A 140,960-nucleotide genomic window follows, 5' to 3' on the forward strand; every position below is an offset into this window, starting at 1 on the left:
TTCTGTTAAAAAAAGAATTTTAAGAGAAAAAAAAGTGTTTAATATTTATGTTTCGACAAGCGAGACCAAACACTGTCTGCATTTATTAAACGTCGCGCCAACTCCGCTTCTTAAAGATCCGGACAGACTTAGAGCTGAAATAAGGTGTTTATCCGCGATTGGCTGCGTGCGACGGACCGGCTCGTTTTATACGGTTTATTTTTGTTGCTACATTTTGTTCTATTAATATTTATTGGTATTGATGCAGACATTTAACTGACCTTAACTACGGGTATACGGTATGACATTAAAGAGTAAATGTATACTATGGAAAGAGCGCCACCTCCTGGTTACTTGGGGTTATGACAATTACCAAGACTATATTATTATTATCTTTTATTTATATAGCACCGACAATGTACGCAGCGCTTAAAACAATTCATGTATTCAAGGGGTCTACACTAATATTTGGTGATTTATATAGCACCATCATACTCTGCAGCGCTGTACAACGGCCAACCAGGACATAACAAGTAGTGCATCGAATAGCAATTTACAGAAACACAAGGAGTTTACAATCTAGAAAACATTTTTAATTAGTATTCAGCTATTTGACGATTGTAATTGAAAATATTAAAATCTTGATGTGCTTCACAATTCAGATTTCATCTCCAAACTCAAAGGGTTAAATCAGTACCTTTACGCTTGGCAGAATATCGGTTGTTTAAATATTTGTGAAAATTGGTACACGTTCCCTAAACATTTAAAGGGCAATGATTTAAAACCCGGGCCCCTCCTGATAATCTGGAGGCCGAGCCTCTGCTTCCCTTATCGACAATTATAATTTCGTAATGCGATTGTCCGTCGTCATGGATACGGGTCTGTATGGGGTTTGTTTACGGAGTGAGCTCATGCGCTGCTCGCTGGGGCCGGGATATCAACGGGGAGAAGTTGACAAAACAATGACATCGGACCCAATAAAGTCCCGCTAATCTCACAGTCCGGGGTCAGGGTGGGCTGCACAGCTGGGCCAATAAGCCGCTCAACTGAAACAGAGTTCATTTGTCCCCACCGTGCCGGGCGAGGGGCTTCCGCTACCGTCTCTACGACTTACGACAAAGTCTCCATCAATAAAAGCTTTGTTATTCACCCACCTCCATCTTCTCCACTGTATCAACGCTCTGTCAGGAAAGGGCCTTGTCTTGTTTTTCCACCCCACCATTTTTCACATAATAGAGTTTAACACACAGAGGAAATAAAAGCATTTGTGGGTCTGGGTACGGTCATCCCACACGAGGCCAAGACTAAATAGATTTTGAAAAGGCTGAAAGTCTTTGGGAAGGAAGGGGTTAAATGGGGCAGTTTTAGCAGGAGATATTATTGGACAGATGACGTGAAGTTAGCAGGAGCAGCGGATACATTTTGCTCAGTAAGATATATAAAAGTTTACAAAACGCGTGGGAAATGTGAGCCGGATGTAAACTATTCGCCCCGGGAGCAAGATCAGATCATGTGTCTGCGCCGCGCAGCTGCTCTGTGCAGAATCAGTAACGGCTCATCCGTTAGACCCCAAAAGCAGCCCACCTGCCACACAGCTCCGAAAATAAGTAAGGAGTCTACACGCGGAAATGGGCAAGGGGGGCAGTTTGACCTTAAATAAATGAAGCTTAAAACACGATTAGACCACAAACATATGGAAAAGTGGTTTTAACTTTTTACATTTTTTTTAAATTATTTCACATAATCCGCCATCTTTTTTACGAATTATTCTTATAAAATGTGTTTCAAGTTATTAAAGAAAGACGGAATCGATTTCCAGCTAAACCTGTGATGAGCCAGACTGCGTGTAAGTGTATAGTCATCCCGCACACAAACTTGCTTCATTTACACGTTACATACATGACACTTGCTTCATTTACACATTACATTACTGTTAACGTATCTGTAGTATCTGGCCTGAGGTGCTGCGCCACCTCCTGGCGAAACCCGGCACTGCAGCTGCTGAGTGCAGCCGCTCTACTTGACAGTGAGCCATATCAGGGCCCTATGCTGTAGCAATGTTTGGTCAATCCCTATCTACCCCAAACTGCAACTCCTACCACCCTGTGCAAGTAAATAGAGCTGCGAGAGCCGATATTTCCGTGTTCCAGAGATAGTGTTAGCATGACTCACCTAGGCTGTGCTGCGAAGTCATCCCAAGAAAACAATGCGTCATTCATCGCTAGATTTAATAGATCCTTTCAGGGAAAAGGTTTTGGCAGAAAAGAGAAAAACCCAGAGACAAGCTCTGCAAACCATTCATGCATGAAAGAGTTAATTCACGTGCCGCACCGTAATATGCTTTGGGGTTCAAACCGCCACGATGGAAAATGCATGAGAATCATTTTGCTACCATTGTTTCAGGCTCAGCTCCTATTACTCTCAGCCAGATATAGTATACAGAGCTGTAGCTAAAGGAAGCTGGAATGCTAATACTTTGTATGCCTATTCCAAGGAAACACAAATTATTATATTATTTACTATTAATACACAGAATAATGATATATTATTTAATATAAATACACAGAATAATATATTTAATATTATTAATTCACAGAATATATTTAATATTAATTCACAAGATATGTGTATTGATATTAATATAAACAAATTTATTAATTCACAGAATATATAATTTAATAATAATAATACACAGAATATTAAGTACTGTTCCGAGACGCGCTCGCCTCTCTCTGCTTGTTCAAACAAGCATTTAATCCGACCGCGCTCGGATCTGCTGATTTGTGGGATTAGTTTGTTTTACAGGGAGAAAGAACATGGAAGCAACATAAGATTTTCCTTCAGGCTAAAGATCTGTTGACTTCCTAGAAAAACAAAATACTGAAGGTTCTGCGGCAGAGAATGAAACTTCTCGCTTATTGCGCCGGGTACAGGAAAGATTTACCCGCAGAGATCCAGATACCCCTTTTTGGGATATTAGTTTTAAATCTTCTTCTTAAGGACGGCAATACCCAGAGCAGTCTGCGTTACTGAAAAGAAGGGGTTAATGCCCAAAACGGGAGTCATTCTGCGAAGTGGATCAAACCAAATACAAAGATGCCAATAAATACATTGTTACTGTGTGCAGCATCCACTGAGATGCCAGCACATTAGATGGTAAGCTCTTGAGAGAAGAATCCCCAAACCGCCCCTTGCTACTATGTATGACTCTGGTCGTGAGGTGTTGCAGAATGTATCTGTTATATAATAATAACAACAACAATATGGAATATAATTATATGTAATAATAATAATAATAATAATAATAGCTACATTGTAGACATTGTGTAACATGTAAATTCTGCTCCTTTTATGTTCCAAGGAACCAGGCCGTATGATTGGTGGAGGAGGGAATCCCGCGAGCAGCCGGTTACAATAACCAAAAAGGGAAGTCATGGTTTTGCCGACGCGCTGCGAATGATACAGACCCCGCCGTGCCGCGTGGATGGGGACCGGGACCTCAAACCTCGAGGAGCAGAAGCAGCTTTAAGGAAAACTCTGTGAAAACCTTTTCTAATAACGATGTAATTACATCCCGGCACCTGTCCCGATCACAGCTATACGCTCCCTAAAACCCGATCCCATGAATATATACATTATCGGTTACATGTGAACTCGATCCGCACACCTGCCTGCAGACAGCACACGGCCCCGTCTTGAACTTATTTAAGAAATAAGGAAACGCCATTAAAAAAAATATATCTTAAAAACCCTAAAGGCAGGTTAGATCGGAACGGACGATCTTATTTTCTTTGCTAATTCAGAGTGAGAAATGTGACGCGGGTTACATCATCCCGGTGACACAGCGGTCGGAGTTAACACGAATAGAACACGAATAGAACGCGTGTAACTAAACGCAGCATTAGAAACATCTTTCCTGATATCCTTGTGAACCTGGACCAGAAACATCTCTCTCATGAAGATTCTGAGCTTTTTCCTTCCTTTTTTTGTGTATCGTTGGAGGTCTCTCCTTTTTTTGGACATTTGTACGAATTAACAAAATTGTAATTTTTAATGCTGTAAATTTACCAAATCCTTGAATGAAATAACACTTATTCATGTAAAATGTTGTCACGATCATATTTGTTTGCCAGGAACACTTAACGGTCATGTGATGCAAAAGAAAAGCAGACACGGATTGGCTGCTGCCATAGAAACTAAAAAGGTTTTCTAAACAAAAAAAAAAAACAAAAAAAAGTGTTTTTATGAAATTAAAGTTTCAGAAGAAAGTTTGTTCCTAACCTGCTGGAGAGAAGTTCCAGAGTGGAACTGAACCTTTAAACGGACTATGAATCCACTGGGCCAGCCGAATGGCTCACCAGTTACTCAGCTGAGTGTTCAGTGGGAATCGAGGGGCAAAGTTGGGGGTACGCAAAGTTTGGCCTGAAATGTCTTTTTCCGACACAGAAGAGGTTAATAAGCTATTAGAATTCGTTTGTCGTTACCGCCCCCCCTCTACCTGTTTGGGGAATAAACACTTGTTTCCACGGTTACCAGGCTCCATGGGAGATTATAAATTAACTTGCCCCACTAGCTGGCATGACTGGGGTGACTGGAGCCTGTAATGAGATCAGCGTCCGCAGCGGCCCCGGCCAGGGTATGCAGGAAAGATTCTTGGAAGGGCAGATTTAACACACGAGGCGCTTCCCCCGACTCTGCAAACCCGCGCCGTAAATAAACGGCTCCCGGCGATCTGTGATGCCCACCAGAACCGCAGCATTAGAATAAACGCTCGCTCCCTGTCCGGCGGGCCACGGGTTGCTTACGTGTGTTTTGTGTTTCCAGTTGTCACAACTCGAGTTCGGAAATCTTATCTCCCCAGCGAAACGCATCCATAATAAACCCGTCTTATTTTACCGGGTTAAAAAGCCAAGGATCCCATAACCATTCATGAATCAATATTACTGAGAGCATCTAATGCAAGACGCATCACACCCTCTAAATGCCACACGCTGGCTGGACATCATGAGAGTCGTAGTCTGCAGCAGCTCTTTCTGCCAGAACTGCTCCACATTTAGCACTTTATGTATAACCGTTTAAATTCCCCGTATATCATGCGCAGCAAATGTAGGAACTCACAAAATGTTTGAAATCCTCAAAAATACTAAAGGAATCTGTCATTGACTTGTCATTATTTAAAGACAAAAACACTTGAGTCACCTGCATTCAAGCAGGAATATCAACCATAACATACTGGTAGCAAAGAAGTCATCTAGGAGTCTTATATATGATCCCAGCGGGGTCCAGAAACCCGAGAAGAAAATTTAACTCTCTAAATGTTCTTCAGCAGCTAAACACTTAAAATTAAAAGATGGCGGCCGTAGAACGTTCTGGGGCCGGGCTCGTAGTATCAGTAACCAAACCCCACGAGAACCTGGGGCGCGATCCCCGCAGCTCGGGGGAGATTTCAATGACAAGCTAAATCCCTTTAAATCCGTTACGGTCATCAGCCGGGCGCCATTCATGTGTCTCCATGACGTTCGTTAGTCACCCGCTGACAGGACGCCTAACGTTAAAGTCATTTTCAGGTTAAAGTTATTGAGGAAATTAGGAATCTGGGAGGATTCTTTAACCCTTTATCACAGCAATAAATATACCAAGAAACGTCAGGACTCGCTTTCAGCTTTTGGGGGAAGAAACATTCGGATTGCGATTATTGATTAAATGCGGCCGGACAGGTCCCTCCGGCTCACATTCCTCGGATTCGCTGCCTCCTCGCCGGCCAAACACTCACTCAGCCTCATTCAGCACAAACACCTCTATGATTTGGTGTCAGTCACGCGTCATGTGCCCATACACATGTTATAATTACACGCGTGTGCCAATGAGACCCTGTGTCTTTACATCTCCTAAACTTTCTCTGTGAATGTCGGGTCCTTATCGCTGGCGTCATCTCACCGGCTCGGCAACAAGACGGCGGAGAGGCTGAAACCGGTCTTTAGGGAGAATGTTTGCAGAGACGATGTCTACGGCCATTTCTGCCACGACAGACAGGGGGCGCCCAAACACCTTTACACCGATTATATATATTATCCATCAACAGCCATGGAATAACCGCCACGGAACTGCCTGAATCGGTGACCGCCGGCACGGCAGTTTACATAACGGACATTGTCACCAAATTCAAAGTGCGGTTACTCGGCAGGGAGCGGATGCTGGAAGCCGAAGGGTTAATGACTTTGCAGTGAAAATTCCTGCATTAATATGTCTGCCGCCCGCGTTACGAATCATCGCAGAATCTCCGCTGTTTAATTGCACGTTTACTCGCCAGAACAGCTCTGCAATTAGCGAGAACTCGCGGGTCCGGTCAGACCTGCCCTGTGCATTAATAATAACTCCATGATTCACCATGTTGGGGCTGCCGCCACGGGCCTGATGGAGTCCCTTCCTCCAGAACCAAGTCCAAGTCCTCCAGAACCGAACCAAGTCCTCCAGAACCAAGTCCTCCAGAACCAAACCAAGTCCTCCGGAACCAAACCAAGTCCTCCAGAACCAAACCAAGTCCTCCAGAACCAAACCAAGTCCTCCAGAACCAAACCAAGTCCTCCGGAACCAAACCAAGTCCTCCGGAACCAAACCAAGTCCTCCGGAACCAAACCAAGTCCTCCGGAACCAAACCAAGTCCTCCAGAATACTCTCCATTCTCCTTCACTTTTGTTAACTCCAACGCCGTCACCGTCTGCTCAGCGTTATCCGGATCTCCTCTCGCCGCTCAGTCTCTCGCCGGACGAATCGTTCCTCGTGGTTTTATTTCACTCGGCCCCGCGATAAATAACCAAATAAATAGAACCTTCAAGTGACAGACGTGGGGAGTCGTTACGATGTATCACGGGGGTTATTCATGGCTGCCTCGTCCACCTCGGACGTTAATCATATAAACATCAGCCGACCCCCCCCCCCGAGATATCGAGTCAATCGCTGAAGGTCAGAAATCGATAATCTTATCAACACACCTGTTTTCAAGGAAGGATATCCTCTACGGCCCCGTGGTGGGGTTATCGTTGGCACCGTTTGCACATTAAGTAGATGAAACCCGTTTTTGCTGCACACAGAGCAGAAGCGGCGTCTCCGGGTCTCTTTCTGGGTTTATTGCAGCCGATCGGCCTTTTATTCCATGGAATCCATCTCGTTACTTCGGGGGGAATAGCTGCCAGCAGATCGGCCCCATTCGGCCCCCCGTCTAGTCGCCCGTTTATCCTGCTGTAAAGACAGCAGGATAAGATGAGACCAACGACCTTAATCAGTCGTTGGTCTCATCTTAGATTCAGGCGCCGTATGTCTATCCCATGCATGTTTAATACCCCTCACTGTACTACCCTCTACCACCTCTGCTGGGAGGCTAATGTACCAGTTTATATGCAGGGATCTCATATGCGGATTGAAGCGATAAATACTGCGTGGGATTCCCCGATATTCTGGTCGCCGCAGGGTTAATGGAGGAAATTTCCCACCGAAGATTTGCGGCAGAAGACGAGGATGGGTGGGAAAAAAGCGGCGAAACTCGCTGGGGAGATTTAATGGGGGGCCTGCCGAGTCATGTCTCTGAACCGGTAAGAAACATTAGACAGTTTAGTCAAGTTTAGACTGCGATGTTCTGCTGAACCTCGGGGTAAGAAGAAATACCACCTCTGCCCCGAGGCCCGTCCGGCAGGGGTAATTAAATCGTACAGGATGCTGATGGTATCAGGTCAACAGGACAGAGAGCCCACAAGATCCCAGAGGCTCAGACGTGATATAAGAAGCATTTCTTCGCTGAGGTGGGAGATAAGTGGAACAACCTCCCAGCAGAAGTGGTAGGGGCTAATGCTGTGAGGGGATTTTATCCTCTCAGGAGTGCCGGGGTAGAGCGATAATCTCTAATTATCATGATTGGCCCCCCAATGGTAGGAGAGGGGCCCTTGGCTTTATATCACGCTGATGGGGAGGCTGCTGCCCCAAATAACACCTCACAGGACACATAATTACCCCTTTATTAACAGCTCGTCCTTCTCCGTATAAACCCGCCGTCTCCTTCCCGACCGCTTCCCATAACCATGATTATTACACCATAAAAACTAACTTCATATAATCACAAAAACATCTATTTAGTAATAATAATAATAATAATAATAATAATTATAATATTCCCGATCCGGCACCGTCTATCCACGGAAACGGCCCCTGCGGACCGAGACCCCCCCGCTTATTTTACAGGCAACATTTTGGGTGAGAAAGTTAATAATGGGTTGTAATAATATATACACACACACACCATAATTTACGCTAAAAAAGGGGGTGAGGAGGATTGCAAGCTCCTTGGGCCAGGTTTCTCTACCTTACGCTACAGGGAGTCAGGGTATCTACTACTACTTGTTAAACTGCAGCTCCTATGACCCTCAGGGGTCTCTTAGTGTGCAGGTGGGGGGTAAAATTATTTATAATAACCCCCCAAACATACAGCAAAGACCCCCCTCATTACCACACAGACCCCCACCTGGAGGCAGCACCTTTCCGCAGGAACACCTTTCACTCCCGTGAGGAGAATCCCCTCAGACTCACCGTCCGTTCGCGGGCTCCTCGTTCCCTGTCTGCATGTGACTCCGCGGGGGGGACCCTTCTCTGGGGGGTCACTGTATGTCCTGCCGGGAGATGATGTACGGGGGGGGGGGGTATAGAGAGGGTAGTTGCGGCAGAGCAGGTAGTTGCGGCAGAGCTGTCAGGGGCAATTCCCGGTGTGAAGCTGCAGCTGGCACCGAATGCTCTGTCCCGGTTTGAACAGCAAACCCCGCCCGAGCCTCCTCCTCCTGCCCCAAACTCCTCCCTCCAGCCTCTGTCCGCACCTTACACGCCTGCCTCCTCTCCCCCTTATACCCCAAACCCCCTCCTTACACCCCAACTTCCCTCCCCCTTATACCCCAAACCCCCTCCTTACACCCCAATCTCCCTCCCCCTTATACCCCAAACCCCCTCCTTACACCCCAACTTCCCTCACAGGGAATTTACTCCTCACACAGGCCTCAGTAATACCCCAAATAATACCCTAAATGCCCCCACCAGGATCTATAACTCTTATAAAGCCCTGGATACAGGAGGCATCAGGGGGAGCTGAGCATCAAGCGGGGCTCAGAGCTGCACCCTAATACCTCTCCCCAGGGCAGGGGACAGCCGGGGGCCAGTCCGTGACCCCCGTGTGACATCGATATCAGTGAATTCTGTGACAGCTGTTACCCCCCATTTGCAGTCATTACTGGAGGCAGCAGCTGGCGTCGCACCCTTAACCCCTTCAGGTCTAGGCGGCTGTGCCATTGGCAGCCCTGAAAGGGTTAATGGAAACCAAAAAGCAGAATAAACCGGTCAAAAGTTCGGTATTTTGCGTTTTTCCCGCGTTCCGGATCCCGTCAGCGCCTTCCTCCTTTCACGGGATCCTTTCTGTGGTACTTTTTTGTGACTTTTACCAGGAAGGGTGCTAGATACCTAGAATAGACCTCCAGTGGAGGTGGCCCGGGCAGACACAATAAAGTAACTCCAGAAAACTTTGGATGAGCAGTAAGTAAGGAGGGACTGGAAAGGGCAGACTGGTCGGGGTAACTGCTGGCGCTGCTCCTCGCCCCCCCCCGCGGTCTCCTGATATTCAGATTCTGGGGTCGATCTGGTAGAATGTTTTTCCGCCCCATTTAACGGCTGAACCTGTTGCAGGAACGGCTCATATTTCGGCTCGTACACGACATGAATCTGCCCCCCGCCCCCCCATACGGGCAAAATTTAATTCCAACACGATGCGCAGAATAGCCGGCCAAATCCCCGCGGCAGCTGCCCCGAGAGCATTGTACCCGGCGCTGCGCGGCTATTTCTGTCCCGACAATGAATCCCCAGGAAAGCGGATCCACTCTGTACCCGAACCGCTAGGACTATTAAACCCTTTAATTACCGCAGCGCCACCGACGCATTTCACCCCCCCCCCCCGGTGCTCTGAATCCGGCATCAAGTTCTACAAAAGTGTCTCAGGATTATTCCTCCCCATAAAGTCCCCCCCCCCGTTGTTAAGTTTGTGATTGCTGCTGATTGGCTCAGGGCAGAGGATCGATGAGATAATGCTGGCTCTGCCACGGGCTGCCACCGGCCTCGGCTTCGGCTTCCACGAGAACTTCAGTTGTGTGCGCGGGGGGGTGGTTGTGTGCGCCAGGGGGGGGGGTCTTTTCTATGTAGGGACCCCCCCCAAAAAAAGCTGAAAAATATTTAAAAATAGGAAATATAAAAATATTAAAAATACTCAAATAATATAAAATAATATAAAATAATATTTACAAACGTCTACCTGTGGCCGGTATCGAGTTTCTCAGCAGTTTTTAAGTGAGTGCTACGGCATCGACCAATCAGCATTCGCTCTCAGCTATCGGTGGGCCGAGTGCTTCATTTGAACTCGGGATGTTTGTCTCGGGGGGGGTTAGATGGACACAATTCTCATAAAGTAATTATTTCATTTAAAAGGCTGATAGGTCAAGATTTGCATAAAATTCGACTTTTTACTTTTTTTTTTTTAGAATGTTTTTACTAAATTTCCATTAAAAAATCATCTCTACGAACAAATTAAGAAAAGTTGTTTTTTTTATTCGTTGGACAATAAAAAGGTACCATAAAACAGTACGCTGATACAAAGTATTTAAAAAATAAACGTCTCCCTACAGCCAAACTACAATATTTACAAACATGTCTTAAAAAATATACAAAAAATCTACTTTTTTATGGCTGTTCTAAAGTTTTGCACCATTTTTTTCTGCAAGAAATTTGTTTTTGTTTTGTTTTTTTAAAAAAGCCCAAATATTACATTTTAATTTATTTCACTCAAAAATGTAAACGATATCGTTTGGCATAAAGTGGATTTTGGTCATTTCAATAGAATCGAGGATTAGTGGAGGAATTTAAAGTTGTCCGTTTACAGAACCGCCGGCGGGTTCTGGAGCGTCTCAGACTCCGCGTCTCGGAACCGAAGATTCTGGCTGCACTTCCTGGGGTGGGCAGCAGAGGGCAGCAGTGACTTCCTTACAATGATTGTTGTTACATTGTGGCAGTTTCTGGGATTATTCTATCTTCTCGCGATGAATTCTCAGCCTCTGTAGGGGGCTCCTAAAGCCAGGTTTTTAGTCACCATTGGCTGGAATCTCATTACGAAAACAGGAATCTTACAATCAGAATCACATCTTCCGAGATGGCATCTAAAGGGTCAGACATGCTGTAACTGGAGGGGGGGGGGGTTGAAGCATGGCTTGTAAAGACGCCTGGACAGCCCACCCGGTTAATGCTTATTGGGCTACTGGCTGACAGCGCCCCGTATTCACCCAATTTGAGTGGCTGGTCAGGTCCTTTGGCGCGCAGCCACAATGTGGATCCGCGCCACACTGCATCGGCATAAAACCTGAATGTAATATAGTATCTGCTTCCAGGTTTCACTGTCTGGGTGCCATGGGGTGGCGCTATTCCACCCCGCCACTCGAAGGATCCATCAGCGGAATCCATTCAATGAACAATCGGTCCTATAGTTTTCTCTTGTGTAGAAATGGATAGTTTGGGGGCATTAAAAATACCCCGAGTGGGGGCACTATGGTTCTGCAGGAGTTAAAATTAATGCGACAGATTATGTAGAGATATAAGAATCCCTGCAGACGTCATCATCGTGTCGAACGTCAGCGATGAGCGTCTTCCCCGGCGTCAGATAGTCTTCTGGTCTGGAGCAGGAGGAGAGGATTTGCTGCGAGTCGCCCCGTTGCCCGCCTGACGCCACGTGCCGTGCGGATCATGAGATTTGGTTAGTATTGTGGCATTTTGCTGTGCGTGGTCAGGACGCGTAGATTTAAGTTGTGCTGTAATTACTAATTCGGTGATAAAGGCACAAACGTCGGTAAACGAACGGCTGCGATGGCAGAAAACGTGTCGTTAAATGTCCGGGGGGGTTCTATATATTATAAGTACATATACCAAGCCGTCAATAGGCTCTCACTTCTACTGCGTCTAAATCCTGGACGTTCTCTACGGAAATCATTCAGGACGCTCACAGACTGGCCTCAGCTGCTGCGGAACCTCTTTCAGAGCCACGGTGACGGTCTACGGCCGCGCTGCATTAAGCTCTCCTTTCCCCGTCAGTTCCTATTAACAGAAGTGATGGAAAAATACAAAAGCATCTGGCTGAAAATGGCAGTTTTTGTCTCGTTATTCAAGTAGCTCCAGGTTCCGCGGCGACTTGCTGATTAATCACAAAACCTGTTAAAGTGGCAATGCATTCGAACGTCTTCTCTGCCCCTCCGGAGGAGAAAAGGTTAACCAGTGGAGTAAAAAAAGAAAAGCTACAAGGGTGCGACGGCCGGCAGCTCGTCGGGGTGGCAATGAAGTTCTGCTTTGCACACTCCGTAGATGACAGATTTGGGGATCGAGGGCTCTTCTTCGCCTGGAGAGAAACAAAGAATATATCAAGGTCAGGTTGATTGACGATTTAACCCCCTGAATACCAGAGAACAACCAGGTGAATCACGTGCATTATACATAATGAGTGGAAGACACATGGAAGAGCCGCCCAGCCCAAGTGACAGATGAGGACACTCCGGAACGCACACGGCTGTCTATTTTCTCTATATTGGCCATATATCTTTAAAGGGCCGGCCATGCCACATATAGCAGGACCTGCATCGTATATTACGTTACCTAGTCCCGATGACGAAGAAACGCTTTCTGCGATCGAACAGGTCTCCACGTGGTCAGCAGAAAGCCCCTCCATTAAAGGCAACGACAGTTCTGACGAAGGAACGGAAAAGTCATATATCCCGGAATCCCGTGGCATTTCAGCCTGACCGACGGCCTTCACCGAATGCAAGACGGGTCGGAGCGAGCAGCTCCCGGCGAACGAGTCTTGGGCTTCGGAGTCCTCTGCCACGTCGGCCGCTGCCGAGTCCTGGGCAGGGCGACAGTCCACGGAGGCCACCACTTCCGCTCTGATGGCGAGGTCGGCCTCGGTCAGCGCCTTCCCAGCCACGTCGTTTAGAACCAATCCGGAGTCAAACTTTTCCATCAGCGGCTCCTGGTTATTGAGGGTCGGGGACACGGACGGGGCGTGCTGCTTCTCGAACCAATCGGGCTCCTGGTCGATGTACTGGTGCATGTTGCAGATGGCGACGTAGAGCGCGCGGCCGGCTTTGCTCCGGAAGTAGTTCCTCTTGCTGATGTTTGTCGGGTATTGATCGGGGTCGTGAACACCCAGTTCCTTGGAGTATAAGTGGTAGTAGAGCTGGGGCAGGTGGTCCATCAGCTTGTATTTCCTGGTGGGCTCCAGGACGGTGGGAATGTCGTTCTCGCTGGAGTAATCAAAGTACACGGTGATGAATTTGGAGAGGTTGTCTGAACTCCCCTCGTCGTCGGTCAGTTTTTCGGCGATCAGAGACATGGCGGTTACGAAAAGCTCTCCCGCGCCGGCCTCGGAGCTCCGTCCTTTATGCTTCTTCTTCTTCTTTTCCACAAAGTATTTCATCCCTTTGGAGCACACGATTATCACGTACTGGACCTCCTTCAGCTTCTGCTTCAGCCATTCCTTCTGCCCTTCTTTACAGATCTTCAAGTTTTCCCACAAATCCAGAGAAACCTGGAAAAAAATTAAAAAAAAAAAAAAGAATTCGACTTACGACTCATTTCAAAAAGACTTTGTGTAATTCATAAACAGGAGACCTCTGAGGTCCTTGGTCCAGGTTAATTACCACTGAATGGGTAAATAGGAAGTACCCCAAGAAAACACTAGAGGGCGCTCTTGTCTTACGAGTCCATTTCCAAAACTTAAGCGTCCGCAGAAACAACAAAACTCTCTATATTTCTATTTTTACCCTTAATATACAAAATGGGTCTAAAAACGACGGAGTCTTGGAATAAGTTTTGTCACAATTTCATCAAAGAAATCCTGGCTGAATTTCACATCCTTTTGTACAGCGCTGCGGAATATGACGGCGCTATATAAAACAATAAAAATATAATAAAATGAATCATTTTAAAACACCCAGAAGAAACGGCCACTCACTTCACAGCCGCAGAAGTCCTGCAGAAAGTACGCGAAGCACTGGATGACGTTAACGTGTTTCTGGCAGTCTTTGTTGGAATAACAGAGGAGGACCTTTGGATGCGGCCGGGGTTTCTCCACGTGGAGACTTCCCGCGTACGTAGACGACTCGGAGCTCTCCTCATCCAGGTGCGAGTAGATATTTTCTGGGAAGGAAGGAAACGATACAAGTTAAAAAAAAACCAGCACTCCTGGGGTGTGGATGTCACCATTTCTCTGGAAATTAACCCCAACGCGTTAAGGCGGAGTATAAAGCAATACATCTAAAAGCGATGGAGAAGAGGTCATTAGAAATGTTCCAGTCATGACTCATCTGAGTGTAAAACGCGTTATTAAACATTTTTAGAGTCAGTTTCGGGTTCAGATACCTTGTTGTTTCTTCCGGCACATGACGGTAAACAGCGTGGCGAACGCCGATATGATGACCAACGGAACGGTTATGGCGATGGCTCTTATAGGACCGGCCCACGGAGAATGGACTGAAAGGAGGAGAAGCGGTGTTACACAACCGGTATGAGACTGGGACACAATGTTACACAACCAGCATGAGACTGGGACACAATGTTACACAACCAGCATGAGACTGGGACACAATGTTACACAACCGGTATGAGACTGGGACACAATGTTACACAACCAGCATGAGACTGGGACACAATGTTACACAATCGGTATGAGACTCGGACACAACGCACATCAACTGGTTGGATACTGGGACACAATGTTACACAACCAGTATGAGACTGGGACACAATGTTACACAACCAGTCTGATATCCAGAAAGACACGCAATGTTACACAACTAGGCTCAGATGGAATTTCTTTATCATGCTTCCCCAAAAACCATGGAATTATGGGGTCATGAAGAAGGTCATTCAGGAAATAAATCATCCAAATTCCATTAACGACCCAAATCACGAAGTCCCTCAAAGCAAAATAATTCACTAGAAATCACCCAGAAGTTTCTGCTTCAGAGAAATTGGAACAACGTTTTTGGATTCTTCTATGAGTGTTTGCTCCAGATCCGTCTGTTTCTCGTCTGCGCGGCGAGTTAATTCCCAGACAGACAACACACAACAGCCGCACCACAACAAGCGAGAGTGCGGCGAGAGCGACAGATTGAAACATCGTGTCCCAGCGACCGCTGCCCATGCGCCGCGCGTCGGAGGAGGAGAGCCACTTGCCTGGTTTTAATGAGTAGAGCATGGATTTTCTCGTTGTGTTCGTGTCGTCCATGACCTGCGAGGGAAGGAGAACCAAAGAGACCGTTATGTGTGTTTCGGGTGCAAAGAGCGTTAAAAGCGTCTGACTGTCTGACCCCCTCCTCAGCTGCCGGCGTCTGGTCTCCTTTGTCTAAGTAACCGGGTCCTTGGCCCGGGAATGGCGTCTACATCGGCCAATGGAGTAGAATGTAGATCCCGTTTAGACTGCTCTAGATCTCGTCTTCTCTTCCAGAACAAGAGAATCGAGGAAGGTAACGCGTGCAGAATCTCTTTACAGGGAGTTTGCCGATCAGAAGCATCCGGAACCTTCTGGTCATCTACACTCCAAGCTTAACCCGTCCTTAGAAAACCCGGAAATTCCAAAGCAAACTTAAAATAAGAGATTCTTACCTCGATCACGTAATCCCCGGGCGCCACGTTCTGCAGCAAACAGTTTGAGTAATCCGTATTCAGCACCTGCGGAACACCAAAACCCGGAGGCCACGTAAACCACCAATAAGAAGAGAAACGTCTTCACTAAACGCAGAGCGGGAAGCCCGTATCGAACGGTCGGGGTCGGGGTCGCGGGTATTTAACTCCCCGAAGCCCATTAAGACAAAACGAGTCTCGGCTTCGATAAAAGCTCGTTTTCTATCGCTGGGCCGACTGCCTCCGATGCCCAAACGTCTTACAGACGGATCGGAGAAAGCAAAGGTCCCCCTGAAACCAATAACATAGTTCTCATCAACTTTATCCGGCCAAGCTTTATGAACACGAGACGCCGGCCCGTCAGCAGATAACGGAGCGTTCGATGCAAGCGGGGCAAGCGGCTCTTCGTACCTGTCTGCAGATCTTCTGCCTGAACGAGGCTTCGTGTTTCAGCTTATAATTCACGTAGTAGGACCTGAAACCGAACGCGTGCGGCGCCTGGTCAAAGGTCACCTGCATGCTGACCCCCTGCTGGCTCACAGTCAGGTTCTTCGGCCTCCAGTCTGTGCGGAGAGAGAGAAAAGCAGGTTAGCGGCTGCCGGTTAAGAGAGAGAAAAAGGCTGGTTAGCGGCTGCCGGTTAAGAGAGAGAGAAAGGCTGGTTAGCGGCTGCCGGTTAAGAGAGAGAGAGAAAGGCTGGTTATCGGCTGCCGGTTAAGAGAGAGAGAAAGGCTGGTTATCGGCTGCCGGTTAAGAGAGAGAGAAAGGCAGGTTATCGGCTGCCGGTTAGAGAGAGAAAGGATGGTTAGCGGCTGCCGGTTACGAGAGAGAGAAAGGCAGGTTATCGGCTGCCGGTTAAGAGGGAGAGAAAGGATGGTTAGCGGCTGCCGGTTACGAGAGAGAGAAAGGCAGGTTATCGGCTGCCGGTTAAGAGAGAGCGAAAGGCAGGTTAGCGGCTGCCGGTTACGAGAGAGAGAAAGGCAGGTTAGCGGCTGCCGGTTAAGAGAGAGCGAAAGGCTGGTTAGCGGCTGCCGGTTGAGAAAGAGAAAGGCAGGTTAGCGGCTGCCGGTTCTGGCGCTCGGAGACGGGTTTTGCGGACGCTCTCGTTACTTACAAGGTCTGCAGGTCAGGCTGTCCGTCTGCAGCAGGGACTCGCAGGCTGTAAAGACGAAACAAACAATCAAAAATCAACCAAAACCATATATTTCACCCCAAATCCGAGTGAGAATCCGGGGATTACGGCCGGCTTTATGTCTCTAAACCCAAAGTTTCTTAGAGACGCGACTGCTTCGAATTTGTTTCCCTCTTTATTTCCCGTTTGCTTTGAGTTCATTCTCTGTTGTAAAACATGTAACGATGTAACGATGTAACCATCACCAGCGCTTGTTCCAAATAAAGAAAAGGATTAATTTCTGCAAAGATTTCCTTCGTTTGGAAATAAGAAGGAATTTTAGGTAATTGGGGGGGGGCAGCAGAATTTGGGGGAAAAGGAAATACGAAACTGATGGAGATGTCAGCCAGCACTTTCAGGCGCGACTAAGAATAAAATTATAGAAATAAAAAGAATCATAAAAAACTACCATAAAAAAATTCGATTTTTCACATTAGCCAAAATTAACCCTCTGTTGCCCTCCGAAACGCCGGACCTGAATATCTCTATCGTTTCAATTTAGCGTTTCATTTGCATTCTTGTTGTGGATTTTTTAAACAATCCTGACGATGAGGATCAGAGGAGGAATAAACCTGCCGGCGTTTTTCTCCTTTTCTTGTGGAAAGGATGAGTTTAAAAATCTGGACGCCGGCCACGGATATGAAGTCTGGCAAGCGAGTGTAAGCTCCTCGCGCCCCGGGCATCGTGCGATTAAATCGCTGGGGCCCTCGCTGTTTATTTAGCAGGCACTTGGCTTGTTTAGAAAAACGTGGTCAATTCAACCTCACGGTGGCCCTCGGCGGCCCCAAACGCTACTTATATCAACAGAAAAGAACGCTACACTTACCAAACCAGCATTTAAATGTTAAAGACGCGTTTTAGATATTTGGTGTTTCAGTATTAAATAGAGGCTTTTTTTTTTTTTTTTTTTTTTTTTTTTTTTTTTAAAAAGGACGCCCCACCTGAAGAAGAGACCTCCGAGGTATCTATGATGGTCCAAGAAAAGGTATCACTATAGACTCTCCTTGACCGCTGTGGCTGTATCTATTTTCTCTATTTAAACGGACAATTTTTTTGCCAAACTTTAGGATTTTTCTCGAGAATCTGATAGGAAATTGAGTCGGAAAACCAATACTTACTGCGAGTCCTGAAGAAAAACGGATGGTAGTTACTCTCGTTTTTAATGGAGGGGAACGGGGTAATTTTCACAAAATAATCAGTTTCGAATTTCAGGTTAATGAACGGCTGTGTCTCCATCACCTGAAAACAAAGACAAATTATCAGGGTTTGGGGTTTTTAAATAAAATAAAATGAGTGCGACTTCAAGGGATCCATCAGCAGCGAAGAAAAAGTCGTTTGCGTTAGGATGACATCATAGTCGAGGCTCGACGCAAAGTAAAACTACAGAGCGATTTATTGACCCGGATTGGGATGGAAATAATGAAACGCTTTGGAGGAATTAAAAGGACAAACTGCCAGATTCAGCGATAAAACGAGGTTTTTATTCTGAAAATGAATAGTAAATTTTAAGAACGCAGAAATGTCCGTTACTCACAGTTTTCTTGAAGTTGCTGTTCAGCTGTTTGGGGTCTTTCAGGACCATCTGCTGGCAAATCCTCCCCTCGGACTTCAGCTCCTCCAAGACCACGCGGAAACCTTTCAGATACTCAATGCCTGATGGTGCAAACAGAACACGCGGGGTTAAGTGGAGGGGAGGAGCGGTATCAGTGAAGGGGTTAAATATATTCAGTGATCGTTTTACGGACGGAGTTCGGCACAAATTAAGAGACTAAAATTTAAAGCCACGGAGAGGCCACCGTCGTGTTCTGCAGACTAGAAGTCCCATCAGTCCTGGGAGTTGTAGTCTGCAGCCGGTGTGTGTCTCCAGCCTGATTCCGCACCATTCCAGCACCTGGAGGGTTAAATGGCAGAAGTTTCCTGCCAACGCTATCTATCCCGGGTTCCTTGGCAGCTGATTTGCCCCTTGCATTTCGTAAAGTACCCCCTCGACTTGAGCGGCGGTGCTCTGGGGGCCGCGGTGGCTCCTGAGCTGTAGGCCGTGCTTTGGACGCATCTCAACAATGTACGTTTTTGGCTCCTCGTAGCTCAGAGAACAAAAGGGCTTCTTGTTTTAACCGGCGAGTCCTGAAAATACGGATCCCAAATCCTTCTGTTACCCGAGAACAGGCGGCCGCAAACATACCACGGAAAGGGGCAACCTCTGAGGGGTCCAAGGGAGACCCCGAGCCCAAGAGGTCCAGGGGGACCGGAGATAGACCAAGAGAACGCGGCGGGGAAGGGATGGACGTGGCGGGGAAAGGGATGGACGCGGCGGGGGAAGGGATGGACGTTGACCTTAAGGCGCAGAGCCGGCTGGGATTGTCGTTATGCTGGCTGTACGAGTCCATCCGGTGTCCCCCACAAACTAGACAGATGCAAAACCTTATTCCGAGTGCCCGGGCGACACACTGTGCACCCCACGCGCTCCGCGGCTCACCTATAGCGTTGGGCGTCCACAGTACAGTCACGGCGACCTGGTCGCTGCAAGCAAACTGGCTGATGGAGATGTTCTGCACATCCGCGATCAGGTGCTTCCCTGTGGAGTAGAGCGACGAAGTGCAGTCTGCGGGGAAAGAAGCCGGAGGTCAGACAGACGGACAGAAATCAGAAATACAGAGGGACGAGACAGCCAGGGAGAGACAGGCAGATGGGGCCCTGTGTTATATGGGGGGGCTGTGTTATATGGGGGGGGCTGTGTTATATGGGGGCAGATATGATTTCCTCTTTAAGCTTTATCGCTATAATATATATATTTTTAAACAAATGGTTATAAACATCTGTTACTTTCTTCTTTTATACGTTTAGCTTTCATGCCCTGCATTACGGATGGGCCCCTCGGGATCTCTTTGCTTAGGACCCCCAGAGCTGCCCCCCGATGGGAGACGAAGAGGCAGAGAGAGGGGGGTTCAGGCTTTAAACTCACTGTCATATCGGAAGGTGATATTGTTCCCTCCGCTGCTCCTGACCAACGACATTCCCTGGAGAGAGAAGAGAGAGACGTATGAGCAGCCTGAACCACGACGTCGCGAAAACACGCATATACACATACATACAAACACGCACACAAACATACATACATACAAACACGCGCACGTACACACATACATACAAACAACTGTTCAAATGTTTGGGGTCACTTAGAAACTTCTTTGAAAGAGGAGTAGATTTTGTCTATTAAAACAACATGAAACGGATCAGAAATCCAGAGCAGACGGGGTTAATGCTGTACATGACTATTGTAGCTAGAAACGGCTGATTTTTAATGGAATCTCTTCACAGGCATACAGAGGCCCTTTATCACTCCCATCACTCCTATCACTCCCATCACTCCTGTGTTCCAATGGCCCTTTATCACTCCCATCACTCCTGTGTTCCAATGGCCCTTTATCACTCCCATCACTCCTGGGTTCCAATGGCCCTTTATCACTCCCATCACTCCTGCGTTCCAATGGCCCTTTATCACTCCCATCACTCCTGCGTTCCAATGGCCCTTTATCACTCCCATCACTCCTGCGTTCCAATGGCCCTTTATCACTCCCATCACTCCTGTGTTCCAATGGCCCTTTATCACTCCCATCACTCCCGTGTTCCAACGGCCCTTTATCACTCCCATCACTCCTGTGCTCCAATGGCCCTTTATCACTCCCATCACTCCTGTGTCCCAACGGCCCTTTATCACTCCCATCACTCCTGCGTTCCAATGGCCCTTTATCACTCCCATCACTCCTGTGTTCCAATGGCCCTTTATCACTCCCATCACTCCTGTGTTCCAATGGCCCTTTATCACTCCCATCACTCCTGTGTTCCAATGGCCCTTTATCACTCCCATCACTCCTGTGTTCCAACGGCCCTTTATCACTCCCATCACTCCTGTGTTCCAACGGCCCTTTATCACTCCCATCACTCCTGTGTTCCAACGGCCCTTTATCACTCCCATCACTCCTGTGTTCCAATGGCCCTTTATCACTCCCATCACTCCTGTGTTCCAATGGCCCTTTATCACTCCCATCACTCCTGTGTTCCAACGGCCCTTTATCACTCCCATCACTCCTGTGTTCCAACGGCCCTTTATCACTCCCATCACTCCTGTGTCCCAGATATTCATATTATTATTTTTGTGTCCAAACACTAAAGGTTGAGAAATCTTTATTTTTTGCCACTCTTTTTATTAAATATCTGATATCGAGGTCAAATATGAAGTTACTTTTTTACCATTTTTTCCAAACAAATCGATCTCAATGAACACAAATTTAGAGACTCCCTCCCCCCCCCAAAAAAAAGAAATCAGAACAATCCCAAGACATTTGGACAAAGTTTTAATTGGAAGGAAAAAAAGACGTCAGCGCGGGTTTTATAACTTCGTTACTCCGCACGCCGGTAAGCTTGACCACTACAGACCCGCACTAACGATCTAATTAAAAGAAAGGCTGCAAAGCTTTTTAATGGGCGCCCTTTAGTGACTTTACTCTAACAGGTTAACATAAATCAGCTTTATAGTTAATTAAGAAAATGGACGTTTCGGTAAAAAACAGCCAATTGGAAAACGGAGCTCATTTAATTACCGCGTCTATTAAAAGAGAGAACGCCGAGCCCTTTTCTTTTTTACGGCTTCACTTTTTTTCTTCTTGCAGCCCTCCTTGGCAGTTAAAGGGTTAATGAGCCTTTTTGGATCAGAGTTACTTTTCTTAGAGGGAAACTCAGGATCCTCTGCGGCAGATCTGAGGGTCAGAGCTGAACCCCCCCCCCGGCCCGTTAAAGAGGGGTCAGCGTCGCCGCCCCCCCCATACAATTCCTTCCAAATACGGGGTTTTTACTGCGTTTACATCGCGGTTTTATTTTGTAAACGGAGCGATTTCTAACCGCACATTATTTACACATCGACAATAGTTACAAGCAGGCCCGGAGCTGCTGGCGGCTTTATTTAGTGGGGCTGTGAAAGGTGAGGTCCCTGGGGGTCCGGTTTCTACGCAGCCATCTGTTGTCGTCAATAACAGAAACTTCCTCTCTGCTGTTCTAATTAGCAGAAAACGAGCCACCTAGCTGGATCCTGATGTTTATGGTGATCCCAGCAGCTGCCGGGACTTCCACCATCTCTGGGTCTGCAGCCGGCCCTCTGCGGAACTTTAACGTTCCATAGAATCTGCCGGCAGATCAGCCCCATTCGGCCCCCGTCTAGTCGCCTGTTTCTCCTGCTGTAAAGACTCAAACCTTAATCAGTCGTTGGTCTCGTCTTAGATTCAGGAGCCGTATGTCTATCCCATGCGTGTTTAATACCCTCACTGTATTACCCTCTACCACCTCTGCTAGGAGGCTGTTCCACTTATCTACCACCCTCTCAGTAAAGTAAAAATCCAAAGTCACAATTCAAAGTCATCCAAACCAAAGTAAAGAAACATTCTGAATCCGCATACAACTTTGTAGCCAGGCTAGAAGCAGCCACCTGGTCTACGCGGACTGCGGGAGCGCCGGCGGGCATCAACGTCCTCTGTTTGCTCACGCGGGGCATTTCTTATGCCGATAAGACAAGTGGAGCCAGACATTCCTATGCAAACGGGCTTTATCTGAACCTTTCACTCCTCCATCACTGATTACAAAGAAAAGCTTTTTATCAGATCCTCCGTAACAAATCCGCAGTCCTACTTCCGACCGGCTGACTTTTCTTCATTAGAAAGGAGAGAGAAAAGAATTAAACGCCTCGGAAGATTCCCCGTCCCCAAAGAGAATGTTGGGTTCAAGTTTCCACACTCCCTAAAGTTTGCACTCCTTGTGCTTTGTACATAGAGATGGTAAAAGGATAGCGATGGTAGAAGGATAGCAATGGTAGAAGGATAGCGATGGTTGTATGTTAGCGGACATTGGATTTGCGGTAGGACTGGATCCGCCAATCACCTCTTGCCTTCCATCACGATGTCAGTTAATGTGTTTAACGGTAACAGGAGGCGCCTTTGTGTGCCCAGAGGATTATGGGTAAGCGCTCATATACACCCCGCCAAACGAATATTCCGAGAATAACTTGGCGGTCTCGAGGAAACGCATTCGTCAGGAGCGGGCGAGGATATTGTAGATGACGTGGAAATTCCGTCTGCCGATTGGATTGCGAGTTCTTTGGGGCAGGGTGGCTTCCATCATTTGGAGTATTTCTCTTGGATATTTTTCGCCCCGTGTGAAGATGGCGGCGTGCGTACAATGGCAGCACAGAGAGCGCTATACCAGCCGTATAATGAGCCCTTTTACCAATGAGATTGAAACGTAATTTTGGCACCAAAGCGAGAAAAACAATCCTCGGCTTGGCCTTAGCGCTGCCAAATCTGGCGCCTTCGAGATTCAGAAACATCCCCGTTCTCCAAATTCACAGCGTGTTTTTTGGTACGCGGGGGCACAATGTGTACGAAGAGCAACATAAAAACCTCTTTGATTATTATTATTATTGGGTATTTTTGCTGAATAGGAAACGTACATTTTTTAAACATTAAAACGAAGTCGTCTCAAAAAGCTCCCCATTCATTGATAGCAACAAACAAAGCCACCTCCGCGGCTATGCTGCATCCCAACAGGCAGCCAATCACAAACAAGGAAGCTTTAATATTAGTTTTTTTTTAGTTCATTGAGTTTTTTGGGGTGCTGGACGCGCTGCGGCTCGATATCGCCGGACACATTGAAACCTCGAAGCAAATGGGGGGAAAAAAGCCAGATTTTGTGCCGTACATCGTTTGAAAAAGTCTGCGCGGAAGAGTAATCCCGTCTGAATGGATACATTGTTACAATGCTTTAGAATGTTTGTTAACAATGAGATATTTGTCAACACAACCCCCCCCTCCTGCGCTCTGGAGCTGATTGGGTTAACGGCATGCCGTGATAGCACAGCCTGTAACACGCATCGCATGTAAAGCCGCGTGTTTCAGGTAAGTCCTTGAGTCGTCTCCCACTTAGAAGTCACGACAGCAAGGTGTTTGACAGAAGGCTTTAACCTCGTCTGGTCTAGACCGATCCGCGGTGTCTAAGAATCTACAATGAAGCGCATAGCGTTCCGGAACACAAAGGGTTAGGAATTCCAGGGCGCGCAGGAATGTAATCACATGTGCGTGCAAAGGACGCCGGCATCGCGGCACGAGATAGCAGATGTTATGATTGCTGTATAGTTCAATGCCACGCAGGTGTACGGAGCAAAGGCGTCATCAAAAGGTAACAGAAGCCGACGCTCCTGCATGCGCGTTAGCGGAGCGGAAAACACGCTAAACCCCGCAGAAAGACGCTTATTTGGTTTTAACCTTTAATGCGGAAAAGAAAACGCGTCGGAGGAGATGAAAAAGGAGAACAAAAAAGGAGCCAGTCGGCCAGAACCTCTGTGGCCGTAAATCGACAAATCCAAGCAATCGCCAGAAAATCGGGCAAAAAAAATATACATATTTATATAAAATAGATGAAAGTAAACAGAATAAACATTTTTCGTTAAATAGCATCCGAACCCAAAGCTTGGAATGTTTCTAACGCACTTTAAGGATTTACATTCAAATAGAAGGGCGGCAGTTCCAGTTCCTCTGCCTCAAACCCCGCTGTCTGATCGCCCTATTGGACGATCAGGCTCCTCGGCGCTCCTCCGCGCATCGCTTATCCGAGGGCTGCCTGGGAGATCAGGGATCTCTTCAAACAAACAGGAAGCCAAAAAAAGATCAAACTCCACAATATATAATAATAACATATATCGTCACTGCGCCTAACCGGCAGACAGATAGATAGATAGACAGACGGATAGATAGATAGAGATGAGTAGATAGACGGACGGATAGACAGATAGATGAATAAACGGTTCTTGCAGCCTTCGCTGGTTATTGGGATTTGTGCGGAGATCGGAGCTCAGGCTGCTGATAATATTCCGCTTTCTCGTTGTCTGGCCGGAGGGTGAAATCACCGGCTTTAAATCTCTCCCCGTTCTGTTTTCCTCATTCTGCCCGCTCTTTCATGTCGGGGAGGATGTTTCTGCCATCTTTCCAAACAAAAGACCCTACACCCCCCCCCCGGCTTTATAACCCAATAAACCCCGTTTGGTCTCCGCACACCTGCACCCAACACCTCCAGCCGGCTCGCCAGCTTACACCGACTTCAAAGGGGCCGTATGCGTGATGGGGGGGTGCAGATCCCCTCCGCGTCACCGCAGCTTTAAGGACGGACTGAGTGCAAATTATTATTATTAATATTGTTATTCTTACTTTATTAGGGGCTAACATATGCCGCAGCGCTGTACAATTTAAATACAGGCTAATTAACGTATATATATATATATATATATCGAGGGGTTTACATATACGGTTACTTGTATTAAAAGATCATGTATAAAGAACAAAAAAAAATCCTGGTGCACACCATTAAAAGTTGTGGAGTTACCATAGCAACCAATGAAACTATTCCTGCGGCCTGTTAGAAATGGATACCGCGGGCAGGAAGACTTTTTTTTTTTCCGAGCATGGAAATGAGATTTTTTTGTGAAAGCCGAGTCAGGTTAATGTATTTTTTTTTTTTTTAGCCGGGATCAAAACCAATGAAAAGATCCTGCGCCAGTTTAACGAATGTTGCTGGTAATTAGGAAAGACGGAATCCCCGAAGCCTCAGAATTCATCGTTTTTGGTTAAATGGACCCCGAGAATCCGCGAGGAGCCGGCGTTCATTCGTTGGGAAGGAAACCGGAGGCTTTGATGTCTGCGCATGTTTCGAACACCTCCAGCGGCTGGTTTACCCTATGCTGAGGGTGTTGGGAGTTGCAACGCAGTAAAAGCTAGCATTTGTTTGTAGAAAATGCTGGGATTTCCTGCTATTTCTTTTTTCTTTATTGCTGATGTTAATTGTTGGATTACATGTTAATTACCCCAAACTTTAACCAAGTGTCAGCTTTATTGCCCCCGAGGAGTGAGTGCGGCGCCCCCTGTGCTGGGCTTATAAAGCCTCTTAATTTCTATTTCAAAGGGACAATAAAAGCCAAGGTGTCGTTTCCCTCAAACTGCTTCCCGAGGTCACATTTCGCAGTTTAGTAAATCTGTATTTTTCAAACGACACAAAAAAAGAGTTTTTCCGCCCAGTGACCTATTGGTGTAACTAAGTCGGGCGTTTAGAAGAATAATGGATTTTATTAAGCACCACGACAATTGTTGGCGCTATATAAATAAAAGATAATAATAATAATAAATAATAATAATAAATAATAATACCACCGTTTAATTTCTAAAGCCATATTTTAGGGCTGTTGACCCCCGAGTGATACCCTCATCCCCACCAAAGATTCTGAGCTCCTAGAAAAGAGGGGCATCGGGGGGGGGGCACAGGGATTTGGGAGAGGGACTGGAAAACTAATTAGGGGCACTTGGGAGGTATGCCGGCTACCAGTGCTCATGACAGCTCATGAGGTATAGCCCCGGTATGTTAAAGCAATCATGCAGGTATAACATCAGGCAATGTTTACAAGAAGTCAACCCCGCGTGACCCGTCGTTACATCACTTCCTTCCACACATCCACCAGATTGCAGGCAGCCATGACCACAGGTGATGGGCCTGGGCTTAGACGACTCGCTGAAGCGTGCAATGCCTTAAGAACCTTAAAAGTCAGTGGTTACCAGTAAGGGTAGATTGCAAGCTCCGGAGGTCGGTCCCCGGCAATGAGTCTGTTTTATTCCTCTCGGGTTTTCTATGATCTAGAAGGTTTTGAATCCGAACTTTGGGGGCCACACGTTTCGGGATCACATTCACTTTGGGGGCCACACGTTTCTTACGGGGGCCGAGCTGCCCCTCTGAGACACCACGAGGAGAGCCGGGGGACGCGGGGAGTGTTTGCAGTTATGAGTTAAAGGGCTGGTGAGCCGAGATCCGCTGATTCCGCACGCAGCACCAGCGCTTAATCGCTTGATTTTCTACGGATCGGCCCCGTGGTTACTCTGGAAATATACATTTTACAGAATGACATCAACAAAGCCTCCGATCCCCGCCGTGCGCGCATTAAACGTTCCGTTCTGGGACCAATTAAACCCGAAACCCAATCCAGCTGGACGCGCGGGACACAGATGTCTTATCTCTGCCTCGTAAAGCGGTCCGACCGTTACCTGCGACTTTAAACACAATTCTCCTCTGCGAGCAATTAGGATCTTGTCAAAACGGATCAATTCCTGACCGATCCCCCCCCTCCACGCCTTGAAAACATACAAACACGCTCAGTCACACGTATGGCCGACCCCGGGGCGCTGATATGTCCGAACAACACGGCGTCTCGCAATGCAGGGGTCAGAAAATGTATTCAGAGTGACCGCGGGGGGAAAAAGAATTTCCAGATAATAATCTAGATTTCAGATTAGGAATTGTAGTTCTGAAGCAAATTAGCACCAAAAAGCGATCTGGTTCCTGTTTACGGCTGTAAAACGCGTCGGCTGCGGAGCCGTTTAAAGGCCTGGAAGCCCTGAATGTTCCATTTACAGCAACGTATCCACATTTTTACTGTTATTGTGTGTAAAAGTTGCCCCGATAAGAGTTAGAGGGAGATTTTTTTTATCTGGATTATAAATATTACGCTTTTTTTATATTTAATATATATTTTTATATATATATATAACGCCTCTACACACCCTGTTTGTAAGCTCTTCTCGCAGCCCATTTCTTGAGGCTTCATAAAGTTCCTCTTGAGGAAGATTAATAAGATTCAGCCGAGTCGAGCGTTTGCTTGGTTTTCGGATTAAGGGAAATAAGAGATTTTGGGAAAGATCTGTTCTGGGAGATCCCGCTATCAGAGCGTCTGTGAAACAGCCGGTTATCCCGGCCGCTGTCATAATACGCGGCTACGGATGATGCCCCGGTGAATTGCCCCCCCGGGGGGAGGTTTCCTGGATGCTTTTTGCAGAGGTTCAACTTTTTCTGGGAACAAAAGGGTCGCTGTGTGCGTGAAACGCGTCTGTTATTCAACTAGAAAGAGAAAAGACGCAGATCTGGACGGGCATTCATGTACCGGAAGGGTACCTGTACCCCAAACACAAGTTCCCAAACACATTAATTAATGCAAAGAGTTCCCAAAGACATCAGCCGTTTGTCAATTGAACGCCCAACTTTTTGAGTCATTTCATTAAAAAAAAAAAAAAAAAAAAAATGGCCTCCCCTACATTTGTAATTTTTTACATTTCTGAGCACGGGAGGCCCGGCGTCCAGCGAAACAAAAATATACTAATTTTTTTGTAGAAATTTCACATTCCGTATTTCGAGTTTAGTTTTCTTTTTCCCCAATGAAAGCCCTGCTGGCATTGAAGATGATGGTGAAGATGATGGTGAAGATGATGATGATGGTGATGATGATGATGGTACATACAAAGTTTTTTAAAAAATTGTTCTTCTTTCGATCGACACGTTTTTGGAGCCACGAAAAAACTTCCAGGAGTCGATCTCATGTTTCAGGAGCCAGAAAAAGAGGAAAATTGAAAGAATTCTATATGAAATACTCAAAGAAGTTTGATGCCAGCCGATAATATCAGCTGCACGTGCGATCGGCCGAGACTCGGCTTAAACCACAAATAGAGAGAGAGAGCAAAAAACTTTTTCTAGAGGCCAAAAGATTGGTGGAAAAAGGTTAAAAAAAAAAGTTTGTTTGGGGCATTTTATCGAAGATTTAGATTTGTTTTCTTGTGGTCCAAATAAAACCCCGTATTCTACGAGACTCGGCCTGGAAAACTCGTAGGCTGGGAGGTTAGAGTGCGTGTTTAACTTATCAGGGATCACAGGGTTAAAAATGGACTATGTCTCTTTTTGGTAAATAGCATGGACCCCCCCCCCTGTAACCGGATCCGAACGAGGAGAAGTAATTACAGGGTTTTTGATCCGCCGTCTTCGCTAATCAAGCAGGTCTGGAAACTTCGGCTCTCCGCTGATTGCAGAAGCGCATGAGCGGCGCGGAGGATATTAAAAAAACTCCCGGCTCGGCGCAATTAACGCAAAGATGTTTCCCATGCGCTTTAATCTTTTTTACAGCTAAATCTCCACTGTACATAAATATATATCTTTAACGCGCATCTGCGGCCCACGAGCAGAAAAAAAAACCAAGATTTAGGGAAATGCATGTCTAAAAGCAATTGGGGGGGGGGGGTAATTTCCAGGCTACAATTAGAGGGCAATTCATTCTTTCAAGTCACAGAACATTCCGTCACCAGATGTGCCGAACGCCCTACGGGGGTAATCTATAGAGAGGCGTTCTAAAGGAACGGTGTATTATATACGTTACAATGTGATTGGCCAAAAGGTTTATTTTTTAAATTTCATTTTAAGATTTAATAAATTAACCATTGGGCTGCTGGTGGGGTGTTGAGGAAGAGGGCTTTCATACCCAAAACATCCGTAGATTTTTTATTGGGGAATTTTCCAAAATATTGGGGTCATCAGGTTTGCCCACATAGACAATATTTTTATAGAAAATTCCAAATAGATAATATTTCATTCCGTTAACAGGAATATTCCCTATCCCACTTCCTGTTAACACAGTGGATTCGTGGATTTGGAATATTCCACTATGCAAACAGGAAGTGAGGTAGGGATTTGGAATATCAGATTATATTAACAGGAAATGGAATACAGATTTGGAATATTCCATTGGATTAACAGGAAGTGGAATATAGATTTGGAATATTCCATTATAGTAACAGGAAGTGGAATATAGATCTGGAATATTCTATTGTATTAACAGTAAGTGGAATATGGATTTGGAATATTCCATTGTTTTAACCGAGAGTGGGGTAGGGATTTGGGCTCTTCGTCCTGTTGTGTGTAGCACACTTTATGGCTGTTGTTTAACGCGTCGCACTGTTAAAACATCAATTGCATTTATTCTATAAAATGCCTAATTTATGAAATTTAAGCCACTAAAATAAGGTGAATCAAACATTTTTTTCCAGAGCCCCCTTTTCTCTTTTGATTAAAACACACTTGGCGCGTCTTCTCTTCTACCAGTCAATGTTACACCCCATGGATCTCACACCTTATAAAACGCCAGAAAAAAAACCCCAAGCAGTTTGAAATCACCATTTTCCTGAGGATTTGGTGGAAGAATGTTTGAAAGGACGCCAAAACAAAGGCTTGCGTGCTACATCCATCCTCAGACGCAAGCTCATAATTACAGTTTTTGTGAAACGAGATTTCCTGAAAAGAAATCTAATCATCCCACTTAAACTCATCATCAAACGCAGGGTTTCGCCCGGACACGCTAGCTAACCAACTTCTACTTTGGTTGCATCTGACAATTATCTGAAACTTATAATCTTGTGCACTCTCTGACGGCCACAAAAGGCTACTTTTGGACCCAAAATGATATCCGTGCGTGTCTGGTGAACATATTGTGGATCAGTATATCGATGTTTAAGGAACCACTATATATATATATCTATGAGAAGACTCAGGGATCCACCTCTTAACCCTTTAAGGCCGCAGTTCTATCAACTTTGCGGAATAAAACACTCTTATAACATTGTATCGTATTAATAAGATCACTAGTATTACTGTGTCAGTAGATCAGAAGGATTAATGGGAATGCCCCGCCATCTAATATACCTATCAAATTAGGGGGTGTGGCTGGGGCATTTTTTTTACCCCATTTAATTTATAAAGCCGTTTCCTGCTGTTTCTATACACATTATCGGGGCTTTTAGGGCTGTAGAACCCTGCGATCCCCTCATACCCAGCAAACATTCTGACCTCCTAGAAAAGAGGGGCATCAGGGGAAGAAAGAGGGACACGAGGTGAGGAAAGAGGGGCATCAGGGGCCACGGTTAACCCTATCATTTGACAACCTTGAAAAGCACAGCAGGAGCCAGTCTTGACCGGGGCACATAACATGCGCGGCATTAATCTTACCGTTGCCTGGCATCTTATGTAGGCAAACACCAGAAGAATCCTAAACCCTATAGCCCGGGGGCAACTGTGCGCGTCAGGATCTAACATACAAGAGGAATTATCCCTAAAAACAAACATTACTTATTAGCTCTAGAGGAGCATTTTGTTGCTGGGAATAAAACAATCCGCCCTTTATTAGCATCCAGAACGCCTGGCACGGAGCGCAGCACTTCACGCACACTCTAAATCTCAAACTATCTGACTCAAAAGGTAAACAGACGGATTAACAGAATTATTATTTCACATAAGAATAAACCAAGTCTAGAAGCAGAATTTATTCTAAACATCCTGGGGCAAATTCAAAATAGATCTGTCCCAAAAATCTTTGGTTTCATTTATACTCGATATATAAATTGTTTTTTTTTTTTGTTTGTTTGTTTTTTTTTTAATGCAAGTTTAAGACCCCAATTCTTCTTACATCATGTAACTTGAGTTAAGAATATATTACCTCCCATCATGCACCTGGCCTTTAGTGCATAAAATCTCGTTTTATATCCTGTAACTGGTGCAGGACTCTAGGATGAGAAGGTAGATCTGTTTTATGACTGTGTGATGGAATGCGCTATTTCAAACTATATTATTACTGATTTCTCCAAAACTAATGACCCAATATATTGCTGGAATCCTAAATACATTTTTGCCATCTATTTATTTTTTTTTGGGGGGGGGTACTTTTAAATACTCTGATAATTCTAAATAACCTTTTTTAATGGAATATATTAAAATTTTTATGAATTTTAGCCTTCGTACAAATCAGAAAGAAACGCTATATTCCCCCCCCCCTAAATCTTATTGTACGTCCCGGCCGAGCTATAGAGGCTGTTAAAGGCATTTGGTAAATTTGGAAAATGGGGGGGGGGTTTGGGAGACGGAATATTTTCATTTTATTCAAATCTGTTCCGTGATCACCATTAAGAAGTCCTGATCATTGCCAAGCTAGATTATCCGAAACTTAAACTGTACGTTTTTTGCAGACGGTGTCTGGAAATATTGGGCTGTCTATGGATTAACTCTTGACGTCCCAGTTCATTAGCCCCAAAATATACGGTATTTTCCTTATAAAATTACCACTTAATGGAGCAAAAATAATGTTTTCTCAGCGAAACGGATGCACATTGTTGCAGGATTTTTTTTTTATTTTAAACCCAGGAATAATCATCACAGAAAAAACGCACAAAAAAATATGGTTTAATTATCTTTTTTATCTATTGGGATTTAAGTGAAATCAGACACTTTTGCCTCTGCTCTCATGATCTCAATGGAAATATTTCCTGTCTGCTGCCTGCCAGGTTCTGCTCCCCGAGTGATAGAGCAGATGTCATTCGGCACAATAAATTCTTTTATTAGCAATAAATTTGAGACAGCTTCTGGGATTTCGAGTGTTTGGTTTCATGCTGAAAAAATGTAATGGTATCTACAGATTGTACGTGAGCGAAAAAAAACCCTAAACAATAAGGGACGGGCTCCGGGACTTTGATCACTGAATGGAGACAAAGAAAATTCTATGTTCTATCAGCCTGACATGGCATGCACACAGACGTGTATTAAAGAACATGCGCGGCACCGCGATCTCTGGCCTTTCGGAAGAAGGAGCGCGTCGCGTTGACAACATTTTGGCCGCCATGTATAAAGAGTGATTCTGGTGCAAACTGGAGCAATCACCAATAACATTCCATTGGTTGCCATGGCGATTCCATTGTTTTTACCATTTCACAGCAGAAAATGCCCCCAATGCATAATTCCAATGAGTAATGTAATTCTATGAGCCCCCTGAAAGACCGGAGACGTTATTGGTTCAGCTGCCTCTTTTAGAATTGTTATTTTTGAATATATTTATAATAAAATTATTGTTTTAGTCACTGGACACTATTATTTGATTTCAATTCGATACATTTGATGGATCTGCCGTATTTCATCTTAACGAAAGATGGATAAAACAATCAGTTTGGTTTCTACAGACGGGGTACGGGATGGTCACACAGGGTCGGTCCCATCAACAGTTTCTCTCCAGTTTAACCAAATCACAAAAAAAAAATTAAAAATACCGTTAAATAAAGCCCCCGAAAAAACACCAATATAAAAAAAAACCAACAACAATATTTAAATAACTTATGGCGTCAAAGTGTAACCAACAACAATTGGAACGATCTGTTCTCCATTGGTTTCTATGGCGACTGCTCCAAATCGAGCTTCAGAATACCCAGTTTTCACCGTCTTTGTTTCTCGACCCACACAACGTCTAAACCTCGTAGGCTTTGCTTCCAACTTCTACCAAGAAAAGTCTTTCCAGACTTTCTAGAATCTAGAATGTATATCGGTGTCTAGAAGTCATGGCTTCCCAGAAACGTTCCCGATAACGTATGACGATTTGGCTTTGGTGGAATCCAAAGAATTTGTTACTCTCGAGTCGGAGGAATATATTGGGAGGAATAACGACGTTACATTGTAACACGACGATGCCTGCGCGAGATAACTAACCGGTTTATTATTTATCATCAAACAATAGGAAGGAGATTCCACATGAAAGCGGCGGCCCCCGGGGCGACGCGATGAAGTCAATCTATATTTATTTATGCCGAGGGTAGATAAAGAGAAGTGACTGGGAGCCGCTGGGATCTGACAGCGGGATGTAGAAGGCAGCGATTGGAACGGGAATCGGATCTTTTCTCAGCCGGCCTGAATGAGCCCCCATTATGAAGCAGCATGGGATTTCACACTCGCCGGGCTCCGTTTAAAAGAAAGCCGAATGTGAGCGGGAGATTCCTGAATTACCTCCCCAAACGGGGGTATTTGCTGAAACTTAAGCTCCGGCGATTCCACTTTGTCCCGGGCTTATGAATAAAACATGGAGCCTTTGTGCGCTCGGCCGTCTCGATACGCCGCAGAACAACTTTTCACCTGTTAAGCTGGATGAGTCTGACTTGCTGTTTCACGCCGACCTTTTTATAACGACCCCCCCCAAAAAAATGCAAAAAGGGGAAAGAACAAGAATCCATTTACCCCGCAGGGCTGCGGGATCCGCATCGGAAACTCTACTTTCCAAAGCCAGCCAACCATTTTTGGAGTTTTAATTATTCAACCAAAATTGCTTTGAATGGAAAGCACTTTGTTATGTAACACTTTATTCTCGATGTTTGCACTCACTTCCCGCATCCCGACAACTCTACGCTAATCACCAGATTCATTTATTATCAGAATGGCTGTTTTTTTCCCAAACAATTTTCAAAATCCACTTCCTGTCTGTTTCAGAATTTACTATTTTGAAAAAAAAAAAAAAAAGGGCCGATATAGTAATATTCTGGGCCAGAAAGAGTTTTCTGCAAAGAGAAACTTTGTTGCTCGTGGGAATGCAAACTGCGTAGAAAGTATTCATACAAAAAAAAAGGAAAACAAAAAAACAATATATTTTTTTGTGTTTTTTTTTTTACATCAGGGATTTCTAGTTTAATATTTTTTAATGGCTTTTATCTGCAACGTTTTCTAAGGTAAAATTCTTAACTACAGAATAAACACTTTTTGTATATTTTAAGAAATTAAAATAAATAGCAGAGCATCTAAAGCGGCGCGTCGTTCGCAAGCAAATGGTCGCAGTTTTGTATTTTGTTTGGAAATTTTATTTAAATGTTTGGACTTCTTTTTTTTTTTCTGAATGTCTCACAATTCCTTTTTTTTGTAAACTCGGGATAAATGCCCTGCATTGAGTTTCCTTAATGATTAAATCCTGTCTCCAGATGGAAGAATTAACGATAATTACTACAAATGCTGCAAAGCGAACGTGAGATTCCCAGATAACGTTAAAAATGAAAAGGCCGGGCCGGAGCTTTGTAATTTGATACAATTCCCAAGCTGGAACTGAAACCGGGCCTTGTCGGCTAAACTGATCGCATCTACCCGATAAGAGTCTCGCAAATCAAACATTTTCTTAATTATAGTTAGAAAGTGGTTCCTATGAGAAACGTTTTCGCCATTTTTACAAATATGGATGGAAACCGCAGAGATTTTTTTAATCCAGAAAGCTATGGGGGAGTAATTGTCCTCTGCACTTGCTTTTTGAGCACTTCTGGGCAGGAAGCCAACAGAATAGAACAGGAAGTGACAAGTGCAACAAAAAACTGCTTCCCTCAGCTTACACAAGCACTCAAAATTATGCCATTCAGTGTAAAAAAAATGTTTTAAACAATCTTCCTTTTTTAAAAAAAAACTCTCAGAATGTAGCTTTATTTTCCCTTTTCACCAATTTTGGCAGAAAATACAAGTTCGGAGGGCAGCGAACAAATGAAACCAATTGTCGGGCGGCCGAGTGTCTGCCAAGTCTCCGTGTGACGCCATTATCAGGATGCAGGTACTGGGAACTGCCCGCGAACATTCCCATAATGAATAAACAGAACAGTGTGACGTCTAGAGAGTCGCGCATGGTGACCCGGGATACACGGCGGCCGCATTGTCCCGGGCGCAGCACAGCAGATGTTTCATTAATTTTCTCTTTCCATTTTTTTTCTTAATTCCTCAAATTTAGTTGTTTTTTTTTTTTTGTTTTTTTTTTTTAAGTCCCCAGGAGTTACCATTCTACAGATTTCCATTAATTCGGGGCCAGCCGACCGGGAATGTTCTCACAGCTTCCGAACAAGGGACGTCGGGGGTCAGGGGGCCGCATTGTTGCGTTTCAATGCAGTCAGGAGGATCGCAGGCTTTTGCCGGGTTACCAATTGTGTTCGACGGCAGCTACTTCCATCCCAAACGCTATTCAGCTTCAAATTTTGGTGTTTTTAATTTATTTATTTTTTTACTGCTGCGTGCCAAAATTACTCAATATAAAAAATTTACAGTTCTTAACATTTTTTCCCCCAAAATAAAGCACTTTGATCTTATTGTACTGCGCCACATCAACGAGTTGCTGTAATCCAACCTGAAACTGAATATCTAATAATTGCCATTTTTCACCCATTAAGCCGTTTCATAGACACAGCAAAAAATGCTGCAAAATAAAATTTCCACTCAAAGAGCCTCTATATCTCAGCGAATAGCGGTCCCGGTCTCCCCAATTGCCCTGTTTGCTGAGGAATAAGCCTTCCAAAATTCTCTTACTGAATATTGTGCAAAAATCGGGGAGGAAAAAAATATTTGACGTCCGCCGCTGTCCTGCATTACGCGGATTTCAATCCCCCATGTAGTCTCACGCCAAAAAACACTTATTGCAAAGGAGTCTGGGTAAGAAAAATTAATACTTCCCAAAAGCATCAGTTTTTTTTCATATATAAAACATTACTTTGGATGAATGTTTAACACTTTGAGTGCCTGTGTAATATGAACAGCTAGAAATGGGTAAAAATACAGGAAATTTGGGAGCCGGACTATTTTTTTGCCTATAAAGATCCATATGGTTCCCCAACTCCAGGACCTCTGTCGTTCTGGTCATACAAATCCCGACGCGTTTTATATGAAAGGACAATGCTCCGAAGAATATTTTAACCACAAAGATGGATAATCCGATAATCCATCTCTGGCGCCAAATATTAGCGCAACACTAAATATTTCCAATATCAACAGGAAAAGAAAATACGAATTTCAGAGAAAAGCCAGAAAAAACCCCATGGCTATAAAAATCCCGTTCTTTTCCTTGAATGGATCAAAAGTACATTGAATCTACGCCACCGCCGGGCAAACACGCGGGCGCCATGAAAAAAAAGTGAATCAGTGTATTTTCTCACTATTCAGAGGGACAGCGAGTTGTCTATAAATATATTTACTTGAGTTATTGTTAATGGTCACAGTAAAAGTAAATAATTAATATTTATATTAAGATATAAAAGGGGAACTGAAGCTAGAAATAAAAAGCCCTCAAAACTCCAAGAAAATAACCTAGAACTAAACTTATATCATACTTAAAAAACAGTTCTTTTAAAATGTAAGCACATCTGGAAAAATTGTGGCACGGGGAGGGGGGAACAATTTCCTTGTTGCATTCTCCACTTCCTGTATCATACGTCAACTTCCTGCTCAAGAACCACTTTTCAGATCTACTTGGAAACTATGAAGAGATTGCGGACAATCCCCGCCGCCCGTGTTACATTTTCACGTGAAATGATAAAGTTATCGTAAAAAATAAAAAAAAGAAAAGAAAAAAAGAAAAACCTCGGAGGATTTTTACAATGTGCGAGGAGTAAACAGCCCACGGAGGGCGCAGAGCGAAAGCTCCATCTGGCCAAAGCTCGAGCTACAATAAAGTGTTAGGGCGTTCTTCACAAACAGCTGCCGAGCCGACGTCCAAACCCTGAAACATTACAGACACAAAGACCCAGATCATGACGACATGAACGAAACGCCTCACCCCTGTAGCCTGTATTACGGAAAGGACGGGGGGGGGCAGCGCTTCCTGGGGTAGAATTTAATACCACAAGGATAGGTAGATCAAACCGCGAAAAAACAAAAAAAAACTTTCATCGTGACCCTTAAAGGAGCACAAAGAGGTAAATGTACGGGCGTAGAATGCCCCGTGGCGAGTTCTAAGAGTTCTCTTGGTATCTAAATAGCCTCTGTATTCACCCTATTCAAACTATACAGGAAACAAAGGGTTAAACGGTCATTTTTATTTTTTTAAATCTAAAAGTTACTTTATTCAATCCACAGTAACCCCTACGGTCACCAAGGACGGTTACGGTTAACAAAGTGCCCGGCGGGCGAAATAGCCTAAAACAAAAAGTGTAGAGCTAGAAAAGCGCGAAGAAGAGCTCTAGACGGACCTAAAGGCTTGCGATCTATTATACGCCAGCTGGCCGATAAAAGGCATAATCTTCACCAAATCCGCTCTTTTTCTCGCCAGTCCGTGCCAGAAAGGCGCGATTAACACGGGTTCCTTAATGGTGCGGACGGCCGGGGGGGGGGGGGGTCCAGCGACACATTAAAGCCGCTGTATTTTCTTTATTTAAGTCTGGAAGTCGGATCGTTTTATCCCGGAGATTCTGTAATCGTGGATCACGTGGATCCCGCGCATGGCCAGCCGACGGGGTGAGAAGGTTAATTGCGTCCTTTTAAATTAGCAGCTCCGCAGACAAACACATGCTTTAGGGGGGGAGGAAAAGCCCCGACTTCCGGATTTCTGTTGCTCGGAGGGACAGCTGCTTCACATTAAACGGCGCAGGTTTAATTATTGGGTCGTGTTCGCATCACGCTAACAAACAAACAGGAGGGGAACCGGACGTCCAAAAAGGGTTAAACGTATAAAAGACGTGAACTCTGTGCCCTTTCAGTACCAGGGGGGCATTAAAGTTATAAGAGCCCCCCACTGCCAGCTCTTGGCTGTGTTGTGAGCGGCGCCCGGGTGCAAACTTACACCCTTATGGTTTATTGCCACCTGGAGGGTAAAACTTGGATTCTGCTTCCTCTGCGAGTGCTTTATTACCCCTTTACGATGGGGGGGGTTAAGCACCGACCAACCCTCTGGCCCTCGCGGGGTAAATTCCAAAGAGATGCATTAAAAGCTCAACAGACTATGGCAGAGACCAGGCATAAAAAACCAAAGGGTTAAACCCAGGCAGAACAACAGCCCCGTGCATAGGGTCAGCGGATGTCACCCCTAGGTGTGCCGGGCACCTATAGAAGGGCGATACGCGTTCCTATCTGTAAGGAGCAGAGCCGACTCCGTGTACGTTTATCCCATACGGAACTGGCGCAGGGTTCTCTATTACGTCATGTTGGTTTCTATGGTAACTGCTCCAAAGATAGCCCCCTTTTTTTTTGCTTTGTGGCTAAAATTATGAGAAAAAAACAAACGATGTGCTGAAAATGTTTGGTTCTCCGTTACACGGGGGGTTAGCGTGATGAGACGGGACAGCGATGGCTGCCGGCAGGCGCACCGGGACAGTTTCGACCTGGAATCTCAACGCAACCATTTAGTAGAGCGCATGGAATGTGGCCCAAATCCGACCCCCCCCCCCCATTATCCCCAAAACTAATTCACAGATACGGTGATTACCAAGTGTAACAAAACAGCAGGTGCGGCGCCAAGTGCCTCGAGATCTGCCACACATATGGAAGCCAACTGGCAAGTTAACACCCCTACGGCACACAAAGGGTTAAAGGGTGATCTACAGCACAAGTTATGTATGTGTTTCAGGGGTTGTCAGTTAAGACGTTCTGCACGGAAAGGGCGCTATTCCACAGAGCTTACACTCTATGGGAAGTGTTTAGCCTCAGATTACAAGACTTTTATTATACACAACATTGTTGGTCCAAAATTTACCTAAACAGAGCTCGGTGATTGGCCGATGTGGCTTTAAAGTTATTCCGGCGTGTAGTTCGGGGTTATGGAAAAGCCGGTGTCTTATCTCCTGACCTTATATTCTGGAAAGTCTTTGATGTTTTGAATGTTGAGCCACACCACAAGGTCATGCCTCTGCTCCTGCGGAGACGTCATTCACGCCCTGATACCGCCGAGCCCACCGGCAGCTGACGCCGTGTACCTGGGAACCCCCCCCCCATACCCACCGGTTACCCACCGCAGCCGGGACAGAAGCCGTTCGCATCACAATGAGCCGCAGGTTCCAGACCCTTCTATACAAAGACAAAAACGATTCACCCCCCCGACCAAAACACGGAACCGAGCCCCGCAATCTGCATGACAGAGGTGGGGAGCTCTCGCATTTACATCCCAATGACCCTCGGTGGGCACCGGACCAGTAAACCACAAGCCACGCCGGGGGACGGGGGCTTCAAACCACCAACTCCCCAAAACTATAACGGCCACAATCCTCATTTACTGCCACACAGAAACCTAGAACCCGGCGGCAGATTCCGTCTCTTGCTGTAATTTTTCTCCTCCTTTGGAATAAATTGCTTTCCTCCACTTTGTTAAATCCCTTTATGTATTTAAAATGTCTCTCTCTCCCGTCCCCTCTCTCTCTCCCTGTCTCTCCCGTCCCCTCTCTCTCTTCTCTCCCCGTCTCTCTCTCTCTCTTCTCTCCCCGTCTTTCTCTCTCTCTTCTCTCCCCATCTCTCTCGCTCTCTCTTCTCTCCCCATCTCTCTCGCTCTCTCTTCTCTCCCCATCTCTCTCGCTCTCTCTTCTCTCCCCGTCTCTCTCGCTCTCTCTTCTCTCCCCGTCTCTCTCTCTCTCCCCGTCTCTCTCTCTTCTCTCCCCATCTCTCTCTCTTCTCTCCCCGTCTCTCTCTCTCTTCTCTCCCCATCTCTCTCTCTCTTCTCTCCCCTTCTCTCTCTCTCTCTCTCCTCTCCCAGTCTCTCTCTCTCTTCTCTCCCCGTCTCTCTCTCTCTCTTCTCTCCCAGTCTCTCTCTCTTCTCTCCCCATCTCTCTCTCTTCTCTCCCCGTCTCTCTCTCTACTCTCCCCGTCTCTCTCTCTCTCCCCGTCTCTCTCTTCTCTCCCTGTCTCTCTCTCTCTTCTCTCCCTGTCTCTCTCTCTCTTCTCTCCCTGTCTCTCTCTCTCTTCTCTCCCTGTCTCTCTTCTCTCCCCGCCCCCCCCTCTCTCTCTCTCTTCTCTCCCCGTCTCTCTCTCCCGTCCCCTCTCTCTCTCTTCTCTCCCCGTCTATCTCTCTCCTTTCCCCTTCTCTCTCTCCCATCCCTCTCCTCTCCCCCGTCTCTCTCTCCTCTCCTCCATGCCGGACATATTGAAAAAGAGGAGGACTAAGAGAGAATTTCCAAATAACAAGAAAAATCTGCTTAACCTCCTTCCTTCTCAGATTTCAGGAACAAAAAGAGGATTTTCTTTCCTGCCGCAGCGATTTGACTTTTTCTTTCCTTTTTTTTGCTGGTAGTTGAAGAAAATTAAAGTTTTAAACCAGATGTCAACTTTCCCGACCCAAAAAAAAAAATAGTAAGAGTGGACGTTGACACAAACCATGCGCGGCGGAGCCGGCTCCGGATCCCTAACCGAGTGCAGCTGCTCCTCTTTCCAGATCCTTTCCTAAATCCTCCAAACGCATCAGGAGGATCACAAGATTCCTCCCACCGGCCTCCTGCAAGCGTGTAGATTGCAAGCTCTTGAGACAAAACACGCCATCGCAACATATAAACGTAGCAGGTATAACGTGCCGCGGAATGTATCCCGTGTGTTTACAGTTAATGTTTTGCACTTTTTTCTTTTGTTATATAATAAAAACAAAGACTGTGGGGCTGCTGCATGCAAACAGGTGGTTATGGAAACAATCCTAAGAGTAAAGGCTCCTGCATTCTAATCAGCGCGGTGTCCTGCGGTTAGATGGGGGGGAGGGATGCGGCTTGTGGTTTGGGGAAGGAAATGCCGAGGGATTTTAATACGGCAAACAGTGGCTTGTTTCCTTAAGGTCGGACTTCAAAGACAGGCCAACCCTGGGGGTAAACAATATATTACAGGGGGCTATTAGTCACCGGAAGCCATAGCCGGCCCATTCAGACCCTGTATACAAAAAACAGGCCAAGCAAGTCACCCCCTCCCCCAACACCTTCCTCAAATACCCCAAGATGCAGAGAGATTGCCCCAGTGGGAAAGTCGGGGCAGAAGGGGGTTATTTCTGGAACGACGGGGGGGGGCAAACGTGAGAAGCTTATTGCCCCCTGTACAGGAGGCGGGAGGGGTGGAAGGAACGTAAGATGCCTTCTTAACTTCAAAGGGAGCTGCTGTGTGTTTAATGTTTCGGATTTGAGGATATCCTCCTCGCCAGCGAGCGGCAAAATTACAGGTCTGGGCAGAAAAAAACCCACTAAAAACAGGAAAAGCAGAAAAAAAGGAAGAGGGTCCTAAATGTGATGAAAAAAAGGCCCCATCCTCATGATCCGGTATTTATTTACTGATGCACTCAGGGATGGGGTAACACTTGAGTGCCTACCCCCATCACTCCCAGCACACAGCTGGAAGACCTAACTCCTGGATTAACCCCTTGATGGCAGCAGCTACTGGGTTAATAGGCAGCAGAATAAATGAGGGAGCGCTTGCTCTAATAAGACTGCTGGGGAGGAAATACTCTTTATAGCCCCCCCCCATACACACACACACACGAGTGATCTGCCCCGTCCTCTCATTACAAGACCCTATTATCTGGCTGACAGCCTCCACTACCAGCAGAGGGGGGGGTGATGAAAGGGCCTGCGAGTGACTTCTTCACCCCCCCAGGATACAGACTCCCCCTCCCCCAAACACAGGGGCTAACAGCCCCTTCAAGAAAGGAAATGCTAATCACCTTCTCAGCCAGGTAACAGCCACAGGCCAGGAAGCAAAGGGTTAAAGAAACCTGCCCGCCCCAAAAAAACTGTACCCCACATATCAAAAAAAGGCCAGTGTGCGGGAAACACTGTAATCAGGTCAGATATGCTGTATGTACATGTCTCCGCCGCGTGTGGAAGTCTATACATACGCTGTACGCCCAGCAGCTGTGGCAGACACATTGTGCAATGTTATGACACTAACCACGCGTGACACATCCATGTACTGAACACACAGAGCTCCAGGTCATTAATTACACAATGCAGACATTTATATATACAGAGCAGAATATAACCAAATATCATAAAATAACGTGACATCATAATATAATGCAGCAATAAAATATAATGTGACATCACATGCCTTAACACAATGTAATGAAATGCAATGTATCACAATACACTACAACACAAAACATACCACACTATACATTGCCATACACTATACTGCCATACGATACACACTATAACACACTATACAGCCATACGATACACACTATAATACACTACACAGCCATACACTAAACACTATAACACACTATACACTGCCATACACTACACACTATACAACCATACACAATATAACACATTATACACTATAACACAATGCTGTACAATAACACACCGTGATACTCTGTAGCATCCCGCACAGCACCGTAACAAATACAGAGATACAAAGTAACACAAAGATACACTCCGGGCAGCTCGGCAGCCCCAGGCGGGGGTAACACTCACCTTGGATCCACACGAGTCCGCAGAACCCCTCCGGAGCCCCCCAGCAGCCCCCGGGCAGGAGCAGAGCAGCACCCAGAGGGCAAGGACAGGGCTGGCGAGCAGTAGCCAGGGGGCCATGGTGTGCACTGGTCGGAGCGGCAGGCTGCGCATGCGCTGTGATCCCGGAGCCCCCCACACCGCAGCTTCAACTGTCTGAGGGGCTGAGGCTGGGACCGGGGACAACACCGGCCGGGGACCGCCCACGGCCCGCCCACCCCGCGTGCAGCCAGGCTGAGGGTGACAGGGCTGCTGCCCCACCCCACAGGGGCAATGCTACTGCCCCAGCCAGGTATCAGGGAGCCCAGGGGCAATATTACTACCCCAGCCAGATATTACCCCTCTCCACATGGACCGAGGAGGACAATACTTCTACCAGAGCCAGGTATCAACCCTTCCCACAGGGGGCAATACTACTACCCCAGCCAGGTGTTGCCCCTCCCCACAGGGATCCAAGGGGGCAATTCTACTACTCCTGCCACAGATTTCCCCGACCTTGCATGTGACAGGGGTTGTTGCTAGGGGGCATCTCTTCCAATACACGGGGGCAGAATCCCTTCCACGCAACCCAGCAGGATTTGGGATGTGGGACATTAACCCATTGAGAGCCACAAGAGAGCCCTGGTCTATTCGTAATAACCCCCATGTCTGTACTGGTGTGGCAGAAACACCAGGGGGCGCCCCAGCTGCTGCAGAACCTCTTTGGTCACAGAGTTTTCCTATAAATTAGCGCCCCCGGGGCCCCTGTTCCATTCCTACCCCAGCCTGGCAGAGAGGGCGGGAGGCAAATGGCTGGACAGGCAATAACAATGAAACCAGATACCCTTTCACCTCGCAGGTAATAAAGTGCAAGCTCCTTGGCCAAGTACAAATAACAATTTTTTTAAAAACCCATCTCTTTTTGTAGCTGTGGGGTGATAACGAAGAATTATTCAAACATGTGGACTGGGGGGTGACTTTTTGTAGTTGGCTGGAAAAAAGGGAATTTGGCCAAACTGCATAAAAATGAGGTGTTTGGAAAAGCATCCTGTGCGGGGGGGGCAGGAGGGACCAGGGGGGGGGGGGTTTATCAAAGGACTTCCTGAGAGGGATGAGCTGCTCTCACCTTCACTCTGATTGACACAACAAACAATAGGCATTTCCTATGTCAAGTACTTGCCCCTGAGTGCCCCTCCTACCTGCCCCTGAGTGACCCTCCTACCTGCCCCTGAGTGACCCTCCTACTTGCCCCTGAGTGCCCCTCCTACCTGCCCCTGAGTGCACCTCCTACCTGCCCTTGCCCCTGAGTGCCCCTCCTACCTGCCCCTGAGTGCCCCTCCTACCTGCCCCTGAGTGCACCTCCTACCTGCCCTTGCCCCTGAGTGCCCCTCCTACCTGCCCCTGAGTGCCCCTCCTACCTGCCCCTGAGTGCCCCTCCTACCTGCCCTTGCCCCTGAGTGCCCCTGCCCCTCCTCCCTGCCCTGCATTCATGCATAGAATTTCCTAGCAGGACAGAATACCCCCTCCTCCCAAACCCTTAAGTGCCCTCACGTGACAAATGTAACATTTATTGTTACTGATCTATGTATTCCTGCTTAAACAGGTTTATGTCTGTTTTATCATAATCAGTTTTGTATAATAAACTTAAAATGTAACATTTATTGAGTGTCCTGGAAGTTTGTGCAAACAGAAGCTGAGATCCGCCTCCAGGCAGAAGCAGCCTAGAGATCAGATTCATTTATTTTTAACACATTTTTTTTAATTTACATGAGTTTTTGCATTTTATCTTAAATTTTAATTCCTAATCAGGGGCTGCTGTTACGCACACAACAACTTGGGGTTCTGTTTAGGTAACTTGACCCCCCCACACACTCCACCAGATGAGAGACAGCCAATGAGAGTCCACTAAACCCTCTCCCAAATGATGGAGTCATTTTGATATACCGTACTTTACTGAGAGGGTGGTAGATAAGTGGAACAGCCTTCCAGCAGAAGTGGTAGAGGCTAATACAGTGAGGGTATTAAACATGCACTAGTACTGTGTGTGTACCCCTTTGTACATCGCTGTGGAATATGATGGTGCTATAAAAACAATAATAATATTAATAATAATAATAATAATAATAATAATATACATGTATATATAATGATTCTATATATACATTTAAAAAATAATACATGATATAATAATAATAATAATATAATAATAATATATAATAATAATAATAATATATATAATAATAATAATAATATATAATAATAATAATAATATATATAATAATAATAATATATGTAATAATAATAATAATAATATATGTAATAATAATAATAATATATATAATAATAAATATAATAAATATAATAATAATAATAATATATATAGTAATAATAATATATATAATAATAATAATATATGTAATAATAATAATATATATAATAATATATATAATAATAATAATAATATATGTAATAATAATAATAATAATATATATAGTAATAATAATATATATAATAATAATAATATATATAATAATAATAATAATATATGTAATAATAATAATAATATATATAATAATAATAATATATATAAGGTCCCCCATGGCAGGCACTTCCGCTCCTCCTGCCTTTACTCATCTCTGACTTTTTACATAATTAGTTTGTAAGTCACATTTTTTAATAATTGGCCGGTAACTGCAGTAATACATGCGTGGCTAGGGTTACGAGAATGGGGTATTTAACTATTTACCTAAAAATCCAACATTTCTTTTACCTGAGGGGCACGGAACTGAAAATCCCTGCGGCTCAATTCACTCATTCATCCACACGCTGCGTCACGGAGCAGTCTTATCACTGCCTGTCTCGTCACCCACTTCTCCTTCTGTAAAACGTAATCAGTCGTTGGTCTCGTCTTAGATTCAGGAGCCGTATGTCTATCCCATGCATGTTTAATACCCCTCACTGTATTACCCTCTACCACTTCTGCTGGGAGGCTGTTCCACTTATCTACCACCATCTCGGTAAACCTTTCTCCTCCTTTGAAATAAACTTCCCTCCAGTCCTTTGTTAAATCCCTTTATGTATTTAAATGTCTCTCTCATCCTCTTTCTCTCTCTCTCTCTCTCTCTCTCTCTCTCTCCCTGTCTCTCTTCTCGCTGGGTATTTGTGTAACTGTTAGGGGCATTTAGAAGAATAATGGGGTTTATTTACCCCGTTTAATTTATAAAGCCATTTCCTGCAGTTTCTATACACATTATCGGGGCTTTTAGGACGTTAGAACCCTGCGATCCCCTCATACCCAGCTAACATTCTGAGGAAAGAGGGGCATCAGGGGAGGGGAGAGGGCATCAGAGAGGGAGGAAAGAGGGGCATCGGGGGGAAGTGAAAGGGGCAGAGGGATTCGGAGCACAAAGAGGGACTGGCCAAACTAAACAGGGGCTGTTGGAGGGTATTATAATCTAATGCATTTAGCTGGGAGAGGATAAACTCCGGAGACCACACAGGGTGCTGAGGATTGAGAGATTGGGGCATAGAGCAGGAAGCTCGGGTTTCAAGCCAAACAGATCCTGATGGCAGCCGTTTGGATAAAGAGCCCACTGGGCCTCCCCGCACCTGCCTGCCGCCGATCCAAATCCCAGTGAAAACCACTTAGTAACTGGGAGAGTACTGGGAGAGTACTGGGGGAGTACTGGGAGAGTATTGGGAGAGTTCTGGGAGAGTTCTGGGAGAGTACTGGGAGAGTACTGGGAGAGTACTGGGAGAGTTCTGGGAGAGTACTGGGAGAGTTCTGGGAGAGTTCTGAGAGAGTACTGGGAGAGTACTGGGAGAGTACTGGGAGAGTACTGTGAGAGTTCTGGGAGAGTACTGGGAGAGTACTGGAGGAGTTCTGGGAGAGTTCTGGGAGAGTACTGGGAGAGTACTGGAGGAGTTCTGAGAGAGTACTGGGAGAGTACTGGGGGAGTACTGGGGGAGTACTGGGAGAGTACTGGGAGAGTACTGGGAGAGTACTGGGAGAGTTCTGGGAGAGTACTGGGAGAGTACTGGGAGAGTTCTGGGAGAGTACTGGGAGAGTACTGGGAGAGTACTGGGAGAGTACTGGGGCAGCCCCAGACACACAGTAATGAACCCTTCCCTCTGTAATAATAAGTTTATGACACTGGATCTGGGGTCTGAGCGCCACCTACAGGTCACTCTGTGCATTGCGCAACTGCTTTTCTCAGTTTCTGCCCTTTTTGGAATATTTTTTTGATTCTGATTTTATTTTAATGACTTTGTGACCTCGGGGATCACAGAAAATATGACCATAAGAAGGATTTTCCATTATGCAGTTTAACCAAGCCGGACAGATGTTTTCACCAAAAATAAACACAATTTATGGAATAGAATATCATTTAAGATGAAGCCCACAAGAATTCCCCCTCCCCAAAAATCTTCATTTTCATTCAAGCTGACAAGCAAAGTAACTCCTGCATATGCCCTCCATCATCTAACCCTGCAAATGTATGGATGGGACCCTGTATTTAAAGGAAAAAAACCCTTATTCCTCCCCTTTAATTCACCAGCAGAGGGGGCTATTTCCCTGCCCGGCCAGAAGATCCTCACCCAACACCATGTGATGGTGCCTTGTTTTCCCATCTCTTGTGAGATGTTATGATAATAATAATAATAATAATAACAATAACAAAAACAATAATAATAACAATAATGATATTTTTGAAAATGAAATGTAATTTTAAAATGCCGTGAAATCCCCGTTTAGCGTTTCTCTCCCCCCGTGGGAAAAATGTTCATTTTCTGTCTATATGAAGAGCGTGGACCCGGCAACCGTCTGTTGGGGTTGGTTGTCCTGGGTATCGGATGCAGAAGGCCAGATTTGGGTGACTAAGTGGCCCTGGCACTTTAAGGCCAGCAGCCACCAAACCATCTTACACCGCGCATGTCCAGCTGGCAGCCGCTCACTGAAGTGGCATTATGGGTAAGTATGCGGTCCTCCTGGCCCACCGGGCACTAGCTTAATGTGCCAGTAATAATACCCACGTGCACAGAGGTCATGTTAACCCTTAAAAGAGTGCGACCTGAGTATTCTACGTGAGATGATACATTATTGCTCATAGAGGGGACCCCCTGGAACCATCGTGGGATCCATCAGGTCATAGAAGCCCCCCTGATCTGACCTGTAAAAATGTATCAATTTGGCTGCATAAAATCCATAACTCTAGGGGGTTAATAAAGAGTATCCCTGGGGCAAACATCTACTTGTGGAGCAGTTCCCATGGAAACAGAAGGCGTCTTTCCATAATGAGCACCTAACTCCTAAACGGCTCCTTATCCAGAACGACCCCCGCTTTGGTAGTCAGGATTTCCGGGTTCATCTTCGCCGGCGTGCGATATTCCTGGTGTTTCGGGGATGCGGATTGGATTAAAGCGGCCACTTTGTCTACCTGGATTACGGGGGGATTACGGGGGCCGCACCTCGCAGGTTAATCTCCCGGTCTGAGCCTCTAAGCTTGAAAAAGACATTAGCTGTGTGCGCCAAGACAAAGAGCCATTGTCATTACTTGCTAATGTTGGGTTGTAATTGTAAATATATAAACAAAAGGTTTGTGATTAAATCCTGCACCTACTGAATGGGCTCAAGAGCTAGCTCTCTACTAGGTAAAGTCCTAATACACAACGCACGGCTCACAACAGCCCCGGGGCAATTCATGTGAGTCTTAAATAAGAAACAAGCGTTACGTAAACTTCGCGATGGCCTCCTCTCCGTGCAAAGAGAAAAATGTAGCTGAAGAGGGGACCTCTGAGGTCCTGAAAGCTCAGATGACTTTATAGCTCACATTTTTTCTGTTTATTGTATAACCGGCGCAGGACTCTGGGCATAAGAGCCAGGGAGGTTTGTATCTTTATGTCTCTTTAACATTACAAACTACGTGGCATGAAGGTTTAAAATACATTAAAAATGTTTCAATGAGAATTCGTCACACAGATAGTTTTTCTGCGTCTGATTGGTTAACGTAAAGATCCTTTTTTGCGCGTTGCGTCCGCTCGCTGGTTCCGCCGCAGAGAAACTGACACTTAAAGGCTCTGTTGTTGCCCCGGGCGTGTTGTTATAGCCCCAAATAATGCCGTTTTTGTCCTGTGTTTAGAGTTAATTAGTCACGACAGGGGAGTTCTTTTACCAAACGCTGCAAATTATCCAACATGCTTTGTAAGGCCTGAGGCCGAAGGATGCGAGACTCCTCTCCGGCAAATTAGCCCCAGCCGGGGGGCACAGAGCGAGCGCAGCCCCCGTATATGATATATATAATATAATATATACGGCCGATCTGCCCCGGGTAATTCTATACTCGCTATAATGTTTCAAAAATACAGAATTCCATACCTCCCAAGTATCTCTGTTTAGTTTGTTCAGTCCTTGTCCCAAAACCCTCTCTTCTCCACTAATGCCCTTCTTTCCATCCCCTGCGTTCCCCTCTTCTCCCCTCATTCCCCTCTCTCCTCCCCTGATGCCTTTCTTTCCTCCTCTGATAACCCCTCAGCTCCCTCCAATGCCCCTCTCCCCTCCTCAGATGCCCCTCTCTTCTCCCCTAATGCCCTTCTTTTCATCCCTTGTGCCCCCTCTCCTCCCCCGATGCCCTCTCTCCCCCCCTGATGCCCCTCTTTCCTCCCCTGTTGCCCCTCATTTCTAGGAGGTCGGAATGTTTGCGGGGTATGAGGGGATCGCAGGGTTCTACAGCCCTAAAAGCCCCGATAATGTGTATAGAAACAGCAGGAACCGGCTTTATAAATTAAACGGGGTAAATAAACCCCAATATTCTTCTTCCTCTAAATGCCCCCCTCCGTTACACCGATACCCATTTCAGCTGTGGGAGGGGTGGAGGTTCTGCATGAACTTCAGGACGTCAGATTTCTCTGTTTAAATCTATACGGTTTGGGGGCGAAGAATATGATCCGTTACTACGGGAAACGCGTGGCCTCGGTAGGCCTTTCTTCAGTAATTATGGTCATTATTGTATAAATATAGAAATTGCATTCATTGAGCGGGATTTGGGAAGCTGGCGGTCATTTTTATTGTTATATCATTTCTGTAAACGTCGTATTCTGTAACTAATTGTACATACTTTGCAGCCACGCTGTTAGAAAAATATATAAGCGTCCCCAAAAAAGATACTTTGTAAGAATTCAGGTTTAGATGCTGCTTCTTCACCTTTTTGGGCATAATTATTCCATGTGATTCTCGGATGCTAAAAAAATGGTGTTTTTTGGAACAGAAAAACAAAAACATTACAAAAACCCTGCCTCTCCCGACGCGACTCCGAAGATGAAGTATTTCTTGAAATTCTTTCTGTAATAATTGTTGTTGTTTTTGTCGCATTTTTGTAACGTTGTCTCAGACAGAAATCTTGAATATCCAGGGAGATCGCTATCACCTCCCGCCGTAGAAATGAGGGCAATTAGACCGTTGGAACTGACCGGTTTCGGTGAATTTATAATAATGAAGTAATTCCGCACCCCCTGGACGCAGTATCTCCAACGCTACTCTAGAACCGATCTGGATCCAAATCAGGAACCCATTTCAGAAATAAAGACATTCTGGATTGTAGGTAATTCCAAAGCGAATAATCCGTCCAGATCAAGTGGGATTTATCCTTGGTTATAAGACTCCAGATAATTCCAGAGGACTTCTAAACCCGAGACAGAAAGTTTCATTAAGGGTTCTGCCAAATTACTGTAAAAAAAACCCTCCCTTGGGCATTTATTGAGCTCACGAAATTATTTTGGGTGCTTGGGATCTCTCGCCTATCTGTGTATCTAATCAATCCATTCATTTATGGTACAAAACCTTTGTTACTATACTTATTATTTTTATGTTTGTTTATTATAGTTTTTATTTATTATCATATATATAATAGTTATTTTTACTGATTATTATTGTTATTATTATTTTTATTATTTATTTATTTATTTATTTTTAGGCCACATCATTTTCTGGGTAAAAAGAAAACAAATTCTGAGTGTAATTGTATTTTTTTTCTTTAAAACATTCTAAATAAGTCATTTTGTTACAAAGTTTGTCACTTTTTTGCTTTACTATAATTAATAGTTTCTAGCGCTGGGAATTATTATTATTATTATTTATTGTTTTTTATAGCGCTGCACAACGGGAAATTCAGTTTCATGCATTTTGAAGATGGTTTTCGTTACCGATACACAATAATGTTTCATTTTTTATGTTTTTTTTATATTTAATGACACCGTTTCAGGTGCCGACGTACTTAACCTGCTGCCATCTCGCTGATACCGTAATTTGCTTCTAAATGGGGTAAAATATATTTTGTTAGTTAAACCGCGGAGAGACACTAAGCTTTTTGTTGAGACGCATGGGACCTGACCGAGAAAAACAATAAGATTAAAATTGGAGCCATTTAGATGTTGATGAAAGTCCCTCCCTAATTGACATTTGGCCACCGGAGATGATGGCGTTACGGTCCATTCTCCGGGGTAAGAGTCTTTGTCATTCTGCCTCCGCTGGGGCCGAATTAGCCCTTATTTTTACAGTTGCCAGTTAATAGTGAAATCCTAAAGCAGATTTTCCCTGACTGGATTAGGAGGATCGGCTTCTATTGTGAGAGTTTTGTTTCTCGGTATTAAGGTGAACAATAGATTGGAATTACCTGCAAATGGGTTAAACGAACGCAATCCTCACACAACGGACGCAGATTTTAATTCTAACTCCATCTTCCTGAGGTTTCCCCAATCCCTAATCCTGCTACAATGTATATACTTTTCCACCCCAGTCCATGTGATTATCCCGTCCCCCCTTCATTTAACTTAAAGGAACATTTAAAAAAAAATCTATCTATCCGTCTATCTATCTATCTATCTATCTATCTATCTATCCATCTATCTATCTATCATCTATCCATCTATCTATCTATCTATCTATCCATCTATCCATCTATCTATCTATCCATCTATCTATCTATCCATCCATTATCTATCTATCTATCTATCTATCTATCTATCTATCTATCTATCCATCTATCTATCTATCATCTATCCATCTATCTATCTATCAATCTATCTATCTATCCATCTATCTATCTATCTATCCATCTATCTATCCATCTATCCATCTATCTAATCATCTATCTATCTATCTATCTATCTATCTATCCAACTATCTATCTATCTATCTATCTATCTATCTATCCATCTATCTATCCATCTATCTATCTATCTATCCAACTATCTATCTATCTATCTATCTATCCAACTATCTATCTATCTATCTATCTATCTATCTATCTATCTATCATCTATCTATCTATCTATCTATCTATCTATCTATCATCTATCTATCTATCTATCTATCTATCTATCTATCTATCTATCAATCTATCTATCTATCTATCTATCTATCTATCTATCTATCTATCTATCTATCTATCCTTATCCGATGTATCGCTCGCAGTTATCCTAGCAAATGGACCGTATTAAGGCTAAAAGGTTATAAAAAGATATCTTTTATATTCCATACTTTCACGATGCTCAGGAGGCCAAAATGACTTCATATTTAAGAAAAAAAGTGTTTTAAATAGCATATTCATTATTCTCCCAAACCTTTAACGTCTTTTTAACCCTAAAACCTAATAATTTATTTTTTTTAATTAAAAGAGAGTTTTCCTGTTTTTTAATAATATTATTAACAATAATAATAAAAATAATAATAGTAATAATTAAAAGAAGAAGAAGATGTTTTGCCAAGCCTTCAGAAAGACCTGTGTGTCGAAACGTTGCCTGTGTGAAATAAACTCACTTTACCACTTGAGTGCTGAGCCTCTGCTTCTTTATTTTGCGATAAAAATGTGACAATTCAGGGTAAAACAGCAATAACCGTAAATTCTCCGGACTTCAACCAGCAGCAGAACTCATTAGTATCCCACTTCTGCCACCAATCGTCACAACGCAGATTGAGTCATAGAGGATTAGCACCACCTTTATTACCCGCAGGGATAGGTAGTAACCCTAACTTCTGCCAATTGTGCCAACCCCCATAGCATGGCAGGGGGCTGGCATTTGGGATACGATGTAACCGGTCTGGGAATCCTCCTCGTCTTGGAGATCTTCTGCTCAGTATTTGAAGAGGACGACCTGCGCGATCGCAAAAGTTTATCCGACATTTGGCTAAGTTTGATAGTATTATGATACTCGACCAGGTGATATCCTACATGGATACGGGGGCATTAACAGCGGATTATCAGGGTATGAAATGTGCCTATAAGGATTTACAGAGAGGAGGGAATTTTAATAGACTTGGTGACATTTTGGGGGATTTTTTTATGCATGCAATAAATTGGCAGAAATTTTAGATTCCGTTTAAGGCTTCACTACAGATGGGCTTTTTTTTATGTGATCCGCTCCATATATTATATAGAAATCTATAGAATCTATAATCTGTATAAAATCAATAAAAATGACTAATTGAGCTTTTATGCTGTAACCGGAAATCTTCGCCCCGCGCGCTCCTGGTTCAGAACCCTATTTGACCCTCAGATAAAGTTCCAAATATTAACGCGGGTTTGGCACGGACAACACATTTCCTTTGTTTCTCGGAATTAACACGTCTCTCGTTGTGTACGCTGCTTAATATAAGTCAGATTTCCATTTGGACGGCTTTTTTTTTTTTTTGGGCGAATGAATTAGGAAACGCAAACATTGAATGTGTCAGCAGGGTACGGAGCGGGGGGTATCTGTCTGCGCTTCGCCCTATCGGTTTGTATTTGGTGACAGATTAATTAGCAGCATTTTTACCCCGGATAAAGTTGCCGGGTTGGATAATGGAGCGAGTTTTTTTTTCTTCTTCTTCAAAAACCGCGGCTCGTTCTCCAAGACCTGCTGATCAGGGAAAGTGAGTAAGACTTCAGGAATGTATCCCGCTGGACGCCGACCAAAACTTAAATGTACCTCGTCACCAGAACAACACCGCGGTTCATTTACCCCGAGATATTTAGCTGCAAAGACATTTAACTGCCTCCGAGTTATGGAGACCTGGACATAATGCCAGACGTTCTGCTTTCTAGCCCAAGCCGTTTCCTCGGTTCTCGCTGTGCTGGCCTCCCCTAGCTGTAAAGTAGCTCCCCCTTTGCCTATACTATATAGAATTTACATTTGATCTATACCTTGCGCTCCTTCGGCACCAAACGCCTAGTAAATGTATAGATTAATAAGGATTTTTTTTTAATGTCTGTTCATTGTGTGCCTCTAAATCCTACCTACATGCAGATGTAACCGGTGATAGACAATCGTCGATCTATGCATAATGTATAGATCGATACATAGTTTCAAAGAGCCCCCGCTTAATATTTGCATGTCTGCTAAACCGACCGTAAATGTTAAAGGGTGGCGCTAAAAAAAAAAATTGCAAACCTAAAAACTTATTAAGTTCCATGCAGGACTTGGGAAAATTTGGGAATACGCAAAGTCACAGGGACGTCACGCGAGTCTTTATCTCGTCTCGGCAGCTCCGAGCTAAAGTGGTTATTTCATGTAATGAGCTCCCTGGCATTTTGCCCTAATGCCGGCGACCGTTTAAAGAACTAATTGGGAAGGACCCCGCATTGTGTCACCGACATCGCCGAGTCCAAATAACCCTGTCAGAGGCAAACAGGAGAAGATCGTTACCGAAGGGGCTTCAGGGGCGGCCCGGCGACGGCCCTCCCAGCCCAACGTATTTCACTATTATTGTCTAAAATCACATTAACCCTTCTTGTTAATTGCATTTTGGAACAACGCACAATGTGGGGCTTTGTGGTGCGTCCTTTGTGCCAAAACCTGCTGAATCCATATTTACCCAGCGAACGGATTGCTCTTCATATTAAAGCAGAACGGCCTTCAGTATAGAAGGAGACGTTATAACAAATATATATCTAACGATAACGCCGAATAAACCCAAGGAGCTGGACAGATTTTGGCCATTAAAATAACATGAAATGGATCAGAAATCCAGCGCAGAGGGGGTTAATGGAATATCTTCATAGGCGTACAGAGGCCCTCCCATCACTCCTGTGTTCCAACGGCCCTTTATCACTCCCATCACTCCTGTGTTCCAACGGCCCTTTATCACTCCCATCACTCCCGTGTTCCAACGGCCCTTTATCACTCCCATCACTCCTGTGTTCCAATGGCCCTTTATCACTCCCATCACCCCTGTGTTCCAATGGCCCTTTATCACTCCCATCACCCCTGTGTTCCAATGGCCCTTTATCACTCCCATCACTCCTGTCTTCCAATGGCCCTTTATCACTCCCATCACTCCTGTGTTCCAATGGCCCTTTATCACTCCCATCACTCCTGTGTTCCAATGGCCCTTTATCACTCCCATCACTCCTGGGTTCCAATGGCCCTTTATCACTCCCATCACTCCTGTCTTCCAATGGCCCTTTATCACTCCCATCACTCCTGTGTTCCGATGGCACGTTGTGTTTGCTGATCCAAGTTTAAGTTTAAAAGGCTAATTGATCTGCTGAAGGGGGGACATTCTATTATATACAATACGAAGTTTGCTGTAGGGGGTGCTTTCTATTATATACGATAAGGAAGATACTGTGGGGGGGGTCATTCTATTATATACGATAAGGAAGATACTGTGGGGGGGTCATTCTATTATATATGATAAGGAAGATACTGTGGGGGGGTCATTCTATTATATATGATAAGGAAGATACTGTGGGGGGGGGTCATTCTATTATACACGATAAGGAAGATACTGTGGGGGGGGGTCATTCTATTATATACGATAAGGAAGCTGCTGTAGGGGTAGATATGGACCTGTCACATTCTGACAGTTTGTAAAAGGGGTCCAGAGGGCCCAAGATGTTTGAGAAGTCCTGCCTGTCCTCTCTCCCAAGCTCATAATGAAGGCGACTCAAGCAAAGCAGGTAATTGCCCAGAGATTAGCGATCCCTGCTCTTATCTCTGTTTCTTCGTTTATCTCCATCGCTGCATACATTATACTTATAGCACTTCTTCAACACTCATTACACTCATTACAAGCTCGTACAAACAGAGAGTCACACATCGCCTCCGTATTCCTCCACCGGCCGGGGGCTTACAGCGATGGCGGGGGCAGGGATGGCCCAAAGGGCCTCCAGAAAGATTTTGCCCACTATCTGAAGTTAAGTCCTCTTTTCTTCCCTTTTTGGAGATTTCAGAGATGTCAGAGAAAGAAGGGTTTTAGGCAGCACTTACACTAATACTGGATCCTTTAGGTGTTTGTCATAATGTATAATGCACACCGAGCATGTTGTCTGCCCCTTTCTTGCCTTTCTGTTACTCCATTTGGAGAAGATGAGAGAAGTTTTATTATTTACGTAATCTCAACACCCTAAATAAATTTTCCACAAAATCCATATTTTGACAGATTTTTACTTATAATGGGAGGTGTTTTTTCTGCACATAGTGTTTTAACTTTCTTGTTGTTGGAATACAATTCCCATCATCCCTTACTTGTTTTGGCCCACAGTTTGTCCAGACGCAAATCCCAAATAAGCTTTAGCTAAGATGTCCTAGCCAAACTGCCCAATCCACCTGTGTTCAAGCAGGCTCAGAATATTCGCAATGAAGCTTAGCAAAAACCCTCTAATTTAGTGGTATCCCATTTTTGGAACATAATGATCATGGAGAGACAGAATTTCCATATCAAGAAAACAATTTGTTCATGAAAAATATTAATATTTATTTAAGAAATAATATTTACAAAAAGTGCATAAACAATTATATTACAGAAAAAAAAAATATTTACAGTTTTTCGAGCATTTCAGACAAATAAAATATTTCACAATAAATTCCCGAAAGGTCCGGCGAACACTTATTTTATGAAACAGATTTGGCAAAACAAAAAACATTAAATTTGCTTTTTTTTACATATATATTTAATAAAAATAAAAAAAAAAACGCTTTGCTTTACAGTCAAAAGTGAAACTTTAAAGACTTCTTCTCATTCCTGAACGTTTGGAGTTAAAGAGTCTTTGACCATTAGAAACTGCGACTCGCGGCGGGACCTTTTCAGTTTCGCGCGGCGATTTTGAAACCAAATCTGAAATAAAAAGAAAAAAAAACCATTAAAGCTCGATGTTTTAAGAGTTGTAGTTTTTTAATGCAGAATTGTATCAAGGAATTAGACAAAACCGGCTTAATTTCAGTAATTATTATAGTAATTATATAGTAAATATTATTAGTATTAGTAAATGATTTTGTATATTTATATATATATAATCTTCTACGTATTCATTTATTAACCATTCAATACCTGGATTCTGTCTTCATCTAACGCAAGTTTGTTTGCGAGTTCCTCTCTTATATCAATCCCCGGGTAGGAATTCACTCTGAAAACATTTTCCAGAATTTCGATCTGTAAGAAAAATAAAAACACATTTATTTCTTTTTAATTTTCTGTATTTTATATCAAACCAAGAATATTACAGGGAAAAAAACAACGGGAATATTAGGAATATTTGAAAATAAAGTTTTGGGGGAAAAAAGGGGTAGAAATGGCTATGGATGAAAGATCCCAGAGAGATAGGGACTTAGTAAAAATGGTGATTTTTATTTGCTTTACTAGAGATCCAGAAAGAGTGAAATTATCTGGGTCTGGGTAAATATTTATTTTAAAAAAGTAATAACCAAATATTTGTGTAATTATTGGATTTTTTTGTAAGGGACTCTTTTAGCCGCCACTTACTTGGCTTCTGGTGAAAGCCGTCCTCGGTCTCCGGCCCCGGTACCAGCTCAGCTCCCGTTTATACGTCAGGCGTTCTTCACCGGCGCAGCATTTTTCGTATCGGGCTTTGCTTTCTTGTTCCAGTGAAGCGCGCGCCGCGCCGACTTGCATCGGTAGCTCATAGGTGACCATAGGTAGCTTCCAAAGGCGGCCATCGAATGCGGCTACGGCGGGAAGAAACGGAATGATTATTTCAGAAACGCCGTGAAAAAGCCCACGAGAAAAACCAATAATGAAGATAATATTATAGGGGAGAAAAAAACAAAACTAACAAAACAAACAACAAATCACCGCAGAGAACAAATAAAAGAACCCCAAATAAAAGTAACAAAAATCTATGCGAGCCACAGACCCAACGTGGTCTCCTAAAATGAAGGAATAATTAGGTTTTTAGTCCCCTCCCAACCTTTTTAGCGATAAAAGGTGAAAATTATAATCTAGATGTCATCATCTATAGTCCTTAGAACGTTATCTTATCTGTCCTGCTGTATAACAGCCCAGCGGCGAGCGCTGAACGTTCCGCCATCCAAACACCATTCCAGTTTTTGGGTGAAATACCTTGATTATTGTATTGATCCATCCACGGCCTGTAATGTTTGTTGGCCGTTGGAGAAATATCCTTGGCTTTGTCCAGTCCCAAAATGCGTTCGATGGAAAACGAGCACTTTGCGGGTTTGACGTCGACTAAACGAGCCCCTTTCTGGAGATTGGCTGGCACCGCCGGGCCGACCTGACACAAAGTTGCGCTCGTCATCGTCCTCGCCTGGCTCGTCCCTTCGCTGGTGATGGCTGGGGCTTTCCCTCGCCTGCGACCCTCCTTATAGCCGCGTTGACAAGGGGGCCGGCTCTACGACGTCATTAATTAAATCTTTCATTACAAAGTTTTAGCATCTCAATGAAGATTCTCCCACCAAGAGGCACGGCCGAGTTAATTGTTTATTTGTTTGGCAAGTAATTAGCGGCTAATGGGGAGGCTGGGGGAAGTCACAAAGTGGGACAAAGTCTTATCTCCCCAAACCAGAACATCAACTTTACTTTCTCCAAGGAGGTTCAGCTCGGGCTCGTAACTCGACTTTTATGTGGAACCAGCAGCGTATAACATTTTATATTTTTCCCTTTATTTTATCATTTAATGGATGCCTTTCTGTGAACCTAGAACAAAATCGCCGAGGTTTTTTTTCAAGCGTTCTCGATTATTTTATTTGTATCCCAACCTCCCCGAGGAAATAAATAAATAAACTAATCTCTTAATGCTATTAGGGTAATCCTGATAAAAATGCCTGCGCGTATTTCATATGCATATGTAGCAGTTAATGTGGTCAATAGAGAAGCAATAGCTCCTGGCGGAAGGCACACTGCGCGGGGCTGGCTGCCATGGTAAAAGTCAATGTAATTGCGTTCCAAGGGCCGGGATTAGACGACGTGGACGGCTGCGCCCACTATTTAAAATCAGAATGGGCTCGTTTATTTACCAATTACTGCTTAGACTTAAGCGATTTGCATAAAGGGAAATTTACAACAAATTGATCAGTTACTAGGTGTGATAATTTGTTTTCCACACACAGGTCATCTACACTTCTCCATGCGCGTATTGTTTATATATGTGCGTATTTATATATATATAAATAAATAAATATATATTTACATTTAATTCATATATTATTCATGTATTTATTTATTTAATAAAATGATAATAAATGTATAAATGACATAAAAAATAATAATAAAAAAAAATAATAAAAATCAACTGGACGTAAAAAATATTTTGGGATTCACAAAATGTGTAATTTATGCTACTGAACTTTTGTTTTGAATTATATTTATTTAAGGGCGATAAAGAAGAAATTTACATTTATTAGCAGTAACTGTGACGGTTATGAGAAACACGGGAACATTAAGAAATTTTAAATAAAAGACACCAAGTTAAAAGAGTAAAATAGTATTAAAAAATTAAAAAAAAAAAGATACTAGAAACAGATAGGTTTACCCTTAAAAAGGGGTTTTATCTTACATTTGGTGAATACTTTTCGCTTTTTGGACTTTTATATATATATATGGAGAGAATATAAATTTATAACATAATTCCCACATCCGCTGTAGTTCTAATATATACCGTTTATATATATATATCTTTGGCTTTTGGTGAAATTCCTCTTATTTCATGTAAATTTATGTCATCTGTGTCATCCAAACCCACACACAATGCTCCAGAAAATGAAATCTGGAAAGAAGTTTTTCCTAGGAAATAAATGAAAATGTAAAAGATAAAAAAAAGCGCCAGATACTCTGAGTTTTCTAAGGAACTTGGGGTCAAGTAAACGGCCGAAAAAACTGCCTTTGGAAACATTTATAAAGTATCCGTTTTACAACAAGAGAGAGAGAAGAGTTTGGCAGCGGAAAGGCGGATCGTAAATGTGATTTACGCGATCCTGATCCTGCCAAGAGCAAGATGCGCCGATCATAAAGGGACGGAAATATTTTTAGAATAAGAAGTGCTAGCAAACGGGGCTTAAATTCCACTCTGCGCTGTGGGAGGAGCTAAAAAATACAACGCCCCCTTACAAAAAAATATTGCGTCCTAATATATACGGATACAATAGGGGAAGCCATGGAAACCACTGGAGTATTCCATAGACTTGCTACATATATATATATATATATAAAAGATAGACAACTCACTGTTTAGTGAATAAACCCCATAGATGTTTTTTTTTCTGCTTGCAGGATTAACGTTTCCTTTGTTTTGGGCAACCATATGACTTAATGGCCTTATATGTAACGGGGGGGCTGATATCCGCTCCGATGGGCCCCAGGTTTATTTAGATCTCAAACTCAGACTCGGCCTGAGCGGAAATAAAATCGCAGTCACCGCTTTGGTGAAACTCATCAACCTGGCAAATGAGTTAAAGAATTAGTGAATACCCCAACACGCTACTGATAAAGACCAAATTACCCTATAAATGTAATAAAAACATGTAATAAAAACATGATGTGTTTCACGCTTCACGCGTGTTATACAACAAACTACAAACACATATCAATCTACCAATGAACAGAAAGATCAGGTGAAAGAAATGAAATCAATCAAATGATCAATTTAATTAGTAAGAAAAAACTCTTACGACAAAAGTAATCGGCACTCCTATAATATGAAAAATAGTGTATGTTATTAAAGAAAAATACATGAAATAAAAAACTCTAAATATTAAACAGAAAATAAGTATACTGATTTCACAATAAAAATATAATTATCATTATTCTTGTTATTATTTTTATTATTGTTGTTGTTGGTATTTTTTTTATTATTATTTATATTATTATTGTAGGTTTTTTTTTTTTTGTTATCTTTATTATTTTATTTTATTTCTATATAAACGGATTATAAGCCTCCGTCGTATTGTTTTTTAATGCGACTCTGAAAATCGTGTAACAATTGGTCGTTAGCTTCGCATTACCGAGCGGTTAAGTTCCTCTTACACGTTAGTCCCATTCGCTCTGTAAAACGGGAGCTGGTAATTAGGGGATTTTCACAAAGTAACACTTTTGCTTAATTGTAATAACGCATTAGCAGAGACAGTTTAACCCCCACTCAGCCCTGGGAAAATGACATTATCCAAATCTTTTCTAATACCCTAATGAGTCCCCTTACACTAAGCTGGGAATATTAATGGTACAAAGTGGAACGTAGTTACCCCTCGTACAGATATCGGGAGCCAAGCAGCAGACGTGTTTACAGAAGACGGTTTAAAACGAATTGCAAGGCAGAGGGTTTTACAGCAAATTGAGCGCAGTAATTGAGTTTTCAGGTAAATACTAACGCCCCGTTCCAGGAGCAATTCTGATCCCATCTCAATTCCATAAGTATTATATATATCATATATATATATATATATATATATATATATATATATATATATATATATATATATGTATTAAATGATTTTTGGAGGCATTAAAACATATATATATAAAAGAAATAAAAATGTATAAATATATAAATATATTCATCTGAAACACCTTAAAGGGATAGCTTCCAGTCTCACAAAAGAAGAATGCATATTCAATTGCTTTGTGAGCGGCAATGGCAGAAAAGCTCACTGCAAAATACCCCCCCCCATGCATTTGGAACAAGAAGCCCAGAAAAGGCTGGGCTCCCCCCTTAAAATCCCCCCTTCAGTCCTAAATTTTGGTCCTAAAAATTGATTAAAGGGACAATCAAAGAATTGATACAGAAAACGCTGCCATCTAGTGGCTGCCGCCGGGCAGAGCGCTCCGTATCGCTAAAACGACATAAATCACTCAGATTGACCTTAAAAAAAGTGTACAAACTCTGACGCATACATTTATTTATCACAGATGTACTCTGCGCTTTACGGCTTACAGGATAACTAAGAAGAGGTACAGTGCGCTCGTAACGACTCGGAGACGAGGCCTGGAGATTAATAAATCCCGGCTTAAATCCCCCAGGCAGAAAATCTTCACAGTCAGGGCCAGTACACTAAGGGATTCCCTTTACATGCTCACTGTGTTTAGCATGACCCGTGGCCCCGGAATCCCAGGTGCCCAATGTATGCGGCCCTATGGTAGCAGGCGGCAGCAGTGTGTAAGTGTATGGTGTGAGAGCATATGTGTAAATGTGTGAGTGTGTGTATGTTGTTACAATGTGCACGTTAGTTATGTTGTTATTGCGTGTCACTATATATCATGCATGTCGCTGTACCCCATGTAGCATGTCACTGTATATCATGCATGTCGCTTTACCCCATGTAGCATGTCACTGTATATCATCCATGTCACTGTACCCCATGTAGCGTGTCACTGTATATCATACATGTCGCTTTACCCCATGTAGCATGTCACTGTATATAATGCATGTCGCTGTACCCCATGTAGCGTGTCACTGTATATCATGCATGTCGCTGTACCCCATGTAGCGTGTCACTGTATATTATGCATGTCGCTGTACCCCATGTAGCGTGTCACTGTATATTATGCATGTCGCTGTACCCCATGTAGCGTGTCACTGTATATCATGCATGTCGCTGTACCCCATGTAGCGTGTCACTGTATATCATGCATGTCGCTGTACCCCATGTAGCGTGTCACTGTATATCATGCATGTCGCTGTACCCCATGTAATATGTCACCGTATCACGTTTAGCATGTGCAGGATGTTTGGCATCTCGCGTCATCATGACAACTTCCTACCTACCCCACCCCTTAGTAACCCGGCGTGAATGGCGTTTCTACGGGCCAATTAGAGAGCTCTGTTTTTGAAAGACTTTCCCCTTGAGCCAATGAGACGCTGGCGGGGCGGGACATCCGCTGTCAGTCTCTCCGGCCCGCACATCAGCTGCTCGGGATCTCCAGCTCCGAGACACCCCGAGCCTGGCCGAGGGACCCCGCGAACCCCAACTCTGCCCCTGTTACCCCGAGGAGCCCCAACATGCTCGGCATCGACAAATTGCCCATCGAGGAGACCCTGGAGGACAGTCCCCAGGTCAGAGGTTACTGGGGAGGGGCACAGGGGCAGATCCTGTGACACAGTGACACCCTCATACCCCCAGACAGTGACAGTGACACCCCGATACCCCAAGACAGTGATACCCCGAGATAATGACAGTGACATCCCGATACCCCCAGACAGTGACAGTGATACCCCGAGACAGTTACACCCTCATACCCCGAGACAGTGACACCCCGATACCCCGAGATAGTGACACCCTCATACCCCCAGACAGTGACAGTGACACCCCGAGACAGTGATACCCCCAGACAGTGACAGTGACACCCCGAGATAGTGACACCCCGATACCCCAAGACAGTGATACCCCGAGATAGTGACAGTGACACCCTCATACCCCGAGACAGTGACACCGCGATACCCCGAGACAGTGACAGTGACACCCCGAGATAGTGACACCCTCATACCCCGAGACAGTAACAGTGACACCCTGGTAGCCCAGATGGTGACTTTTAAAAGAGGTCTTATCACCATAGCAACCATGGATGGGTGACACTGCGGTCCCGGATGGGTGACACCGCGGGGGCTCTGGCACTCTCGGTGTTGATTGGTGGGGGTGTGATGGGTGTTTGTGTTTCGCTGACTTTGTCACGTTGTCGGCAGACTCGCTCGCTCCTGGGAGTGTTTGAAGAGGATGCGGCGGCCATCACCAGTTACACCGGTCAGCTGTATCGCGCCATGCAGCGGATCTACGACGCCCAGGTGCAAACGGCAGACCGCAGCGAGAAGGGGGGGGGTCTTTACACACAAACACACACACATACATACATACATACATACACATTTACACACACACGTTTACACATAAACATTTACACATATACACACACGTTTACACATACATACACATTTACACACACACACACACACATTTACACACACATACACATTTACACATACACACACGGTTGGGGAAGCAGAGGGACCGGAGCGCTTTGCCCGCTGTTATCGAGCTCTAATCCTTTCTGTTTGCTCGTAGAACGAGTTGAGCGCGGCCACCCACCTGACTTCCAAACTCCTGAAAGAATACGAGAAACAGGTACGGTAAAAATCAATGGGGTGGTCTACGCTGCGGCATTCCCGGGACCCAACGTGAGCTGCCGGACTGCGACCTCCTGCGTGGAACATTTTCTGTGTTTTTAAATTGCAGTTTTAACTCTGGAAATGCCAAAGGGTTGGGCGTCTGAGAACGAAGGGTCAATATCAAAGGGGTGGTCTGGGTCACACAAACAGAGGTTACAGTACTGGGGGGGCATCATGGGAGTTGTAGTTCCGCAGCCGCTGTTGGCTTCTTCCGCTGGGAGGCGGACTGAGTGTTTTGTTTGTTTCGCAGAGATTCCCTCTCGGGGGCGATGATGAGGTCATGACTTCAACGCTCCAGCAGTTTTCCAAAGTCATCGATGAAGTAAGTCCCGCGGAGCGCATGCACTTAAAGGGCCGGCGACATCTGAACCGGGCTCCCTCTGCTGGCCCCGTTTGCATGAATATGTTTGTACCGGTTTATTCACCCAGCCCCCCTCTTCTTACCGGCTCACGTTTATCCCGACAGCTAAGCTCCTGCCACGCCGTACTCTCCACCCAGCTGGCGGACGCCATGATGTTTCCGATCAGCCAGTTTAAAGAACGGGATTTAAAAGGTAACCCCGATTCTCCGGCCCCTCCGAGAAAAGTACCGAATTACCCCGATTCTAGGCGGCTCGCTTTAAACTCTTATATTCTGGCCTCTTGGAGCACTTCAGCCAAAGGGCGGAGCCACAGAGGGACAACCTCTCTTCTGTTCCTCCAATTGGGGGAGAGGGTGTGCACAGAGGCTCCGCCCTATTGCAGAAGTGCTCCGGGAGGCCTGGTTAACGGAGAAGAGGACGAAGAAAGAAGAACAAGAAGAGGCAAGAGAAGGGGAGCTGCGGGAAAAGAAGACGGAATTCTGTCTTTTGTCCTTGAGACCGCCGGACCCGTTACTCATGCGCCTGCTTTCCGTTCCTCCGCCGACGAGATTCCTGATGTTTCTATTTCTCGTTCCAGAAATCCTGACTTTTAAAGAAATTTTCCAAATGGCCAGTAACGGTACGTATCCGAATTATATTCTACTAGAGAGAATTTATAGAAATATTCAGTTTGAGTTATTGAATGTATGACTGCACTGTGTAGAACAAATGCAGTGAAAACTCTTCCTGTCTAAATGTTATGAATGAGACTTAAATGACCGTTTTGTAAGATTAGTTATTGATATATTTTTTATATTTTTTTACACTCATCACCCCAAATAATAGTCTTTAAAATAATTTGCTTTCCCTTTTCTCATTTAGACCACGATCAAGCGATTAACCGGTACAGCCGGCTGTCCAAAAAGAGAGAGAATGAAAAGGTTGTATTATGACATTATTACATAGGGTGGGAATGATTAACCCGTTCCTGGCACCGCGGGTTAATGCCACGGATAAGCGCCCCCCCCCCCTTGTGCCAGTGCATTAACACGACGCGCTTACGTTTTATTTCGTAGACCAAATTCGAAGCCACGGAGGACGTGTACACGGCCAGGAAGAAGCAGCACCAGACCATGATGCATTACTTCTGTGCTTTAAACGTCATCCAGTACAAGAAACGCACCGCCATCTTGGAGCCGCTGTTGGGGTACATGCAGGCGCAGGTAACCGTTTAGATGATCGCACCCTCGTAATGCATGCAGGTGCTTTCCTGGCATCACCGGTGCCGGACTCTATAACCATCACTGTTTATACTGGGGGAGGAGGGGGGGCGCGTAGCTCTGGCCACTGAAACCAGTTCCAATCCGTGTGTCCTGTTATGTTCCGTGTGTTCCTTGTTGGTTGAATCATTTTAATGTTTTTCTCTGTAATTTGTTTTTTTGTGATCTACATTTGTTCTTTTTTAATAAAGATAAACTTTTTCAAAATGGGCTCAGAAAACCTCAACGATCAGCTGGAGGAATTTCTGACGAACATCGGTACGAGCGTGCAGAAGTGAGTGGCGTTTTATTGTAAATCTTTCATTTGCTGTTTGTTAACCCTTTTATTGTATTAAAAAAAAAAAGTGCATTCACCAACTTCTACCGACCCCGCGGCAGACGGTTTATTGTCTTTTTGAACCTCCCAACTTTATTTCTTTTCGGACACCGATAGACATAGAACTCCCCCCCCCCCGTGACATATGATTTTTATTTCCCCGTCGCAGCGTCCGCAGAGAAATGGACAACGACTTGGAAAACATGCAGCAGACGATACAGGACATGGAGGTGGCCAGCGAACCGTTATATTTACCGGATCCCGACCCAAAAAAGCTTCCCATCAATCGCAACTTAACCCGTAAAGCCGGCTACCTCAACATTCGCAAGTACGAGCGCTTCATCACGTGTCTTCTGTCAATGAGGGAGGACAGATACATCGCCCGTTCTTTAGTGGACAGCTAGTTGCGTGTCCTTGGCGTGTAATTTGCGTGTGCTGGAGTGTGACGTCTTTGCCGCTTCCTCTTCCAGTAAAACCGGGTTGGTGTCTTCGAGCTGGGAGAGAAATTACTTCTTCACTCAGGGAGGGAATCTGATGAGCCAGGCCAGGGGGGACGTGGCCGGAGGTCTCGTCATGGACATCGATAACTGCTCGGTGATGGCCGTGGACTCCGAGGACAGGAGATACTGCTTCCAGATTACGGCTTTCGATGGTAAAAAGTGAGTACCTAACGGGCACTGGGGACGTCTGCTTTACTGTATCCCCCGCCGGGTTAAAGGGGTTAATTATCTGACCGCCGGAGGCTTTGAGTGGGTCGGATATAACAAAATCAGCCATTCAAACCCCAAATAAATACCCTGCGCTCTGTTAGTTCTAAGTGTTTGATTGTAGATTAAACCGAACCTTAACAGCGTTAGTGCGTATTCTCGGATTCTCTGAGATTTCTCTATTTAATGTCTTTTTTTATTTTAAGGTCTGTAATCTTACAAGCGGAAAGCAGGAAGGACAGCGAGGAGGTACGGACACAAAATAATTCTCTCTGTATTTCTGTTACTCTCTGATTTTACTTACAAATTGCTGTGGTTTGGTTATAATAAGTTATTTGGTTATTCTATATCTTCTGTTTTTTATTTGTATTTATTATCATTATTTTGATTATTTCGTACGTTTTTTTTTTTTTTTGCCAAATTTGATTAGTGATACATTTTTTTGTGTGTTATTTTTATCAGATATATTTTATTCTGTATGCTGTATGTAGGAATTAATTCTGTCCACTCACTCACGACCTTAGTCTGGAATTTTATGCAAGAAATCATGTGTTTGGTAGCGTCTGGGCTTGTTTATTGCTCCGGCACACACAGTGTTAATGTGGGTATAATAATGAGCTGCTACAATTATATAAAATGTATAATAATACTTGTTTGTCGTTGCAGTGGATTACTACAATAAATAACATCTCTAAACGCATATATTTAACCGACAATCCTGAGGTACGTCCAATTATTTTTTTGGAATTTTGGGGATTTTAGAATTGTCCAAAAATAGTTTATTTTGACGTTTTTCTGAGCAAAGAATTTGAATGAGGTTCTTTGATAAAGCCTTCTGAGTGTAGACTGTCTGTTTCTAACCTAGGAGACTGCGGCGCGAGTGAACCAGTCGGCCCTGGAGGCCGTCACTCCTTCTCCTTCCTTCCAGCAGCGGCATGAGAGCCTAAAGCCCTCGGGGTAAGTTTCAGGAAGAGCCCCTCTCATACAGCGAAGGATCCCGTAACCCAGCGGGTTCTAACCCAGTTACCCCGCAGAATTCGCTCGCTTCTGTAGTTGTCAAGATCACAGGGAGGTATTTATTACTCTTGTTCTCTATGAAGCTCTAACATATTCCATAGCGCTGTACAACTTAAATATGGGATGTGACGAATATATAACACGGGTACATTTACAGATATAACAGGAGTTGAGGACCCTGCTGTGAGCTGCCGTCTAAGCTTTATGACACTTTTATAATAGAAGAGAAAGTTGGGCGTCTGGGGGCGCCGCTCATGAGCTTACAAGTGATGCATCTGTGGAATATTATATTTTAGATAATATATAATATTATATTATTATGTGTAATATATATATATATTAAAAATATTTTATATAATATATATTATAATATGTAATATATATATTATAATATATCGTACCCGCAGCAGAAAGCTGCGTCTAAAATAAGGATCGCTGGCCCCTGACGTCTTGGCCCTCAGACCTTAGGCCTTTGGGAAAGTCTCCAGTTGAGAACCAGCAGGGCCGATAAAATAATCCTGAGTGGTAACGAGACACCCGCGGGGGATTGTAAAACTGCCCCTTAATCTCCTGTCTTTAGGTTCTGCAAAACCCCTCTCGGGGGTCGAGTTATTCTGGTTTCTGCCGAATGTTATGGTCGTCGGGTTTATTACTGATATGTCTCGAGTGACTTATTTAGGAAACCATTCTCCGAAATCCGATGCCCTGTGATTGGCAGACAATGCGGCGCTCGTATGAATCCGGATAGCGGCAGGTATGTTAAACGCGATACATCAGCTGATTCTACCTCTCATTTCCTCCAGATCGTCTCGCCCTCGCACCGCGCGTACAAACAGCACCAGCTCGGTGGGATCGGACTCCTCGGCACTCACTGCGCTCTCCCTGGACGCCATCGTAGCGCCGGATACCCCAATTCAGTTTGATATCATTTCTCCCGTCAGCGAAGACCAATCCGGGCAACCAAAATCCCAGTCTGGCAGGTAGGGCGGCATTAACTGCTCTGTATTATTCTATAAAGTTTACCAGGACATCGATTCGTCTGTTCTGAGGGTCGACGCTCCTCTTTTATTACACCTTAAGTGTTAAATTGGTGCATTTACTTCATCTTTCTCTGTCTTTTTAGACGAACAAATCCTTTTGGTGAATCTGGAGAGAAATCGGAATCGTCTGAAGGTGACTGAACAGCCGTTTCTTTTTGAACACGTAATCATCATACGTGTCATTAGTACTCAATTTGTTTTCCCTGACTGCCTCTTTTCTGTGTTCCTGGTGTTATCACGACCTGATCCGTGTCTGCCTTCCTCTCCCGCCGCGTGTTTCAGACTCCATTCTCCACCAGCTGTTCATCGTCCGGTTTCTGGGGTCTATGGAGGTTAAAGCCGATGACAGCACGGAGGTTGTATATGAAACCATGCGGCAGATCCTGGCGGCCCGCGCCATACATAACATCTTCCGGATGACCGAATCCCACCTCCTCGTGACCTGCGATTGTTTAAAGTGAGTTACTGCCATGATTAACCCTATCGGGGCATCTCCAGTATGCCAAAGATGATCATTATTTATTGGGTACGTTTACCCGATTTGTTCAGAAAATGAACAAATATCACTTTATGGATAATTAATTAATTTAATTAATGACGGATCCTCCATAGAGCCTGTGTCTGAGCTCCGTGTATGTATACGCACAGTATAGATCTTTACCGTAGCTGTCGGAGACTCCGTTGGCTCGGGTTTGAGATATAAACACTTTATCTTTGACAGGTTGATCGATCCACAAACACAAGTCACGCGGCTGAGGGTGAGTGAATTATACTGAGATTTCCTTAAACATCATTCGTCTTATATTTAAGGGCATTTCAGCTCTTATGGTCACATAATATTTGCCTTTAAACTGTATATAATAATACATTTGGTTGTAATATTTTATTTATTCTCCCCCCCCCCAGTTTCCGTTACCCAGCGTCGTGTTGTACGCCACCCACCAGGAAAATAAGCGTCTGTTTGGGTTTGTGCTCCGCTCGCCCGGCGGGGGATCCGAGGGTCGCCAGTATTCTGTTTGTTATATTTTCGAGTCAAACAACGAGGGTGAAAAGGTATTTGTGTGAATTTATCCAGAATAGATGTCTCTAGTGATGCTGTTACTGGCTCCGCAGATCCGAGATCGCATTCCGAATAACGCTAATAATTCTTTTATTTCCCTTTTGTTACTAGATTTGTGATTCCGTCGGATTGGCGAAGCAGATAGCGCTGCACGCGGAGCTGGTGAGTGGTGTTTGCCTTTGTATTAGTGTATAAGTAATAGTTATATAGTGTTATAAGTGTTGAAGGCGATCGGTGACACCCCAGGGCAGGCGCATAACCCCCCCGTTTCCCTTTTTCCCAGGATCGCAGAGCGTCTGAAAAACAAAAGGAAATGGAGAAAGTTAAAGAAAAACAGCAAAAAGAAATCAACAAACAGAAGCAGATAGAAAAGGTAAAACAAGCCTTAGTTTCCTGCTGGAATTCTTGGGATCTCCTAAATTACAGAATTAAGAATCGGACGTGAGGTATGAGGGCGAGCGAAATGTATCGGGGTTCTTCTAACGAACGCAAAGAGGTCGGCACATTTTTGGCAGAGGGATATTTATCCTTAAATGAATAGGAAACAGATATTCAATATTTAATGTATATCGGTAATTAATGTATATTGGTATTTAATGTACCGTATATTGGTATTTGGTGTATATTGGTATTTAGTGTATATCGATAATTAATGTATATTGGTATTTAATGTATATATTGGTATTTAATGTATATTGGTATTAATTGTATATCGATAATTTATGTATATTGGTATTTGGTGTATATTGATATTAATTGTATATTGGTATTTAATGTATATCGGTAATTAATGTATATTGGTATTAATTGTATATTGGTATTTAATGTACCGTATATTGGTATTTAATATATATCGATATGGGAATCACTTGACAGCAGCTATTCTGTTCTTAATTTCTCCCAGGATCTGGAAGAGCAGAGCCGTCTGATTGCGGCGTCGAGCAGACCAAACCAGGCGGGTGCGGACGGGCAGTTTGTGGTTCTCAGCAGCAGCCAATCGGAGGACAGCGATGTTGGCGAAGACGTGAAGAAAAAACGAGAATCTGAAGCGTGAGACGGCGAGAGTCCTGGGCTGAAGTCAGTAGCACAAGACGCGTGCCAGGCAAACGGAATCAAACGCTCCTTTTCTGTTATTAATATTACGAAAGCCTTTTTTTTAACAAAACGATGCCCCGTGCGTTGTTTTGCCTTTAAAAAAAACATAATTGCCATGGTTTCTGTAAAGGGATATTGCGAGTCGTGCGTGACATTGCATTTTATCGCGTGGAAATGAGAGAAGCGCTGCAGTTATATTGCGCGGGAAGATTGTCGGGACTCGTGAGAGAAGCTGCCCCGGTCCCATCCAGATTACCCCGACTCCTCCTGTGTCTTTTGTTCAGTGATTTCTTTAGATTTGATAATTAATTAATTGGTAGATTAATGGACGATATAATGAAAGCGTTGATTGCAACGAGGTGTTAAAAAGGTTTGTTATCCCAGAATGAGCGCGGGATGCACTTCGGGTGGAGGGTTGTTAACGATCATGAAATTTCCTGACGCCCAGCAGAGAATGCGGCAACATCGTAACTAAAATATGATATTTACTGCCGATCTTCCCCTGGCGCATGCTCGGTGGGATGTCGGGGACGGGGCAGTTATGGAGGGTAACTACGGCAGATACTTTGAATGAGAAGGGTTTTTGGTTTGATCGTCACTCAGCTTCTCTCAGAGAACTAGGGCTCTAAACACTAAACGCAGAGAGAATTATACACAATTATATTAAACGAAATATCCAACTTCATTTCTAAGTAACTATTTTTAATGAATCTCTTGCTAATTCCGCCATGGCCTTCGCGTGCATCAAGCAACTCAAGCAGTCCGGTTATTGAGGCCGAGGAGCTCTCCGTCCGTGGCTCCCGATCAAAACTACCATCAAGGAAAAAAAGTTGACGTCTGTGAATGTACCGCTTTGCACTAATTACTGTAAATAGGGGAATTCACTAATCCGAGGAGAAGACAAAGTTTTGTGAAGCCGAAAGTTACTTTGTTTGGAAATTGTGCATTTGTGGTGGATTAGGGGAGTGCGTTTGGTTGAGGCTGATGTTGGGGTGGCCTTTGCTCGGTTGTTAGCGGGTTGTAGACGTGGATGATAGGGATTGCGCTCCTTCTGTCTTTTATATGTATTTTCCAATCACACCACCCCGTGGTGCTTGTGGCCATTAAGGAATTTGTACTTGGAAATTGTTTGCGGGGTCAAAAATAAACCTTGACCTGCATCTTAACGGCGTCCTCATTGTCAGTTTTTATTTGAGTTTGTGGATTTTTTTACTTGTATTTGTAAAGTTTTGTTCCCTTCCTCTGTGATCTCCCAGAGTTTGACCCGGAGTCTCGGAGTGAAGCTTTGCTTCCCAGGGTCTCCGGGTCAATTTCTTTTATTTACCTCTAGGGAGTGCAGCAATGTTTGACCACCCCCACCTTCTCCCACCTCTGTCCCTCCCACTCCCCGCCCCCAAGCACTCAGTAAGGAAGGCAGAGCTCCGGGGACCCTCGCCTAGGAAGCTCCCAGGTTTGCTCATCTGTACGAACAACTTGTGTTTAGTATATTTTTTTCGGACGCGCCGCTTACTATCAAGGCCCAAGAAAACGAAAGCAGATTTTTTTGTCTTATTTTGGACCAGAATTCTCTTATCTTCAGTCAACCTTTAAAAAAATGCACACTTTATTAACAGAAATTTACAGAAACCAGAGTCTGTCTGTTTATAACCAAAACCTTGAATTCAATGCGGGTGCAAGCGCGTTAACCCCCGGCACAGATTAGGGTACAGAATGTGCCACAGCGTCCCTTCAAGAGGAACAAAAGTAAAAGCGTAAGAAGCCTCAGCAGGCACTTTCTCGTATTCCAGTTCGGTTGGCGCGTCTCTGTCCGTCCGACATCCTCTCGCCCGCTGTCTCTATCCTCCTGAGCTCTACACGTTCTGCGAATGTCCGTGAAGCACTGACCTAACTTTGCCCGATAAGCTCGCAATCTATCGTTACTAAAGAAGTTATACAAGCGCCCGGGAAGCTGTGACCACAAAGAGTTAATGATTTTAGTATTTTTTTCCGTGGTTGATGTAAATGCCGTTTTTCTGATGAGTGATTTGGATGATCGTCTCCCTGACTGTTTCCAAGGTTTGTATTCTGCGCTCCGGGAAACCGTTGCCATGGAAACCGCGTGGGGCACAATCACCAGTTCCGCTCCATGTTGCGTTGGCCGTACAGGTCGTGCTCCTTGTACTGGATGTAATCTTTTAAGCGATGGGGGAGCGGAAGGAATGACATGAAGACCGGACATCGCAGGCGCAGGCGCCCCATGCAGCTCCTGATCTTCAGCCGGCAAAGGTGCTTCAAGGAGCGCGGATTGGCTGCAAGGAACAGAGCGGAACCGGATCAGAACGGGATCGGAACCCGACCAGCAACCGGACCAGAACCCGACCGGCAACCGGACCAGAACCCGACCGGCAACCGGATCAGAACCCGACCGGCAACCGGATCAGAGCCCCGAGAACATTCACTTTAGGGATCTAGATGTATTTTACTCAGTTTGTAACTAAAGTCTGGAGGCCGCGTCTCTTATAGCCGCGATGTCCTGTACAGTTATATGGCTTCTGACGTTTAATTTTTAATGGAATATAATTCAGATTGGATCTCATATGATGGAGAGACCTCTGAGGTCCCGAAAGCTTAGTAACTTTGTATCAAATTCAGCTAAAGTCTAACAATGTATCTCTTTGGTTAATAACACTGTATCCATTTCTTTATTGCTTTAGAACACAGAGCAGCCAATAGAAGACGGACAGGGCAGAGATCTCGTCTCCCATTGGCTGTTTATCAGCTTCTTACCCACCTGTCACATGCGCGTTTTGCCCTTTGCATTTATATGATGTAATACGCGGCCGTCACTCACTTGATATGCTGTAGATTTCCGGCCATGGTTTCTGCTGTTGAAGAACCTCTTTCAGTTTGCAGCATAGAGGAACGTGATCGACGTAATCCAGCATGACCCGGACCACGTTCCCCCCGAGGTGCCGGAGCCAGGTCACCGAAATCACTTCACAGAACTGAAAAACACACACGTGGCGTCAGCGCCCCCCCCTCTTCTGGGGCAGATTGAGAAAGTTCTGCCCTAATCCTACTTCTGACCTCACAGAGTTTAATAGCCCAGGGTTACCCTCCTAATGGGAGACCACCGAGATCATTTTATCAACCGTCTGTTAATATTCACCCCAAATATACTGGTGGGAATGATATATTTTTGCTTTGGTGCTAAATTTGGGGTGTTTTACCCTAGTGGGTGGTCTTAGATGGTCTTAACCCCCACCTGCCCGTTATCTAGAGTTGCCCCTGGATTAGGGTTAGTAATGGACTGCATACCACCGTGTCCTTGATGACCGTCGAGGTCCACCCTTCGTATCCGTACGGGGTATGGACGTTATCTCCGTACGGACAGTCGAAGCACTTGCGCACGTCGTATCCGTAATTCAGCAGCATCCGCAGCAGGACTTCGTCTTTGAGAGCGTACTGCAGCGCCGAGGGGAAGTGTAAAGGGTTAACCCTGCACACGTAGTTCACGTTGGCCCCGTGGCGGAGGAGAAGATCCACCAGCTCGTAATTCCCCATCCGCAGCGCCACCTGCAGGCAGTTCACGGGGTCCCGGTTGGGCAGAGCCCCGGCCTCGAGGAGCAAGTTGGCGGACGGAACGTCGCCGTTGGAAACCGCAAAGTACAGGGCGGACTTCCGCTCGTCGTCGTAGCCTTTTCGGACCCGCTGGGCCAGCATGAAGTTAACGTCAAAGCCGGTCCTGATGAGAAGGTCGAGGCATTGGGGGTGAGCGCCTGCGGCCGCCGAGTGGATGGGGCTGATGCCGCTTCGTCTGATGGCGGCGTGATTGGTGACCGGGACCAGGAGCCTCAGCGCTCTGCGAACGGAAAGAGAATATCTAAGACGTTCCCGCGCCCCCCAAACCGCTGCCCCTCGAGGCCGGATCCGGTAACGGCCCCCGTGGAACCCTTTATTGGGAAATGAGAATCCGCAGCTCAGTATCCGGAGCCTCGTTACGCTAACGATCTACCTCTGATTCCGTTACTCACAGGAGGTGCCCCCTGTAGGCCGCCCTGTGGATGGGTAAATGCCCCGAGTGTTTGGGGATGTTGGCATCTGCCCCGTATTCCAACAAGAGAGAGACGGCGTCCGGGTTTCCGGCGGCTGACGCTTCGAACAGAATGGAGGCCGAGTCGGACGCCTGTGCCATCACGCTGGCACCTGAAACATACAGACATATCAAGGACACGCGTGAAGCTAACCGGGAGCCACGAAAACTGGGACCACCTGCTCTGTAGAATTTCACATAATCGAAAGCAGCATTAAAAACCTCAAAGAATTCTTTAATCGTGTAAAATGTTTAACTTATTGATCATTTTTGATCACTTAATTGTCATGTGATACAAACACAGGCACTGATAGGTTATCCATGCGGGGGGGGGTGGCGTCCTTGGTCCTCCGTGGCGGTTCGGCGTCCGCCATTTTCCTTACGGCCGTACCTTTCTGAATGAGCATCTCCATGACGTCCGTGTGGCAGTGCTGCGCGGCCAGCGCCAACGGGGTGAATCCGAAGTTGCTGGTGAAGTTTGGGTCGGCGCCGGCTCGCAGCAGGAGCCCCGTCATATCCTTCTTACCCAGCTTCGCCGCCTCGTGCAGGGCAGTCCTGTTGTCGGCGCAGGGCAGATCCACGTTTGTGTGACAACGTAAGAGGAGAGAGGCGATGTCGTACGAGCCGCGGCGTATCGCTGGGGGAAAACGCAAAATAAAATTCCGGAAATACTCGTGTTTTATTTTGCTTCATCCAGATGGGATAAACAGAAGCTTAGATGTTACATGAGAACGTATTTTTGCACCGAGAGGGGGTGGTAGATAAGTGGAACCGCCTCCCAGCAGAAGCGGTAGAGGGTAATACAGTGAGGGGATTAAACATGCATGGGATAGACATACGGCTCCTGAATCTAAAACGAGACCAACGACTGATTAAGGTTTGAGTCGTTACAGCGGGAGAAACGGGTGACTAGACGGGGGCCGGGTGGGTCGTCACCGTTACCTGTCACCAGCGGAGATTCGTCCGCGTCGTTCTTTGCATCCGGGTCACAGCCGTTAGAGAGAAGGAAGGTAACGTTTTCTAGTCTAGCGCTGTCAACGGCCAGGAATAGCGGGGTCTCCCCTCTCGCCGTCCGCGGCTCCCCCGCGCTGTGGCTGGAGGCTGGAAGGCGTCACACGGAGGGCGTCACACGGAGGGCGTCACGCCGCGGCCGGACGTTACGGATTTCACATCAAATTAAAGATGCGGGAAACTCACATTTAAACGCCATCTCCAAAATATTCTTATTTATTTGCACGGCCGCCTCGTGCAGCGGAGTCCAGCCTCTGGCGTCAGACTCTAGAAATGCCGACTGATGGCAACATAACTTCCCCAGCACCTCCTCCGCACCTGGAAGAAATAACTATTTTATCCAAAACGTAACTTATTATTATTCGATACGCGCAGAACTCGCACATTCGAGATTATTAGACGGCATCAGGCTGGCCGATGTGGCCAATAGCAGGCGACGTATAAAATATATTCCACGTCCCTGTCCCGTCCCCAATTTAACCGCTCAATGCCGCGAGCTCTATGACCGTCCCGTAATATCTAAATCCCCAACGCGCTTTTAATTCTGTAAATAACTTGTTTGAGTATTTTTACGTACCGTTCCGTATCGCTGCCACAATCTTCTCATGTTCAGGACTCAGGGAAAATGTGCTAATAATAATAATATAATAATAAATATAATAATTATTATTATAATAATATAATAAAATAATAATAAATATAATAATAAGATAAATATAATAATTATAATAACCAGTATAATAAATATATTAATAAAAAAACAGGGAATATAGTATTTTCCTCATAGCAAAACAGTCCGGCATAAAACCCAGAATTACTGATGTGGATGTTTTTTTTGTTAATATTTTAATTCAGGTTTTCTTTCAAGGAATTGACATTATTTAAAAAAAAGTTAAATATATTGACTTTTGTTGTATAAAAATATACAAAAAGTGAGAAAAGAGAAATGAAATGTATCAATTAATGTGAAACCAGACAAGTTGTATCGCGTTTTACGGACAATAGGAGGTATTTTCTTAAATAAGAGATCGCAGGGTAAGGTTTTTATTTAAAAATAATCAGCATTTTTTAGCAAAGTGATTTCTTTGCGGATATTTCTATATATATACACAGAATATATAGACATACATTTTATATAAATATATATATACACAGAATATATAGACATACATTTTATATGAATATATTACCTGTTGCGTTCCATGGTCTCGATGACGGACTCCTTTCTGTGGACGTCCCGCAGGCTTTGGTGAATAACGTACTGCGCAGCAACGTCGTCATCCAGATCCTCGCCCAACGCACAGAAATCCATCTTACCATAACCTGCGCTCAGAACGGGGCAGAAAGAGCGATCTTATTGTGTCATTTATCCCCGCTCCGGTGCTGATAGGCAGCTCCTCCGGTCGCAATGTTATCATTATTCATGGTTTGCTTACAGACTTAAACGTCAAGTAACAAAATCCCAATATTTTCAGCGCCGGGAGGTTTTTGGTTTTGAAATGTGACATTAAGGGTTAAATTTGTGAATAATTAACACAAATGAGAGTCCCCGATTTTTATAAAAAGAGTATTACTTTGTATCTCCTTCGTTATCATCACTCCCTTTCCATCGGCCTTTCGGGGCCAAACAGAACAATCTGAAAAGTCTGATATACTTTCTCCCTGAATTATAAGCCAAACAACTCGACCTCTCAAGACCTACGATAAACTATATGAGAGACCGCTGGTATTTTAAGGGTTAACCTTCCTGGCCCAACCGGCTGCCTTTAAAAGCTGCAGATATATAAAAGAAACAAACTCTTACCTCTCGCTCTCACTGACGGGAAAACAATCTCAGAAACCGATTTCTGGTTCCAGATGATTCTCTTGCAGAAGCCGAACGTACGTCACGGTAGCAAAGCCACCGGCCTATAAATACCTGATCATAAGACCGTCTGGGATCCGCTCCCTGGACTGCCCACGTGGGACAGCTATGTTTGGTAACACAATCAGGTGGATTAGAGCGCACAAGAGAGGATTTGGAGGCTTGTCAGCCTTTAACTAACACGACTAATGCTGCGATCCGATACGTGGCTCATGCTTCTGGAGATAAAAGTGTTAAAGGAGAGCTCCAGGCTCATTTTATTGTTAAATGCATATTGGAGGTTATTCTGCATGGACTCCGATGCATTTTACTGCATGCAAATCGGTGCAGGCGTTCTTTAGTTACAGGAGTTAGAAGAAGAGACTTCTGTATCACTTAGCTCCTCCCCCCGCTGCCCCGACAGACAGCAGGCTGCGTACTAAAGTATGCTTCCTGCACATGCTCACTAGATCTTCTAGTTAATGCTACCGGAACACTGATGTTTTGCTAACAGGTTATTGGCTGCTGCTGCTGCTTTAGTGACTTCCGTGGTATTGCTACTGAGCATGTGCAAGAAGTGTACCAACGAACACTTCCTGCTCGCTGCAGAGGAAGCTGGGGGAGGAGTTAAGTGACACAGCGCTCTTATCTTCTAATTACAATAACTAACCAGTGCATGCTCCAATTTCCATGCAGTAAAATGCGTTGGAGTCCATGCGAGATGGGCTCCAACATGCATAAAAATTTGAGGAGCTAGCCTGTGCCTTTAAATAATAAGATAAATTACGGATGACACTCGTTCTTACATCCAAGTAAAATATTTATTTATATATAGTTTATACTTTACAGGATTTATATATAGAAAGTAAAACAGATTTGGCTGAACAGATTGTGTGGAGACGTAGAGTGCGAGGACATTCAATACATCAAACCACGATAATGACAAGCGAAACGAGTCAAACACTGAACGCTTCAAACATCTGAAAAATGTGCCGTCCAGACGCGAAACGCGAACACATAACGTCCCCGGAACTGGGGGGTCCTCAAAAAATAAACCGAATAAAGTTATTATTTTATATTATTACTGGGGATTCAGGTTACAGACGGAAGGAAAACATTTCAGTCTGTGGTTAAATAAAGTAATAGTTTAGGGGTAGGAGGCAGACACACAGGGAAGCTTTAGCCCCAGCCCCGGGCGCGCGGCGGTTTAGTCGTCCAGCTGGCACAGGAGGGCGACCCCTCTCTTGATCCAGTGCTTGACGGGTTTATCGGTGGGCAGCAGCATGGCTATGACGAAATTGGTGGAGTGGCCCGTGGTGGACAGGGTTCCCTTCCGCTCGCTCGTCTTGTAGAGAGGACAGACGTACGACTCGGACTTCTTAATGTCTGACTTTTTATCTTGACGAGAAGAGAAATATTTCAGATGATTTTTTTTATAGGATTTATATGTTTTCATCTCAAGTGCAGCTTCTTCCCTCAAGAAAATGATTTGCCGCGGTCGCTTATCGCTTACACCGAGGATTCTTTGATCCTTCCTCCTCTGTCCCTCCTTCCTATTCACTCTCTAGTTTCCCCTGCTCTCCTCCCCATCCACTAACACCGAGGCCCTTAATGCACGATGTGTTGGATGCCCCCTTGTGGCCGCATGCGGTATTACAGACATCAAGGACTCAGTGTCAAGGTCACCGAGTGGCCAGCGGTTAGAAGCCGTGTGCTGGGATCCCGGCCGCAGGATTATTATAGATCATACGCCTGAAATAGATCTAACGGCAGATTCATCCCGTCGCTGGACCCGGGGCTGTGTTAACGAGGGGCCACCTCCAATGTGTGTCCTTCATTAAAATGACCACAAAACCAAAAAATTACAGCGTTTTAGCTCCCCTCCCCCCTCTCCTTCTCTAAATTTTATCATTCCCCCCCCCAACTATCACCCCACTCACTTGGTTTAATCCAGATTATGGGCACCGGGTCGAAGAGGATTTTGGGGTGTTGTTCCGAAAGCACGCCGCTGTGAAGGGTTAATTAAAGAAACAAACACAGGATTTAGTTAAAGTACAAAAATAGTTTTTTTAGTAGGTTGGAATGTTAAAGATGTGACCGTTCTAAATATCATGTGATATAAATAAGGAATGAGCCGGATGTCTGATTCACTCACCTCTGCCGGTCCCACCGGGCTCCATCCAAAAACAATCCGTTTATATAAACCCCATCGGATGGCGACGAGTCCGACGTGTCCACCGGCAGAACCTGCGGAGCCGGTAACGGGTAACGGGTGAGAACGTGCTCGGTAAAATGTGACATTTAGGAGTTAATCTGACCCGGTCTCTCCGTCTCACCTGAAATTCATACCCAAGGAGATCGATGGGGATCCGGTATTTGCGGGCGTAATTCTGCATGGCGCCCGTCAGAAACGCTTGTGTGAAAAAGAAGCCCGACAGCCAGAAGACGTTGGGCTTCCCGAAATCAAACCAATTCTAAAAAATAAAATAAAAATGAATAAAAGTATAAATTAAGACTAATTATATGAAGTAATTAACCTCTGATCAAAAACAAAAACAATGGATGAACGTGGCTAGTTCTCTAAAATTGTTGTAAGGAAGTTTTACTAATCTGAGAGGGTGGAAGGTAAGTGGAACCGCCTCTCAGCAGAAGTGGTAGAGGGTAATACAGTGAGGGGATTAAACATGCATGGGATAGACATACGGCTCCTGAATCTAAGACGAGACCAACGACTGATTAAGGTTTGAGTCGTTACACCAGGAGAAACAGGAGGGGGGCCGGATGGGGCCGATCTGCTGACAGGTTCTAGGTTCCTATGTTGGTCACTAGAAGGTATCTGGCGAGCGTCTCAGGAATATCCATCTTTCTCTTTCCGTTTCTATAAGAGCAGTTTTTCCTACCTGTAGGAACTTTAGCCGCGTCAGGAAGTCGGTGACGTAACTTCCGAGGGGCTTCAGGCTGGGGTAGGAACGTCTTGCCCATGATTCGGGAACTTTGCCGACGATTAAGCTGCCGGCCAGCGCTTCCAGCTCGGAGTCCATAACCACCAGACCTCTGATGGCTTTCTGCAGGTTCTGTAACGTCGTCCGGATGCTTCGGATTAAACTGGAAGAGAAAACGGGAAGAATGATCATCGGTTTGTTGCTCCGCGGAGCATCTCGGTGTTTATGGGAGACGAGCGGGGGCAGGGAGGGAACTTCCAGCCGCAGAACTTGGTCCCCATCGCGATGTCAGATATAGATATCCAGCTCTATGGCTTCCCAGGGAGCGTCACCGGCACAGCCTGCGCAGAGACCCTTTTTGCCCCTGCTGCCCTCCTAGGGGTAACATTGTGCAGCCCTCCCCTCAGTGGCAGAGGTTTAACGCTCCGGATACATTGTGTTCTGACCGGGTATCAGCTCTTACTTGTTGAACCTCTCCATCTCTTGCACCAGCACGGTGTTCATGCTCTCTTCGTACTGCACCGGGAACTTCTGCAGGGCCGCCTCGATGTCAAAGTCTTTGGGCAGCTGGAGGATTGAAGTTTTGATTTAAAAGCCTCTCGGAGCGGACGAAGCACGTTTCCTACCCCAATAACATCCCGGCAGTAGTGGACAGATTCACTATGTCAGAGAGGAGAGGGAGAGGGATAAAGGAGAGAAAGGCAGGGCAACCAAACAAGATGGAGGAGAGACAAAGAGAAGGGAGAGGAGAAACGAACATGATAGGAGAGAAAAAGTGAGAAGGGCAGGGAGAAATGATGTGATAGAACGAGACAAGGGTGGGGCGGTGTGTTGGAGGAGAGAAGGGCACATATAAAGAGAGCAGCGGAGAATAGAGGAACAGGTTGGGGGCATTTGGGTACGGAGACCCCCCCATCCTTACCTTGGTCAGTATATCATTTGCAATCTCATACAGGGTGTGATCGCTGGCCCCCGAGGACCCTCCGGGCCGACTGCCCCCCTGGGTGAGCAGCAGAGACTCGAAGATGATTTTGGTTTGTTGTAGATCCTTTGATATGTCGACGTTTTCATGCAACCCGAAGACCTCTGGATGCTGACTGAACGGAAGCCTCTGCCCGAAATTAAGGAAATAAAGTCACATATAAGAGCGCGTGCGATTAACCCTTACCACCCTGCTTCAAAATAACCCACACCTGGTTCCTCGGTGACATCTCTGAGGCTTACAATGCAAACGCGGCCAATTTTATCTGACACCAGAATCACCGTTTTGGGGAATTTGCTCTGTTTTGTTTTATACGGCGATGAAGAAGCTTCTCGTGAAACCGTAATAATATCCCACCTTAATGAATTCTACGTAGTCCTCGTGGGAGCCCCGAGGTGGTGCCATGTAGTTGCCGCTTGGCGAAAAGGAATAACGAGGGTTTTCTATGATTTCGTTGTTGTAGAAATCGTCCAGAATGGTCATCAGGAGGCGGCGATCCCAGTCGTCGGTAACGCGCCCCCCATAGTTACATTCCCCCGTCAGATACGAGATGGCTTCGAAGGGCACGCGCTCGTAATCATTCACAAACAGCTGGGATAGATTATTAGTAAATGGTTATCGATAATAAACTTTGGAAAATGCAGAATAAACGGACAATGATTGTTTAATGAATATTGCGATTTGAGAAAGGCGATGTATCAGCGGGTTATTCTCACCGCAGGCGCCGTTAATAAACGTTACCTGCAGCTGCCGGACGCTGATTCGCAAATCCGACTCGTTGAACCCATAAGGAATATTCCAGCCGAGGGGGCCGAACTTCTTCCTCTCCTGAACCAAAGCATGGAAGAAACAGACTCCGAAGAGAAGCTTTTCCCAGATCTACAAAGAGCAGGAGAGTCATTATTATCATTATTATTTATTGTGTTATATAGCGCCATCGAATTCTGTAGCGCTGTATATTATCAGACGGCTTAATAACCAAACGCCCCGAGAGCCCCCGGCGACGGTTACCAGCTCTTTGCCAGGGGATCCGCCGAAGAACTCGGGGTCAGAGATGGGGTCGGAAAGGTACGACTGAAGCAGGTTCAGCCGCAGGCCGGTCGGGGGCTCGTTAGTCATCTTCACCCCGTTTTGAAGGATGGTGGCTGGAAACTGCAAGAAGAAAGTTCAATTCATTCAAGTCACGTCCAGAGGTTCAAAGCTTGACACGCGAAGAAAGCATTCCGGGTGAAACGCGTCTGACCCGAGAACGAGAACCACACAGGATAAACAGTGAAGCAAATATCCCCGCCATGCCGGTGGCCCCTCTGGTTCACCTTTGGTGACGGATAACTGGTGAGCCACAGCCTGAAGTCCGGGTGGCAAACGTCGCTGCTGAATTCCTCGCAAATCTTCTCCAACGTGGGCATCCAGGACACGGCCAGGTGGCAGTTTTGTAGACAGACCCACGTTCCCGCTGTTAAAGCCTCTTTAATCATTCTGGTGGCCACGGGCCCTTGGCCCTGTCCCAGGGAGATGGCCTGGAATTTATCTCCCCCCATGGCTTTGTCGTTGGCGAATTTCAGCAAACCTTAAACAAGCAGATTGGTCACTGTAACGTCCCTCGGCCAGCGGCTGGCGATTGTTTCTGCCCAATGCAAGTACTCAGCGTAATAATTAATGTGAAATACAACGTATCAGATGCCTTCCCGTCTCACCAATGCAGGCAAAGAAACCTCCCTCCCGAGCGGCCCCCTCACAGTCATATGAAATAAGGACGCAGAAAGATACCCGAGATGTTAGAATTCCTCAAAATACGCTAAAATAGGAAAACTAGATATTTTTCTAAATCCGATACAATAACACAAGCGTTTTCCACGCGCGGAGACCGTTCTGGGTCACTCACTTGCCATCGGATCAGCCCCCGGCGACAGCACAAAGATCAGGGGGATTGTGGCATTGGAGTCCAGGTAACTCTTTGACAAGTCGAACGGCGGCGGCTCCACAAACTTCTTTCCCAGTTTATCGGTCACGTAGCTGGTGACGGCGGGGGTTATCTGCGGGAACATGGGGAGGGTAGAATATTTAGGTATAAATACCCCACGTCGGTAGCCTCAGGAGCGGCTCGGTGTGAGGGGAGAGTTCCTTCAACGTTCAAACGGCAACATCGTGTCGGCTGCTGGGAGGCGATTGCGATGAGCGACGTGGTGCCCAGGACTTCCACCATAAGACCCACGTGGACCTCCAGCGCCATCGCCACCCGCGCCTCGCTCCTCACCTTGTCCGGCCGCAGGCAGCGCACGAGAATCATTTTCTGGAGCTCATTGAGCTTCTCGTCGAAGGGGCCGGGTAAGGGGGCCGCGTGGGGCTCTTTGCTGTCGAATACTTTATGCCATTCGTTGGGATTTTCGGTAAAGTGTTCCCTGAAGCAGAGGAAAGTTACTCTTTTCAGGCAGTTTTACTAGAATCACAAATTCATGTTATAAGCTCTAGAGCAGAAAACATTTAACCCCCCCCCCCAGAAAACGTGATGTCTCTAATTTAGACAGTGACTGGTGGTCTAGAAACAAATTATCCACCAATTGGGTACATTTAGTAATATTTTCATAGCCTTGGCTATTAAGACCTCTCTCTGGATCTGTCAATCATCCGTGGTGTTCGTAAATGACTATTATCCTGATATGGGTCTAATTGCCAAAATCCCCTTTAGAAAGGACAGCGAGTCTTTACCTTAAGCCCTTGAAAGAGGGAAGCTCGCTTGCGCGGCAAACCTCATCCCAGCTCTTATCTGGAAGCCACGACGGAGCTGGGTTCGCCGCGTTATTCTGGAGGCCGACTCCTCCCGTCAGCAAGAACAGAAATTCCTGGATTTCAATCTCCTTTTTTGCTCTAAAGTTAAAATAAATGACAAGGTGCATGGACGGTGCGTATCGTTCATCGGAATGTTCGTGTTTCTCGAGGAACGCGTCACGCGGGGTCTAAAATTCTATGTTTTTCACAGAATTTTTTCCAATTCGTTTAGAATCAATAGGATTTCGGCAGTTAAAAGAAATGTCGCCTGTTTTATCGACCCTGGGTTTTGGGGAAAATCCATAGGGAATTGGGTCGGGCGAAATTCCAACTTACATGAGCAGATTGCAGCAAAGCAAGAAAGAGAAGAGCAGCTTGTCCTTCTCGAAGAGGGAGCGGCACACGTTGCAGTACAGATTGTAGGTAAAGTGATCGTTCAGGTAGCGAAGGCGCTTTTCCAAGATTTTGGATTTGTTGCTGAAAAGGAAAATGATGAATAATATTCACTAAACATTACGTATATTATATATATATTTATATGAGCAAAGAAGAGAGCCCCGTCCTCACCTGTCCTGAATGGAGTTGATGTAAAGGTTGACAAACCAGTTGAGCGAGTACTGGTACATGGGGTCAATGTTGGCCAGGTCCGCGATACTGAAGAACAGCACGGACGAGTGCCTGGCGATCGGTCTGTAGCCCTCTCTGGATTCAGCTATTTTGATTTCAGTCTTCTCTGCGATCTGGTTTGGGGAGTAAAATGATATAAAGCTTCATCCGTAACGGAACGGTTCCCTCCGCCTAAAGCCAGCGCCTGGCCGTGCCTAGCGTCTGCTGAATGCGCCCAGGGCTGAGCGTTGGCATCTTGCTATTGGTGAGGATTACTGCCGACCACCCCTATCCCAGTCACATCCAGTCCCTCCATGAATCCCCCTTTCCCAGGCACCACATAATACACAAGAGGGCCGCGCTCCCGGCTCATTTCCCCAGCACGGCCGCCCTCCTACCTGCTGCTTCTTTGTAATCTCATTAGACATTATTTTGGCGGAGTCTAGGATCTGAATCGCGCTTTCGTCTTCCAGAATATTCCCTTCCGAGGACTGTAAGGTTTCCAGGATCTTGTCCTCGATCTCCTTCAGCTGCTTTTTGTTTGCGGCGGACTGCAGGATCAGCACGTTCCTCTCCTCCTCCAGCTCCGGCCTACAACGGATGAGACTCACTTTATAAAGGACCAAAAACTTTACCAATTCCATTCAGATGTGTCATAAAATGGGTTAAAAGTCATCGCTGGCGGGTGCCACCAATAGCCAATCATGTAAGAAGGGAGGATATAATTAGAGCGACAGTTATTTGCAGGGACTTGAGTCACAAACCTCTCCTTGGCCACCACAATCCCCAAGAGCTGGTCCTCCAGGCCTTCAGGGGTGATCATGAAGTTGAGAAGGGACACCTTGGTGGCGAGTTCCGGCAGGTAATGCGGGTTCCTCAGCTTGGTGGTTATGTAGAAGCGGAAATCTCTGGAATACTCAATGATGGTCTCCCCAAGCCGGATGCACTCCACACCCCCTGTAACGGCAACGCACGTCCATAAAGCTGGATAAGGGGCCAAAATGGCCATCTACACGTGTATGTAGCAAGGTGTGGCAAGCCAGGGGTAACTTTCCCTCCGGTTATAGTCATTTAAACCCCCTCTACTCCTAGGACTTGGGGCTCAGTACAGCGATGGCGCCATTAAAGATCCTCCATTATATATTCCAGAGGCAACAGCCAGAGGGTAAAATGAAACTATACGGTTATATCAATTATTTCCAAACAGATTCATCACATATTCTCGCTCATGAAGGAACAGTGCATGGAATCTCTCGTCGTTACGCTGCTTCATTATAAATAGATTGAATCGATTAAACGCGAAATACCTTCAATTATTTATATATAGACATTAAACTCGATTTATTAAAAACAAGAATAATCGTCCGTAATACCTTCCTCTGCTCCCGACAGACAGCATTAAAAAGAATTCAGAAAAGGACTTTAGCAAAGAAAATTAATTTACTTTTTTTAATAATCTGCTTTTCTAGGGCAGGGATCGAATAATCGGAAATAATTAGTAAGCAAGTCTTTCTAGAAAGGAAGCTGGTAGATATCTAGCGGCAAGCGAAAAACTAAAGCAGGGACCTAGAACACAGACCAAGCTAGCGCTTAGAACAGACACCAAGGGCATACCTAGAACAGGTGCAAAAAAAGTAAGCGGAACTGGATCAAACGCATATATCTAGACTACTAAGAAATCACACAGGCACAAGATACAAATCTAGAACGGGTGATGGGCAGACATCTAGAACAGGGACTAGCTAGCTATCTGAGCATGTATGTAGAGCAGGTTGTGGAACCAACCTGCAGGTCCAGAACCTTGTACTAACTCATATCTAAATTAGCGTCTGCATCTAAAGTCAGCCCCAAGCTCACATCTAGAGCTCTTATCTAGAAAATACCCGGCTCAGACCTAAAGCAGCGACCGGACGCACCTTGTTTAAAGGTCTGTTTTAGCAGTAAGGGCTCCAGAGAAGGGTCCAGCTCCTCTCCCACATTCTCCAGAAGAAGAGGAGTCCCAAACTGGACACAGTTCTCCAGAGTGCGCATGTAGTCTGGGTCGGTTAACTTGATCACGCTCAGCTGGTTCTCTCGCTCCGAGTTCTTTATCCATTTGTTGGCTTGACCCTGAGGGTCAATCATCAGCGGCCTAAATTTTGGGTGAAATTCATGGCATATTCAGTAACTCACTGAAGATTTGGAAACTCGCGGGGTTCCGACCCATGGATATCGTTAACTCAAAACGAATAAAATGTTGGTTATTTCTCCCCAACGCTACTCACCAGCGCCTCGAGTTACTAACGATGACTCCGTTATCAACGGAAAAACTATCCGTCGGTAACCCGGCGATATTCCAAGCTCGGATTTTAATTGGATCGCCAAGCGTTTTACTCAAAGAGAAATCTTCAGAACAAGGAATCATTTTACTCTGACAAAAAAAAAGATAAAAAAGATTAATTTTCTCAAATTCAAAGTAAATCTGGAGGGAAAAAAATGCGTTTCAATAAATGATTTCTAGATAAATAAAAAAAACAACGGAATTGAGAAACGTTAACGTATAAAGAGCGCAGAGGGAGGGCGGCGCAGACCTTGCACAGCTTGCTCCAGTTCTTGGTGCACTCGTGCCGGAAGCCGGCTGTAAAAGCCCCCAGATAGGCGATGACTCCGGCCGATACCAGGACGTCGCCGGTCAAATTGTCGTATGTGTTCTGCAGGGAATCTGCAGCGCTGGACCATCTGTTATGGATCAAATATCCAAATGTTAGGGAACCGGTGGATTACTGGTATTAGTTTTATTATTATTATTATTTGGTTCCATGAATGAACATAAATAACCTTTAAGTCCATTACTTACTGGTGACCAGAACTGCGTACTCCCGGCTAGTCGTAGGTTAACTTTATGAAGAGCGACCATAACGCACAAGAGTTTATGCTCTTAAATATGGCGGACAACGCGGCCCTCGTGGATTTACGAACTCGTTCTCGTTTTACCTGGATTTCTCTCCTCCGAGGCCCCCGATGAGTTTCTCAGCTCGCTCCAGTTTCTTTGCGCAGAGGTCCACTTGGAATTCCAGTCGGACTTTCTCCTCCGTCTTCTCGCGAAACGTTTCTTGTAGAGCGGCCAACCGGTCTTCGACGGCTTTGAGCTCGGCTCTCTTTTGGTTCAGAAGAGCCATCGTTTCGGTCAATGACTGCTCGGCCTCTGCCAGGCGAGCTTTCTTAGGAGCAACCACCTAAATCATTGTAAATAATACCAATAAATGACCAAATTATACAGATTCAGAAAAAATATACACAACGGCGTCTGCACGGCCGAGGTTCCAATTGTTATTTTTATGGGAAATATTTCCAATTTGTAATCGAAAAATTAATTCCTTTAAATCAGACAACAAGTAACCTCGAGAAGGATGGACGTTCCACCAAATTCTTGATACATTGTAACAAATCCCAATGACAAATTGCAACAGCTTTTTACCCAATAGCACAAACTTTGCGGGGGTTATAAGGAGTCCGTCCTGCTCGTAGCGTGAATTTCTTGAGTTCTGCACTTTTGTGGGAACTCATAATAAATACCTTGGCGACTCTGTCGTAAACCTCCATTGCCAAAATCCAGCGACATAAACCCTCGGCGGCGGAAGACGCCTTGGCCACGATGGCTGGATTAAAATCCTGGTTTGGGATGAATTCACTGCGGATTTTCTGCATTACGGGGACCTGAAAAAGACACAAATGAGTATGAAATAAATGAAAGAACAAAACGTGTGGTGATCGTTTCCAGAAGATCACCGCAGCTCGCACGACCTGGTCACGTCCGTCCGCGAGGAACTTACTGGAATGTTGTCCTTGTCATATTCTTTCAGGTCTTTTAAGAAATTCATGTCCCCCAAAAGCTTTTTACTCGGACCCCAATAATCCAATATCTGTCGGGGAATAAGAAGGAAAATAAACATTCTAGAGTGTTCTAGAGCACAGTGCGTATTATTTGGCAGGAGACCCCCGTTACCTTCTGGCCGGTGCCCGCGGGGTCATTTATTTTCTCGGGTTTTATTTCTTTCATGACGCACACGGCTGACATAACGAGTTTTACCCCCGATGGCGGGTTCTTCATGGCTTTCACGATCGAGACGTCAGATGGCTACAAAAAACAGGTCATCGGTCACTAGCGTAGAGGTTGGCCTTCTTTATTGCATGATAAAATTAATACTATTATCAGAAATGTGGAAACGTCTGGCGGTGCTGCCATTGGTAGCTCACCCCTCCTGCACTCAAAGGGTTAAGCTAACCTTTAGGGTGTTGAGGGCCGAGAGAGCGGCCTCCAGGGCCGGAATGGCCTCCGCCAGGTCACTCTCACACTCGTTTTTCAAGGCTTGGGCTTCGGCGGCTTTCTGGGTGGCCACTTCTTCATCCACTCGGACGATTTTACTCTTTGCTTCAACTTCGGCTGATTCTTTTTCAATAATCTGGACAAAAGTAAGAAATCTGTCAAGGCTGGAAGAGAATGCACTGAAAGCTGAATATATATATATTAATGACATCACATGGCCATTAAACGCTTTACCTCCATCATGTTGGCGTTTTCCACCTTGGCTTCCTCCAGCTTGGGCTGCAGTTCCACCAGCTCTTTCTTCATCTCTCCCACCTAAATAAACAATTCCTCCGAATGATGAAACGGAATAAAAGCGTGACATTCGCCAAAAAGAGAAGAACCTTAAGAGGAGATCCATTTCTGACTTTCTCGTGTCCTGCATATTGGGCCAGCTTGATTAAGAGACCCGAAGAATCCCCCCGACTGACCTGAGACTCCGCGAACGCCAGCTTGTCCAAGCCGTTGGTGTATCTCTTCTTCGCTTTCATCACTGTATCGCGTTTCTGCGTCAGGAGCTGGCGGAAAGCGGCGATGAGTTCCAGGTAAGAGGTGGGAGTAACGTAGTTATGTCTCCCCAGTTCTCTCAAGAACCTGCGCAAGGTTGGAGGACACAACGGGAGGATTATGATTGGAATTACGATGTGTCGGATTCAGCATGACCTCCGCGGGGATGTCTGATGCAGATACTGACTTGTCGGACAGGGATATCGCAGACGTGTGGAAGTGTTTACAGATGGACACAACTTCTTGATGCTCGGTTTCCGTCATTTCCAGCGTTTCCAAAAACTTCACGGCCACCCGTTCGAGGGCATCTTCAGGCCACGGCTGCAACACACAAAAAATACCCCAAATATATTGTGTTATCGTATCCTTTACAATATAATGACACACAGAACGACCACGCGGCCGCTCAGGAGGGTCGAACCCACCTGGAACCAGTCGATGGTGCAGCAGTTGATGAGCGACGGGAATTGCCGAAGGCGGTTGCGAAAGGCGTCTCCGATGGGGCTAAAGGCAACCACGATATGCAGGTTTTCTTTGCAGCGATTCACAAAGAAGGCGAATAAAGCCAAAGGGCTGAGCTCGGCGTTTTTATTTCCAGCTTGGGCGACTGGACGGACTCCCTGAGACAGATAAATGGGATTAGAGGGCTATATAATAACACAGCGCACAATAATAATAATAATAATAAAATGAATAAAACGAGCCACTTTTTGACTCCTCTACGTGTCTCTGTCATTGGTTGCGTTAGACACGTCCGCGTTACCTCCATTATTTCCTGCTTTTCATCTGCCGCAAACAGGTTCGGGACCTCCCCGGTGTTGAGCAGACTGTCCACGTCCTCCAGGAACGCTTCTTGTTTGATCTGAGTGTCTGTTATCAGAAACACGGTTTTCTGTCCCTTCACCCCCGCGTTCCGCAGAAGATTCTGGGGAGAGATTTACAGGCCTGGTTACTAAAATATTGAATTGGTAGCCGAGAGATATATTTCGAAAGATAATCTGGGTTGCACCTTTCGGGGTCAGGTAATTTCTAGCCTGTATTCATAGACACAAGGAGATGGCACTGATAACTTTGAAGGCTTTGTTGCCATTGCAGCAGAAAAAAATATATAAGCTTCTTATACTGTTCTCATAGTGGAACAGCCTCTTTCCTGAATCCGGTACCAAGAACACGTCTACATACATGACATAGTCCTGCACTCACCTTGAGGTCTTCTCTCCATTCATTCATCCCATAGCTCTTGGAGATCTCCGGCTGGAAGATATTCATTTTTGCCATGGCGGTGGCGAGACGGGTTAGGGACTGCCGTCCGCTGCCTCCAACGCCGACCAGCAAAGCGTTGCCTCCTGGCTGTTTCAGGATGCGGCAGATCCGGGACAAATGTTCCACAACGTATCTTTACAAGGAAAATGAGAGAGAACAATTTCTAATATGTCACCCAATGTCTGGAGATAAAGCCAAAACATGGCTTTGTTGGGTTTGCACATTCGCACCTCTCTAGGGTCTATTGATCTTTAATTCCCATAAAGCCAAGAGCTACAGACTGGCTTTACCTGGTCTAGAACCCTCTAGAACCTGACCTAGACTAATATAAAAGGTATTACTCAGTATTGTTACGAAGGCAGGTAACCTACCTAAATATAACGAGGTTCATCCTGGTTTTGTGGGTTTGGTTATATTCCTCCAAACATCTCTCCACCACATCGTTGAACTGCTGAACGCTCGGTATCTCCGCGTACAGACGCTCGTCTCCCTCCAGGTCCGGGTTCATGTAATCGCCGAACAGCAGATTCCGGAGCGATTCCTCAGAAAGCTGCGAAAACCAGTCACAAGCTACAGCTTTATCAGGATACGAATAACCGTGCATGGGAACCGGCTCACTAGATCGTTGCTAATGTTTAGTAATTGTCCCAAAAACCTGCGGTTCAAAGGTTTGGGGTCACCGAGTGTTTTTTCATGAAGACAAGGAAATTTCTGGCTCAGTGAACACAATGTGCCATTGGAACCCAGGAGTGATGGGGGTGATAAAGGGCCATTGGAACCCAGGAGTGATGGGAGTGATAAAGGGCCATTGAAACCCAGGAGTGATGGGAGTGATAAAGGGCCATTGGAACACAGGAGTGATGGGAGTGATAAAGGGCCATTGAAACCCAGGAGTGATGGGAGTGATAAAGGGCCATTGGAACACAGGAGTGATGGGAGTGATAAAAGGGCCATTGGATCACAGGAGTGATGGGAGTGATAAAGGGCCATTGGGACACAGGAGTGATGGGAGTGATAAAGGGCCATTGGAACACAGGAGTGATGGGAGTGATAAAGGGCCATTGGAACACAGGAGTGATGGGAGTGATAAAGGGCCATTGGAACACAGGAGTGATGGGAGTGATAAAGGGCCATTGGAACCCAGGAGTGATGGGAGTGATAAAGGGCCATTGGAACACAGGAGTGATGGGAGTGATAAAAGGGCCATTGGAACACAGGAGTGATGGGAGTGATAAAGGGCCATTGGGACACAGGAGTGATGGGAGTGATAAAGGGCCATTGGAACACAGGAGTGATGGGAGTGATAAAGGGCCATTGAAACCCAGGAGTGATGGGAGTGATAAAGGGCCATTGGAACACAGGAGTGATGGGAGTGATAAAGGGCCATTGAAACCCAGGAGTGATGGGAGTGATAAAGGGCCATTGGAACACAGGAGTGATGGGAGTGATAAAAGGGCCATTGGAACACAGGAGTGATGGGAGTGATAAAGGGCCATTGGGACACAGGAGTGATGGGAGTGATAAAGGGCCATTGGAACACAGGAGTGATGGGAGTGATAAAGGGCCATTGGAACACAGGAGTGATGGGAGTGATAAAGGGCCATTGGAACACAGGAGTGATGGGAGTGATAAAGGGCCATTGGAACCCAGGAGTGATGGGAGTGATAAAGGGCCATTGGAACACAGGAGTGATGGGAGTGATAAAAGGGCCATTGGAACACAGGAGTGATGGGAGTGATAAAGGGCCATTGGGACACAGGAGTGATGGGAGTGATAAAGGGCCATTGGAACACAGGAGTGATGGGAGTGATAAAGGGCCATTGGAACACAGGAGTGATGGGAGTGATAAAGGGCCATTGGAACACAGGAGTGATGGGAGTGATAAAGGGCCATTGGAACCCAGGAGTGATGGGAGTGATAAAAGGGCCATTGGGACACAGGAGTGATGGGAGTGATAAAAGGGCCATTGGAACCCAGGAGTGATGGGAGTGATAAAGGGCCATTGGAACGCAGGAGTGATGGGAGTGATAAAAGGGCCATTGGAACACAGGAGTGATGGGAGTGATAAAGGGCCATTGGAACACAGGAGTGATGGGAGTGATAAAGGGCCTCTGTATGCCTATGAAGAGATTCCATTAAAAAATCAGCCGTTTCCAGCTACAATAGTCATTTACAGCATTAACCCCGTCTGCGCTGGATTTCTGATCCATTTCATGTTACTTTAATGGACAAAATGTGATTTTCTTTCAAAAACAAGGAAGTTTCTAAGTGACCCCAAACTTTTGAACTGTAGTGTATATCTGCAAGCAAGTCCTCCGTCTACCTTATTGTGACAAAGACAATTATGGCGGATATTCCGATACTCACGGGTTCGTTGCCTTGTTTAAGATGCTCGAACACCGAGTCGAAATTTTCCTTGAAATGATCTTTCACCACGTCCTTGATTAATCTGAAGAGCCAGGATCTGTCGTCGTCATCGACTAACCGATCATAAAACACCCGCAGGACTTCGTGCACGAAGAGGCGCACCATGACGCGCTTACTTTCCACCGCTTCTTTCTTGATCAGCAGACAGCCCTGGATGACGCGGGAGAAGTCCCGCAGATTGAACGTGTAATGGGACTTGGCTGGGGTGGGCAGCAGGTTCTCCATAGCTTTTTTATACACCTTTGATTAAAGGAAAGATTATACAATTAAAGCGCCAAGAGACGGCGCGGAAACCGAGCACAGAATCAACCGCATCATCCTTAAAATATGGTGTCCAACCTGTGGGGACCTTAAGGAGGCCGAGCTAATCTAATGGGAAAAGACCCTTTAACTCCATTGACTAATCCATTGGCTTCTAGAAATTTATATCCATACCCAGATATTTCTGACACCGACGGATAGAACCCAAAGACCGAGCAACTGGTCAGACCTTAAGAAAGTCTGTCCTTCTCAACCACAGAGCCTACAATCCCTCGGTAAGTCCTGGGACTGAATTCTTTAGGTCTGGGTGGGTTGTCAGCTTGACGAGACGTGACCTCTGTGGGTTTGCGATATGGAGCTCGATGTTCACTCATATGTTACATTTTATTATCCTATATATAAATAAATATATATAAACTGTAGAATATAAATACCCGTGATCTCACTATCTCACCTCCATCGTGCCGCTAACAATCTGGTTGCCAACGGTGAAGAAGTCAGGTGAGAACTCGTTATTTCTAAGGTAAAAAGAGACCACGGCGGAGAAGATGCGGATCATTGTCTCGTCGCTGAAAGCATTAATGGTGAACAAGTTGAAGTGGCGTAAAAATCTCGGGGTCACAGCATTCCTCCCGCCGCCGGGGGGGCCCATCGCGCCGAACAGCTGCACGTCAACGAGGGAGATCTTGGAGGTGTCCTTCACATCATACCTAAAAACATGAAATTATACAACTTTAACCTAGATTTACAAACACTGAAAAACCTCACGACAGGTTCCATCGCACCCGGCACCCTCTCAATGTCATTAAACATTTACCAATTTCCGTGGTCAAAAAACTGTCTCAGCAGTTCGATGGGCGGCTGGGCTCCATATTTCTCTAAGGCAGGCATGTTCATATCATCAACGAAAACGACGCATTTCTTCCCCACGGGAGGCCCGTACACGCCTTTACGCCTTTTATCCAGCCTGTCCATGACGATGTTCTGAAAGGAGAATAGATTAGAGACGGGAAAACGGTCGGAAAGTTTCTGTTGACGTGGTTGATGTTCTTCTAACCCAAATGTGTCTCTAAAGCAAGACATGCAGTCTTCCAGCATCCGTACCCCATGGACACCACTGTCCAGGATTCTGGAGCTTTCCAGACACTGAAGATGTCTTCTCCAACCCACAGTATCCCAGCTCCTCATCATAGAATTTTGAGGACTTTGTTGGGTGGAAAGGAGGCCGTCAGTTTCTCTATCATCCTCGTGAGTCTTATTAATAATTATTAAGAGATTCCTAAAACATTGACATCTCTGCGTATTTTCAGAATAATAACAGACACAGCAGTATATCCCGAGCAGATCTCTTGATGGGTAAAGGATGGCGTCGGAGTTTAATCTACCTTTTAAATTGTGTAAGGACTGGTAATGAGGAGAGGACACTGACCTGGATCTGGTTGGCGCTGGTCCGAGCCGAGAAATTGATAAAGAAAGGAAAGAACTTTTCTTTATCCAAGTTGTTCATTAACTTGTCCTTCACATAAACTGATTTCCCTGTGCCGGTCGGGCCCACAAATAACAAAGGTCTGTGAGAAGGAAGTGTGCGTTAATTAATGAAGCTATTAGCCGTTTAAATCCCTCCGTCACCCTGACGCCATTCGAATGCGGAGATAGAATGTTGGGTAAGGTTAATGTTACTTGTAGATGAACTGTCCGCTGTGAACATTCTGTTCCCCAAACGTGGCATTCTGCGTCCGTCAGGACCCCGTTACTCACTTGGCGTGTCTGATGCAGAGCTCCATCAGGAACGTGTATCTCACGGTGTCCATCGTCGGGACAATAATGTCCTGAATCTTTGTGTTTTTGTCTCCAATGTTTGCGTTTCTGATAAACTCGTTCCAGTGAACCCAGCGGCCGCGGCCTTTCAGCTGGGGAGAGGAGAAAAGCCTTTGAGCAACAATTTGACAACATGAAATCCAGTGCAGAGGGGGTTAATGTTGTAAATGACTATTGTAGATGAAATCGGTTGATTTTTAATGGAATCCCTTCATAGGCGTACAGAGGCCCTTTATCACTCCCATCACACCTGTGTTCCAATGGCCCTTTATCACTCCCATCACTCCTGTGTTCCAATGGCCCTTTATCACTCCCATCACACCTGTGTTCCAATGGCCCTTTATCACTCCCATCACACCTGCGTTCCAATGGCCCTTTATCACTCCCATCACTCCTGTGTTCCAATGGCCCTTTATCACTCCCATCACACCTGCGTTCCAATGGCCCTTTATCACTCCCATCACTCCTGTGTTCCAATGGCACGTTGTGTTCGCTGATCCAAGTTTAAGTTTAAAAGGCTGACTGATGGTTATAAAACCCTTTTGTAATTATGTCACAGCCTGAAATTTCCTTGTTTTCATACGTTTTTTTGTATATATTTGGAGGCCAATATATGGGGTTTTGCCAACGTGGAAAAGGTTTATCTGAAACCCACGGCTGGTTTATAAGCCGTCTGTAATCGTATGAAAGCTGGCCGAGCTCTGCTAATGGTGACGGTTACCCTGTATCACGACTTTATAGGTAATTGTTTACAGGTAACACTGTCGTTTATTCACCTCGTACATGAAGTCATAAACCAAGCCTTTATCATCCAGCGGACATTCCCACTTGCCCACGGCGGCCGGCACCGGGTTCCCCTCGGATTTCCCCGATACGATCTCTTTCAAAAATGCATCAAATTTAACCCGACTGTCGGAGTCGCAGCAGCCGCCGATGGACCACGTCATGGAAAAAGCAAAGCACGCCTGTGAAAAGAACGGAGACGCATCACGCTGGGCCCGTCAGCCGTTCTTACAGGCCATACGCGGAATATAAGGAGCGCATTGCATGGACAGTTGTTACAACCCCACTAATCGGTTGCCCTATGTGGAATAGTTTAAATCAGAAACAAGGCTGAGATGTAGCCCAAATCTTCTTCAGGAAGTATTTCCACCTTAACTGGATCCTTTCTGGATTAATCCCCTTTGAGGGTTTCTAATATCATGGGGGATAAAGCCCTCGGAAGGAAATCCATTGCTGGTTATGTTGACTGCTACGTGAAATGCCCTTCCGCCCCGGCACCCTTTCGGATTAAGCCCGCTTTGGGACAGGACTAAAGGATGGTGTTAAAGGGGCAGGCAGCCGGGCCACGCACCATTATCCAGATCCGGATGTTTTTATTCGTCGGCTCCTCGCCGACCGCGTCAAAAAGCAGCATTTCGAAGAGTCTGGTGAGTGAGACCACAACATTGCTGTCGCTCGACGAGACCAGTTCCTGCGCAGAAACGAGACGCGTGACAGGTTAATTCTGTGCAACGCGCGGGGAGCGAGCGCCATTACTCATTATTAAAATAAATGAAACTATTATTACAATTTTTCCTAAAATTAAATGTGCGTAAAGAGGAGGCGCCACCAGGAGACTCATAATAACAAAAACATGTTTTTTCACCCAAATGTACTGTATAATGCTCTTTTTTCGCTTGGAGTTCCGCGCTCTGTACGTACCTTGCACTGTTTGCGCAGAAACCGCAGCGCCGGAGGAACCAGCCAACGGAAAAGCTCCTCGAGGAGCGGAAGATGCTCTTTACTCCGCAGCGCCTCAGGGACGGTGTTCAGCCACGACTTCACCAACGGCATCCAGCCCAACTGCAAGGGCTCCAGGTAGATCATACCACAGCGGCTCACCGTGGCAGGCTGTGGGGTGACACTCAGTTAATACCCCGACTCCAAGATTCCCTGACACCCGAGTATTAATTATTCATCAGATTTCAACTTACCGAGGCCTGGGACAGGTCCATCGCTTCAAAGATCAGACTCATTTGCGGAGACATTTGAATAATCTCCCCACTCATCAAGCAAAGCTGGCAAGATATTCATAAAATGTATTATTATTATTGTTATTATCACTATTATTATTATTATTATTATAACCACTATTATTATTATTATTATTATTAAGACTGCCTACACAACATAATTAAGAACGGGCTTAATTGGGGCAATAACATATTATTCCCTTTTCATCGAACCACAGATCAATAACAAATCTCTCCCACTGGTGATAAATAATACAATCGTTAGAACCGAAGCATTTGGAGTAGTTGAGGTTTAAGAAAAGTCTTTCAGCCAATCAGTAGTCATTGCTTGCATCACATGACTACAAGCTAGAATTAAGGAGTCCCAGATAAAAGGAGGCAAATTCAGATTGATTACACAAATAGTTCTGGGCAGGGTTCAGAAATAAAATGCTACAAACGCTGTGTTTCTTCGAATTATTAGACACAATGTTACCTTTTTGTTGTCGTCCAGCACGGTGTTCATACTCTCTATCCACAGAGTATCGATCGGCCCGTCGAACACGACCCATTTGCGTTCGGGGGTGTCGGATAACGCGAACTCACGGAAAGTATTGGCGACTATACCGTCGGTCCACTGCAATGGGAAGGAGGACGCGCTCCTGTCATAAGTTATTACATCATAGCACAGAAATTCTCTACGTTCTCCTCTTTGATCAGTTTTATCGGCGGACGCTCGGCTAGCGCTCGGTTTACGATACCTCGTGTGACACCGGGTCAAACTGCCCGAAAAGCTGCCCCATGGTGATGGATTTGGGGTTCACCGTCCTGTATACGACCTTTTCTTCCTCGCAGCCTTTTTCGTTCATGAGGGAGAGGGTATCGGCCAAAACCTGAAGGACCTTCGTTTTACCCGAAAACGGCTCTCCGACCAACATAAAACTGTGCGACCAAACGGAAAATGACGCCGGTGAGGGTTTGGAACCACAAAAAATATTTTCAAGACCTAAATTTCTAGAAAATGTAAGATATTTCCCAAGCGGTACTATTTTCTAATCTCACCCGTGTCTTACGATCATCATCTCGTAGGTCTGTATCATTTTCTCTAAGAAGACCGACTCCGGCTGGACGTTGTGTCTGACGCAGCATTCGTGGGCACACGCCAGTAAATCCTGTACAAAAAGCAGAGGCATCAAGACATACGTGTCATACGTGTCATACGTGTCGCTGGCAATGTTACTAAAGCCCGTGTTTTAATAGTAATATCAATCATAAATACAAATAATGAACCGGCTGATCATGCGCAGGAAAGCAGTGTCACTGCCGGAGACCGTCACTTACTTTGTAATCGGCTTCAGGAAGTTGGATACCAGGAAAGAGGTCGCTGGTGATTCCGTTAAACAGCGGGATATCATGGGACAGAAATTTGGGCTCGTTTACGTCCTTGATGGATCTCAGAAGCTAAATAAGGTAAAGAAATAGAATATTTAGATTATTTAGATTTTTACATTTTCTTCTATTTATGCCCACAAAGATCTTGATAAAACCATAAAATCTTTAGCTTTGACCCATAAATGTATCCGGGGTGGAAACGTACAAGTATATCTTCGTTCTCCTCGGGATACTTCAGCTTGAGGTTGCCGGCAGCCACTAGAACGGCCTTGACGGCCCGCATCCCGTAGTCGTAGTGGAACTGAGAGGAGAGCTGCTCCGAGCACAGCCTGTAGGTCATCACAATCTTCACCGAGAGGGGCTTAGCATGGAGGAAACCATAAGAATAGAGGGAGATCTCGGCGATAAGGGCGTAGTTGGGGACCATCATGGCCACAGTTCTAAAGAGAACCTGAAACGGGTTGAGAAACAGAAGAAGGAGGCGCTTCGTCAGATGACAATGTAAAATAAAATGATAACAGAGGTTTGAAACATCTATTATACCTGATAGCAATCCTTACACCGCATTTAAAGGTCAACCCTTGAAGGACACGTCTTCTGGAGACCAATGGTATATTTTACCTTAAGGTTGTCCGGCAACTCGGAGCGGCCGGCATAGCCTGGGTTCATGGTGATGGCGACGAAGCAGTTAGGGTTCAGCTTTAGTTCGGTGCCTTCAAAGTTAAATATTTCCATCTTGGTTTGGATGGCTCTCTGGATGCAGAGGATCTGCTGAGCCACAACCGACAGCACTTCCAGCTCGATGCGGTTAAACTCATCGAAACATGCCCAGGCCCCCGACGAGGCCAGACCCTTAAAAAACTATGGGAAACGGTAGGACAACTTAGATAAAGTGATGGGAAATGTATAGGAAGTAGTGGAGAATTATACAGGAAGTAATGAGGATATACAGGAAGTAATGAGAACATACAGGAAGTAATGAGAACATACAGGAAGTAATGAGAACATACAGGAAGTAATGAGAACATATGGGAAGTAATTAGAACATACGGGAAGTGGTGAGAAAACAAACAGAAAAAGTAAGATAAAGTAATGAGAAAGTAATGAGAAAGATGAAGAGTGAATATGCAGGAAGTGATGTAAAAAAACAACAGGAAATTATGATGCACACACAGGAAAAGATAAGACATTAAGATGGAAGCAGACACAATTTAAGTGAACCCCAAGAAAATGGCATGGTTAGGAAAACATTAATAAATATATATTTTTTTTAATTATTAGAAATTATTTAGAAGCATCCTGAATGGTTTCCTTGTTGTTACCGGAGGTGAACGCACCTTGGACATGGCTATGTAATCCAGACCATCGGAGCAGTTGAAGACCACGCACTGCACGGCCAGAGCTTTGGCCAAATCTTTGGTGGTCTCGGTTTTTCCTGTGCCTGCCGGACCCTCCGGAGCTCCCCCAAGATTTAGATAAAAGGCACCGATCTACCAAATAAAACGCTGCACATTACTGGACAGATTGACTCAAGTACAGAAGCCACGTATAAACTATTAAGTACTAACAGAAAGCATCTACCCATCACAACAAGGACCAAAACATATGGGTGACCAAATAGCCGTCTCCAGTCTCATGAATGGAGAATGGAGATGAGGTTGGAATGCCCAGGGACAGCTTGTGTTTGGCCCACATGGCCAGGTGTTTGTCCACTATACCAAAATATCCCGAGGCCCATGGTGTCTATTAGAATCACCATCAAAGGACATGATTAATTGGAGGCATCTACCTCCTGCCCCCTCCTGCTAGACTGTAAAGGGCTGGTAGGCAAACCCTACTATCGGTAACGTAGGTCCGCCATAAAGCGAGCTGGTCTGTGGACAGCCTCCTATTGTAACCGGTGAAGGTCTTTCTGAGCTGGATGTCCCAGATGTTTATGACTCTCATGCTGCTCGTGGAAAAAATAAAACACCCCTCTTAATCGTACCAAGGTTCTGTAGCACCTGTCCGTCAGCGGGGTAATGACGAGCCGCGGAGAGTTGCCCAGATACTCGTAAGCATACTTCACGTTACAGTTAATGATCCGCACTCGCGCATTCTCGTTCTCCCAGTAATAGCGCAGCTGGGACAGCCACTGGAAGTCTGTCTCATGGGTGACACCTGCGGGACAGGGTAGATTATGTAAAAACTCTGAGAGTTAACCCACAACAACATGTAAATTCATGACGAAAAAGATACAATGCACATGTATACACAGGAACATGTTCTACAACGAGTCAAATCTTACCCGTCTCAATCATATCCATGACTACATCTCGGGCATGGACATCGATGGTGACCAGAGCCCCCAGCGTGATCCGCGTCTGTTTAGATAACTTGCCTCTCACCAGTTCGACGATGTCATTAAGCTGTAACTGGAGCGACTTGTAGTAACTCTTCAGGCCCTAGACCGAGGAATTGTGATATGAAACATCTTTCTGATGGCAATCGGACATACGCAACGCGTCAATTCACCAAAGGCCAGGATGTTGGTCTACATAGAAGAAGCCGGTCTTACCCCCGGGCCACTGCGGATGGCCTCGTGGACCTCGCTCGTCCAGTACATTTGGGAGACGCAGAGGACGACCTGTCCCGGCCATTCTCTCACCCAATCTTTCCTAGGGGTTTCAGGATAAGCCTTTTTATGGAAATAAAAGTACATTTTAACAGCTTTATATCATTAATGACAAGTCTATTAAGTCTATTTAATCGAGTAAATAAAGACACATGCCTCTCTTGATCGTGCAATGACATCGCGTACGCTACGCAACATAATGTCCTCCACTTGGATTAGCCATTTCTCCACGGCCCCTCGAGCTTCCGACGTGGAAATGATTTGGATCAGCTCCACTCGCTCCCCTTCTGTGCTGTACATGGCTTTAATATCAAGATTGGGGAGGAATTCCAACTTAGCGATACCTTCGAAACACTTTTTTAAATGCGGCTGGACGCGCAGGGGGTCCTTGGTTTCCGACAGGATTTCTAGCATTTCGTCGTTAGACAGAAAGAAAAAACTGCAACGAAAGATTGTGTTTCGTGAGTCGAAGAAGCAGAAAAACGTCAGCTAAGATAAACCATCGGAACGCTCTCTAAGACTTTGCTTCGGAAGAAACGTTTCTCGGGTTTGGATGTCGTCACGTAGCTACGGCGTAAAACGCGACGCTTTGGACTTTTCGAGCGGAACCTGCAGAATATCTCGTTTCGCAGCAGACATCGTACCGTGGAAAGAAAAGTCTCTTTTTCTCCAGATAAGCGTTTAAACCCTTCATGATTTTGTCCAAAAGCAAATTGCTGTCTTGTAGTTTTTCTAAAAGCCCCGTCATAGAGGTTGCGTTGAGAACCTGGAATTTAAAAAAATTCTATTATTGGTCTTTTCTGGAAAAATTCTAGAATCTTTATCTATTTTAGAATTAAATCTAGCCCCAATGCGGGCTCGAGTAACGTGTTTAAATCTTTAATCTTGTTTAAATCTTTTTTTTTGTACGCTCTGATGATTAACGCATAGTTTTTTTCAGTGATCACCTTTGGATCCTTCACGCAATGCTTCATGATCTCCCTCCAGTTCCTGTCCACCGTCTGGAAGAGCCGTCCTTCTTCAGGCATCTGCTGCATGATGTCTTCGGAGGAGAAGATGGGCTCCAGGTAGAGCCACTGCGCCTGGACCTTCAGCCATTCATCTATGGTCTCTTGAACATGTATCAGACGCTCTTCCCATCGCTGAGGACAAGAGTTAAAACATTAGGTTTTTAAGTAAAAAAAATCCCTTTCATAAATTATTTAAATTATTTGAAGACTTGTTGTGTTAACTTCCATGCCAGGGCCATCTCATGGTGAGTGACAAATTAACGGACTCCTCGTTCTTATTGCCTCAATGTTTATCCAGGATAGAGGAGTCTGATAATCTATGGAGTTTAGGACATGTAGGATACAATGTATTAATAACGATAGATATTATTTGACGTGCCTTTATTTCCTTCTCGAACGGCTTGATGAATGGGGATCCCCTCATTGTCTGCGTCTTTATGATTTGATCATCTAGGGTGCTCTGAATTTCGTCTACCGCAGACAGGATGGACACCCCAGACTCCCGATAGGCGCTGGTGTTAAATGAAATGTTTTCCCACGCGTCCTCCATGGTGTGCATAGCCTTCTCCAGAGAGAACTCCTGTGGGCAAAGACGATGACGATGATGATTACAAATATTATTCTCTATCGTCGAAGCCTATATCACTAGGTAACATGGAAACTGGGCACAAAAGTCTTAAAAGTAAGATAAATATATAAAAAAAATTGTAAAAAAAAATAAATTTTAAGAGGAGGCTGCAGGATGTCCCAATGTTCTCCTATTTAATTGATGGTAAATCCATTCTGTAACAGTAATTTAGGGCCGTGTGGTTTACTGGGAGAACAATGATCAGATCGGGGGCATAATTTAAAGAATTACCAGAAATGTATCAGTGCAGCTTCTGAAATGGTTTTAATCAAAATGTTATTTTTTTTTAAATTTTTTATTTGGTTTCAATAACTTTTTTTTTTGGCAGAAACTAGAATCTTAGTTAAACCGCTAGCTTCCGTTATTCTTGTTAATAATATGTAATAATATTGTATTTTTACCTTGCTGGCCGCAGCGCTGATTTGCTCAAACTTATCCAAGTATGGAGCCAAATTCTGCTTCAAAACCTTTCTCAGGGTGGTTCCAGAGTTGGGAGTCATGTCGTAGCTCACAATCTGCGAAATCTGACTCCAGTGACGGGGACGGATCCCTGGATTACAAAGGATGCTGACCAGAGGGATATATTCCTGCGGAGGAGACATTCGTGGACCATACCATGTTACACACAAATTATCTTCTCATTCTATGGAGTTACATTTCTTATATTTAAAAGAAAATTACAATTTTATTAAAAATATTTATTTGTAAACAACCCCACGTAGGGAAAGCTAAATATTCTGAAATGTCCCTTAGACACGAGACTTGATTCTCGTCTCATCAAGTTGCAGCACCCAATGGAGGAGAATTCATGCAGTTTGCCCCAAAATGTTCTGTGTGAATCAGGGCACCACAGATTCTGAACATGCTTCATAGTCAATCACATCTTTGCCGATAAGTTTATGACTCATAGAATCAAACTGAACCAGGGATAACTCCAGGTATCAACTGAGAGCAGTGTCACCATGACCTGGAGGCGTGGCCATTACAGACAAAATGGCTTCCACCATGCAGCGTGTTCTGATCACTAAACGCTTGCAAAGAGTAATCTTGATTCTTCTATTTCTTGTATAATATGTAACATACTATGTAACATTTCTATACATTTAAACTTACAAAACACATAGAAATGAAATCACAGGATAAAATTCCTCTAAGCTCGAACTCCAAGAACTCCAAAGACATTGTCTTGTACCTTAAACGTCTTGATTTGCTCCATCACCACGGAGCACATTTGCACCGTAGAGTTCTCTTTCTTCTCCTCCTCAACTGCCTCCTCGGTGAGTGTCCGGTGACGAGTTGACTTTTTCTCCTCCTCCTCAGCCTTCTTCTGCTTCTGCTGAAATAACTTCATCATCTTATAGACCTCCCTGAAAAACTCGTCCACCTCGGCTTCCATGCTTTCTCCATTCAGGTCAAGGAACGCCCCGTCCATCCATCTGGTGGGCAGTTAAATAAAAAAACATTTTTTAAAGAAAATCAACATCAAATGACTTTCCTATAAAACGGATTTACTTTCTACTCATATGCCGGTCATTCTAGAGTTTGTATTGCTGCGAATAATTTAATAAATAAATCCATTCAGAAAGCTGCACCTTTTCTCAGTTCTCTGCCACTTATAGATCAGCCCGAAGATTTTCTGATACGGCTCAATGTTGACTTTTAAGAAATCCAGCTCGGGGTAGGATGTCAGATCCCATTTATACAGAGCCTCTTCTTTGTTAATAAACGTTATGGCCTCCTCTGCGTCCGCGATACGCTTCTGCGCGGTCCTCACATCTGTTACATACTGAAACAGCAAAACGGTATTCATACGTTTTTTTTTCTTTCTCAGAACAAGATATTTCAGTCGATTCTATAAATTTTCATGAGTTCCAGAAGACAAGAAGTCTTGGCTCATCTCTGTAATAAGTAAAGCACTCTAAAGCTCTGCCTGTCTCTTCGTGACGTCCACACAAATCAGAGGCTTCTCATTTCTCTTCCAGTTTAAAGGGACTTAAATCACATAAAATGTTTTATTTTCTATCAGCATCGGAAGGGACAGCCATCCAATCATTCATTAATAGTAATTCTATCATTACACTATTAATCTTTTAATCTAGAATACATTTTCAGTCTCATTGGGTGGAAATAGAGCATTACGTATATATATATATATATTTTCCTGGACACCCCGCGGCGTACCTGATGCACCAAATCCAATTCCGAACATTCGGTGAATTCTTCCATCCGCTGGGAAAGTTTCTCCAGCTCCAGCATCAGTTTCTCCCGCTTGGCCAATAATTCGCCCTCGCCTTTACGCTTGGCTTTTTCAATCAGCTGTCGTGATACATCATGACGGGATTATTACCCAAACCATACTTCATTTTTATACATACATATTTTTAATAAAAATGAGATAAAAAACTAAAGTGCTTCTCCTATTAAATCGTAATCACAGCAGCTCCTATATTCTCCTTTACTAATATGACAGATTTATGGAGAATTTAGATTTACGCTACCTCATCATTTTCATCAAAGACGGGGTTAATGTTCTGAGGCCAGAGCAGCACTACCGAATTCAGGGCCAGATCTTCAGGCGTGAAAATAAAAACATCCAAAAGATAATTCATCCTCCGCTGGCTCTCCTGTAAATATAATTAATTGAATTATAATTAGTTATCATCAAGAGAAAGAGGAAGCGATTCCCAGTTATCAGATCATTCTTAGAGTGTCTGGACCTGGTTGGGGGCAGAAGTGTCATTAATATGGGATTTTATTATTTGCGGTGCCTTAAAGCCCATGTGAGGGTTATTGACCCCTTAACCAACTCAACAATGGATGTGGGGATATTGGTGGAATCCGCGAAACATTGTAGCTCATAATCCCCGATGAGAAGTGATGGCCGGTACATATAATCTACACGATAAACATTGTATCTTCTGCTTATGACATCAAACGAAACCTGCTTACCGCGATACGCGCTTTTAGCTCCACAAGGCCTATCGTCTTGACTTTCTCGACAAACGTGATCTCCTCTATCACGTCTTCCGTGGTTATAGGAACCTTCAGCGCTTGTTCTTTAATCATCTCAAACTCTCTGCAGATTCTGGAATATAATAAGACGCGTTAATGCGGTGAAATACATCGGAAATATTTCATTACAATGTCATTTACACGGTGACAACACAGATAGTTTCCGTATGATGGAAATCATGGCCTGCTAAAAGTGACTCACTTCTCGTTCTCCTCTCTGTGGTTTGTCACCAGTCTCTCCAGTAACTTAGTTGCGAAGCCTTTGGCCTTATCTGACAAGCCGCTCTTCAGATCGTCGCAGTCCAGCTGCACCATGGAGAAATGTTCCCGCGCCGGCAGACTCATGATGTTCCTCGCCAGTTTGTGGAACTGCTCTATACGCTAAGAGACAACAGTAAAGAGATTCCAGACAGTGAGCTGCGCATGCTTATAATACCGGGGCCCAAGGTAACGTCCCAGGGACTCTACGGACACCCAAAGCTACCCCAGATCTGTGTGTCTAAACCTCAATTACAGCATGGCGGGTAGTGCTCGGCTGCGAGTCGGTCTTGATACTCACTGCTGTGTATTCCTGAAAGCTGTGATCTTCTGCAAGAAATGTGTCCACCTGCTGAGAAGCCGTACCGTCCACCAACCAGCTGAAGCTTTCAACTATAAAATAAGATGTCCTTTAATAGACCAGACGGGGGCCACTCGGAGTACCCCCAGCGGTGTAACTCTATCTTACCGTAGGTTTCGTAATGTTTCTTGGGCCCTTCCAGGTTTTCCCGGACTGCCTCCTTCAGCTTTGTGAAGGCCCATTGGATGATATGGTGGGGGAGCTTTGCCTCGATAATTTGGACCGTTGTACCTCCAGCCAACCACGACTGGACGCTTTGAACGTTCTGAAACGGAGGTGATATAAATAAATATACCTTTAAATATATCAATATGTAATGACAAATCCTTTATAACAAGGCAAAATCTGTGATCACATAGGTCAAAAACATTCAAGGGCACGATGAAATTGTGTAAAAGTTTTCGATCCATACATTTGCTAGCCGTCTGCTATACCTGTAGTGTATTTGATATCTGGGTCGCAATAAATAAAACAGCTTCCTCGAGGTCTTGGAAACTTGGATAAAAATCCATTTTCTCGTCATCGAAAGTCAGTTCCATCTTGAACAGCGGCAGCCATCTTGTATCCAGGGGATCAAATAACCTCACAAACGCCTCCACGCTCCTTTTCAACAGGTCTTTCAGCTGCTCCCGACGATGAAACAGAGAAGACACAATTCAGACAAAAGACCTGTTATAACGCGGAGCCTCTATGGTCGGTAGGAGTAAGCGCCGTCTTATGCCGGTAACGGAGCGGATTTTGGGGCAGTTTACGTTTTGTGATGTTTTTAATAAATTAGAGTTCTATGTACGGGCTTTATTTATAGGACTTGCCTGATTTGACATGAGAGTGGAGACGCAGGTGTAGAAGGAATCGATTTTGTCGGCTCTGACGTCGCGCATGGCTTCTTTGCTAGTGAAAAGGTTGATAACTTTTGGGTACCAGGTATTAAGCAGCTTCTCCTCCATCTTCGCGCACGCTAAAGAGACGCTGTTTTTTAATGATTCACATTCGACGCACCCCTTGGCCCTGGAGCAAAATCAAAAGAGGTGTTATGGGACATGGGCAAACTCCCCTGCAGGTGGGCATAAGTTGGGGGCTTCATATAACGGAAGTGAGCTGTATCACCTGTACTCGGACAGATCAACGATCAGCATCTTGGAGAGCGTAGTGTAGCCCAGGTCCAGTATGGTCCTCAGGGTGGGATGGAGAATGTGCAGGTTGGTTTTAATTTCACGCCGCGCTGCCACAAAGCTCTGGTGCCAGGGCCGTGAGAAATCCAGACCCCTTGAATTAAGAGAGCAGGAAGAGAAACTTCACGATATTGAGAACAAGTAACATTATCGGAGGTCCCAAGTTCGGAAAATGGGGGTCTGAGAAAGAGAGGTGCAGAAACACTTCTCTTACTCTGAGGATCCGTCAGCCATATTCTGGGCTCTTGGAGTACTTTCACAAAAGGGCAGAGCCACGGGGACCTCCAATTGGGGAGAGGGTGTGTATGGAGGCCCTGCCCTTTTGCAGAAGTGCTCCGGGAGCCTTGCTTAACAGAGGTGATACTGGGGAGAAGCGGACAAAGAAAGAAGACAGAATAACAAGAAGAGGCAAGAGAATAAGCAGAGCCGCATGAAAGCGGTCAGCGGAGAAAGTAGAGAGACAGTGAGAGAGCGCGTGAGGAAGAGGTGGTGAAAAACAAAAAGATTTCTGGGAGACTCCTGGAATTTCTGGGAGACTTGGGACCTCTACATCATCCACTGGCCTAATGGAGGATCATGGGGGTTGTATTCAGCTAGTGAGCTGAAGGTGCTGCCATCATGGAACATTATCTGCGAGATACTCACAGTGCGGACTCGGGTAACGGGCCGGATTCTTCTGCTTCGAGTCCTTTCACTTCCGGCTTCACTAGAAAACTTCTCACTGTCACCGGGAAACAGAAACAATGAAACGTCAAGAGACAAGAAACATTTTATACCAAGGGCGCTCAGCTTCACAGAGTCAGGGATGCCACCTTCTCGTGAATATCTGATAAGGTTCTAGAATCTCGCTGGAGATAAGTTGTGTACAAAATACCTGAAGTTTCTAAGATACCCATCCTTTGTGTTCTTGTGGACCGTAAGTTCTGTCCATGGAAAAAGAGGACCACAGTTGGGCCAATATCTTTCCCAGTGAGATCCATTAACACAAATTAACCCTACCACAGCGTAATAGAACTCTTCCCACCGTCATGACGCTACAAACAGAACAGCGTGTGAATTATGGCTCTTTATACATGAGAACCCATCCTGGAGCTGGACATTGAGTCCGTATCCCGTCCATTGACCACATCTCCCACCATACGGACCACAACTGGCGGCGTTTGATGGCAGAAGCCGCTGAAGGACATGAGGTTGTCTCACCAAGATGTTTCTTCATGCTGCTCTCGAACTCTTGCGACACCTCCTCCAGTAGTTCTGTAACCAGGCTTTCTCGCGTCTTGCCCTGACGTAAAGATGCCGGCACCAGGGACAGCATGGAGTCTAACCAGTGCCGCTGGATGGGCACCACGGGGTTGCTCTCCACACACCTCTTCATGAACAAGTAATTCAACTGGAGGAGAAGACAAGCGTCTGAGAATCAACCGAAATAACGGGATGCAAACTACGGAGCCGGAAAATACAAGGTGGGCGGGGGCTTCAAACAACGACTTTTAGAGTTGGGATGGGATTTAAAGTTTTTGGATGATCGTTCTTGGATTTTTTTAGGATTTCTTCCCTTTGTCTGTTCATAAGTTTGATATTGAGGGATACTCACCCTGCGCCTCCTCTGCTCGCTGTTCATCTGGTGGGGGAAACAAGAATTGGAAAAGAAGTTATTAACCGGAATTCCGCCAGGTTCACAAACAATTCTGTATCCAGAGCTTCTGAAGCATCAGAAGCCAAGAGCGGACACGTAACATGCGCGACACTTACGGTGGCCGGCAGTTGTGGTTCGGGGGGCGAGGGGACCCTCTTTTTCTGCTCCTTCATTGTTTCCTCGTAGGCTTTCAAAGCCTTTTTGATTCTGCGGCAGAGGTTGGAATTAAGATTCGCAGCTCAATGTTTTCATGAAACAGGCAAATTCGGTCCCTTTCAGTCAAAACGATTTATTAAGAAGTATTTAATTGTTTTTGTACAGCGCTGTGGAATATGGTGGCTCTATATAATATAATAATAATAAAAGTGGAAGTAGCAGGTACTCTCTGCAGTGTAAATGTCAATGTTAACCCCCCCCGGGCCCCATCGTTAGTGCCCCGCGCCTGTGGCCCCAGCGTTAGTGCCCCGCGTCTGTGACCCCAGCATTAGTGCCCCGCGTCTGTGGCCCCAGCATTAGTGCCCCGCGTCTGTGGCCCCAGCGTTAGTGCCCCGCGTCTGTGGCCCCAGCGTTAGTGCCCCGCGTCTGTGGCCCCAGCGTTAGTGCCCCGCGTCTGTGACCCCAGCATTAGTGCCCCGCGTCTGTGGCCCCAGCATTAGTGCCCCGCGTCTGTGGCCCCAGCGTTAGTGCCCCGCGTCTGTGGCCCCGGGCCCCGATCGTACGGTTCACTCACATTATATCATTCAGGATCTTCTGCTGTTCTTTAGATCTTCGGTAGGTCATCAGTTTGTTAGCGGGGGGGCTCCGGGCTGTCGAAGTCACAGGTAGGGTAAGAGGGGGCAGTCGGATATTGAGACCCTCCCCGGGGGGCAGCTGAGACGTTTTACTAGAATCCATCTATAAATAAGAAAAAGAGTTACAGGTTATAACAGACACAGGAGCCCGGAGTGCCGGGGCCGGTACGTCCTGACACATCAGATACATTTCCAGATACAGATACATGAAGGTGCGCAGGAGGGCAGATGGGAAGCATTAGCAAAATAACAAAAACAACAACACTAAAAATAATAATAATAACAATAATGATAATAATAATAATAACAATAATAATAATAACAATAACAATGATAACAATAATAATAATAACAATAATGATAATAATAATAATAACAATAATAATAATAACAATAACAATGATAACAATAATAATAATAACAATAACAATGATTACAGTGATAATGATATTTGCAGCATAAATGACCTGAAGTTGGGGTAAAGTGGGGTCCAGCCCGGGGCACTCTGGTTGCGGCCCCCAGTATTGTGGCCCTGATTTGTTTTTTGTGGCCTCACAGAACAGTACGTTGGCACCGGGGCAGAATCTAGGGTATTGTTGATTATCTATAAAGCCCTGTGAGGGGTATTTGGGTAAACTTCCAGTGTCTGGACTATAGTTTCATTTATATATAGTTATTAACAGTTAAGTTTAACCCTTTGTGGTGACCTGCAGTAAAGTTACCCTGTGGGCTCTTGGGCTCCCCTGCCTGGGGCAGTATTTCATGGCCAGTGGCATTTAGCCCCATGTCTTACCCCTGTCCTGGGTGCAGTTCGTGGCTCGGGGCTCAGCCTGTGCGCTCACCACCACAGGACCCCTCTCTGCCATGAAACAAAACGGTTGCCATGGGTTACGGGGGTGGGACGTTGAGAGGGAGTGCCTCGGAATCACTGTTAATTGGGGCGTGGTTGGTGCAGGAAACGCCTACCCTCAGCACTCCTTAGGGCAGGGAACCGGAGTCACTGCCACCGGAGTAACCCTTTAGTTGCCTCAGCCAAAGAAATGTAGTGGGTTAACCCTATATTTACCAGAGGCATGCACAGTGCAAAGAGTTAACCCTTTATTTACCAGAGGCATGTACAGTCACCTAAATGCAATGAGTTAACCCTTTGCTTAGATGCATGCGCTTCAGTGACCAAAATACAGCAATGTAACCCTTTATTTACCAGAGGCATGAGCGACTGTAAATCCTCTCTCCCCCACAGAGCATACTGGACAATACTGAGGTTTTTAGACGCGATCTGAACACGTGCATTGTGTCCTCCTCTTGTACAGCGCCGTGGTATAGGTTTACCCGCTGGTTTGTAACCCCATGTATGTGATGTCACAAAGTGTTACACCCACCACTGGGGGTTATTAAATATAACAGCCACCATTTATGAGTCTTGGGTGTATTGCGCCACCTCGTACCCAACACTGAGACAGCCAAAGTGGCAACTCACAGGGCTTTACCCAGACTGTCAGTGTGCCCAATTTATTTATTTATTCTGTGTTAGGAGCCGAGATATCATACCGCTTCCTGCTGTTTCTATACACATTATCGGGGCTTTTAGGGCAGTAGAACCCTGCGATCCCCTCATACCCAGCAAACATTCTGACCTCCTAGAAAAGAGGGAGCATCAGGGGAGGAGCGAGGGGCATTAGGGGAGGAGAGAGGGGTTCAGGGGAGTAAAGTGAGTACAGGGGAGGGAAGAAAGGGCATCAGAGGAGGAAAGAAGGCCACTCTGCCCCCGGTGTCCATTTACAGAACAAATTTTTGAAGGGGGGTATTTTTGCTTCTGTGTCCCTGTTGAGAGTATCCCGTAGCTGATTCGCTGAGGCCAGATGACTGACTCTGTAATCAGGGCCTTCCAAATCCAGAGAAGCCCAAATAAAAGTAACTGACCCCATAGGAAACATATTTTATTCCCTTATAATTAAAGTAACAAACTTTTTATTACACAAAGGCTGCATTTGTATAATAACATTTTATAATAACAATAATAATAACAACCACAGGTATAACTGGAGTGTCAGCCTTGTACACAAACTCTACTGAGCATGCGGTTTAAATATCTAACCCTGCATGGTGATTGGCTGCAGGGAGTCACTGACACTCTGGGCTGGGGGGGGCATAGTAGGGGTGATCTCTCCCCTTATATTGGTTGAGTCCAGATATTGACACTGTGTGGTGATGGAAGGCTGGTGGGGTGAGCCCCCTATGATGGTTGAGTCTGGTCATGAACTATGAGAGCGCCTGTGCACCCCCTTTTTTCTTCTCCATGATGGTTGCGCCCTGTCAGTGATCCCACCCCCGCCGCATTCATTAGGCCCAAGTGCCAGCCGGCAGCGTTATGAGTGCGGTGCGTCTGCTGCTGAGCCGGTTGGGTGGCATGGAGCGGGCCGTGGTCCGGGCTCTGCCCTCCGAGCCCAAGCTGAGCATCTCGTTGGAGTTGGCCGGCAGCCTCCGCCACCTGCAGCGGGAGCAGAGTGAGCCTCTGGGCCGGGCCCTCGCTCGCATTGCCGCCAGCGCCACCCGGGCCCCTAGCAAGAAGATCCGGCGACAGCAGCAGCCAGATCCTCCTCCCTGTGTCCGCCTCACCTACCGCGGCCTGGCCGTGTCCGATGAGGCCCTGAACGGCGAGGCGTGGCGGGACGGCGCGGTGCTGGAGGTGGGGGAAGCCCGTTACTTGGTGCAAAGGAACCCACCAAGCTGCCTCCAGCTGGAGCTGCCCAGCCGCCTGTTAGCCGGCTTTCCGCTCTGCCCCGCGGTGCGCCTCGAGTTCGCCCGGCCCGAGCTCTGCCGCTTCGTCTGGTACCGTGAAGTATTGGGGATGCCCGGGGTCGAGGAGCCGGGTCAGCCCCAGGCACCAGCGGATCCCTACGAGGATCAGGCCCCTGTAGAAGCAGGAGACTGTCCCGAACCTCCTGCGGGTGCTGGGTGGGAGGAGGCCGGCCGAGGGCAGCTCTTCACCCCCAGTGCCTCGGATGTCGGGCTCCGGCTGAAGCTGCGCTGCACCCCAGGGGACGGGCAGCGGTTCGGGCCGAGCCGGGAGCTGGAGGCAGGGAGTCCGGTGGAGGCCGGTCCGGGGAGCTGCACGTTCGAGCGGCGGCACACATTCACGCAGCACGAGACCCGGGACCCCGTCCTCCGCACCGCCAGCTATAACGTGCTGGCCGACGTGTACGCGCAGAGCCCCACCGGCCGCACCGTGCTCTTCGCTTACTGCCCCGCGCACGCCCTGGAGCGGGACTACCGGCAGAGCCTGCTGCGGAGGGAGCTGGCAGGGTACCGGGCTGACGTTATCTGCCTGCAGGAGGTGGACGGCTCCGTGTACCAGGAGAGCCTGGGGCCAGCGCTGGCAGCCGGCGGCATGGACGGCGTGTACCGGGGCAAGGAGCGGCAGCGCGAGGGTCTGGCCACTTTCTTCCGCCGCAGCCGATTCAGTCTGGTCGGCCAACATGACATCCGACTCAGCCAGGCCCTGCTCGAGGACCCGCTGCATGCGGAGCTGCTGGCCAAGCTCCAACCGTACCCGGATGCCAGGGACAGTGTAGTGCAGAGGTCAACGGCCCTGCAGGTGAGAGGGGCTGGCGGTTGGCGGGGCCATGTGCCTAGGGGCTCCACAGAGACGCCAAGTCTTTTGGTCAAATGCTGAGTCTCAGATAATCAAACCTCTGCTTCCAAGCCCAACACTGGGATACCAGCTCGACCCAGCTAGGTGGCATCTTCTTCCATAGAGATGCGGGGCCACCATCCTTTACCCCCCCCTCATTCATGGTACATAGTGGCTCGGCAGCTGCGGGGGGGGTCCCGGGGTCGGCAGCGCTTGGTGCCGGCCGCCGTCAGGCTGCCCCTGTAATGGCTTCTTTCTTTCTCGTCAGGTTTCCGTCTTGCAGTCGAGGTCCGATCCTTCCCAAAAAATATGCGTCGCGAACACGCACCTCTACTTCCACCCCAAAGGTACGTGGACGACGAGGCTCGGGAATACCTATCGTACGGGCAGACAGGCAGGGGGGGCAATTAAATTGACGGAGGGTGAGACTTTTAGTCTGGTAGCTGCTCGTTCTTGCCCTATGTCACCTGGGGTAGACGAGGACTCTGGGTATTAAAAGCTGCCACTTGCTAACCCGAGCACCACGCTGCGTCCCTCCCGGGGGCAAACAATCCATGAGCTGCGTGGTCTCCCTTTTAATAAGGATTTAGCTGTTTCAGCCTCTGTCTTCTCCTCAGGCGGGAATATCCGGCTCGTTCAGATAGCCGTTGCTCTGGCCCACATCCGCCGCGTGGCGTACGAGCTCTATCCCGGCATTCCCATCATCTTCTGCGGGGATTTTAACAGCACCCCCACCATGGGTATGTATAGCTTCGTCAAAAACGGGACCATCGACGAGAGCCACGAAGACTGGACCTCGAACGGGGAGGAAGAACGCTGCAACATGTCGCTGTCCCACCCGCTCAAGTTGGAGAGCGCGTGCGGGGAACCCGAGTATACGAACTACGTGGTGGGCTTCAACGGCTGCCTGGACTATATATTCATCGATGCACAGAGAGTGGAGGTGGAGCGTGTGATTCCGCTGCCCACCCATGAAGAGGTTACGCGGCACCGGGCCTTACCCAGCGTCTCCCACCCCTCGGACCACCTCGCGCTCGTCTGCGACCTGAGACTCAAACAGATTCCCTGATCTGCGGGTCGCTGGTCGAAGTGCCAATGACGTTACTGGGTTTACACAGGTGTTGCCATGGAAACCAGAAGTGCTCAGCTGCTGTTTTTATTATATTTTGGGTGAATATCAGGTGATTTTAGGAATGTTGTAACTGTTTTAGAACTTGTAGGTGTCTGAGAAGGACATCAACGGAGCTTTAAACGGGTCCAAAGATTATAATAAAACAATAAATGAGTCCAGCTTTGTTCTTCCAGCCCTTCCTTCCAGCCGCCGTCGCACACGCGCGCTCCCACGGAATATATGGCCCTGACCAGTGCCACTGGGCTTTCGGCCACCGTCACGGGGAGGAACTGGGAGCCTACTGGGAACTTGCCTCCGCCAAGGCGTTCAACCCGGCACCCCCCCCTAGTGGGGGGATATTTACCTTTAAACTGACCTAACCCTTTCGGCTGCTCGTTCGTGGATAACGCAGCCACTCGAAGGTTGTTTTATCCATTCTCAGGCCTCTGTTCCCTCAGCCCAGGAGGTTTCTGGGAGCCGGTGGCCAAATGGCGAGTTTGGTGAGATGACGCGGCCGACAGCCTTGCTGCAAACATTACATTAAAGATCGCTTTATCCAGACAGATACAAAGTTACGAGTCGTTAATCTGCCGTGGCCTTCAATAACGTAATATCATACAAATCGGTTATTCTGGTGAAGAACGACAGCTGTTGTATTTTTAGAATTTTATTAGGAATAAATCTTAATGGGTTATGAAGGAAAAAACAAAAAACATCAATTGTTCAGTTTGAGGAATTTAACAAAAAAAAAAAAAAAAGTCTTGCATTCTGAAGATATGTTCACCAATAAACAATAAAAACAAATCAGAGCTATGGTACACGGCAGAGCAGCCAAGCCGACGGCGACATGCAACATAAAACCCCTAAAGAGACGATCTGCTAAGTGATGAGACGAGACCCCGGACTGTGCCGCAGCGAGCGCGAGGTCAGCCGGCGGCAAAGCAGGCGCCGCGCCTCGGCCAGCTCAGCGCCATTTTTCTCTGGTCACCAAGGAAACAATCAGGTTCTAAGAAACTAATCGGAGAAAGCCAATTAAATAGTGTTCTCGGTTAGATTTTTGAGCGCAAGACGTGCAACTCTTACCCTTTGAGGTTAATTTTTTCATGTGGAAAGTTTGTAAAATAAATACCAATGGAATGCTGCGTCTACAAACCATGAGAAGGAATGACGAGATACGACTGCCTAGGGATTACCTTAAAAACATCGGCTAAAGTGTGGGGGTAACAAGCGAGCCCCGACTTCGCAAGAGCTTGAAAATCACACCGGGTTTGTATTCGGGGATTGGGGGGTTAATGCGAGAAAAACGGTGAAAGAACAGAAAAAAAAAGCATTGGATTCTACTGCATCACAATAATTATGTCCAGGCGAGTAAAGCTTGGGGAGGAAATAGGGGACAAGTTGAACCAAAATACACATTCACAAAAAGGGAATTTATTACGTTTTCGGTTTAACCCTAGCCACACCGCTCGAGGCAATACGAAAAGAAAGAGGAAAAAAAACAGCAATTGGTAAATAAAATAAAATCTGTTAACGTTTCTTGAGTGTGGGCAGCCCAGACCGGTTCCTCAAACCATTTCAGAACCAAGATGCAAACTAGTTTGGATGTTACGAGCCTCAGACCCCTCCAGTTGGCCGTGTCCTCGGTGTCTCAGCGTGGCGCCGGTTAACGTTTGGAGAGCTCGTTGGACAGCCAGTCGAGTCCTTCGTACAGCCCGGTCCCTTGAGTAGCACAGGTGGCTTGCACGTACCACTGCGGGGGGAAAGAGTGATAAATAACGGCGCTCTGACCGGCAGCGGGTCACGCGAAGCTCTGCCGTACAGACGCCGGGTTCGGGGTACTTACGGTCCGGTTGCGCAGAGTCTGGAGCGTCAGTTTGTCCGTCATCTCGCTGATGGCCATCGCGTTGGGCAGATCCTGCTTGTTTGCGAAAACCAGAAGCACCGCATCCCGGAGCTCATCCTCTTGAAGCTACCGAAAGGACAGACAGGAGCGTGATCAGTGACAACGGTGCCACACCGGGGGTCAATACAGCCGGGACCCCCATCAACACGTCTTATTACAGCAAACATTTAAGTCATTTATTGTCCCCAGAAGCGGAATACGGATGACCCCTCCAACTAAAGCGGTGCCGAGTATCTCACTGATGTGGTTGGCAGCGAAGCCCCTGAGCGGAGTCACCGTGGAAAGGATGAGATTGCGGGCGGCCCTCATGGAGAACCACGGAGGTCCGGTTATTAAAACCAGCGGTCTGCTTACCATTTTCTGTAACTCCTCTGCGGCTTCTTGGATTCTCTCTCTGTCGTTGCTGTCTACCACAAAAATGAGACCCTACCGAGGGAGAAAGTGTTAGAACCGTTACCGTGCCAACAGCTCATAACGAACAGTTTTCTGATATCTCCCGGACACCCACGTACCTGCGTGTTCTGGAAATAATGCCTCCAGAGGGGGCGGATTTTGTCCTGACCGCCGACATCCCACACGGTGAAGCAGATATTTTTGTATTCTACGGTCTCCACGTTAAAACCTTAAAGAGAAACAATAATTAGAAATAATAATCATCTCCCTTCTCGCGTAGGACGCCGGGTCTCAGCACCGAGCCCACGGACCTTATCTTCGGTTTATTAGGACTCACCGATGGTCGGGATGGTCGTCACGATCTCTCCCAGCTTCAGCTTGTACAGAATGGTCGTCTTCCCTGCGGCATCCAAACCAACTGAAGAGAACAAGAATAAAACACGTTAAAGAAACAGAAGTCGAGAGAGCAGCAGAGACGAGCGCCAGATACCAAGAACTACTACTCAAGAGACACAGAAACCCAGAACCCGCCGGCAGATCGGCCCCATCCGCCCCCGTCTAGTCACCCGTTTCGTCTTAGATTCAGGAGCCGTATGTCTATCCCATGCATGTTTAATACCCTCACTGTATTACCCTCTACCACCTCTGCTGGGAGGCTGATCAGCTTATCTCCCACCCTCTCAGTAAAGTAAAACTTCCTTCCATTCCATCTCAGCCTCTGACCCTCTAGTGTTAGATGCCAGCCTCTTGTTTCTCCCTCCCGGCCCCCCGAGCCGACGTACTGAGATCTCTTCATCTTTACAGATACATTTTATTCTGCGACGCCATAAAAAGAACCCACGATACGGATTCTAAAACCTCTGCAGATGCAAAACCATAAAGCGGCAACAACCGCTCATCACAGGACGGGGGAATATCACAGGATTAAAGACACAGCCAAACCCAACCACTCAGATCTCTGCCGCTCACACTTACTGCCCCCCCCGCTCACCACTTACTGTCCCTCTCTACGCGAACTGCTTAGATGGGGAGCAGTTTAAACTTTATACCCAGAGCCCCGACCGCCAAAACCCATAGAAAATGACCCTTGGGATAAAGGAACGGACCCGTCAGGGGGCAACTAATAAACGTACAAAAACATATGCAGATATTTCAGGAACTGGGAAAGTGACTCTTATTGGGAAATCGCTCTGCGCGTCTCCGACGGAGTGAGGCAATTCAGTGTAACCGACACTCATAGCGGGGTGAGGACGGAGCGGAGTGACCCCGGATTCATTATTATTATTATGACGATGTTGATGTATTTATATAGCCCCAACAATTTACGCAGCGCTTTCCAAACACCCGGCAAATATTACAATGCGACGTGGAAAGTAAACGTTCAGGGATTAGATTCGGCAGATGGGGCTGAGAACCAGGAAGCATTTACATGCCGGAGAGCTAAAGGGTTAAATGGTTACTTTAAACAAAAGCCCCCCCCAAGACATATCGTTACTTAGTAGCCCAAAAATCGGGATTAGTTAACATGTTGCAAAAGATTCATGACTGTCAGCAAATCAAGAAAATGAGTTTTCACACAAGTGGAACTGCAGCACCAGGCAAAAGCATCGCTGCCAGACGGGGAGCTTCACCGGCTGGACTGGTTTCAAATCCGGCACAGACCCCAGACCCCCCCCCCGGCGCGTGTGCCTTTGTTCTAATAAATGACAGATTTAATGATTGCGGTCAGTAATTCATTCGCACCGATTTATAGAAAAGTTAACTCCCCGCTGCCCTCCCTGGGAGATCTAAGGATTAGGAGTCATCAATGTAAGCTGCCTGGCAACCGAGGGGTTAACGTGACAAGTCACCCGAGACACGCAAACCAGGATGCCACCAAAGCAAACTGTCACCGCCTTAACCCCTCAAGCGCCTCCTGTGTCCCAGTGTTACGCTCCCCCTTCCAGCACACAAGGGGTCGGCGCACACGGGGTTCTTTGGGCCCTCCGACGTCTCAGCCGGGAGCACAAAAGAAATCTCAGACCCCTCGTTGTTAAAGCAAATCTCAGAGATTTTCCCCTCCCACCTAACGGGGAATCTCCGGAACCGGAAGACGATTGCACAACGGCCAGAGCGATGCGGGGAGCTCAGTGTGCCGTTCAGGCGACTGGACACCTACAGGCAAAGTCTTACTGCACCTGCTTAAAAGCAGGTGATTCCTTCCCCAAAAGCAACTGCAGCCCAACATCAGATACTAGCACAGGGGGCACGATCAGCTTAATGATGCTCAGAGCAGCCGTGTCCATCTAATCTGTTAAAAACAGAAAAAAAGGGGGGGCAGAAAAAGCAACGAGCCCCCTGGCGTGCCCCCTATACATACAGACAGGGCAACGCCGCACTTTAATGCCCATCAGCCTCCCCTACATATTCAGTAACAGCAGGGATGTAGATTGTAGCTCAGACCCCCCCCATGCCCTGCGTGTATAAATCATTTTAATGCAAAATACCCGATTTCTGACAATTCTGTAACAGCGCCGCGGTATCTGCAGGCGCCCTAAAAACAGAACACAGTCTGTCTGCTAAATAAAATACAAGTACCACAGACTGTGCCCCAGGGGCCCCCCCGGGCGAGTATCACAGTCTGTGCCCCAGGGGTCCGCGGGGGGGGATCACAGTCTGTGCCCCAGGGGTCCCCCAGGCGAGTATCACAGTCTGTGCCCCAGGGGCCCCCCGGGCGAGTATCACAGTCTGTGCTCCAGGGGCCCCCAGGGCGAGTATCAGTCGGTGCCCCAGAGGCCCCCGAGGCCACTGGGCAAGTATCACAGTCTGTGCCCCAGAGGCCCCCGGGTCCACAGGGCGAGTATCACAGTCTGTGCCCCGGAGCCCCTTTTTTCGTTGGGTATTAGATAGAAACCCCTCGGGTCCCGGCACCAAACCCATCTTCTGTTCCTCGCACCCCGACGGTGTCGTCAGTCCCGGCTCCCTGCCCCTTACGCCCGCCTGGTTCTCCCCGCCCCGACTCCCTTCCCCTCACACCCGGCCACGTTCCTCTTGCCCCTGCCCTCACCCATCAGGATGCGCATCTGCTTCTTGCCGAAGAGCCGGGAGAAGAGCGAGGAGATGGTGAGGCCCATGGCTGCTTGTGCCGCTGTGTCTCCGGCGGATATTCGTGTCTCTGCCACGTCACGCTCGGCCCCGGCAACGCTTCCAACGCGGACACGATGACGTCACGAGCGCCACATCCCGAGCGGCGCCGGAAGTTGGGTGGGGGAAGGGCGGGCGCGGTCAGGCGGGGCATCTGTGACCAAGCGCTATACACCAGAGCCCAACGGGATATGGAGACGTGGATCCAAAGAAATGGCACCACCAATAGGACACCGTTCTCTGGTGCTTAGCGCTCCAGGCCAACCCGGAAGACTTTATGCGTCAGGGAGCCTGTAAGCGACAAAATAGGTGCGATTTCGTTATATAATCAATCCTCCTGGCTGCCGGGAGGCGACTGGTTACTGCATTGTACGGAGTGTGTCTGAAGAGTCTGAAACACTAAAGAATCGATTTCAGAGATCAGCCCAATCGTTTGAGGGATGGGCGTGTCCTGAGGGTGGGGCAGCAGGCAGTGATGTGGCATAGTTGGTGTCCAGTGGTTACTAGGTAACAGCTGCTAAGCAACACATTTAATCCTTCTGACGACCTCCTTAGCCAGGTCTTCCTTTTACCCTAAACTGACCCCCTGTACCCTCATGGGGTAAAAGAGCCAGGGTCCCCACTATTATCACAGCCCCCCCATGAATGAGCCGCTCTCACACCGTTACTTATGAATCAACATCTTTATTGTGGTTTAGAAAAATACATCTTTAAAACGCAGCGGTCAGTCCGGGGTCAGTGCAGGCGACGCGGAGGTTATATATACGGCGTCTGGCCGGAGCAGCCGCGCTTTTGTTCTGGTTATTAAAAGGTCAGTCATGGAGGCCGCGGCCAGATCTATACATTATACAGACATATGCGTGATGAAGGCAAATATATTCCTGTTAAAAAAACTCATTATAAGAAACGTTGTGTTTAGTGGCGTGATAAATAAAATACATTTTTTTCTTTATGAAATTAGAGCTTTGCGTCGAAATCCTACGAATATTTAAATACAAAATTGCTTAAAAAATAGGTAACAGATAATTCCTCGTAAGAATGCATCAAAAATGTTAATATCCAGGGAATCAGAGAATTCTTTAAAAAAAAAAAAAAAAAAAAAAAAAAAAGGGAATCTTTTATTTTAAGGGGCAATTGTTACCCCTCGGGCTGTACAATAAGGGCGGGCGAGAAGACCACCAGGGTACTCAACTCGGGGTAAAAAGCAGAAATTGACAAAAAACCCCGCAGATTCTTAGAAACTGATCCAGAAAGCCTAATGCTCTTATGGGGTAGTAGAGACAGGGAATAATTACTGCAGAGGCAGCCAGCCTCTGATAAAACCCCCCCCAAAAAACTCCCATGATCCTCAGCCGGTCTGACACCAGCTTGGAAAGCCTGATTTATTATAACAGCACGCGGAGAGCTGCTTATTCAGATTAAAATCTCCAACCTGGGTCTCTACAGCCCCCAAAACATCATTTCATGGGCACACGCATCGTGAATATACATCCCCCCCCCCCCTTCCAGTACAGAGACACCTGGGGGTACGGTGCCTGCGAAAACAGTACAAGGGGTCCGTAGGAACAAGATAGTCCAGGGGCCGCTATATCTGGCACACAAGAGGTTACTTATATTCTCCCCAAAAATAAAATCTGTGTTAATATCTGCAGTTTTAGTACAAAAAGTTTTGTTTTTTCAGACGCATTTCTCATTTACATAGAATTGAGGATTAGGAGGATCCATCTGTAGCGTATTCAACATCTACCGCATCCAAGGACACGCGTGTGACCGGGGCAGGGCCTGGGGGCGCTAAGAGGAGACTGGGCATTCTGTGGGGTACTGGGGGTAGATCACGTACACAATAAAAGGCACTGATTGAACCACAGATTGTGCTGATTAAAACTAAAAAACATAATTGGTGAATAACGTTCTAGGCTACAGCAGAACAGGTAAAGGGTTAACGTCTTAATGCCCATTCTAAGGACCGCGGGGTTTGTTCTTGATGCGTCTGGGAGACGAGGAGGAGGAGGAGGATCTGACATCTCGGACTCTTAAACTAAGTACGTATTTAGACCTTGGCCCTAAACGTAGCGGTTTGCGGTTAATCCAGCAGGCTGTTCGTGGCGAGATGTGATTAGTGGGAGTTAGTGACGTTCTATTTCCTTCCTCGTGTGACCCCCTGCCCCGGGGAGAGGCCAGAAACGCGTTGCTATGTATGGCGCTGGTGACCTTTCCTCGGCAGCTCCTCGTGCTTGCGTTGGGGGGAGATCCTCCCCGTCGCCGCTGATCAGGGGGTGTTGGTTTTCAGTAAGATTCCCTGCAGATCCTCGGGAAATTTCTCTATTATCGTGTCCACGTGTTCCTGCAACTTCTCCAAAGTCTCCGCTTTCACCGGGAGATGTTCCCTCTCTGCCTGCACCTGGAAAACAGAACGCGCTTAAAGAAAGCAGAACACCTAATGATGCAAGAAAGCTCAGCGTGCCCAACGATGCAAGAAGGCACAGCGTGCCCAACGATGCAAGAAAGCACAGCATGCCCAACGATGCAAGAAAGCACAGCACGCCCAACAATGCAAGAAAGCTCAGCGCGCCCAACGATGCAAGAAAGCACAACGATGCAAGAAAGCACAACTCCTAACGATGCAAGAAAGCACAACTCCTAACGATGCAAGAAAGCACAACGTGCAGGAAGCATTCAACGCGTCCGTCTCCAGAATGAGGCCGCAGCAACCCCCTCCCGGCCCGCGGATTACGTCTCTGATGGCGGGATTTACCCCCACAGGCTCTTTTCACACTTACCAATTTATTTTTAAGTTTTAAAACCAGGTCCACGGCTTCAACTTCTGTGTGTTTCTCCACCCAAATGGGTAAATCCTGAATAAAACAGAATTCCTGTATCACAATGACACGCCGCAGTCACACGGGAAGCACAATACTCCGAATACTAACCACTTGTGAGTATTGGAATGAAACGCGTTTCCACCATTTACCGTTTCTCTTCCTCCTCGCTGGATTCAGGAGCCGAATGCCTACCGTATGCCAACCCTGTTGGTTACGCCCACTCCTGACCAGGCTCCACCCACTTTCTACCTGTTTAATAAATATTAATGAGCAGGTACCTCTTTACAAAGTGCTTCGAGGTGAAGCGCCTCTAGTTTTCGGGTCATCTCTTTCCGGCGTATTCTGAACCAGCCGTCAAAGTTTGGGGAACGGAGGAAATGCCTTAAAGGAGCGGAAACAGCGGAGACAATTTACACGATACGGGCAGCCATAGTGAATACACTGAATGCCGTGCTGTAACCATAGCGATGGAGCGGCGAGTACCTGTAAAGGCCGATCCAGTCCCCTTTTAGATGGGAGGTGAGCTGAGGTCCGGCTTTCTCCAGGGTCTTCATGAACTCCTCTTGGCAGAAAGGTTTCAGCTGAGGAGGACTCTGCAACACAAACGTGGAGATGCAAGACCGGCGGGCAGCGTTACTAACCGGCCCCGCGGGCCGCCGCGTCGCTACCACCCACCTTCCACGCGGAGATGCTTTTCAGAAGCGGCATCAGACTGGCCACGTAGCGTTCCTGCGCGAGACGAAGCAGAGGAGATATATAAAACGCAGCGGGAGGGGAGAGCAGGGAGAGGAGAGCAGGGAGAGGAGAGAAGGCCACGTACCAGGGGGATGATGAAGCTTTGGGTCAGTTCAAGAAAATGACGCCGCAAAATAGCGTTCTGCGCCTCCGAAGGCCGCTTCTGCTGAACGCCCTGAAAGACAGGAGAACGCGTCGGGAGGGAATTCCATTCTTTTCATCCACAGGATAAACACGATTTAATTAGCTGGGGAGGAAAAACATTCAGCCTGCGCGCCCGCCGCTCCTGAGCCTCATCCCCTACAGACCAAGCCCAGAGAACGTGTCTCCGGCTCGGGATCGCAGCGCGTTTCTGGCTGCAGAATTCCGGCCTGAATAAACACGCAACACGCATGAAGGAGCTTCGTCAAGCGGCGCGGACTGGGATCCGGCTTACTGTCTGCCTCGTCTCCCAGCAAAACCAGTGCAGAGACCGGGAAGCAGAGAGGGTAACGATCCCTCAGAACACCAAACACGTCGCACCGTGGGAACGCTCGTCATATGTTCTGGCCAAACACGTTACATTGTTAAAGCTCTAGGAAGGGGGCAAACTAAGGCAGGCTTTTGAGCCGCGAACACGATTTATACGCTTCACAGACCCCCGAACATCCCTGACAGGAGAGACGTGAAGAGAAACAATAAATATTATTTATTCTTATTATTTATAAATATTATTATTAGATATTTTTGGGCTTTTTTTGCAGGATTTTTCTTTGGATTTGCCCGAATACCTTCTGCAGCTGCTTGATGATCTCCTCGTCCCGGTTCAGGTACGTTTTGTATGAGCTGTAAACCCCTGCGAGGGAAGCGAAGGTGAAGCTGGTGAGTGACGCGCATGCACTCAGCTCAAACGCTACGAGCGGAAAAACACACTCACCAGGCTTCGAGTCCAGGGTTTTAAGGTTCTTTAACTTCTTGACCTTCACTTGCTTGGGAACATCTCCTGCGTGAATTAGAAAACAGCACTTTATTAACCCGTATGCTGTGGTGGTGGGGGGGCTACAGTCATTTGGTACAGAGCAGGGGGGGCTGGCACGTTCAGGAAAAGCCAAGTGGCCCCAACAGCCCCCACCATCCAGTTAACTCACATACTGACACACGTTTACACTAATACACACACGCTCACACACTCATGTTAACGTACACTCCCTCTCACACACAATTATACATTCATGCTCACACGCACACTTATACATACACTCTCACATACATACATACATACATACATACATACATGCATACTCAGCCCCTCCCATCTCACTCCCCTCTCCGTACACAGAGCCGTAGCTGTGTGAGCCCGTCCGGGTTGGTGCAAAATTCAATACAAAGGGCCAGTCAGACATTAAGAGAGAGTGACGCCCTCCTATGTTTTCGCTATAGAATCTTTAACAGCAGCCTTCACTGCGATATCGTTTCTTGATTTTACTCCTCGTGGGGCTGACGTCGGCCCCCGTGGAACCATCACCCGGTGACGCCCTGAATAAGCCGAGCGTTACCTGCGAGTTTGACGTCTCCGATGCGGATGATGTGTGGCCAGTGCTGCAGAGTTTTAGCAAAAAATGGGTTTGTGACCCCAAAGATGACAGAGGGCCTGAAAAACGAGGGTGAAAATGGAATACGATTAAAGGAGATATCTAGATTGTAAGCTCCTGTGCGCAAGCCCCCCCCACCTGTTCCGTTATACGCTATTTGTTATGTCTACCCATTGCACAGCGCTACGGAATATGACGGCGCTATAATAAACAATAATAAATAATCTCAGAAAGGACAGTAAAGAGGCTCTAAACCGGAATCACACGTAGCAACGTCAGCCGAGCGCGAGATGTCATATTCCCCCCAACCGCCCGGCGCAGTCAGGGTACTTACGGTGCCTGCGTCCGCGTGGTGTACTCCTTGAATTCCGTGTCGTGGATGGTGAAGTAGGGTCTGTAGTCGCTGCAGTATTTCAGGGGAGCGATGCACCTGCGCGACGCGGATGCAGAACGTTACAAGAGATTCGCTCCCATCTGGAAAGCCTCCCAGGTGCGATTCATTAACGTGGCGCATGCTCAGTCTCCTCTCCAGGTGGCGCTATTACAACACTAGGATATGGAACCCAAAACCGAGTGCGAGCGCTCACACTCCGTTCACCGACTCTCAGAACGTCCACTCATTTAAATAACTGTGAAATGGACTTCACTCTTTGTGGGGCGATAAGGCACCCCCCATTAAACCGAGACGGGTTTATTACGCTCTACGATTAATTGTTTGTTGGTTAAAAATCCTCTGGATTCTTACAGACTAAAGATCAATTCCTAGAACCACAAAACAGCGACAGGACGACGCGTTTTATCTCACCCCACAAGAGCCAGAACCGTCTCAGATGACTGCGAGGGCGAGGGGGCCATGACCACGAGGGGCTCTCCTAATAACACGAGTTCCCACAGTAACTGGATGTGGATAAACACCGGACAGAAGCATCTGAAAGAACAAACAATTATTATTGTTAATAATTATTGCCCTATCGCACGGGGTACGGGCAGCACTCATCCGAAAGCCTCGTTACAGCGAGAGGCGACCAACGTCTCCGGGCTACTTACCTAAAAATATCGACTTCATGGACAGTGGGCAAGGTCACCGAGATGTGTGCGTCCGACTACAGGGGACAGAGAAACACACGACTACACGTAAGAGAAACATTTATTCTGTGTATATTCACCGGACCGGCTGCGTTGGGCTCTAGCGTCGGGCTCTAGCGTCGGGCTCTAGCGTCGGGCTCTAGCGTCGGGCTCTAGCGTCGGGCTCTAGCTCAATGACCCCCGGAGCTTAGATTCATCATCAGAGTTGGATTTAAAATGAATTCAGTTAAGGTCATTAGTAATGATAAGAATGTTTCCATCCAACTACCACAGCTGGTACCTTTAAATCCAAATCATAAAGTTATCTTAATTCATTTATGGCGGCCCCTTGGCGGCCCCATTGGACTGAATTGGCTAGCGCACATAACTTGCTGTCAGCCTCGTGGGCCGCCTGCCACGTTGGGACTCGGACACCGTTAATCCAGACACGACACACAATGTTATTAGTCTATTTCCACCGTACCGGCTGCGTGAGCTCCAGCATCTGCGTTGTTCCGGGTTTATCGAGACGCGTCGGGATCCGGACCTTAAAAGAGATCACAGAGTTTTATACGAAATAATCGCCCGCCGTACGTTCCGGGTTTATAAACGGCAGCAAAGATTATTCCTCTGTCTGCGAGGAGGAGAGATCCATGACGGCTCCATCGCTTATCATCACCACTAATGCTGCCATTTCTATGGCCCTACGGACAGCTCCTCGGCCAGCGGCACACAGTCTCGACCTCTTATATAATTATTTATTATTTTCTTTTATTTAGACAGTTATGGGTAGATTAACCTTAAATATAAGGAAATATTTCTACGCAGGCCCAGCTATATTGATCACGAAGACAGAATTTAAAGCAAGGCAGAAGCCGGCCATTTAATCTTCCGGACTCATCACTGCCAGCCGGACAGGGGGCAGCAATCACACGGAATAATGATTGGGGTCCGGGGGCAGGCGCACATGCGCCGCTTTCAATTACCTTTATCACAACTCCCATTATGGGCAGGTTTAGTGTTTTTCCAGGTAGCGGCTCCGGCCATCGGTCAATGTCGCTGCAAGCTGGAAGAGATTGTGTGATCAGAGACGCCGTGCCTTTAAATCCGTGACCGGCACAAATAACGCCCCCTACTGGTGGTACACTTCAAGCTTAACCCTCCAGGCCAGCGAGGATTTGCAGGTGTCTGACGCCAGGTACATAGCCCGGCCGGCCAGGGGGAGGAGGTTTAATGTATCTATTATTTACTGCCCAAAGAGCAATCAATCAGAACAATAGCTGGGAATTTACGAGCAAGTATTTAAAGAGCCGAATCCCAACAGAGACCGCGGCGGGGATTATTTATTCATACGCTAAGTAAACCGAGCTGATCGTTTATAGCGCAAGAGGCCACGTCTCAGAAAAGTCATCCAAAGTCTGATTGGAAATCAATGAACCTGCGCAGGAAAAGAGGCCGCCGGCGGCAGAGTCACCAGCTGCGATCAGAGTCCGGCTCCAGCTCACAGACTGTTTATTGCCTCCTCAGGGTCACCCCACTGCCCCAGAACACCCCATGCGGATGAGAAGAGACCGCGGCGCTCACGGCTTACCTGCCTCCAAGCAGGGGTCGCTCCTCTCAAAGTACTCCGGGGCAATCTGTTTCAGAACCGCGTGGAAAAACGTGACGTACGGAAGCTTGCTGATCAAAACTAAAGACTGGGGAGGAAATATTAAAAATGCATGTTTAGCACCAAAAATCTGCCCACCGTACAAAGGACCCGATCCGAAAATCAACATCTTAACTGACGGACGTCTTTACTGGGTGGGGGGGTCGGGGGAACCTGCTCCGATTGGCCTCCTGTCGTTTGTCGCATTTCCCGACGCATGGACGGCACATCCAGGAGAGATCAAACACAAGCTTGTCTCACACGGCTCCGTCACCAATAGTTACCTTTTGGAAGTAGCCCCTTTTGAGGGTCTTGTCTCTAACTTGTCGGAAATACACGTAACCATAGAAACAGGCCGGGTCTTTCTATAAGAAGAAAAACAGAAGGAAAATGTTGTTTTTCATGTTAGGGCCACTGGCCAAAATTACAGCCAGCTCCGTACTGATTGGCTGGGCCATTGACCGTAGTCACAAGCAGCTCTATAGCGATTGGTTGAGGTTAGGGTCCTTTTGTTGTCAGCGGCTTCTCATTATTTTAGATTCTACCGTCTTTATTTGCTTTTCCTCCAACTAGTTACAAGAAAAAAAAAACTATCATTTCTTTAAAAAAATAATTTTACACCAAAATATCCAAACCTTTAAATAAACGGGTGAGTCCCGGTCCGCTTGGTCGAGGACGCAGTGCAGAGACGTCTTCCTGCCGCTCGCCTGCCGGAATCTGAAGCAAAACTGAGTGTCTCCGAGACATCCTAAAGAAAAACATCCGGCGGTCAGTAAAACCTCCGCAGCACCGGAACGTCCAGAAATCCCCAAAGCCAACAGAACCAAAGGGATTTAAAACGTTTATAGACAGCCGTCCGATCCCAACTCCTCTGGCGAGGAACGGGTTAAATACCGCCACTGGGTATCATTTCCATTAACAGCAAACAAGCAGAAGAAAATGTGACATCCACTTAACGACATAAAAAGAGAGACATAACGGTAAAAACAATAAACACAAGAAGTCTCCAAAGGGGGACTTCTACGCTCTCTCCGGGCCGCTCGGTCACTATTACCACGGATTCACACGAGATACCTCTATGTACCAACGGATAGGAAATGACCCCCCTCCCCAACAGAACGAATAATTATTATATTTATATTACATAAAACATGGAGAATAATTAGGGAATAAAAGGACATTTTACCTGAATTAGAGTCTGGGAATGATAAATAGCAGATACTTGTTTTCTGAAGAAAAAAGAAAGTATAAAATATAATTAAAGACCTGTGTGATTTGTATTTTTTTCCAAAAATAAATGAATGGCTTTTATATTAATGTAAATGATCAGAATTCTATTCCAGAATTGCGTAGGTTAATTCCGGGTAGAAATAATAATTATTATTATTATTATAAAATAAAACAATTAATAAATAAAGTTTCTTCTGTTTTTAGGTTAAATCTTAAAACGAAACAATCTCTAAAAATGTTTGAATATTTTTATCACAAGTAATAAAAGAACAGAGACTTCATCCCTGGTTCATGTTGAACGCATTACATGTATGTTGTATGTTACCTCTTTATCTGTGAGCCTAGCATGTGGGGGATACAACGCCTACAGGGGAGGAAAAAATAAAGAAATCAGGTAAATTTGCATTCTGTTACCAAGATTCTTATTCACAATTTAAACTTTGCCAAGAAAAATGAAGAAAGAGTTCAAGTTCCACAATTACAGCAAAATGATACTTTTAGATGCAATGTAAGGAGGTTTGATTTTACTGAGGGGGTAGATAAGTGAAACAGCCTCCCAGCAGAGGTGGTAGAGGGTAATACAGTGAGGGGATTAAACATGCGCGGGATAGACATACGGCTCCTGAATCTAAGACGAGACCAACGACCGATTAAGGTTTGAGTCTTTACAGCAGGAGAAACGGGGGGGACTAGACGGGGGCCGGATGTTTTTTAATGGCTGTTATTATTTATTCATTTATATAGCACCACCATATTCCGCAGCGCTGTATGATGGGTAAAGAAACAAAAGGTGAAGCGGGTCCTGCTCACAAGAGCTTACAATCTAGAAAGTTTATTATGCAATAACCAGCAGAAACTCCCCGGCTGTAAGCGGAATAATAATTCTCTCCCCTTTACACAACGACTCGACTCGCTGCATCAGCAAAGCCAAGCGGCAAAGTCCGTCCTGGATTTCCAAGAAAAGAATTCCTCGGCCGCGAGAACCCAGCAGCGCTTCGGGCCGCCGCGTCACCGCAGGAGGTCATTCGGGTTCAGACTCTGCGCATGAACATGAAGATCATCCTGCGCCGTCTATACTCTCCCTGCCCTAACTCTCCTCGTTACACCCGGGGGGGGGGTCCATCAGACATATGCGCGACCCCCACCAGGAAACGGCCTCCCTGTGCCCTTTAACGACCGTTCTCAGAGCAAGATGAGGAAGAGACCGCCGAGGTGTTACAGGATGATGTCACACTTATTCCATACCTGCTACTTTTACAGAGCACTGGTTATAGTTAGATGGCACCGGCGGGACTTATCAGGCAGACACGGATTTCTACGAGGAAAGTCCGGCAGGTTAAGGAAGTCTGAGGCCAAAAACGTAATATTTATTGGGATTCGGGGTTCTAGAAGATCCGCGGAGAGCGGCGAAAACGCACAGAAAACACAAAGTTCTGGCAGATACGTTCTAGAAGCAGCGGCTTATTTAAAGGTCCCGACTTAAAGGTCCGAGGCCACAAGCTGTCGGCAAGCAAAGCAGCTTTCCCCGAAGCCAAACACGGCCACGTCTTCCTGGTGGCGGATGGAATCGCTAATATTTACTCTCTGAGGCCAGCGACGTGTCCTCTAAACCCCCCCCCAATCCTGCCACCAGATATTAACACTGTTAGATTACTGATTGGTGAATTAGATTGTAAGCTCTTCAGAGCACATAACATCCTGTATGATGGAGGATGAACGCTACACCCGTAGGATTGGCTGCAGAGAAAGCTGAAGCCTTTCAAATACCAATGAGTGACAGGAGATATTCAGACGACAGAGACCGCCGAGTCCTGCAGCCGCTGCAGTAGCTCTTGAAATGCAGACCTGTCAATCATGGCTGTACCAGAGTTTAATCAAAGAAATTCTGACATCGTAAGAAAATTTTCTACCATTTAACGGGAAATAATTAAAAATTCATGAATTGAAGCAGCACATTTAAAAAGATGCATTTGCAAGCGAAACGCCGGCAACAGCGCAACGCCGACAACAGCGCCACGCCACACAGAATTCCCCAGCAGAGTCTGTCTGTGGGTTGGGGGTCCCTGTTGGGACTGGAGGCCAGAACATTCTGCATGGCCCTGTCTGGCAGGTTGGGGTCCAAAGCCTCCTTATTGGCCTGGCAGGTTGGGGTCTCCGGGCACCTGTTTACTTCCGCCTGGCAGAGTGGGGTCCCAGGGCCTGGGTTTGGGGTATTGCAGGCAGTTGCTGGCTTCTTTTGCCCCCCTTACCTCCACAGTCTGGCCCAGCTCCAGGTCAAAGCCCACCACACAGATACAGTGCAGCCAGCCAGAGAAGCGGTCCCAGGGGAGGGACACGGGGTCCCCCGGGGGCGCTTCCACCCCATCACCCGACATGTCTATCCGCGGCGAGCCGCCATCCATCCGTCAATACACCGAGACCTCAGCGTCATCAACAAGAGCCGTCGACTCGGGGCTGGGGGTAATGATGCAGCGAAGCGCAGGAAGACCGGGCGGAAGTGCTGCCTCTGCCAGCACCTGTCAGACAATGAGGAAGAAGGGGAGGGGGGCAAAGCAGCTCAGGTACAGAGGCAGGAGGGCAAAGCTCTCAGCCTGGGTGGGGTGAGGCAAAGCTCTCAGCCTAGGGGGGTGAGGGCAAGAGGGCAAAGCTCTCAGACTGGGGGGGGGTGAGGGCAAAGCTTTCAGCCTGGGGGGGTTGAGGGCAAAGCTCTCAGCCTTGGGGGGGGGATGAGGGCAAAGCTCTCAGCCTGGGGGGGGTGAGGGCAAAGCTCTCAGCCTGGGGGGGGGGTGAGGGCAAAGCCTAAAAAACTACAACCAAACTGCAAGCTGTGCCACCTGTGGGAAATCACGCAGCGGAGATGAGACGCAATGCAAAAATGTGGCCGACACGCCTGGTGCATCGAGGTATAAATCAGTGTCACTCGCTGGGCAGGATTCCTTCCCGAGCCCTTAACCTGGATTCATGAAATATTATTACATCATCGTTATTAGAACGGTTGGAGACGGTCGTCGACGTATTGCGGGTTGAGGATGTAGCGTCCTTGGTCTCCAACTTCTTGTTGTCCCGGCTGTTTTAAGCACAACCCAGGAGAACTTCTTTCTAGGATCGAGTTGTCCAGAGAAAGGTCAGCTCAAGGTCAAGTTGATGGCCACCCAGTTAGCCCACCACCCAATGATACAAAGTGACATTTTCGCGGACCCCAAAGGGGTGACGAGGGCTGTTTTTACACACACTGGATGCTTATAGCCTTGTGTGGTTACGGCCAACCTATTTTAGGTATAATTCCCGGTTAAACTCGTCTGGTCTCCAGTCGTTCCCCGCCGGCTTATTCACTAATAGAGCTTCGTTTAGAGTGAGGTCACGCGGAACTCTCCCCAATTATCACCAATAAGAGGAGATCATCCGGTAACATCTGTCGGGTGACCTTTTCCGTCACGTAAACTCCAAATTCTCCTCGGCGTCTAGATGTTAAAGTGGAGCGCGTTTACCGCCCACCTCTCCGGGGCTTTCAGCTCGTAACAATAATTGAAAACACTCTTTTGTCATTAATTCTCTGGCCGTAAAACGATATTTTAGGAACGGCCCGGATAAAGTTTAGAGAGCCCCCGAGAGCGGGGTTCTGGGATGTAGCTGTGATCCATAACGGGGAAGAACGGGTTAATCGGCGGAATAGATTGGAATCCTCGGCAGTTACCGTCAGTCCTCGTGGGATTGGGGTCCGGCCCGGGCTCATGGCGACAGCCGTACCCCCACCGAGGGGGGGAAGGGTGCAGGGGCCCAACATGAGCCCTTCTTCCCATCCAGGAGGTGTAACCCACCGCCGCGGCCGCGGCTCCGAGATGCTCCGGGACACCCTGGGCGCTCGGAATGATCGTCCAGTATAGATCGTGAAAATAGGGGTAACATCATGGGCCACCCCAAAGCGAGCGGGCCCCGAAAATATTAACCCTTTCAGAGCCCCATGTAGTGGCTCACCAAATGGTGCTAATACCGGTTGTCCTGGATCCATAACTTCTCATTATTAAAAAATACAATTAATTGAGTCACCTGCATTCAAGCAGGGAGATCAACCATAACATACTCTGAGGAAAAGCACCGACTGGGGGTCTTACGTAGCATTTTTTGTTACCCTAAAGGAGAGATCTGATGCACAGGACAGGGGTATATGAATTTTTCGGGGGATTTTTAATATGAGGCAGTCAGGGGGTTTAACCCCGCAAATGCCAGGAGGGAGTTATTTGAAGAAAGCAAGCGACCAGGCAGCAGCACAACAAGTTCTAAGGGTTACCCCGGGGGGCTTCCTAGGCAAAATGATTCAGGGGGGCAAAAAGATAATTCTTATGCAAGTTAGTGAGCAAGATCCATTATAATGATATCAACACTTGAGGAATCCTCCGAGGGGGCCCTGTAGCGCAACGGGGCCCCTAAGCAGCTGCCTAGTCTGATTATACGGCCCCCCGTGGGTTACTCAATGTTTTCTCCGGGGGTCCCTGGAGAGACGCAGACAAACGGACTCGTTCCATCTGCCAAGCTTCACAGTGAATGATTTGGGTCGGGGCCACCTCCCACTGACTCTGTAGTATTGTACTAACTACTCCCCCTCGTATCTACGCCGCAGGGCTCACCACAGAACTTCACAATCACTTATTACATCAATTTCTTCAAAACACCGCCTTTCCTTTTAATTTATTGCACTTTTTTTTAGGGCCCGGCCTCAAATACCTGACTCACCAGAATCAACATTTTTATTACTTTTCAAACCCTGCCCAGAAATAATTCTTTCATTTTTCAACAAAACTGCTGAATTTGAATGTCGTGCAACCCGAGGAGCTGACGCTCGGAAGCACATTTCATGATACCGTTATTTGACGAGCTCGGGCTTTGATTCTGATTGCTAGCATTAGCTGGATAGTCCTGGCGGAATTATCTGAAGGGTTAAAACGAGGATTTCTGTCACATTGTGAAACCAAATTCACCAGAAAAGTGCCAAAACGTCAGCCGCCGTGTGGCCTGCAAAACGCGTCGGGGATTTTTCACCAGACAAATGGGAACTACCTAACTTTTGCCCCTGATTTAGCCCTGGGAGGGGTAGGATCCCCTGATTTTGCCCCGGGAGGGGTAGGATCCGCTGATTTTGCCCAAGGAGGGGTGAGATCCCTGATTTGGCCCCGGGAGGGGTGGGATCCCCTGATTTAGCCCCGGGAGGGGTGGGATCCCCTGATTTAGCCCCGGGAGGGGTAGGATCCCCTGATTTGGCACTGGGAGGGGTAGGATCCGCTGATTTTGCCCAAGGAGGGGTGAGATCCCTGATTTGGCACCGGGAGGGGTGGGATCCCCTGATTTAGCCCTGGGAGGGGTGAGATCCGATCCTCTCCCCCCCCCCCCTCCTTAGAGTCTGGGGCTGTTTCTTTTGACAGTTTCCAATGGGCGGGGAAGCGGCGAGGAAGGGCTCGAGAACCGGTTGGCCGCCGCCGACGTCACTCTACCCGCCTTCACACAGGTTACGCCCCCTTGGTGTGGTGACGCAGGAGGCCGGTCGCTCGGATTCAGCATGGCGGCGCGGGAGGCAGGGGAGCTCGGTGGGGCCCAACTGGCATAACCCGTCCACTCCGTGACCCAGCGCGAGATCCGTGAGTCCCCGCGATACAGGAGCCCGTCCCCGCGCTGTGCAGTTTTTGCCTCTGCCACCCTCCTCCGGAACCCCGTCACCGGCTGCCGGGCCCCAGAACTCCTGCTTTGGGGTGACCCCGGGCCTGGCCCCCTCCAAAGGCCTCTGTGATACTGAACCCCCGGGGGTCCTACGGATGTTCCCTGCCCTCTAGGATATTCCCAGTCACCCGAGGGCCCAGTGACTGCATCAGCCACCTGTCAGATTTACCCCTGCACCCCAGGTGGGGCAGGCGCACAGAGCCAACTGCCCCCTCTATGCTGGACATCTGCCCCGGGCTGGGCATGGGGATAGGAAGAGCCTGCTGTATGTGACAGGCCTGTATCTATCAGCTCCCACCAGAGAGGGCAATACATTGTTTACAGGAAGTGTTTACCCCTCACCGGCAGTTTATGCCCCAGGCAGGGCAATTCCCAGGCTGGCAGCTCTTATCTGCACTGTTCCCGAGGATGGAGTGAAAGTGCCCCGCCTGGACAACGGAAGGCCCAGGACTCTTAGCCGCTAGTGGTGGACTGTCCTATGGGACCAGTATGGGGCATTGGCTGGGGCACTGGAAGGGTAGTTTACAGACTGAGCCCCAGCGTGTTATGATTCGGTGATTCCTCCGGCAGCGGAATTTGCTGAGGTCTGGCGAGTCCGGCAGAGGGTGGCCCGGACCAAGTTACTTCGTTCCCGATTGCAGAGACCCTCCGCCCCACGCTGTCCCAGATGCCTTCAGCCTTGGCGATATTCACCTGCCGCCCTAATTCGCACCCGTTCCAGGAGCGACATGTCTACCTGGATGAGCCGGTCAAGATCGGCCGTTCGGTCGCCCGCTGCCGCCCGGCGCAGAACAATGCCACCTTTGACTGCAAGGTGCTGTCCAGGAACCACGCGCTCGTTTGGTTCGACCATAAGACTGGCAAGGTAATCGGCAGCTGCCGCCATATGATAAAGTAATTGTACTTCCTGTTCAGTGGCCCTCCGTCTAGGCGACACGGCCCTCTGGTTGGCCCTCTGGATGTGCTGGGGTCAGCAGGGGGTTCCTTCCATACCATCTCCTTTAAATGGAAATGTATGTCGTGGTGTGACTTACACCGCCAGCTGTCTTCCGAGCAAGACGCGACTTCACCCTCCAGTCATTGTGACCCTTTAACATTGTCGTAAATACCCCGTGGGGGCTTTTATTATACCATCGGTTAGGGCGTTAAAGGAGCGGGACGGGGCGATCTCCAGCCGCCGCGCGTCTAGATGCTCCGTACAGCAGCCGCTTCCTGGAGTTTTGCGCTGCCTGATAGCATAAATTAGCATATATTAGCATACGTTTAATAATTAATACTGATAATGATCTATTTCGGAATTATTACTCAGATTTGAATCCCAGCGAGTATTTTTTTAGTGAACGCCGTTATGGTTTCGCGGTCCGTCACGGCGTCCCCCCGCAATGTTATTATTTATTGTTTAAGATAGCGCCACCGTATTCTGTAGCGAGGTACAAAGATCGGTAGTCCAGAGTGCCGTCCCGCTGGCGATTCCGTAGATCCACAGGAATGTGTGGGGGCCTTCAGGACGGAGAGACCTGCCCGTGGATCGCTTTATATAAACCGCTCTGTGGGGCAGGGTGTGAAACCTCCGTGGGTGGCTTTGGGGAGGAATTAGTTCATGTATCCGTGTTTTGTATGGAACATGCATTTTTTTTTTTTTCTCTAAAGGGTTGGACAGTTCTAATTCCACAGCGCGGTAACCGGACCCGTCCCCCACCGAGGCTCCAAAATACCCGCCGGTGTCTGTGACTTCTCATAAGAGGAGGAAAGCCTCCGGCGGGGGCTACGGGGGTCCAGGAGGCGTATGAACTCGTCGCTATATGTCTCGTGTTAAGACATCCGGTTATTAGACATTTAGCTCGTCGAGACGTCCTGCGATGGGCTTCTGGCTCTTGTTGCCTGCTTTGCAGGGTGTCTGTCTCGTGAGAGTGCGATGATCGCAGGGACTCCGGCTGTCTCTTTGTCAGTGGCAGGAAGGAAATGGTTTGCGTGTGGAGAGATCTCTGTTACGTGATTGGCTGCGTCGTTGTGATTTCGTCACCGTGCCGTTGATATCGCGACAGAAAGTCACTCGCTGGGCTGGAGTTTATTCGTTGTGATTTATGTAACGACCCCGATCTCTGAGCGGGACGCGGGATTATCCGGTAGTTAGAGGGGGGGCTCCGTAGGCTTCGCTCTCTTCCGACGTCCTGTTGATGGGTAGACAGAGATGAGTTTGCCGGCCGGCGTCGGGCTGTTACGGCGGAGCCGAGCGGCAGGTTTTACCGATTAGCCCTGGAATTTTAAGCTCGGGGAGAGCGGTTTGGTTACGGTTACAGCCGCGCTACCAGCGAGAGAACCTGATTTCCTTTGTTTCGTTCTGAAACGGAGTAGTTAAGCGGCAGAGACGGGCCGGCAGCGTCCCCGGCAGCATCCCCGGCACCAGGTCGAACCGCCGCATGGATTACCGTGCCAGCAAGCGGCTGCTCGGGATCCGCGTCGGATCCCTGGTTCTGTTTAGTAACGCAGAGGGCGGCTGGAACATCCGTTAAAACCAGATTGTTTGCCGGTTGTCCCGGGTTACCGGCTTCTCGGACTCTCCGACGTTCGAGGTGCAGTCCCCGCTTGGTGTTTCAATAAACAAGCAGATAACGTCAGGAGCTCGTGCTCTCGATATGGGGATTCCGTAAGAACCCGGTTTGGTATCGACAAGAATTCACGATTCAAAGCCCAAAGAAAGAAAGTTATTGCGGGAGATTAATGAAAGTTTTCTTCTCGCTTGCAGTAACAATCCGCGTGGAATCCCACACAGCGCGCCGCAAGCAACTTTTACGTGGATTTGTTTTTATTCCATAAAATAAGAGATTAGGACGGTTTACATCACCGAGAGAGACGGCCGCCGTTAAGGGGGTGAGATGAGATTATAACGAGAGCGCCGAGTGTCCTGATAATATCGGGAAGCATTTGGGACGAGGCGTTTGTTCTGGGAGGATCGAGGCCGGCGATGGTGGGTGGGTTGTCGGTAAAAGCGGCTCTCTGACGCGACGGAGAAATATTGTGCGTTTAGGAGTGTGGTTGGTTTGGGGTTATGTGACGGGGACCGGAAGGTTCTATAACGACGAGTATAAAATAAAGTTAGGAGTCAGGAGAAAAACTTTCATAGGCAGCGATGGGTGGCACCTGTGTGAAACTGGGCGGTGTTCAGGTATAAGTGGGCGGGGCATATGTCAAATGTGGTTAAAGCCAGCCCCTAGAAGGGTAGAGGTCAAGGTAGGTGCCTCGCCCTGCCCTGTGGGGGGGGATCTGGTCCCGCTGCGAGCCGACTTTAGGGGAAGGCGTTTCAGTGTATAGAATACTCTATAGCTGCGCATGGAATCAGTTTGCTTGTGACGTTATCGACCAAATCGGACGGGCAGAATCGTGTAACAATCAGTGTCGGAATGGGTGGGCGTTCTGCGGTATTTCAAGCAGTGCCCAACCCCCCCCCCCGGTGTCACGGGCCGGGACGGCACCAGCGGCGAGGGGCCAACTCTCAATGCAATAGAGAAATGACCCGCCGCACCCCGTAGTGTGTCCGTCCGAGGTGTGAATGCTCAGGGCTCCAGCATTCAAAAGGTTAACGGTTCCAGGTTCATTTTTTTTAACCTGGGATTAGATAAAAACTGAAGATATGGTTTTTATTGCGCTGGCAGTTGCGGAGTTAAAATGGTTCCAGCCGCACCCTGGGTTCTAATCCCGTCTTCCTCGTACCGAGGGCCGCTTCGGGGTAACGAGAACTTACAGAGCAGGGGCCGGCGTGGACAGGGAGCTTTACGCTGTACCTGAAACTTTCTGCCTCCTGGATATACGCATTAATTTATGGGTCTATAGTATAAAGTCGCACGTATAGATATAATTAACCCTTTGTCCGGATCCTCTTTGTTTTATATATAGCCGCACATTTTTAACCTAAAGGTTTTGATTCCTAAATGATATAAAGTTATTGAAATTGGCGACTTGGTGTAATCTGTGTGTGTTGGATATGGAGGATGTGTAGCGTGTAGCGTGTTTAGCGTTTGTAGCGCGTCTCTGCTGCGATACATGCGGACGAGTCTTCATTTTTCTTTAATAAGCCATTATTAATAAATTGCCCTCTCGGGGGGCAGACGTTATTCTGGGAGCTCGTTTACCCCGGGCAGCGTTGAAGACTTTATTCCTGCCCCTGCGTTTGGGGAGAGATCTGCTTTGCGGTGCGGTTTGTTTGTTGTCGAGAGGCTCCCGAGCTGCCCTGACCGCGTGTGACCCCTTGGAGCGCGTCTTAGTAATTCAAGCCCTCGGTGCCCTCCATGTGTAATTGGATTGATTGCCTCGTTACGCGGGGCTTCCCCATCTGCCGCCCGCCCGAGAGCCCCCCCCCGGGCTTTCCTGTCCCGCTTCAGATGGTGAAGTGCATTAAATATTAATAATATAATTATTATTAGTAGTACAGAGATGGGGGGGGTATGATCTAGGTTTAACCCTTCCGTGTGCTGTGAGCTGTTGGCGTGGAAAGGGTTACAGACGCCCGTCTCCATTGACCCAGACTTTTAGAGAAGTCTGTTGTACAAAAACCCAGCGGAGCAGAAAATAAAGCAGCATTGTCTCGCACGCGTGGGGAGGGGGGTGTGATCTGACGGGGGGGGGGGGGGTCGATTTTGATGGGGGGTTGCCCCCCCCCTCCGAGTTTGTCATCTGCCAGAGGGGAACAGACGCCGCGTTTCGCAGAATGATGTCCCCGGCGATTCCCCGGATCGCTGCTCCCAGACACCCCCAGCATCCCGAGCCACGCGGGGTCGGCAGCTGCGCTCGTCGCCGACAGAAGGATGACTTCCAGAAAACACAATAATAGCTCATAATAATTAATTAATACTCTGCCCTAAATGATTTGGGCAGAAATGACCGCATTATACTCTCTTTCATTATTTATTTCCCCCGTCGCTTGCCGCCCCGGCGCTCGTTGGCTTCATGGTTTCCTGGCTGGCAGTTTCGGGTAAATACCCGCCCCGGTGTGAACGGCGGGGGGGTCGGGGCAGGGTATCTGCTCGGTTTCTTTTTCTTTTCGTCTTGGTGTTTATTTTGCCCTGAAATATTTTGAGAGAGCTTTGTAAAGGTTTGTCTGTTACTTCGTATCGAGTCGCCTTCCGTCGGATCCGTTTTCAAAGCGCGTTTTGTTATTCTGCTTATTCTGAGAAGGTGTCTCCGCTGGCACCCCCTTCCTTCTCCACTAATACCCCAGCAAACCCCCCGGTCCGCTCCGCGGGGTAAAATGTTTCCGGCTGCAGACGTGTTGTTACCGGCCTCGTTACCTGCGAGGTACTTTATTG

The 140,960-nt window shown here is 46.5% G+C and overlaps 9 protein-coding genes across 12 annotated transcripts in view; 3 read left to right on the forward strand and 6 right to left on the reverse strand.

Annotated features, from left to right (window-relative positions):
* Positions 1–11,747: 11,747 nt before the first annotated feature.
* Positions 11,748–42,901, reverse strand: IL17RD (interleukin 17 receptor D). The gene is made up of 13 exons (XM_053469645.1): positions 42,746–42,901; positions 19,849–19,903; positions 19,363–19,488; positions 18,421–18,539; positions 18,005–18,125; positions 16,830–16,874; positions 16,129–16,280; positions 15,700–15,765; positions 15,271–15,325; positions 14,455–14,565; positions 14,048–14,232; positions 12,691–13,621; positions 11,748–12,436 (listed from the first exon to the last, which is right to left on the reverse strand). Exons 1-13 carry the CDS (start codon positions 42,893–42,895, stop codon positions 12,336–12,338), a joined length of 2,217 nt encoding a protein of 738 aa, XP_053325620.1. The 5' UTR covers positions 42,896–42,901; the 3' UTR covers positions 11,748–12,335.
* Positions 42,902–56,753: 13,852 nt separating this feature from the next.
* Positions 56,754–58,290, reverse strand: HESX1 (HESX homeobox 1). The gene is made up of 4 exons (XM_053469597.1): positions 58,095–58,290; positions 57,498–57,700; positions 57,066–57,167; positions 56,754–56,852 (listed from the first exon to the last, which is right to left on the reverse strand). The coding sequence occupies exons 1-4, from the start codon at positions 58,288–58,290 to the stop codon at positions 56,754–56,756; spliced, it is 600 nt and encodes a 199-aa protein (XP_053325572.1).
* A 4,567-nt stretch (positions 58,291–62,857) lies between these two features.
* APPL1 (adaptor protein, phosphotyrosine interacting with PH domain and leucine zipper 1) lies at positions 62,858–72,165 on the forward strand. Its single transcript, XM_053468972.1, has 22 exons — positions 62,858–63,036; positions 63,664–63,762; positions 64,040–64,099; positions 64,394–64,465; positions 64,610–64,697; positions 65,083–65,124; positions 65,367–65,425; positions 65,561–65,707; positions 65,956–66,038; positions 66,250–66,408; positions 66,551–66,739; positions 66,994–67,036; positions 67,454–67,510; positions 67,653–67,744; positions 68,608–68,784; positions 68,928–68,977; positions 69,127–69,301; positions 69,566–69,602; positions 69,751–69,897; positions 70,016–70,066; positions 70,188–70,277; positions 70,809–72,165. Exons 1-22 carry the CDS (start codon positions 62,983–62,985, stop codon positions 70,956–70,958), a joined length of 2,121 nt encoding a protein of 706 aa, XP_053324947.1. The 5' UTR covers positions 62,858–62,982; the 3' UTR covers positions 70,959–72,165.
* A 419-nt stretch (positions 72,166–72,584) lies between these two features.
* ASB14 (ankyrin repeat and SOCS box containing 14) lies at positions 72,585–77,980 on the reverse strand. Its single transcript, XM_053469514.1, has 10 exons — positions 77,887–77,980; positions 77,273–77,405; positions 76,660–76,712; positions 76,269–76,400; positions 76,014–76,172; positions 75,463–75,708; positions 75,013–75,184; positions 74,297–74,840; positions 73,830–73,983; positions 72,585–73,287 (listed from the first exon to the last, which is right to left on the reverse strand). Exons 2-10 carry the CDS (start codon positions 77,392–77,394, stop codon positions 73,109–73,111), a joined length of 1,761 nt encoding a protein of 586 aa, XP_053325489.1. The 5' UTR covers positions 77,395–77,405; positions 77,887–77,980; the 3' UTR covers positions 72,585–73,108.
* A 752-nt stretch (positions 77,981–78,732) lies between these two features.
* Positions 78,733–111,489, reverse strand: DNAH12 (dynein axonemal heavy chain 12). The gene is made up of 74 exons (XM_053469599.1): positions 111,436–111,489; positions 110,653–110,816; positions 110,039–110,129; positions 109,881–109,907; positions 109,487–109,676; positions 108,932–109,007; positions 108,222–108,380; positions 107,927–108,122; positions 107,549–107,737; positions 107,223–107,379; positions 107,055–107,146; positions 106,698–106,876; positions 106,433–106,568; positions 105,982–106,107; positions 105,665–105,799; positions 105,076–105,269; positions 104,676–104,919; positions 103,885–104,070; positions 103,235–103,435; positions 102,793–102,987; positions 102,490–102,611; positions 102,002–102,284; positions 101,789–101,908; positions 101,519–101,675; positions 101,219–101,391; positions 100,569–100,721; positions 99,853–100,092; positions 99,437–99,682; positions 99,181–99,300; positions 98,902–99,011; positions 98,601–98,781; positions 98,336–98,476; positions 97,822–97,905; positions 97,550–97,738; positions 97,200–97,319; positions 96,622–96,810; positions 95,786–95,937; positions 95,457–95,595; positions 94,845–95,011; positions 94,482–94,737; positions 93,707–94,006; positions 91,711–91,889; positions 91,280–91,472; positions 90,840–91,001; positions 90,502–90,696; positions 90,264–90,397; positions 90,001–90,163; positions 89,765–89,845; positions 89,490–89,666; positions 89,210–89,341; positions 89,037–89,126; positions 88,780–88,920; positions 88,198–88,439; positions 87,795–87,942; positions 87,489–87,634; positions 87,141–87,355; positions 85,989–86,181; positions 85,623–85,815; positions 85,186–85,358; positions 84,955–85,095; positions 84,559–84,717; positions 84,107–84,251; positions 83,735–83,885; positions 83,166–83,419; positions 82,861–83,001; positions 82,591–82,728; positions 82,207–82,440; positions 81,790–81,978; positions 81,331–81,434; positions 80,826–81,030; positions 80,262–80,399; positions 80,081–80,172; positions 79,866–79,933; positions 78,733–79,323 (listed from the first exon to the last, which is right to left on the reverse strand). The coding sequence occupies exons 1-74, from the start codon at positions 111,487–111,489 to the stop codon at positions 79,133–79,135; spliced, it is 11,940 nt and encodes a 3,979-aa protein (XP_053325574.1). The 3' UTR covers positions 78,733–79,132.
* Positions 111,490–112,867: 1,378 nt separating this feature from the next.
* PDE12 (phosphodiesterase 12) lies at positions 112,868–115,637 on the forward strand. Its single transcript, XM_053468781.1, has 3 exons — positions 112,868–114,311; positions 114,616–114,694; positions 114,965–115,637. Exons 1-3 carry the CDS (start codon positions 113,085–113,087, stop codon positions 115,414–115,416), a joined length of 1,758 nt encoding a protein of 585 aa, XP_053324756.1. The 5' UTR covers positions 112,868–113,084; the 3' UTR covers positions 115,417–115,637.
* A 472-nt stretch (positions 115,638–116,109) lies between these two features.
* ARF4 (ADP ribosylation factor 4) lies at positions 116,110–120,962 on the reverse strand. Its single transcript, XM_053468782.1, has 6 exons — positions 120,801–120,962; positions 118,092–118,172; positions 117,874–117,983; positions 117,716–117,787; positions 117,302–117,427; positions 116,110–117,208 (listed from the first exon to the last, which is right to left on the reverse strand). Exons 1-6 carry the CDS (start codon positions 120,865–120,867, stop codon positions 117,122–117,124), a joined length of 543 nt encoding a protein of 180 aa, XP_053324757.1. The 5' UTR covers positions 120,868–120,962; the 3' UTR covers positions 116,110–117,121.
* A 2,104-nt stretch (positions 120,963–123,066) lies between these two features.
* On the reverse strand, positions 123,067–132,435 carry DENND6A (DENN domain containing 6A). The gene is made up of 20 exons (XM_053469392.1): positions 132,198–132,435; positions 130,274–130,312; positions 129,905–129,947; positions 129,354–129,466; positions 129,003–129,083; positions 128,662–128,767; positions 128,057–128,136; positions 127,555–127,617; positions 127,053–127,108; positions 126,811–126,933; positions 126,340–126,435; positions 125,970–126,064; positions 125,351–125,416; positions 125,205–125,269; positions 124,520–124,609; positions 124,375–124,428; positions 124,183–124,292; positions 123,978–124,080; positions 123,658–123,732; positions 123,067–123,278 (listed from the first exon to the last, which is right to left on the reverse strand). The coding sequence occupies exons 1-20, from the start codon at positions 132,348–132,350 to the stop codon at positions 123,147–123,149; spliced, it is 1,743 nt and encodes a 580-aa protein (XP_053325367.1). The 5' UTR covers positions 132,351–132,435; the 3' UTR covers positions 123,067–123,146.
* Positions 132,436–135,466: 3,031 nt separating this feature from the next.
* SLMAP (sarcolemma associated protein) overlaps positions 135,467–140,960 on the forward strand; it is a 25,685-nt gene continuing 20,191 nt past the window's right edge. For 2 of the 4 annotated variants that reach the window (XM_053468984.1, XM_053468983.1), the window contains exon 1: positions 135,467–136,522. In XM_053468984.1, the coding sequence (XP_053324959.1) occupies positions 136,325–136,522 (198 nt within the window). In that variant the 5' untranslated portion in view covers positions 135,467–136,324. The remainder of the gene's footprint in view (positions 136,523–140,960) is intronic. The other 2 variants (XM_053468986.1, XM_053468985.1) reach the window with 1 other exon arrangement.

This window comes from Spea bombifrons, chromosome 6, assembly GCF_027358695.1.
Source record: "Spea bombifrons isolate aSpeBom1 chromosome 6, aSpeBom1.2.pri, whole genome shotgun sequence".
In the NCBI taxonomy this organism is placed as follows: domain Eukaryota; kingdom Metazoa; phylum Chordata; class Amphibia; order Anura; family Pelobatidae; genus Spea; species Spea bombifrons.

Bases quoted from the DNA above. Each gene is read 5' to 3' on its own strand.
- IL17RD (XM_053469645.1), bottom strand. From the start codon at position 42,895: ATGCGCAGCCTGCCGCTCCGACCAGTGCACACCATGGCCCCCTGGCTA. The intron at 16,875-18,004 runs GTAAGTATTGGT...TCGTCTTTACAG, and splicing joins GTTTTTCTTCAGGACTCGCA to CCTGCGAGTCCCTGCTGCAG. The intron at 15,766-16,128 runs GTACGAAGAGCC...GGTGTTCCGCAG, and splicing joins GGCAGAAGATCTGCAGACAG to GTGCTGAATACGGATTACTC.
- HESX1 (XM_053469597.1), bottom strand. From the start codon at position 58,290: ATGACGAGCGCAACTTTGTGTCAGGTCGGCCCGGCGGTGCCAGCCAAT. The intron at 57,168-57,497 runs GTAAGTGGCGGC...TTTTTCTTACAG, and splicing joins CGGCTTTCACCAGAAGCCAA to ATCGAAATTCTGGAAAATGT. The intron at 56,853-57,065 runs GTATTGAATGGT...TTTTTATTTCAG, and splicing joins TAGATGAAGACAGAATCCAG to ATTTGGTTTCAAAATCGCCG.
- APPL1 (XM_053468972.1), top strand. From the start codon at position 62,983: ATGCTCGGCATCGACAAATTGCCCATCGAGGAGACCCTGGAGGACAGT. The intron at 66,740-66,993 runs GTGAGTACCTAA...TTTTATTTTAAG, and splicing joins ACGGCTTTCGATGGTAAAAA to GTCTGTAATCTTACAAGCGG. The intron at 69,898-70,015 runs GTATTTGTGTGA...TTTTGTTACTAG, and splicing joins CAAACAACGAGGGTGAAAAG to ATTTGTGATTCCGTCGGATT.
- ASB14 (XM_053469514.1), bottom strand. From the start codon at position 77,394: ATGGATTTCTGTGCGTTGGGCGAGGATCTGGATGACGACGTTGCTGCG. The intron at 75,709-76,013 runs GTAACGGTGACG...GTTTTCCCCCAG, and splicing joins CGAATCTCCGCTGGTGACAG to CGATACGCCGCGGCTCGTAC. The intron at 75,185-75,462 runs GTACGGCCGTAA...TGTATGTTTCAG, and splicing joins GGAGATGCTCATTCAGAAAG to GTGCCAGCGTGATGGCACAG.
- DNAH12 (XM_053469599.1), bottom strand. From the start codon at position 111,489: ATGCCACTGGCCATGAAATACTGCCCCAGGCAGGGGAGCCCAAGAGCC. The intron at 97,906-98,335 runs GTAACATTGTGT...ATATCTTGCCAG, and splicing joins TGCTGGACGACAACAAAAAG to CTTTGCTTGATGAGTGGGGA. The intron at 81,979-82,206 runs GTGGGATATTAT...AATTTCGGGCAG, and splicing joins ACTACGTAGAATTCATTAAG to AGGCTTCCGTTCAGTCAGCA.
- PDE12 (XM_053468781.1), top strand. From the start codon at position 113,085: ATGAGTGCGGTGCGTCTGCTGCTGAGCCGGTTGGGTGGCATGGAGCGG. The intron at 114,312-114,615 runs GTGAGAGGGGCT...CTTTCTCGTCAG, and splicing joins AGAGGTCAACGGCCCTGCAG to GTTTCCGTCTTGCAGTCGAG. The intron at 114,695-114,964 runs GTACGTGGACGA...TCTTCTCCTCAG, and splicing joins CCTCTACTTCCACCCCAAAG to GCGGGAATATCCGGCTCGTT.
- ARF4 (XM_053468782.1), bottom strand. From the start codon at position 120,867: ATGGGCCTCACCATCTCCTCGCTCTTCTCCCGGCTCTTCGGCAAGAAG. The intron at 118,173-120,800 runs GTGAGGGCAGGG...TGTTCTCTTCAG, and splicing joins GCAGATGCGCATCCTGATGG to TTGGTTTGGATGCCGCAGGG. The intron at 117,984-118,091 runs GTGAGTCCTAAT...TTTCTCTTTAAG, and splicing joins GACGACCATCCCGACCATCG to GTTTTAACGTGGAGACCGTA.
- DENND6A (XM_053469392.1), bottom strand. From the start codon at position 132,350: ATGGATGGCGGCTCGCCGCGGATAGACATGTCGGGTGATGGGGTGGAA. The intron at 129,467-129,904 runs GTAAAATGTCCT...GTTTTTCTTTAG, and splicing joins ATTCCCAGACTCTAATTCAG to GATGTCTCGGAGACACTCAG. The intron at 125,417-125,969 runs GTAACGCTCGGC...TAATTCACGCAG, and splicing joins CGGAGACGTCAAACTCGCAG to GAGATGTTCCCAAGCAAGTG.